The sequence below is a fragment of the Argopecten irradians genome, chromosome 2, assembly GCF_041381155.1.
Source record: "Argopecten irradians isolate NY chromosome 2, Ai_NY, whole genome shotgun sequence".
Lineage (NCBI taxonomy): Eukaryota > Metazoa > Mollusca > Bivalvia > Pectinida > Pectinidae > Argopecten > Argopecten irradians.
Window position 1 is genome coordinate 16,608,256 of NC_091135.1, and position 105,878 is coordinate 16,714,133.

The following is a 105,878-nucleotide window of genomic DNA, read 5'->3' on the forward strand; positions in this document are numbered from 1 at the left end:
ACTTGAGACGGTACCTACTGAATAATTCTTGAATAAAAAAGACATATTATTCAATGTGGACTTCAAAATATCCTTGGAAAAGGCCAAAAGAACAACTTTGAGCAACCATGTTATCTCAGGTAGTGAAAGTAAAATGTTTTGCTTTTAAAGTCTTTAATAAACAAGCTTTATTTATAAAGATTCCACCAAAATGAGTATCAATGGTATTGTTAATAATAACCATTTTTATCTTAACAATCCAACAAAAGCATATTTGGCTGTTACAAGGACATAATTGTGCAATTTTCATGTTGCCATACTTTGTCCCTGTGTTGATTCCAACTTATGTTTTTGGCAATCTGTGCTGTCCTTATAACGTTCTTGCCATACAGTAATTTGTAAGTATCTCATGAAAACATGTAAGTTTATATTTGGCTTCAAAGTTAGCAAATTATGCAAATATCCCTATTTTCTGATTGTTTGGGGGGTCAAGAAAAAATCTTTCCTAATTTTTTATTTGAGGCGACTTTTTTTCTTGTATAAAGTCAGATCTGTATAAAAAAACAAAGAAAAAATTCTGTTGCAAATATTTTGGGTTTAAGATCCTATCTCTACTGGACTCTGAGTTGGTTGTTTGTCCTTGTGATGAAGTCTCTGGGCTCTGTTTCCCTGCCTAGACATCAACATTAGAGTGTAACCTATGCTCCCGTTGAACTTTCATGTAAACGGAGTTGAACAGTAGCTGTTGAGCCGCAATAACAAATTTAGCAGTAGCAATAAGGAATCTTAATATTCTGAGAGTGGTTTCATCCGTCAAAATTCAAGACTTAAAAACCATAACCATATAAAACAAAGTGCATCATTTTGAAAAAAATAGCATACCTTTCTGTTGTTGTGTCCATTTGCAATGCAATGTTGCATAACTTAAGACAATTGCACTGCAATTATAATAAAGTGATGTTAAAATGATATGTCCGTGATGTGATAAATCCATTTTAACTTTCTTTACAATATGGTCATTAAGATTTTTATAGAAATTTTTCATTAAGATAAGTGCAATAAAATAGAAATGCATTGGTTTGTCAATGCGAAAAGCGTGAGTTTCATTAAGTCAGCTGGTATACTAGAGTCCTTTAATATCACATATGCTGGCATTTGCATTCATATGGACAAGTTCCGACCTAGTCGTCCAGAATTGGACGAAATTGTACATTAACGTGGTCAAACATTTAGGATTTGAAAAATAAAAACATCTCTGTAAAACCGATGTCAAAAAAAATACCATTTCAACCGATTTTACAGTTTTACATTTTAAAAGTTGACTTAATTCAGGATCTTGTCATTGCTCTTTTTCTATTTTCCTTTTCCCTAAGTTGTCTTCCTTGACATCGCCTCATTTTTTGGCCTTCGGTTGAGCGTTCGCCATTGAGAGGAATAGTCTAGTCAAAATTGCCAAACTTCAAAGAAATTGCAACAGAAACAATTCAAGTGTTTTTATTACTATCACAGACTTTAAATAACATATAAAAAAACCCGTTATCAGATCAGAGGAAATGTGGTTTCTTTAAGGTCAAAACTTGCACGTCAAAAGCGAAAATTCCATGAAAATCAATCTGATTAATATATGGTCAACAAATATAATTACGTAGTTTGCCGTCAATTGCTAATAAAACAGCTTTGAAAATAACAAATACTGATGAATAATTTGAAAAAGTGTTAAAAACATTTATAAGATTGGTTTAAACGATTTTTTTTTCACTCTTGGGACGATTTGATTTGAAAATGCGTATTAACTCACAAAACGTTGCAAGTAATGTTAAGTATGCCAGAACAATAATTGAAGAAAAACATACTTTTATTCTAAATTTAAATCATGGATGAGATAAATCCATTTATAAAAATGAAATCATCAAACCACTTCTAAACATTGCATCGGCATGTGCTGGGCGAGTTGACTTGGAGTCAACGCATACTAGTTTGACGACGAAAGTCACTAGATTTCTTTAAAGACAATGCAGTTTTCGATATATTTCTTCATAAAGATATATAATTTAATTCATCAAAGAAAATAATATGCAGGAAGTATACATAACCCCCCCCCCTGAAAAAAAGAAAGAAAAGACACAAGACGTATGTTTAGAAGTGTTCTAAAATGACCATAGTCAATGGAAGGATTTAAAGATGCTCCACCGCTAACAAATGGTATTTTTTCACTATTAAAAACAGGACCAAGCGATTTAGTATTTTTCTTCAGTTACAAAAGTTACTTACTTTACACCATTACCACCATTGAAAAGTTTGAGTTTCATATTTTACTCCAAGTTAGGAATATAAAAAATAATTAATTGCATCCCGAAAAAAATTGTGGCACTATATCCTATATGGAATGAAGTACTGATTGGTCTTGCACCAAAGGCAAAATAAAGATTTTTTGTGTTAATTAGAAATATATATATACACGATTAAACACCAATTATTGTTCAAATGATTAACATTATTTATGCTCTGCCGGCGGTGGAGCATCTTTAAGCAAACAAAAGAAAAATTATCATTATTAAAAAAATATGTCTAGAGAAGATTCGGATGACACAATGGTCAAAACAAAGTTATTTCCATGACCTTTATATGTACATATAATATGGCTATCGTACTAAGTAACAGCCAGGATTCTAGTACTAGTAGTTGCAACTTACCGGTATAACGAAAATTCCCAAGAATTTATGTATGATATATACATTGACACGACTTTACAAATTCGACGTCATACATAGATATATAATAAGTTAAACTATCCAGGGGCGTAGTTAGGGTTGAAACAAACGTGGATGCAATGTCATTCCCTGTCGAATTCCCTCCAAAGCCATTTGTTCACGAACAGTGCAATCAATCCAGGAAACCGGATCGAATTTCTACAACTCAGTTTTTATATGTTTTACAATGAGGTAGTATACAAAATCCAAATAAATATTGAAACTCAGGATTGCCGTCCCTGCCTAGCTGGACACTTTTAATATTGTAGGTGTATTCATAATAATTTCAATTCGTGCCTTAGCATACCATTTGTAAAGAAACAAATGTTGATAACACAAGTATTGTATTTAATATTTAACAACAGTGATGATAAATACAGTGATATTGTCAAAATAGTCTATACATTACACATGATACAACTACATTTTTCTACTCATCAGACACCCTCTCTCTGGCTCATTCCATACCATTGCTTCCCTCTCTCAAGCTCACTTCAATATCACCTATCATATTTCAAACTCACCGTCGACTAGTCTCTCTTGGATACAATTGCTGGTATGTGTATCCTATGAGAAGTCACATAGCCATAGATATTACGGACCTCCGACCCACCCACAAACAGACAAACGTAGATGTAAGTGTAGTAATACACAACATTCGCGTCAGGGCAAAAATTGGGAAAGCCAGTCAAGACTTAGTTAAAGTTGTATGGTCTATCACTTTCGCTCTTTTTGTCATAGTAAAAAACTGTATAGGTGCTATACACATTTTGCTCCGTCTGTCCGAGGTTTAAACTTTCTTATTTTACCACTTTTTATCAAGTTGCAGCACTGGAAGTATTTTAATTATAAAAGTGAAAAAATCTTTTTAACGTGTACACGTAAAAAATAGGCTCGAAAGATGCCGAACTCTTCCGAACATCGTCGCGACAATCTCGAAGTAACACGAGAGTTGTGAAACCAAGAGAAGTTAGTCTGAAGAGAAGTGTCAACAATTTTTCGTAAACAAAACACGTGGTCGACCATAGCAGACTGGATTTACAAAGAAACTAATGCTCGCACATTACAATGTTTTATACACACAATATTGAATTACGGCAATGTGTGAATTAGATGTTTCAAATACTCGCACTGTGGACATAAACCAGCACGATTTGCTCATATTAGCCAGAAGGAAAACGTAAACAAACACATGTGCGCTTACGCTAGTTACCTGGATCACCACGTGCAGGACGTGTGGACATCAGTCACGTGATACGATTCGGAATTTCGACAAAACCCGATAGTAATGAATATGGCGGAGATTGAAGGCGTTTTATTCACAACCAGGAATATATGATCCCTAGATTTCGGCTCTTTTATAGACTGACATATGTTTTTGGGGAGCTAAATCATCAAGTTACATGTCCATATTCAAATATCAAATGTTCAAACGACATATTGTTACAGCGAAAATTACAAGAAATACAACTTTAATTACACCTTGGTACATTATCATCTGTGTTCGAAAGGAGAAAGAAACATATCTCCAGAATTCAACTTTATTATATATAGCAATTAAAATCGATCTTTCTAAATATTAATATTTTAACATCTAATTATCAAAAATACTTTGATATAAGTTTATAATATTAATAAAATAACTTGTATTTATATCGTCACTTACGAAGTGGAGTTGGGATATTTTTCATTTAATATTATTTCTCTGTGAAGGCAATCCCAGTAACTCTGATTTCTTTCTATTATATTTGTATACCCTTGTGATACTATAGTGATTACTACTACTCGATATTTTGGATACAGTCATATTGTCAATACTAGTAAATCATTGATATATATATATAAACGTGACGCTACCTAAATTGGTACACTTTTTAAATAAATTGTTAAAATTTTCTTACGTATGCTTTAATCCAGATTTTTCATGTAACATTCCACACTAAGATGCCTTCAGCTTTAATTCCATGATCTGTTTATTTGTCAGCAGTGCATATACATGTATTTATAAATAGAGAGCTTTAAAGCATGCCCGGTTCAGCCCTGTGTTTCAGCATGTTAAAAACATGATAGAAAAATGTTGGAATTCGTTAAAGGAAAGATCAAACATTTTTTAGTTGATTAAAGCCACATATCTGTCAAAAATATCCCATTCAGTAATTGTTTTCCGTGTTTTAAGATATATGGTATTTTTAGGGTTGTCGCACGACGCCGTTTCCCGGATTTTTTTTTTTTTTTTTACAATTTTGCTCAATATGTATTATAAAGTGTACCAATTTGGGCAGCGTACCAATTTGGGTAGCGTCACGTTAACTTAAAAAATTCACGTTAACTTAAAAAAACTTTCGGTAGAAATTATTTCTTATGGAATATATGACTGTTGCATTATGTAAGTATACTGTTATTGAGTTTCGATGGCTTTTATCCCATTTCCCCTGCATGTGTTCATGTATGCCATGATAAATACAGTAGTAATAATATACTAATAATACTACAGACTATATCCAAATTCCCAACAGGGGACCATAATACATGTATCACGTGTAGGGGGTTGAAGTGAAAGTAGCTTTCATCACTTAACTTTGTACATTAGAGTTATCGTCCTTAGCTATAGGTCAAAGACCATTTCCGGGTTGAAGGGATACCAAATCAAAACAAATGAGCTGTAGGCCTATGTTGTTTAATTAACTGCACATTTAGAACCAAATGCTATAATCAACTGAAGTCCTGCTTTATGTATTCAGTACACTTGGTTATTCCGTGGTAGGCATCTGACTGATTGAGAACACAGGTTTACCGAGTGAGCGATATTTAAACGAGCCATGCCAACTAAGCATGACGATTGTTGCTGAAGTCGAGCTGATCTGGGTCACTGAGGACGACAAGGATCAGACCACATTTACGGACCGTGTAGCGAGCTGATAAACTTACAGGTAAAACAGCATCACTGAGCTCTTACAAAGCCAAAAAACCGATCGGAGGATGCATCGATTTGGAAAAAATAATTGCTGCAACAAAAGTTTCATTAATTGTGATTCATGTCTCTATTTATTCATTTAAGAGAAGAAAATGTTTGTGGTGATGTTTCTGTATATAATCGTTCGAGATTAAATCTAGGCTGATCATAGGGACATACAGACATTTGATAGAAACTATACATGCATGGCGCATAAACCTTGTTCACTTAATGACTTAAACAAAGCATTAATAAGTGTTAAAGCACTGTAACATGCTTAAAATATAATCCAATAAATGATTGCTATGTATCAAATAAGAGGCCGCTAAGTTTCCACCCTAGTGCACTCTAATGCACTATACTTTTAAACTTGTAGTGTACTATAATTACACTACATGTAAACTAGCTATAATAGGCCAAGTGCATTTCACATGTGACTAGTATATACTACCATGGTTTTTACCTGGGCTGATGAATTAAGATGTCATGTCATGTGATATATTAAACAACAATTTGCCAACTAGTGCATACAAATAGATTTAATTTTACCTATTGTGACAAGGTAAAAACACATGTAACTTGATTTAATTATTCTTTGTTAATTTCAATCTAAAAAGTGCGGGATACATTTTAAATCATCATTAAACTACACTAATTATAATGTGCTATGAATATGTATATTTTATTCAATCAGTCAATTATAATTGAGTGTCTTCACAGACATACAATAAAGTATGTGACAATCACATGTGTACACTCAATGTATCTGAAATAGGGTCTGTTGTCATGGTGACAAGGCCTAAGGGCATAGTCCCCCAACCCTATTACAATAAAGATCACACGTTATATACCTATATAGCTGTACATATGGTGATGATCAGTCAGGCATCTGTTATACACAACCACACATACGCCTGGCCTGGTCAGTTATCCTCATTCACATCGACCCCAGGGGATCCAAGATCACATGCTGTGAGAGCCTCTCTTATCTTATAAGTATAGTATACCAGCTCAGTCTGTCAAAGCCCTATGGTTGTGATTCACACACCATGCACTGGTATATATAAACATTTAAATATATCATTTTCAATTTTTGAAACTAAAACTCTTTTTCAAGTATTAATATTGATAATGATTTTTCTTTAGAGATATGTATATCAATCATGTAGTAGATATATAATGACAGAATTTTAGTGAAAGAAAATATTTGTACCATATACCTGGTATACTGTACATTCTATTGTATTGATATCATACATCACATATCACCCAGATTTAACACTTCAAATGTATACTGTTTTCATACAGTTTAATGAATTAAGATCAAAAACCCTATATAAAATAAATAAGTGTTGGACTAGACCATTGATACAACAGCATGATCATGATAAGAATATAAAATAAAAAAATAAATACTATCTCAATAAATTATGATATTTTTCATTTCATCTTTAATTATTATAATTATTTTTGCATGTTTTAAATGAAAAAAGAGTATGTAATATATATATTAAATGCACACAAATATTTGTATTACATAAAAAATGAGAAACCTTTTATTTCATAATTTAATATACCCCGTAGATATTATCCCACTTTGCAATTGGTATACAGTATAATACTAAATTTGTATTGCACGTACACCACCTGGCTGTGTTTCAGCTTGAGATATTGTTCAGTGTATACACGTAAAATAGCAGTATGTAGCATGTACTATATATATGCTATTTACATTTTGTTGACTATGTATTTTTTTTGTGAATATACATGTACATGATGTATTACTAAATGCAAGTACATGTATAATATTTGTATTCCAAACTATTAAGATTTTATAGGGGACAAGTAGGGCCCAATAGTGGGAAAGGAGGAAAATCCTTGATATTGTGACCATAAAGTACTTTATAAATTTTAACTTGATTTGGTCAAAACTGTTCTTTGGGGAAGGGGTGCAGAGTTTATATAAATGGTGGTTACTCTGCATGGTTATCGCATTTGATCCTGATTTGCCAGCCTATTATAGGGGAAATAGAATTCAAATTAATTCCTTTGAATTGCAATGTACTTGTCATAATGTTTTACATAGATTGTAACCAAATTTGGCCAGAAACATATATAGAGGGATCAGAGTTTGTATAAATCTTGACTCTGACCCTCTGAGGATGGAGAGCTGGTCACTTTAGACTATAGGGAAACAGGTAAATCTTTAAGTTGCTACTATAGTAACGCTCTGTATGGATTATATCATATCTTTTCTATAATTCCTATGCTTAATTGTAATTTAGATTAAAATTGCTTCTTCTCAAAAGTTCAGCTTGGATTGTAACCAAGGCCAGATAAAAGTACACACGGACTTCAAAAACTAGGTCATATTGAATACAAGTCTATAAACAGCCTGTCATGATTCTGCTTTTATTGTTGGGTTTTTTTTTTAAATTCAAATATGATTCAATTTCAGAGGCATATGACCTTATACAAATTAAAATACAATAGCTGATGAATGACTGCAGTGAGACCCTATGATTTTACACCTTGTAAAAGACCATCTTTTAAGGAACTAGCTTCAGCAATTACTACATACACATGCATGTACACACTCTAATCATTATAACCTCATGTTTCAACGATATCACTTTTACAATTTGATAGTTGGAATATGTGATTTCTCTGTATGTAACTGATTTATGTACAATGCTTAGTGTGAAAATTGTTGACCACCAATCTGTCACCAAGTGGTTGTTGGGGGACCTGTGTAGTTGTGAGGTGTACATCAATCTGTCACCAAGTGGGTGTTGGGGGACCTGTGTAGTTGGTGTCCATCAATCTGTCACCAAGTGGGTGTTGGGGGACCTGTGTAGTTGGTGTCCATCAATCTGTCACCAAGTGGGTGTTGGGGGACCTGTGTAGTTGGTGTCCATCAATCTGTCACCAAGTGGGTGTTGGGGGACCTGTGTAGTTGGTGGTCCATCAATCTGTCACCAAGTGGGTGTTGGGGGACCTGTGTAGTTGGTGGTCCATCAATCTGTCACCAAGTGGGTGTTGGGGGACCTGTGTAGTTGGTGGTCCATCAATCTGTCACCAAGTGGGTGTTGGGGGACCTGTGTAGTTGGTGGTCCATCAATCTGTCACCAAGTGGGTGTTGGGGGACCTGTGTAGTTGGTGGTCCATCAATCTGTCACCAAGTGGGTGTTGGGGGACCTGTGTAGTTGGTGGTCCATCAATCTGTCACCAAGTGGGTGTTGGGGACCTGTGTAGTTGGTGGTCCATCAATCTGTCACCAAGTGGGTGTTGGGGGACCTGTGTAGTTGGTGGTCCATCAGTCTGTCACCAAGTGGGTGTTGGTGGACCTGTGTAGTTGGTGGTCCATCAGTCTGTCACCAAGTGGGTGTTGGTGGACCTGTGTAGTTGGTGGTACAATAGGATGTTGCTATGCTATACAATATGTGGGTGGTAGCATATCAGAAATATCTTTCTTAAATCTTCCCACGTTTTTGAGAATTAGGTGAATTGTTTATTTGCCGAATATCAACGAAACACAGTACATTTTGGATTTCCCCTTTAGTGTTTATTATTAATTCTCGTCATTCTAACACACAACGTTACAGTCTCTATTGAGTTGCTATAGCTGGCCCATACTATAAATTGGTTTATTCCGGGCATTGGTCTTATTTAAGGCCAGGATCTCTCTCACTTTGGTGTCCACTTATAACTTTTTGCCCTGTACTGTTTTCTGTTTGATTTATGTACCTATTGTGCTTGTGAGTACTTTTCCATACTAGGTGTTCTCATCTATCAGTGTTACTTCCCATTGTTTCTCTATTTGTCAGCAGACCAGTGACAGAGTGAAATGAAGGGAAGTAACTCTTGATAGATCAGAACAGGGGTTTTTGGCTCAATGTATATAAAACATCAGTTCATCATTACCCATTGCAAGGAAAACAAGAAATTTTGTCATGTGAATAGATATTAATTTTGACTTCAGGAAATGATATTGCACCAAAATATTTATATGAACAGTTAAAACAATTTAATGGTTTGGAAGCGAAAAAAGGTAAATAAATTATATGAAACCTTTTATTATATTGTGTAAGTAGATACATATGATTATAAAATAATTTCTAACAATTTTTGAATAATAGAACACAATAATAAAACTATTTAACCATGACAAATTAAATAGGACTTTGTACTATAGAAGGATAACTAGTCCATAATTTGGATGGACACTGTAGGACTGCATGGTGTTAGACTTTTTATTTGTAAATGTGTCACCCATATTTTGGTTTAGGAACAGGTGCTGGTAAAGTACATTATGTTGTAAGTAGTTAGACGACCTCTGGACCGACCTCTGGCCTATACAATTGTGTGGAAATGTTTCAGTTCAGCCATATCCTCTGTTGACTTGGAAGTTTACACTTCAGATCATCCCTGTCTGTGAAGGAAGATGATGGAGCCCTGGTCAGCAGCTCTAGGTCTGATTGTATTCTTCATAACATGGCAGCTGTTTCGTCCTCAGAACTCTCCAGTGTGTGGAGTATACAAACAACCAGGTAAATACATTTATACAAACAACCAGGTAAATACATATACAAACATACAAACAACCAGGTAAATACATTTATACAAACAACCAGGTAAATACATTTATACAAACAACCAGGTAAATACATTTATACAAACAACCAGGTAAATACATTTATACAAACAACCAGGTAAATACATTTATACAAACAACCAGGTAAATACAAACAACCAGGTAAATACATTTATACAAACAACCAGGTAAATACATTTATACAAACAACCAGGTAAATACATTTATACAAACAACCAGGTAAATACATTTATACAAACAACCAGGTAAATACATTTATACAAACAACCAGGTAAATACATTTATACAAACAACCAGGTAAATACATTTATACAAACAACCAGGTAAATACATTTATACAAACAACCAGGTAAATACATTTATACAAACAACCAGGTAAATACATTTATACAAACAACCAGGTAAATACATTTATACAAACAACAGGTAAATACATTTATACAAACAACCAGGTAAATACATTTATACAAACAACCAGGTAAATACATTTATACAAACAACCAGGTAAATACATTTATACAAACAACCAGGTAAATACATTTATACAAACAACCAGGTAAATACATTTATACAAACAACCAGTAAATACATTATACAAACAACCAGGTAAATACATTTATACAAACAACCAGGTAAATACATTTATACAAACAACCAGGTAAATACATTTATACAAACAACCAGGTAAATACATTTATACAAACAACCAGGTAAATACATTATACAAACAACCAGGTAAATACATTTATACAAACAACCAGGTAAATACATTTATACAAACAAACCAGGTAAATACAGGTTTATTTACAAACAACCAGGTAAATACATTTATACAAACAACAGTAAATACATTATACAAACAACCAGGTAAATATAGTTTATACAAACAACAGTAAATATTTATACAAACAACCAGGTAAATACATTTATACAAACAACCAGGTAAATACATTTATACAACAACCAGGTAAATACATTTATACAAACAACCAGGTAAATACATTTATACAAACAACCAGGTAAATACATTTATACAAACAACCAGGTAAATACATTTATACAAACAACCAGGTAAATACATTTATACAAACAACCAGGTAAATACATTTATACAAACAACCAGGTAAATACATTTATACAAACAACCAGGTAAATACATTATACAAACAACAGTAAAAGTTTATACAAACAATCAGGTAAATACATTATACAAACAACCAGGTAAATACATTTATTCCAGGTAAATACATTTATACAACAAACAACCAGGTAAATACATTTATACAAACAACCAGGTAAATACATTTATACAAACAACAGGTAAATACATTTATACAAACATCCAGGTAAATACATTTATACAAACAACCAGGTAAATACATTTATACAAACAACCAGTAAATACATTTATACAAACAACCAGGTAAATACATTTATACAAACAACCAGGTAAATAGTTTATACAAACAATCAGGTAAATACATTTATACAAACAACCAGGTAAATATTTATATAAACATCCAGGTAAATACATTTATACAAACAACCAGGTAAATACATTTATACAAACAACCAGGTAAATACATTTATACAAACACCAGGTAAATACATTTATACAAACAACCAGGTAAATACATTTATACAAACAACCAGGTAAATACATTTATACAAACAACCAGGTAAATACATTTATACAAACAACCAGGTAAATAGGTTTATACAAACAATCAGGTAAATACAGTTATACAAACAAACAGGTAAATATGTTCATATAAACATCCAGGTAAATACATTTATACAAACAACCAGGTAAATACATTTATACAAACAACCAGGTAAATACATTTATACAAACATCCAGGTAAATACAGATTACATTTATACAAACAACCATGTAAATACATTTATACAAATAACCAAGTAAATACATTTATACAAACAACCAAGTAAATACATTTATACTAACATCCAGGTAAATACATTTATACTAACATCCAGGTAAATACTTTTATACAAACAACCAGGTAAATACATTTATACTAACAACCAGGTAAATATGTTTATATAATCATCAAGGTAAATATGTTTACATAAACATTCAGGTAATCACATTTATAAACAACCGGTTAAATACATTATGAAAAACCACTTGATCAATTGATAATGGAAGTCATTGAAATTTAAAAATTTACGGTGTGCAATGATCTATCTTTAAAATATCCTACTAAATTGGCTTATGCTAGTTAGATTGTAATCAGAGATAAAAGTTTTTAGTGCTAGGGAATACTGTCATGTAAAATTCACCTAAATTTCTCTGGCAATTTCACAGGAAGATGGTTCTGGCTGAAAAAGTTGGCCTTCATCATGATTTTTAAATTACGTCAAAGAAATCACAAGGTAGCTGAGAAGCGTATCCGGAAGACTGCAGAATTGCTGGACAGGAACCGAGGATATGGAGCCGGAGTACTGGATCCAAGCTCCATGGAAACTGTTGCTCCCCTAGATCCAGATCCTTTTGTAAGTACCGTATTCAACCCAATATCCGCCCCATCCCTATAAGCGTCTTTCTTTCTTTTTGAATCAAAGACAGAATGAAAATATTTTAACTGTGGAAGTTTCTTTATTGATTTCCTTTTCGAATTGATTCATGGTTTTATATATATAATATATATTACCTTATGTTTTTATGAAAGGTTAGTCCAAAGTTGGTTTAATTAAGCGCCCCATTATTAGTTTAATCATTTTAGGCCCTGAGGGCACTTATTGATAAATTTATAAATATAAACTTTATTTATATTACATCCATTGAGAAACAAGTTATACAACTTATGTAAATCACTCTCGATGGCCCGGGTATAAGCGCACGAGGGGTCTTAGTGTGGGAGGAAACCGGAGTGTCCAGAGAAAAAACCCACGTGATCGGGCAGGTGACCCCAAACCTTTTCATGTCCTTGCCGGGGATCGAACCCCAGCCGGCTAGTTGAAAGGCGATCAGCTTAAGCACTACACCACCCGACGCCCCAAGTCAAATTTGGTATGCTGTTTTCCCTAAATTTACACCTTAAATTATTAAAATGTTGTAAGAGCAGGGAAATTAGCTGCCTATTTTCTGAGGCACATTTCAAATATAAAAAATTCAGACTGGTATTTACAAACTAACATTGCAGGAAAGTATTATATATTTTCAGGGCTTAGATACTGTGTATTTTGGTGGTTTTAATAATGATGGTGTGCGCATTGTTATTCGCTACTGTCGTCGTCATGAGAGGCGTGGAGAAATCTGGCTATTTTTAGAAGTTCCTGAGATAGGTGTGTTACAACATCCACTTCATCCAGACACTTACGTCATCAACACTAACGGTCGGGATTACTCGACGGGTGGGCTAAAAATAGAAATGGTTGAACCAATGAAAATGTGGAAGGTGTCGTTTGATGGAACTCTACGGTAAATACAGTACATGTATAACAGTCATGTTTTCATAAAAATAACAGTATTTACTTTGAAAGACAAAAAATTATTAAGACATTATTTAATTAGCTTCAAGTTATTAATAATAAATACATACATGCACGATAAAATGTAATATATGTTACCGTATGGCTAAATGTAAAAGGTTATGTTTGCTTATTTGGTTTGCTGTGCCCTTATATATTAATTATTAGCCAGGATAAGTCGAGTCATCTTGAAATATCTGGCAGATGGCTACCATGAAGATTTCCTCACTGAACAGCATCAGGAAAGCAATCATGTTCTATCCAGAGTAGTAACAGCACAGTATTTAACCGATGTAATTATAAAACCAGGACAGCACAGACTAGAACATTTCTCTGATTTCTGAGAAGTACAAATTGACATTCTGTAGGTAAGGATATGATAGTATGCTGACATTTCATAAAGAGCTAATGTAATATACCAGATAATTTTGTGAAGATTACATATAGAACACTGACACCACCTCTTTGCATGATTTTAGACATGGCCTATGTAACAATTTGGAAAACAAGGGAGGAAGACTTGTCAAAGTAAAATTTTCATTCAAGTAAGTACAGCTACCTGGTCAGATGTGTAGAAGTAAGTAAAACCCCCTATAACTCAAACAGTAGGGGACCAGATCAATAGTTCGAGGAATACAGGGTATTCGACTCATCTGAGGTTGGTCATGATCGATCATCAACAGTTAAAACGTCTGCTCTCAAACTATGACAAACAATGCATGTCAATGACATTTTAGTTACTGTGATTTTCAGCATTTTGAACTTTTATGAAAGCAGTTTTTGATAGTTATGTCAAGTTGAAACAAATATGTTTAACATAGAAATTAATGTTTGAAAATTTCTCAATGGCTGAACACCTGTCAACGAATATATGGTTTAATACTATGTATTTGATGAAATGGGAATATATATCTGTTCGAGGAATAAGAGGTATTCGACGAATAGCTGTTTGAGCTATCCAGGGTTTTGTAAGAGGAAATACATAGAGACACGGACCGGATCATGTGATCAGTTTGAGGAATGAGTGATATTAGAGGAATGAGGGGTATTCGAGGAATGAGTGGTATTCAAGGAATGAGGGGTATTCGAGGAATGAGGGGTATTAAAGGAATTTGGGGGGTAAGAGTTAGAGGGGTTATATTGTATTTCTATTTCTAGATCTATATTCGGTTTTTGTAAAACTTTGTTCAAACATGAAATCCCTATGCTGTGATAATGCTGTATTATGTTTTACACTTATATTGTATTTGTATTTCTGCGAAATTGTACACCACCAGGTGGTGCTGTAATACAGATCCCTTCAACTTTGACACCGACATCAGCGCGTCAGCCATTGCAGATGCTATTGCCAGGGAAAATTGGGACCAAGAGTTTTGGAAAAGATTGAAAAGGTAAGAAGATTTGAATTATTTGACGATTTTCGGATTCCCTGTCCATAGTACAATGAAATGATGAAGTTATCTCTACCCATCATAACATCTATATCAATCTTTGTCTATAACTCCATTGAGTAAAATTCATTCACCCCTAAAGTCACATCTTAGGCTCTTCTAAATCAAAGACTAGACCAGTCCATTATGAAATTTCTGGGGTGCATTGGTTAAGTACTGGTATTACACCTACATGACTCCGCCTATTACTAGGCTTTATTCTCTGTCCCCAGTAAACACCAGACACATTATGAACAGTGGGGAGAGATGACCGGTCCACTCAAGGTTGAAGGTCATGATGATGTCCAGCTAACGCTCAACACTGTGAGGGACCATTCTTATGGTAATGCTATTTTAATCTCTGAAATTTATCATAGTATTTAGAATTATTAGTAGAAATGCTTGGCATTTATGAAATTCCTGTAATCCAGATATTTATCAAATCTTGCCTAATGGTGAATGACCATGTGTTCTGTTTGAAGGGGTGAGAGACTGGCGTATGTTCTACAGATATGCTATCCACTTCATTCGCCTTGAGGTAAGGAAATTTATATTGATGATATATTAAAGATAAGGCAGTACTATATATAATTAATATGCAGTAGGTATAAAGTTTGTTTGGTGTTCTTTTATCTAATTTGATGTTGTAGTAACTACCAATATTAAAAAATATGCTACAAATAAGGGGAAGGTATATAAACAGAACAAGAAATTCGGCAGTGCTACATATTAGACTTATAATGTAAAGTTTTGTTTCAGAGTGGAATGACTGCCCAAGTTGGAGTGGTTAGTTTACCCTCTACAACATCCTAGTAAGTAATGATATCTTTATACATACACTTGTATTCCCTTAGTAAGTAATGATATCTTTATACATACACTTGTATTCCCTTAGTAAGTAACGATATCTTTATACATATTCTTGTATTCCCTTAGTAAGTAACAATATCTTTATACATACTCTTGTATTCCCTTAGTAAGTAATGATATCTTTATACATACTCTTGTATTCCCTTAGTAAGTAACGATATCTTTATACATACTCTTGTATTCCCTTAGTAAGTAACGATATCTTTATACATACTCTTGTATTCCCTTAGTAAGTAACGATATCTTTATACATACTCTTGTATTCCCTTAGTAAGTAACGATATCTTTATACATACTCTTGTATTCCCTTAGTAAGTAACGATATCTTTATACATACTCTTGTATTCCCTTAGTAAGTAACGATATCTTTATACATACTCTTGTATTCCCTTAGTAAAGTAACAATATCTTTATACATACTCTTGTATTCCCTTAGTAAGTAACGATATCTTTATACATACTCTTGTATTCCCTTAGTAAGTAACGATATCTTTATACATACTCTTGTATTCCCTCAGTAAGTAACAGTATCTTTATACATACTCTTGTATTCCCTTAGTAAGTAAAGTATCTTTTTACATATTCTTGTATTCCTTTTCCTGATCTTATTCTAACTTTTGCTTTACTGTAATTTGCCTTTCCTTCTTTCTTCCCAGATTGTTTTCTTCCCTGCATGTCAACTCTTTCAATCATTGTTATGCCCATTGACCATATGTATACAAGATTTATCTGATTTGTCACTACAGTTTACAGGTAGGGTACCTAAACTATCCATGTGGAGCTATGTACCCTGTGTCCAGCTGTGATATCAGACTATGGGATATTGCTGAAACTCCAGAACCTGCAAACAGTTATTCTTTTAATTTTATTGCAGGTAAATAAAATAATCCAAATGTATTTTTGAGAAAGTGTGAAAGTCTGATATTTTTTCTATGACAATAACCTATCTGTCAGAAAATCATAGTTAAAATACAAATGTGCTTTAGAGTTGATTACATACATGTTCATGAAATGTTCAGTTTTTAATCCAAGTTTCTGATTCCATACATGTACAAGAAATGTTCAGTTTTTAATCTGAGTTTCTGATTACATATATGTACATGAAATGTTCAGTTTTTAATCTGAGTTTCTGATTACATATATGTACATGAAATGTTCAGTTTTTAATCCAAGTTTCTATCACCATTCACAGGTGGTGATGCCTTCCATGTGGAAGTTAAGGGGGAGACAACTCCAATTTTTTACCACTGCGAGGATCGAGGAAGCAAAATCTTTGAGAAGTTTTGTCAGTATAAAGTCAATGGTAAAAAGGGATACGGCCTTGTGGAGTTCCATTATAGGTAGGGATACGGCCTTGTGGAGTTCCATTATAGGTAGGGATACGGCCTTGTGGAGTTCCATTATAGGTAGGGATACGGCCTTGTGGAGTTCCATTATAGGTAGGGATACGGCCTTGTGGAGTTCCATTATAGGTAGGGATATGGCCTTGTGGAGTTCCATTATAGGTAGGGATACAGCCTTGTGGAGTTCCATTATAGGTAGGGATACGGCCTTGTGGAGTTCCATTATAGGTAGGGATACGGCCTTGTGAAGTTCCATTATAGGTAGTATTTATTTCCAGGTCTGTGTTTCTCTTACAAAAATATATTGTGAAGAAAAATTCTCAATGATTAACTATCATAAACAGAAAAAGTGACAGAATTGTACCAAGTTTCCTATGCATGGATTGTATAAAGATAGTTTGGGGTTGAATGGTGTTACATGTTTTGATATATATACATGTATTTTATTTTATTGACTGACTTTGTTATAGGTCATCAACGATAAACTCTCTCAACCTCAACAAAATAATGTCTAGTAAAGCACAAAAGGGTGTCTTGTAATAAACATGCCTGGTTGCTGCCGCTCATGTCTATGATAAATTTCATTGACACTAAAACCAATTTATGTGTTCCTTTTACTTCACAGTTGTTTAGATAGTGCAGCCACCAATTTTAACTTTGATTTGTTATATATTTATACAAAAGTGGTATCAATTTGTATTTAAATACATGCAGTAGTCAGATTTCTTTCTGTTCGCTTGTTCTGATTCATGATTGACAATTTACAGAAATCCAGAAGGGCCTTCCTTTGTGCTGCCAGAGTCACTTCCCTTGCTACAAGAGCCTGTAGCTGAGGAGGTCAAGGCCAATACTGAGAAACTCACCTTGACCTTCGATGAGGAAGCTTGTGGGAGCAGCAAACTTGTCGGGGGTAAAGGGGCACAACTCAGGCAGCTGTCGTCTATACAGAATAAGGTAATTGGTGAAATGTCAATATCCTTTTTTCCAATATGACAGGGTTATTTAGTGGTTGCTAGGGTGAAAATAGTTAAAACACAACTGTCTTTTAGCGGGGCTGGGGAAAGTCAACTCACATGTGCTATACTATAAGACTCTTTCAAATGTGGATGTGAAGGATAGGTATATTCTACCAAGCTTGCCTCCATTCCCAAAATCTGGAAATTTCCCATGTAAATATAGTGAATGTTTATAATTTATTCAGTTACTTTGGTCCAAATCAACACTGCATAGTGTACTGAGATATCTGTTACAGGTGAAGGCTGCAGTGCCTCGCGGATTCTGTATGACCTTGACCTCATTTATCAAACAAGTGGAGGTAAGTAAGGATTCAAATTTATCTATGCTGTTTTTCTTACCTGTTGGCAAATAAATAGACAGATAAATGGTGAAAAAGTAACAGCTAATTGGAAAACATTTATAATGTTTGGCATATTTTTGTGCCTATAGTGGCTTTATTTTGTTTTATAATTGTATAAGAAATGTGCCATGGAAGTCAATCTGATTACTAGAGCTATAACGTTTCTATGGAACATTTGTGATTAACTAAATATAAATAGATATCAATTAGCTGACCAAACTTGCTTTGTTCCAGAGCAACTCAGAGATCATGAAATCTGTCAACAACATTATGAAGTCTATAAGGTAATATGATCGTCTCACACAACAGTTGTTGTTCAATACCATATGCCAAACAACAATGCCCTCTTGAAGTTACAGTCAAACCTCGATGTATCGAAGGGACCGTCAGAAAAACTTCGAAACATCGAGACTTCGAATTATTCGTGGTTGAAATTAGACCGATTTTTTTTTACCTTTTACCATGACCAACTGTGGTAGTTGTGTACATGTTGTCTCTGTTCTGTACACTTTATAATGATTGTATTTATCACAAGCAAAACAAAATAAAAAGGAAGTATGCAATTAATCACATGTATTGCTATCGTTAGCAATACATATTTAAGCGATAGTTAATATTGCAGAAAGAATATAAAAACGAAAACATGTTGTAGAAACGAAACTAAAAAGGAGGAATCGAAAGCGCTACAACACCTACAAAATACTTCGATTTAGAATGATCGATTTGCTCCAGTATTTATGCCAAAGTTTTGCAATGTAACAGTTTTGAGTATGAGTTACTAATAATGTGGCTTGCTATTTACCGTTCCGTTAATTATACAAACCGCTACCAATAGCGGCGGCAAACATCAAAAACGACTAACTGTATCTTTGCCGTACTAATGATTTAATAAGACAGCCTGTTAAAACAAAGCACCGGGTATCGGCCTGATCAGTGATATTAATTATCTTGATGATATCAAGCAAGCAACACAAGCTGTCATAATACCTCTTGTCCGGCGAAGGGCCGTCGCGAGACAACTAGATGTGACAGCATGCCGCGGGGTATCGGCGAACACCTGATCTGTACAGGTAAGTTTTTATTCGAATCATCAAGTGTCAGTTACCTATGATTCTATAACAAATGGTCCATGAAAAAAGTTTGATACATCGAGAACTTCGATTCATAAAACTTCGATTCATACATGGGTTAGTTAGTAATGTTATATAGTGAAGAAATTCGGGACCAGACAAAAAGTTCGATACAGCGAGAAATTTGATTCATCGGAGTTCGAATCATCGAGGTTTGACTGTATTTAATAATTAATTATTATGTTTTTATGTTACATTTATCTTACTTTAATTGAATTACTTCTTGTGAACCAAACTTACCTCGGTACCAGGCAAGATCATAATCACATGGTTGAGTTTTCAAAGCAGGCACTTTTGGTTTGGTACCATTTGTGTTTATTTGATTTGACATGCTATTTACAGGCAGGGGCATTTAAGGGTGTGCCAGGATTAAGAGATGGAGGAAAGCCAGAGTACCAAGAGAAAACCCACTGACCTACGATTAGCACTACCAAATGTCACATGACAGTTTTCTTGACCATTCAGTCAATTCAATTTATCATGACAACATACAGAGAAAAAAGTCATTTTGAAAACCAATATTTTATGCATTTGTATGTAAGGATCAAAAGTATATATATATACAAAACGTTTCTTGTTTAGAGATGTAAATGAAGAACAGTTAAAGCTGGCCTGTTCTGACACGGTAGAATTCTTCGCCTCCATTCCTATCATCAGTGATGTACAACATGCCATTCAGGACAAGATGAAATTCCTGTTTGGTCAGGACTGTACCACGAAAACATTCGCTGTCAGATCATCTGCTGCAGGTAAACCTCCTTGACAGAGTTTTATAATAGTGGTAATACCCTGATACTTAATGTAATGAGATAAATAGTGTGAAATAATCTACTAGCTGGAAAATTCCAAGCGCAAGGTTTTGTGGAGAGTTAGATCAATTGAAAAGTACCTCCACCATTTTATACATTGATTTAGTCATTTCTTCTAGGTATGAGAGTAGATTAATTTGATGCATTATAATTAATTTTACTGTTAATTTACTATGACATTTTCTTTCTTAATATAATCTACAAAATGCTTAAGGCTTGCAGAAAAATCCTTGATGGTAAAACAAATCATAGACAGATAAGAAGAGAGGAGTCTTCTTTCTTACAAGGTGGTAGAGGAGATGCTAAACTTGAAGAATTGTAATAATTCTGAGAAAAATAAAAAAGAGAAAATAGAACAATGTTAATTAATGTTAATATATTAAAAATTCTAAAGTATCAACAGGTACATTCACATGTAATTCACGAACTGTCAAAACTTTACAGGTGAAGATGGGAGTGAAGCATCTTCAGCTGGTCAAATGGAGACATATCTAGGGGTCAGAGGTCAGACAGAGGTAAATATAGTGTATCGAGGATTCAGATGACAGAAAGGGGTAACTAAATGTGTCTAGAGTTCAGAGATCATACAGAGGTAAGTTATAGTGTAACTAAAATTCAGAGGTTAGACAGGGGTAGGTATGGTATATTCTAGAGTAAAAGGTCAAGCAAAAGTAGTTGTTAGTTTATATGATGCAAGAAAATAGCAAATGGCGATCACTTGATGAGGAAATATGTTAAGGAAAATGGCTAGATTCCAGTAGTCTGACTGTGTGAATGGGTAAGGTTCTGATATGTTTAATTTGTCTTAGTTTAACAGACAGTTAGGATACAGAAAAGGTACCTGATTATTAACATACAGAAATATGTGGATTTTAGGTTGTGGATAAATCATGAAATCTTTCATCTCTGGTAATAATATACGTTGTGGCCATTAATAATTGTAAAGCTTTATTTATTATCATTTCTATAGATATTCAATGCTGTGAGGAAATGTTGGGCATCAGCTTTTACTTACCAGGCCGTACAGTATCGCAGGTAAAGGGCAAGTTTCTCATTATATCCACAACTGTTGCATAAGTATGCAGTACTGAATACACACATAGAATAGAATAGAATCTCACATACAGTAAAACTCACTTGTGTCAAACACCGTTGAATCAAATACATCAGATGAGTCAAATATTCAATAAGTCCCAATTTTTCCTTCTTTTATTAGTAAATAAAGCACGGATGAATCGAACAGGGTTGAATCAAATACAATTTACGGTCTCTTCCTTTGAAAATATACCAAAGTTTCTATTTTTGTGTCGAACATTCCGGCCTCATGCTGTCTCAGGGTAAAAGTCAAGTCTCGGTCTGATTTACCAAACGTGACTGATCAACTGTAACAGTGCTAACAAACGTTAATGTTCAATCAAAACCTAATTTTCTTGTTATTTATTGCCTATCTTAAACACATAAGTGTGTCAAATGCCAAACGGGAAACAGTCGGTATAATCAGTATAACTTAGATGTCAATGTCTCCGTGAACCGTAATACACGGATGAGTCAAACTATCAGATAAGTCGAATATTTTGCCTGGTCCCCCTGACTTCCACTTATCCGTGTTTTACTGTACATGTATATGCTTATCCATGATATTGTTGTTTACTTTAAGATTTGAATGAATATTAAAAAATGGAAATGTATGTATTTTTCTCCAAATTTCCGGTTTTTGCTAGATTATAATTCAATACTATGCATTTATTTCTGATTATTGAAATGAATACAGCTACTTATAATCACTAGATCAACCATTTGCCATAATGTGTACACTTAAGAAAATGACTTTCATTTCTCACTTAAATGATAGACAAAGTGGGCAGCCAATCAAAGTTGCAGTAGGCGTAGTTATCCAGGAAATGGTCCTATCAGAGGTATCGGGTGTGATATTTACTAATGACCCAGTGAGTGGCAGCCCAAACTTAATGACAATCGAGGCCTCGTACGGATTAGGGGAGGTAAGTCTTACCTGTCACCGAGGTGGTGGCTGAATTTAAGTCTGTCATAGTAAACTATGAAATCCAGGGCACAAAATCTTTCCCAACAATATAATGGTCCAAGGATTTCTCAATATTTTCCTACTATTACCGATCACCCGAAGAATTCCAGTTTATACTGGAATTTTTTGGATAATCAAAGTACATGTACATGTTTTACTGGAATATACCCAGTACATGTATCTGAATAAAACCTGGATTCCAGGGGTAGGTTACAGCCCTAAAATAAGTTCAATATGTAGTGATTATAAAGTTATGTCAGTTTTATGACACTTTTTAAACTTTAACATGACCTGTGTTTGTTATATCGTTAGGCTGTTGTATCAGGGAAGACAACTCCAGATACTGTCACCGTGTTCCGTAGCTGGGATAACGATCTCTCAATCAAGGACACTAACATTGGTGACAAGAAAATCAAAATTCAAGTTAAAGGTATAGTGCTTCTTATGGTGCTAATTTAGTTTGATAAATGGACAGGACCATTAACACTGTAATGTTACTCGTGTTGGTCCTGTCTGGTTGCCTTACTTCCTACCCTCCAGTCCTGTCCTATCCTGTTGTTTAGCTTTCTGTCCAGTCCTGTTCTGATTTAGCAAAGGCTTGTACAAAATACTTTGACGCACAAATTTAAGTGATACAGCACTGTTATGTACAGATGAAAACTTTGGATCTAGATAAATGGTAATTTGACTTTGCTTTTGATTCCTCATGATGATTTTGTGAAATGTTTTTTATTACAGAGGATGGGGGCCTAGAGGAGACCGAGAGTAACAATGGCAGTTCATGTTGTCTGACAGACTCCCAGGTGTTACAGCTGTCAAAACTGGCACTACAGGTAGGTCAAAGGTCAAACAGTTAGTGCTATAGATAAGTCAAAAGTCAAAATCACAGGCGCTACAGGTAGGTCATAGGTCAAACAATTGATGTTTAGTAGATAAGTCAAAAGTCAAAATCACAGGCGCTACAGGTAGGTCATAGGTCAAACAATTGATGTTTAGTAGATAAGTCAAAGGTCAAAATCACTGACACTAAATTAAGGTTAAAGGTCAAACGGTTGATGCTATATATATGTGGAATGTTAAACTCACTGGAACTACTGGTAGGTTAAATGTCAAACAGTTGGTGCTATAGATGAAATGACTACCAGACACTACAGGTAGGTTTAAGGTAAAAATGTTTGGCTAGGTATAGTATAAGGTCAGACCTTACATTAAGTTTGTGTTGTTTTGTATTATGCTATTTTCATACAGCTGTATGCATACATTTACTAACTTATAGGTACTGTTGACCAAATTTCTATCATCAAACTATCTATATTATTATGAAATACAGTGGAACTAGGTTAATACGAACTCCAAGGGACCGAGATAAAACTTCGAGTCATCCGAGTGTTTGAATTAAGCGAGTTCTGAATTAGGTCTACTGACAATCTCTTTACATGGTAATAGATTTACTTGTTCCGTGTCATAAAACAATGTGAGCAAGAACGATATCAAAATTATCAATGGTGGTTGAAAAATTATAACAATAAAAACCAAATTAAATCCGAAATATCGATTCATCAACTGCAGCCAACAATTTTTTTTACGCACACAGAAATAACAGACATGACTTACGTAACTGAGACACATGTGTTCATAGGAAGTTATGTAGAAAGTAATTCTGCGCATGTCAACTCATGATCAAACGATGGTGGCTGGTGAACGGTATTAAAACGGTTCAAAGCACTAACAATATTCAGACCTTGATAATTGTAGCATCGCTCTATAAAAACAGTGATCGTGTACGGCTCCAAGTTGTGATTGCTTTAGAAACACACTGCCAGGTGGCTAGAGATTACTTCCGCTCAAGTGATCACATCATGGATGTGACAGGCGCCCGAGAGTACCTGTTTTCATCATGTCGCCATTTCAGTCGGGGTAATGTTTATGTAAGTAATGAACATGTACTGTAGCTTTACAATTGATTATCACTGATGATTGTTGATACAATATAACTAAAATTCGTTGCTAAACATTAAACAGTTTTTTTCATGTTTTTGTAGTTGTAAGCAGCTTTTGAAATGCTGTTTTACGGCACATTTACGAAAAAGAAATCGGCATTTTCGGCGATTTCGTTGTCCAAACAAATCTCGATTCGAGTTATACCAACTTTTTATGTATGATTTTTGTCATTCTGACCAAAACTTTACTTCGTATTATCCAAGTTGTTCGAGTTTTCCAAATTCGAATTTTCAGAGTTTTGTAAACAAAGTTCCACTGTATTTATAATAGGAAAATAAACGTAAGTCTATGCTATATTAATGGATGTGACTCGTGTGTATGCTATATTAATGGATGTGACTCGTGTGCATGCTATATTAATGAATGTGACTCGTGTGTATGCTATATTAATGGATGTGACTTGTGTTTATTCTATATTAATGGATGTGACTTGTGTGTATGCTATATTAATGGATGTGACTTGTGTTTATTCTATATTAATGGATGTGACTTGTGTGTATGCTATATTAATGGATGTGACTCATGTGTATGCTATATTAATTGATGTGACTCATGTGTATGCTATATTAATTGATGTGACTCGTGTGTATGCTATATTAATTGATGTGACTCATGTGTATGCTATATTAATTGATGTGACTCATGTGTATGCTATATTAATTGATGTGACTCGTGTGTATGCTATATTAATGGATGTGACTCGTGTGTATGCTATATTAATGGATGTGACTCGTGTGCATGCTATATTAATGGATGTGACTCGTGTGTATGCTATATTAATGGATGTGACTCATGTGTATGCTATATTAATTGATGTGACTCATGTGTATGCTATATTAATTGATGTGACTCGTGTGTATGCTATATTAATGGATGTGACTCGTGTGTATGCTATATTAATGGATGTGACTCGTGTGCATGCTATATTAATGGATGTGACTCGTGTGTATGCTATATTAATGGATGTGACTCATGTGTATGCTATATTAATTGATGTGACTCATGTGTATGCTATATTAATGAATGTGACTCGTGTGTATGCTATATTAATGAATGTGACTCATGTGTATGCTATATTAATTGATGTGACTCATGTGTATGCTATATTAATGGATGTGACTCATGTGTATGCTATATTAATGGATTTGACTCATGTGTATGCTATATTAATTGATTTGACTCATGTGATTTATTTTAGGTAGAGACTTACTTTGGCAGTCCTAGAGATATTGAATGGGCTTTATCAGCTGGCCAGTTCTTCCTACTACAGGTATATATATATATATAACACATTACATCAGTAATCAGCATATTTGTTGTACACTTATCTTTATATGTTTAATTCAGGAATCAATCCCATACACATATGACAAAAACAACACTTGGTGATAGCCATGAATATATTGTTTTAATTATACACATGTTTTACTGTAGGTTGTGTACCATTTATAGACTGATATTGTACAAGTTGATATTGTTATAGACATACCTGATGTTTTTTATGTTTCCATGGTACCCTCTAGGCTCGACCAATCACGACGCTGGACCAGGACACAGAGGAAGAGCTATGTTATGAATTTGATGATGCATTGGTCACACATAGGGAGTGTCTTACAACAGCTAATATAGGGTAACTCATTATAATTTGCATCACTATATTAACATTCTAGTAACATCCAGGGTGATTTAAGGACAGTACCCCAGAGTACTTGGAGAAAAACTCACTGACCATGTATGATTCAAAACTGTAACCTAGAAGTGGACAGCTTGTTGAAACTAGGTTGTAACCCACTCGGCCACCTTTGGCCCTGAAAACTGTGCTCAATATTAGTACATGGTAATTATGTACTTCATAATTATATTAATATGGTTCCATGAAAAGGGCCAAAAAAGTAATCATAAGTTAGCATATATTAAGTAAATATAAGGGTTTTGAGATACCAAAATTATGTAGGTAGAGATCGATTTTATCATCGATTAGTCCCACCTACAGTGATGTGATTTTTGTGACGTTGCAATTGCCGTCATTCACATTATTTAAGTATCTTAAAATTAACATAAAGATATAGTGTGCTACCTGTTGTTAATATTTACTATAGAGCATTTTGTGTTGTCCAGGGAGATGATGCCAGGGGCTGTAACTCCACTCACTCAGTCGGTGTTTCTGGATGCTGTGAGGAAAGGCACAGAGGTAGGTTGATTGCTGTCTTCCCTGAAAGTTACTTAAATTGCATCTCCAGATAATTTAAACACAAGATTTAATTATGATGTATGATTGTACCAGTCTTGTTGCAAATGAAGATGTTTTTGGCATACTTTTACCCATCGGAGGAATGCTGTCCGGGAGTATAACAAAGAATATTCCATGAATAAATGAATGATAGGAAGATAAAGATGTGCTACTAGATAAGAAGTGTATTGAATAAATGTCACCAAGCTATAAAACATCATTATGAAATGGGCTATATATGTTGTGTTCATTAATTGACACTACACCATTAGACCATTTGTCTGTTTATAGTACCTAGCCAGGGTGATGGCGGGTGGTCCTCAAATCAGGTATCACGCTAAGGGCATTGTGTTCAGTCACCATAGAGCCTTCATCAACATGAACGTGAGTAATATGATAAATCATGACTGTGAGTACATAAATGTACTGTTGTTTTATCAGAATCCAGGGTGTTGTGTTGAAATGTAGTCAGATTTAAAGTGAATATTCTATAATGGCAGACCCAGATGGTACTGTAATCTTACTTACTCTCATGGCAAATTTGGAGTTTTCATGTCAGTTACTCTTTGGCAGCAACTTAATTTTGTGATTTAGAGTCATAAGGTTCTACTGTACCTCTGTCTGACACTTTCTTCTCGGCAATTTAAACTTTTGGTTGCCTACGAAATACGCCAAATTCAATTGTATGCAGAAATTATTTGGTTTACATTATACAGTGTTCATGTATTTCTATTTGAATAGATATGATATATGCTGTATGTGATTAAATTGATATCATGAAAGTGTTATTCTGCTATTTTTTGTGTGACTATGAGAATGTGACCGGGTCATTCTTACTAAGCCCACTTCTATATTATCAACAGATGGTCGGACTGATCAGTATCAACAACATCATTGGAAATATAGCCGCTGGTCAGCTGAGTATCCTGGGGCAGACGGTCAAGGACCTGACGGTTAAGGAGGTAGAGGAATATGTGGGCAAACAAAGAACGTTTTGGGACAGACTCAAAACTTTTATATGCTTCAACTTGGTATGTAGACAAAAAACCTGATTGTATAATCATGTTATTGTATTTTCATGATTTTTCCCCCTTAAAGTGTCTCACAACTTATAGTGAATATTCACTTTCATTTTAAATGAGGTGGGTGGATATGTAGTCACATGTCCTTTCCCTCACATCCTGTGTAATGTTTAAATTAAATCTAAATGGGCGGTGGTGGGGAAGTATGTAATCCCACAATGCCCAACATCCTGTGTCACTTTTTATATAGGATCTAATTACTGTGAGTGATAATTTCATATGAGATTTTATGAAACAAGCCTGAGAGCAAATATTAAAATTTCCAAATGAGTTTCATAAAATCTCATATAAAATGATCACAAATTTAAGATACTTTTGATCATATATTACTACTAAAACCTACATTACACGTCAAAATGTATTCCGAAAATCAAGCGTATTCTGAAAATCAAGCGGAATCACCATTTTGTCCCGCCGTCATGTCATTTTTCCTGACATCATTTTATTGTTTCTGTCTGATGTTCAGTGAATTTCTATCCAATGAAAATCACTCCAGGTTATATTACACTGTCTAGTGACATATACAAAAATATTACCCTGTCAAAATCACTGGATATCAGGTGGATGATGTGGTAAAACTTTGAATACTATATCTGTACACTTACCAAATCTCTTTGTGTTTATGTTTACAATTCAAAGTTCTGTTGATCTTATTTCAGATAAAGAATAGGGAATTGAAGGACTTTGAGTCCTGGTATGATCGAGTTGACAACTTTAAAATTAGTGCTGATGGACAGGACGCTTACAGTCTATATGTAACTATTAACAGTAAACTACCTGAATATTTCAAGGTGGGTACCAACTTGGACACATGGATGTGCTTTATGATAGATTTACAATCATACATATGTATACGTATTGAGAAATTAAATAGCAGTTATGTAGTTAGCCCACCATTATTAGCTGGGGTAATATTCAAATCACCTTTTGTCTGTTGCCTGTCTCTCTGTACGTCCACCCCATCGTTTGTAAATATTTATTATTGTCACGTCTGTCCGTCCGTCAACATTTCCTTTAAATCGCTACTAGTCATAGAGTTTTACATGGAATTTAACCAAATTTGGCTGGAAACATCCTTGGGGGAGGGGGAGTGTAGTTTGTATAGATTTTGGCTCTGACCCCCAGGGTAGGAAGTGTAGGGCTCAATAGGGTAAATAGAGGTAAATCCTAAAAATCGCTACTAGTCATAGAGTTCTGCATGAGGTATAACCAAATTTGGACAGAAAAATTCTTGGAAGAAGGGGAACAGAGTTTGTATAAATTTTGGCTCTGACTCCCAGGGGCAGGAGGGGTGGGGCCTAGTAGGGGAAATAGAGGTTAATCCTATAAATCGCTTTTGGTCATAAAGTTCTGCATGGATTGTAACCAAGTTTGACCTGAAACATCCTTGGGGGAAGGGTAATAGTGTTTGATTAAATTTTGGCTCTGACCACCGAAGGCAGGAGATTTCTTTAGAAAAGAAACAATGAACCTGTATTCAGAACATTACTTGGCATTACAAACCAGGTGAGTGATACAGGCTCTCTGGGCCTCTTGTTTCAAAAAGTACTTGAGGGATCTTTCTAAAAGGGATCTTTCTAAAACTTCAAAAATCTTCTTCACCACTCGCGGATATGATAGAATCAAATACTCGTCTTAAAAAGGTCTCAAGGCCCTCTACCAAAGTTGTTTATTTCATGGTCCTAGAGTCTCAGATTTTTGCCCTGGGGAGGGGGTCAAATATGCTATAATTTTAATAGGGAAAACCCATTTATGAATATTATTTGCGCAATTTTCATAGGAAATGAGTCAAACATGGTTAGAATTATTAGCATTTTAAGATCACATCCATATACATGTAGGTCCCGGCTGACCATTAGGGGCTAGAGGGACGGGTCCAAAACGGTCACAATGGCAAAAATTTCAAAAATCTTTTAAATTCACATATTTGTTGAAACCAAGTACTCTTCATAGATTGAAAGGTCTTAAGGCCCTCTCGAAAGTAAGAATTTCTGGGGTCTCAGATTTCCCCTGGGGAGATGTCAAATTTACTATAGTTCATATAGAGAAAACCCATATCTATGAACATTATTTGCTAAATTTATATAGGAAATGTAACAGATGTAATAGAATCAAATACTCTTCATGGAAAATATAGATTAAAAGGTTAAATTGATATCAGCACTTACTAAGAGCCTGATTGGCCAATATATAGTGCTTATGTGTTTTATATTTCATTCTGTATCTGAATTCAGGTGACCGTTAAGGCCCAGGGGCCTCTTGTTTAGAATATTACCAGGGTATATAGAAAGTTCTTTCTTCAAATTGGTTTGAGATGTACCTAGATTCATCTATTCGATGATAATGTTTGACACAATTTTGGAACTGATTACAAAAGAACATATCATCAATTGATCACCTTGGATTTTGATAATCATTTAGAAATATTTTCAACTCTCTGTTGACTTTGTATGAAGTTTTCTGTGTGTATCAAATGGGATTGGCAGGAATACACAAGTAGAGAAAAGGTACCTCTTTCTTTAGACCAACATAGATCCATCTGATTAGTTGATTAATATGCTGTGTTGTTTCATTGTGATATTTTGTCTATAGTTGTGGCAGGGAAACATTGTGAAGAGCTCAATGTCAGGTCTCTGGTCAAACATTGTGATAGGAATCCTGTCCAAAGGAAAGCCAGGTTTGTAGCAAAATGTTTTCAATATTTCTCACTGCAGATTCTGTATCATTCTATATTGGTTTTAAATGATATTGTAATAAGTAAAGATAATCACGCCTATCAATCTGTCAGCTTTCTGTCTTATTTAGATCAGGAAGATAATGTTTTTCTCTCTTTATTTTATAGGAGGAGATAATTTAATGATAAGGGAAGTAACTTATTTAAAAAGGGGAGGTAATTGATTTTTTGATACCCTTTCAGAGTACAGTCCAGAGAACCTAGCTGATATGGCCTTACTGTTGTCCCAGTGTGAGGATGTGTACAGTGCAGAAGTACCAACAGCTATGCAGGTAAGACTTCACCAAAATACTGTAAACATACTGGTTTTACCATTGACAAATTTTAGGGCAAATACGAAAAATTGTAAATTATTATTTATAAGCGTGGATATAAATGAGCACAATTTAATGGTTCAATACTGGATATACCCTTTACAAAATTTAGCACTGTACATGAATTATTGATTGAAAACAGCAAAAACAAAAACACTAAAATAAAATTACCGCTAAAATTATGTAATAATGGGCAGTAATGTATCTTTAAATAAGTTCTTAAAATATAGGCAATGTAGGGATATATATGATTTCCCATTATTTGAAGCTAAAACTGTGCCTGTAATCAGATATGAAAGTGGATCTGTTAAGTCTGTAATGAACCTGGTACTGTTACACGGTAGGAACAGATCGTCTAAGATGTATTAGGATGTGGTAGTGTGAAGGTGGCATTCGTATACAGTCAAACCTGTCTAGAAAGACCACCAAAGGGACAGAAGAAAATAATCTTCATAACCAAGTGGTATATATACAGTGGACCCGCGATAATCCGGATGCTGGTGGTCCGGAAAACTCACAATCCAAACGGAAATGTCAGGATAGGATTTCCGTAACGTTATTTATACTCACTAGTCCGGAAATTCGTATTCCGAATCCGGAATTCCATTTTGGGAACGGAATGTCATTTTCGTTAATAAATTCCCGCAATAATCCGGACAATTTGTTATCGCCACGTGCCGAGAAAATCCAAGGCCAGCTACAGTCATGTGTACACACAATCACTTGACACTGAGTGTGTTGTCATAACGACGGCTGCCAGGTCATAGCCACAGGCATTTACCTGAACACCTTTCACACGGGTACATGCAGTCATGTAACGGTTCATTGGTTTTCTATAGGAGATCAAACTTCAGTGTTGTTATTGAGATACGCAATATATGTTTAGCCACACGCTTAAACATGCAGTTTGAGCTTGGGTACGTATGCTGTAGATACATGTACCTTACTTGTTTCGCATGCAGAATATATCGCTATGAGTATCGGATACAATAAAGTGAGATAATACTCACAAAATTAATAATAATTTTAAATGTATGTGAATCTATTCGAATTCATTGCCTGTGGTATAAGATATAAAGGCTACGGCATATGCCATTTACACATGTGTGACATGTGCACGAAGTTAGATGTGAGGACGCGTGGTTGTTACAAACGTCTGTAAGTCAGAAAGCAAAGACTTGTAGAAATGGTCATTAAAAACACACATACACAATAACAATTATACGAGTTCATAAAATGTTCACAACTATTTGTTATCATAGTTTTTTATGCCAAGAACGTAGATGATATTGATCCTTTGTTAGGCAATTTGCCGTTCGATAGATCAAGAGTGGGATATGTAGCTATATGCATACATAGTACACAATTAACAGTGGCTTTAGGTTTCGTATTTTGAAGAAGAAATACGTTTATTCAATATTTTTAACATAATGATATAAAAATACCTATAAAACATAACAAACGAAGTATTAATTATAATACATGTATGTTACATAAAAGCCTATCATCGATTACAAGTCAAGGGGAGTAACTCGTACATGACAATTTAATTGACTAAGAACACGGAATTTTGCAGTCCGGAAAACTCGTAATCCGGACAGTTTAGGCTGGGAACGAAGGTGTCCAGATTATCGAGGGTCCACTGTACATGGGTTAAATTGGTTGAAATTGGTCATTTAGGAACTTATAAAAGTGCAGATAGTCTTTATACAGAGCTAAGACAGGTACTGTACTTGTAAGAGCTAAGACAGGTACTGTACTTGTAAGAGCTAAGACAGGTACTGTACTTGTAAGAGCTAAGACAGGTACTGTACTTGTAAGAGCTAAGACAGGTACTGTACTTGTAAGAGCTAAGACAGGTACTGTACTTGTAAGAGCTAAGACAGGTACTGTACTTGTAAGAGCTAAGACAGGTACTGTACTTGTAAGAGCTAAGACAGGTACTGTACTTGTAAGAAGACTGCTAAGACAGGTACTGTACTTGTAAGAGCTAAGACAGGTACTGTACTTTGTAAGAGCTAAGACAGGTACTGTACTTGTAAGAGCTAAGACAGGTACTGTACTTGTAAGAGCTAAGACAGGTACTGTACTTGTAAGAGCAAAGACAGGTACTGTACTTGTAACTTATAAATCTTGTCTTTTATAACAGATTAGATGGAGGTGACTAAATGATTAAGGTGTACTGAAATTTTAATACTACCACTCCACATTAGGGTTTCAAAGTTGAAACTAAACTAGATGATTTGCCAGGCACCTTTCTGTTGATTGGTGATTTTTTGCTGGATACTCCATGAACCTAGTACAAACTTAAGTTTATTAACTCTCACTGTTTTAGGACATTAAACAATGTAAACCAAACACAGGAAACATGAATTTGTGTATTTTTGTGACATAACTCCTCTTTGTATGAATCACAGGATCTCGCTAAGGAAATAGATACTGCAGGGCTGACAGACGAGTTTCTCAACATCACTGACAAAGAATGTGTCCATCTGATGACATCAGAGAAATATCCGAAACTGAAACAAAAGTTTGAGTCATTCCTCTTCCGACATGGCCATCGCTATGTTAGAGAGGTAGGTCAAACAGGTCATAATTCATATATTCTGTCTTTGTATTCCGTATTTGCATATTACAGAGTTATCTGCCCTTGCGGGTAGGTATTGATTGTGACATCATGTGTTTTCGAGCGTAACGTCATACTTTTCGGAGAAAATGAAGTGAATTGCGCTCACAAAATAATGACGTAACAATCGATACCTAACCGCAAGGGAGCTAACTCTGTAATATGCAAAGACGGAATATTACAAAATAACCTTCCTTGTGGGTAGGTATCGATTGTGACATCATTATTTTGCGGCGAAACTCACATTGTTTTCTCTCAAAAGTAAGAGGTTATAGACAGGTGACGTCACAATCACTACCTTCCCCAAGGACACTGAGTGAGACAACCTTGTAATATGCCAATGAGGATAAGTTTAGGCAACTGATGGTAATCCTAGGCAACTGATGGTAATCCTAGGCAACTGATGGTAATCCTAGGCAACTGATGGTAATCCTAGGCAACTGATGGTAATCCTAGGCAACTGATGGTAATCCTAGGCAACTGATGGTAATCCTAGGCAACTGATGGTAATCCTAGGCAACTGATGGTAATCCTAGGCAACTGATGGTAATCCTAGGCAACTGATGGTGATCCTAGGTAACTGATGGTGATCCTAGGCAACTGATGGTGATCCTAGGCAACTGATGGGATCCTAGGTAACTGATGGTGATCCTAGGCAACTGATGTAATCCTAGGCAACTGATGGTAATCCTAGGCAACTGATGTAATCCTAGGCAACTGATGGTAATCCTAGGCAACTGATGGTAATCCTAGGCAACTGATGGTAATCCAGGCAACTGATGGTAATCCTAGCAAGTGATGGTAATCCTAGGCAACTGATTGTAATCTTAGGCAACTGATGGTAATCCTAGGCAACTGATGTAATCCTAGGCAACTGATGGTAATCCTAGGCAACTGAGGTAATCCTAGGCAACTGATGGTAATCCTAGGCAACTGAGGGTAATCCTAGGCAACTGAAGGTAATCCTAGGCAACTGATGGTAATCCTAGGCAACTGATGGTAATCCTAGGCAACTGATGGTAATCCTAGGCAACTGATGGTAATCCTAGGTAACTGATGGTAATCCTAGGCAACTGATGGTAATCTGATTATGGAAAGTATTTGTTTCATCAAGGTGTTTATACCACATAGTTCAGAGCTTGTGGTTTTATCATCTCAGTTGATAGGATTGAGAAAATAGGACTCTGAGAAATATCTCCATGAACTAACAGAAATCTGTTTGATGTTGCAGGCTGAATTCTTTGAGAGGTCATGGCGTGCCCAGCCAGAGAGATTATCCTGTGTACTAAAGGTAATGTGATGTTCTGTAAAATTATCATATTTATTATAAACACCAGCCAGAGAGATTATCCTGTGTACTAAAGGTAATGTGATGTTCTGTAAAATTATCATATTTATCATAAACACCAGCCAGAGAGATTATCCTGTGTACTAAAGGTAATGTGATGTTCTGTAAAATTATCATATTTATCATAAACACCAGCCAGAGAGATTATCCTGTGTACTAAAGGTAATGTGATGTTCTGTAAAATTATCATATTTACTATAAACACCGGCCAGAGAGATTATCCTGTGTACTAAAGGTAATGTGATGTTCTGTAAAATTATCATATTAATTGTAAACACCAGCCAGAGAGATTATCCTGTGTACTAAAGGTAATGTGATGTTCTGTAAAATTATCATATTTATCATAAACACCAGCCAGAGAGATTATCCTGTGCACTAAAGGTAATGTGATGTTCTGTAAAATTATCATATTTATCATAAAACACCAGCCAGAGAGATTATCCTGTGTACTAAAGGTAATGTGATGTTCTGTAAAATTATCATATTTATTGTAAACACCAGCCAGAGAGATTATCCTGTGTACTAAAGGTAATGTGATGTTCTGTAAAATTATCATATTTATCATAAACACCAGCCAGAGAGATTATCCTGTGTACTAAAGGTAATGTGATGTTCTGTAAAATTATCATATTTATTGTAAACACCAGCCAGAGAGATTATCCTGTGTACTAAAGGTAATGTGATGTTCTGTAAAATTATCATATTTATTATAAACACCGGCCAGAGAGATTATCCTGTGTACTAAAGGTAATGTGATGTTCTGTAAAATGATCATATTTATCATAAACACTGGCCAGAGAGATTATCCTGTGTACTAAAGGTAATGTGATGTTCTGTAAAATCATCATATTTATCATAAACACAGGCCAGAGAGATTATCCTGTGTACTAAAGGTAATGTGATGTTCTGTAAAATCATCATATTTATCATAAACACTGGCCAGAGAGATTATCCTGTGTACTAAAGGTAATGTGATGTTCTGTAAAATTATCATATTTATTGTAAACACCAGCCAGAGAGATTATCCTGTGTACTAAAGGTAATGTGATGTTCTGTAAAATTATCATATTTATTGTAAACACCGGCCAGAGAGATTATCCTGTGTACTAAAGGTAATGTGATGTTCTGTAAAATTATCATATTTATCATAAACACCAGCCAGAGAGATTATCCTGTGTACTAAAGGTAATGTGATGTTCTGTAAAATTATCATATTTATTGTAAACACCAGCCAGAGAGATTATCCTATGTACTAAAGGTAATGTGATGTTCTTTAAAATGATCATATTTATTGTAAACACCAGCCAGAGAGATTATCCTGTGTACTGAAGGTAATGTGATGTTCTGTAAAATTATCATATTTATCATAAACACCAGCCAGAGAGATTATCCTGTGTACTAAAGGTAATGTGATGTTCTGTAAAATGATCATATTTATTGTAAACACCAGCCAGAGAGATTATCCTGTGTACTAAAGGTAATGTGATGTTCTGTAAAATGATCATATTTATTGTAAACACCAGCCAGAGAGATTATCCTGTGTACTGAAGGTAATATAATGATCTGTAAATCATATTTATTATAAACAAATAAATATTCGTTGTCATATTGCTACTAAACTGACCTCTGCCTCTTCCTCCTGTTTCTGTTGTCAGACCATTCTGAAAACCAAGTCATTTGAACAGAAGGAAAAGGTGACAGTTAATCTTAGTGAAACATTGGACAAGCTGCAGACTCCTATCTCCTGGACGACCAGGTAGGTCGCCACAACAAATAGGCCAGGTAGGTTTTAGTGATTACTTTGAAAAAAAATGAAAAGGAAATAAATTTGATTTAGTGAGTAAATTTTGTCAAATAACTTTCATTATAAAAAGGAATACAGGGTTACTGTTTTCATTTAGTGGATTGGTACAGTCTTATAAGGCAAAACAGGCTGTAGGAAGTCAAAAATGGGGATAAGGTTCAACAATTCCCTTTTTCATATTTAACACTATCAGCCCAAACAATAGCAATGTTGTCACTAGTTATTTGAGAAAAAACATACATTATAACTTTTTGTCTTCAACAATCCCTGATACTCAAAAACTTTTCAGAACTACGTTTATCCTATATTCAAAGTACCTGCTTTTTTAAAAATATTGTATGAAATGTAAATAAATTTTATTAATAAAAAAAGATGTAACAACGTCTAAGTCTATCTTGACTTGAGTTTTTGCTCTCCCAAACAATTGGCCATTTTTAATATCACACTATAGATATCTTATTCAAACCCTTTTTAAAGCATTTCGACATTAGTTATTAACCAGACTTCTTGCGGACATAAGAGGTTAGGGTTGGCTATACTACCACAGAACTCATAAGGTTAGGTTGGCTATACTACCACAGAACTCATAAGGTTAGGTTGGCTATACTCTCCCACAGAACTCATAAGGTTAGGTTGGCTATACTACCACAGAACTCATAAGGTTAGTTGGCTATACTCTCACAGAACTCATAAGGTTAGGTTGGCTATACTGAACTCATAAGTTAGGTTGGCTAGGATTGGCTATACTCACACAGAACTTAGGTTAGGTTGGCTATACTACCATACAGAACTCATAAGGTTAGGTTGGCTATACTACTACAGAACTCATAAGGTTAGGTTGGCTATACTCCCACAGAACTCATAAGGTTAGGTTGGCTATATACAGAACTCCACAGAACTCATAAGGTTAGGTTGGCTATACTCCCACAGAACTCATAAGGTTAGGTTGGCTATACTACCACAGAACTCATAAGGTTAGGTTGGCTATACTACCACAGAACTCATAAGGTTAGGTTGGCTATACTACCACAGAACTCATAAGGTTAGGTTGGCTATACTACCACAGAACTCATAAGGTTAGGTTGGCTATACTACCACAGAACTCATAAGGTTAGGTTGGCTATACTCCCACTGAACTCATAAGGTTAGGTTGGCTATACTCCCACAGAACTCATAAGGTTAGGTTGGCTATACTACCACAGAACTCATAAGGTTAGGTTGGCTATACTACCACAGAACTCATAAGGTTAGGTTGGCTATACTACCACAGAACTCATAAGGTTAGGTTGGCTATACTACCACAGAACTCATAAGGTTAGGTTGGCTATACTCCACAGAACTCATAAGGTTAGGTTGGCTATACCCACAGAACTCATAAGGTTAGGTTGGCTATACTCCCACAGAACTCATAAGGTTAGGTTGGCTATACTCCCACAGAACTCATAAGGTTAGGTTGGCTATACTCCCACAGAACTCATAAGGTTAGGTTGGCTATACTCCCACAGAACTCATAAGGTTAGGTTGGCTATACTACCACAGAACTCATAAGGTTAGGTTGGCTATACTCCCACAGAACTCATAAGGTTAGGTTGGCTATACTACCACTGAACTCATAAGGTTAGGTTGGCTATACTACCACAGAACTCATAAGGTTAGGTTGACTATACTCCCACAGAACTCATAAGGTTAGGTTGGCTATACTCCCACAGAACTCATAAGGTTAGGTTGGCTATACTCCCACAGAACTCATAAGGTTAGGTTGGCTATACTCCCACAGAACTCATAAGGTTAGGTTGGCTATACTCCACAGAACTCATAAGGTTAGGTTGGCTATACTCCCACAGAACTCATAAGGTTAGGTTGCTATACTCCACAAACTCATAAGGTTAGGTTGGCTATACTACCACAGAACTCATAAGGTTAGGTTGGCTATACTACCACAGAACTCATAAGGTTAGGTTGGCTATACTACCACAGAACTCATAAGGTTAGGTTGCTATACTCCCACAGAACTCATAAGGTTAGGTTGGCTATACTCCACAACTCATATAGTTGCGAACTCATAAGGTTAGGTTGGCTATACTCCCACAGAACTCATAAGGTTAGGTTGGCTATACTCCCACAGAACTCATAAGGTTAGGTTGGCTATACTCCCACAGAACTCATAAGGTTAGGTTGGCTATACTCCCACAGAACTCATAAGGTTAGGTTGGCTATACTACCACAGAACTCATAAGGTTAGGTTGGCTATACTCCCACAGAACTCATAAGGTTAGGTTGGCTATACTCCCACAGAACTCATAAGGTTAGGTTGGCTATACTCCTACAGAACTCATAAGGTTAGGTTGGCTATACTCCCACAGAACTCATAAGGTTAGGTTGGCTATACTCCCACAGAACTCATAAGGTTAGGTTGGCTATACTCCTACAGAACTCATAAGGTTAGGTTGGCTATACTCCCAAAGAACTCATAAGGTGGCCATGTGTATCGATACTCCACTGCTAGTAATGTGAAATTTGGTAACTGTTAAATTTGAATATGACAATATCTTTTACTGTTGTTTTCAACATAGTATTGTTGTCACTACGGATTTCTTTGATTGTTACATGATTTTTGCAGTCCATCAGAATTTCAGCAGTCATTGATTTTGTTTTTCAGGGCAGTAAGGCGGAAAAAACTCCTTCCAAAGATGATGGATCTAAGTTTTCCAAAGCTTCAGTCGGGCATTCCTCGGCCGGTAAGGTGTTATTGGGCTCTCAGTGACCATATCTCAAAAGGAAAAACAGAACTTGGGGAAACTTTCATTGGGTTTATCACATTATGTGCTTTGATGTAAAAGTAAATATTAAAAACAAATTACTAGTACTATTATCTCACCTGGTCCGAAGGCCTGGTAAGCTTGTGTCCTGGCGCAGTGTCATCGGTTGTCAGTTGTCTGTCAGCTTTTCACAAAAATCCCTACTAGTCATAACTGATTGAATGGATTTTGACCTTATTTCGTCTGAAGCTTCCTTGGGTGAAGGGAAACCAAACTTGTATAAACCATTAGCCTGGTCCCCCAGGGGCCTGAGGGGCCGGGCCCAGTAGGGGAAATATAGCAAATTCTTTAAAATCCTTCTTATTCTGTAGAAATGAAGGGATTTTGTTCTAATTTGGTCTGAAGCTTCATTGGGTGAAGGGGAACCAATATTGTATAAACGGTGAGCCTGGTCTCCCAGGGGCCAGAGGGGCGAGTCCCTGTAGGGAAAATTTAGCAAAGCCTTTAAACTCCTTCTGCAGAAATAAATAGATTAAGTTCAAATCTAAAGCCTTCAAGTTGGTAGCTTGTGTTCTTAGCCTGAAACAGGTGAGTGATACAGGCCCAATGGGCCTCTTGTTTTAAAAGTATGAAATATAAATAAGTATAATTATACAAGACCTTGGTAATTCAGAGGTAGCAATACCATGGTTAAACTTCTTGTATTATATCAGTGAGTTAAGTGTATTACATTGTATATGGTGGAAAATTTGGTTGTTGGTCTGATATGATTTTATCTTATATAAGTTTGAGTTAACAAGGTGTAACTCTATATGTCATGTATGACATGTTAAACATAACCTTTTCAATTATATTACAATATAGATTGAACATGGTTTTCAGGATCTGATAAATAATTCTGAATAGAGCTAATCCAGAGTTTGGTTGATGTGTTGCTATTTATACCTCACAGGTAATTAAAGAAGAGATAGAATCACAGAGAACAGCTCATTTTACTCTGACAGGTAAATATACCACATTAATTTACCAAACCAACTGAGATATATTAAATCCTCAACTGAGGTAAATATACAGTGAGCCCTAGACATTTGTGTCCCAAGTTTAAACTGTCCAGCTAGCAAGTTTTCAGGACTGACAGAATTTGTTTTACGTAATTAATTAATTGTTGGGAAATACGAGTTACATAACAAATAAGGCATGCATCTGCCATCAACATATGTTAACAGTGGGCATCAATCTCAAAGAATGAAATACTGTATTTATATTTAAATCTACAACATTTTTTGCTGGAGGGGAATACGGTTCTACTTCTTGTCTTGATTTCATAAAAAGACATTAATATTTCTTAAAATATTATCAGGAATGCCTGTGATGATTGGAACCGTAACAGGGACAGCTCGTGTGGTAAAGGATCTAGAACAGGCCAACAGTACCATACAGGTAAGTGGGAATAGTTACAGGGACAGCTCGTGTGGTAAAGGATCTAGAACAGGCCAACAGTACCATACAGGTAAGTGGGAATTGTTACATGGACAGCTCGTGTGGTAAAGGATCTAGAACACAGGCCAACAGTACCATACAGGTAAGTGGGAATTGTTACATGGACAGCTCGTGTGGTAAAGGATCTAGAACAGGCCAACAGTACCATACAGGTAAGTGGGAATTGTTACATGGACAGCTCGTGTGGTAAAGGATCTAGAACAGGCCAACAGTACTTTATACAGGTAAGTGGGAATTGTTACATGGACAGCTCGTGTGGTAAAGGATCTAGAACAGGCCAACAGTACCATACAGGTAAGTGGGAATAGTTACAGGGACAGCTCGTGTGGTAAAGGATCTAGAACAGGCCAACAGTACCATACAGGTAAGTGGGAATAGTTACAGGGACAGCTCGTGTGGTTAAAGGATCTAGAACAGGCCAACAGTACCATACAGGTAAGTGGAATAGTTACAGGGACAGGTCGTGTGGTTAAGGATCTAGAACAGGCCAACAGTACCATACAGGTAAGTGGGAATAGTTTCAGGGACAGCTCGTGTGGTAAAGGATCTAGAACAGGCCAACAGTACCATACAGGTAAGTGGGAATTGTTACATGGACAGCTCGTGTGGTAAAGGATCTAGAACAGGCCAACAGTACCATACAGGTAAGTGGGAATAGTTTCAGGGACAGCTCGTGTGGTAAAGGATCTAGAACAGGCCAACAGTACCATACAGGTAAGTGGGAATAGTTTCAGGGACAGCTCGTGTGGTAAAGGATCTAGAACAGGCCAACAGTACCATACAGGTAAGTGGGAATTGTTACATGGACAGCTCGTGTGGTAAAGGATCTAGAACAGGCCAACAGTACCATACAGGTAAGTGGGAATAATTACAGGGACAGCTCGTGTGGTAAAGGATCTAGAACAGGCCAACAGTACCATGCAGGTAAGTGGGAATAGTTACAGGAACAGGTCGTGTGGTTAAGGATCTAGAACAGGCCAACAGTACTATACAGGTAAGTGGGAATAGTTACAGGGACAGCTCGTGTGGTAAAGGATCTAGAACAGGCCAACAGTACTATACAGGTAGGTGGGAATAGTTACAGGAACAGCTCGTGTGGTAAAGGATCTAGAACAGGCCAACAGTACTATACAGGTAAGTCGGAATAGTTACAGGGACAGCTCGTGTGGTAAAGGATCTAGAACAGGCCAACAGTACTATACAGGTAAGTGGGAATAATTACAGGGACAGCTCGTGTGGTAAAGGATCTAGAACAGGCCAACAGTACTATACAGGTAAGTGGGAATAGTTACAGGGACAGCTCGTGTGGTAAAGGATCTAGAACAGGCCAACAGTACTATACAGGTAAGTGGGAATTGTTACAGGGACAGCTCGTGTGGTAAAGGATCTAGAACAGGCCAACAGTACCATACAGGTAAGTGGGAATAGTTACAGGGACAGCTCGTGTGGTAAAGGATCTAGAACAGGCCAACAGTACTATACAGGTATGTGGGAATAGTTACAGGAACAGCTCGTGTGGTAAAGGATCTAGAACAGGCCAACAGTACTATACAGGTAAGTCGGAATAGTTACAGGGACAGCTCGTGTGGTAAAGGATCTAGAACAGGCCAACAGTACTATACAGGTAAGTGGGAATAATTACAGGGACAGCTCGTGTGGTAAAGGATCTAGAACAGGCCAACAGTACTATACAGGTAAGTGGGAATAGTTACAGGGACAGCTCGTGTGGTAAAGGATCTAGAACAGGCCAACAGTACTATACAGGTAAGTGGGAATAGTTACAGGGACAGCTGGTGTGGTAAAGGATCTAGAACAGGCCAACAGTACTATTCAGGTAAGTGGGAATAGTTAAAGGGACAGCTCGTGTGGTAAAGGATCTAGAACAGGCCAACAGTACTATACAGGTAAGTGGGAATAGTTACAGGGACAGCTCCTGTGGTAAAGGATCTAGAACAGGCCAACAGTACTATACAGGTAAGTGGGAATAATTACAGGGACAGCTCGTGTGGTAAAGGATCTAGAACAGGCCAACAGTACTATACAGGTAAGTGGGAATAGTTACAGGGACAGCTTGTGTGGTAAAGGATCTAGAACAGGCCAACAGTACTATACAGGTAAGTGGGAATAGTTACAGGGACAGCTCGTGTGGTAAAGGATCTAGAACAGGCCAACAGTACTATACAGGTAAGTGGGAATAATTACAGGGACAGCTCGTGTGGTAAAGGATCTAGAACAGGCCAACAGTACTATACAAGTATGTGGGAATAGTTACAGGGACAGCTTGTGTGGTAAAGGATCTAGAACAGGCCAACAGTACTATACAGGTAAGTGGGAATAGTTACAGGGACAGCTCGTGTGGTAAAGGATCTAGAACAGGCCAACAGTACTATACAGGTAAGTGGGAATAGTCACAGGAACAATGTGTGGTAAAGGATCTAGAACAGGCCAACAGTACTATACAGGTAAGTGGGAATAGTTACAGGGACAGCTCGTGTGGTAAAGGATCTAGAACAGGCCAACAGTACTATACAGGTAAGTGGGAATAGTTACAGGGACAGCTCGTGTGGTAAAGGATCTAGAACAGGCCAACAGTACTATACAGGTAAGTGGGAATAGTTACATGGACAGCTCGTGTGGTAAAGGATCTAGAACAGGCCAACAGTACTATACAAGTGAGTAGGAATAGTTTCAGGAACATTGTGTGGTTATTCACTTTTAATTACTATTCTGAAACCCTGCTAAAATTGGTGATTTCCTCATTTTACTATAACCCATTTTTTTTGTGGCCTTGTTTTGATAGGCTGGAGATATCCTGATCGTATCGTATACAGATGTTGGCTGGTCTCCATACTTCCCTCTCATATCGGGCTTGATTACAGAGCTTGGTGGTCTCCTGTCTCATGGTAAGATAAACAATCAAATTGTTAAAGTATGGTCGGAATCTTAAAGGGATAAAATTATTTTCTTTGTCAAGTCAAGAAAAGTAAAATGTAGGCAATAGGAGCTAGATTGACTGAATGGCAGGTGGTTTACGTGTAGCCATACCTTGCACACTCATGTACCTTTTCAATATCAGAGCAAATGTCATAGTATACACAAAGCCAAATTCAAAGTGACATCCATACTCCGGCTGTTTGGTTGATAGATTTTACACTGTCTAAAACATTTGTGTGTAATCATAAAATACATCGTTCAGAATTAGTTGCCAGGTATATCTGTTATCAGATCTATGGTATATTTTTCAGAAATTATGTGTAGTTTTAATTTGATTAGAGGATAAAGATGAGTAATACAGGCCAATTCGACCCTTTCTTTTACAGGTGCTGTGGTAGCCCGGGAGTATGGCTTGCCTTGTATTGTAAATGTCCCTAATGCCACCCAGCTATTTCAGTCAGGTGAGCTCTTCACGCTTTACACAAAAATAATTGTAAATTGTTTGTTTTGGATACTGGCAATCTATAGGTCTGTGTTAAAAAAAAATTTTCTGTCGGTCCTTCCATTTGTCTTTTCACATATTATCTCTCTAATCTCCTATATTATAAGATATTATTTAGAATATTGTTTCAACTACCTGGTAGATAAGACTGTGTCCATAGATCACTAGGATCTATAATTTGACTTTGACCAAAAAGCTTCTCCAGGTTTCTGATATATATACAGCACTGGAGTTTCATACTTGGTTTATTAGTCATTGAAAATATTTAAGAAAAAGCTTTTCTGGATTGTGTATAATTTATCATTGGGCAACTGGAACTTCATACTTTAGTTTATCACATAATCCACATCATTTCTTGTGATTTCGCCCATGTAATATTTTTGAATATGTCACTAGTGTAAAATGACCTGGAACAATTTTCATTGGCTGGAAATTCAATGTGACATCATTCACAAACAATAAAGTGATGTGACGTCATGATTACGAGGATGGCGGAACAAAATGGCGGCCTCCACTGGATTTTCGGAATACATTTTGATGTGAAATTCTTTGTTATGTAGGTTTTTGTAGTTATTTGATAAAAAGTATCTTAAATTTGTGCTAATTTCATACGAGATTTTATGAAACTCGTCTCGAGGTTTTAACTTTTGCTCGCCAAGGCTCACAAAAATAAAAACTTCTTCCCATTTTATAAAATCTCATATGAAATGGACACTTATGTAAGATCCTATCTATATGGGCCAATCTTGCTGAGGCAGTGGGCTGCATACCAAAGCAAGGTCAGGTGACCTATTTTTGTATTGTTGACCTCCATTAAAAGAACTTGTTAAGACTGAATCTCCTGCGTTTGTGATACATTATAGAGTTTGTATCCCATACCAGTATTGAGTCATGGTGACCTGCACTTGACCTTTGACTTTGAGTCTAATAGTATGCTTTCTCTGCATTTCTAGACACTTGAACATTGTGCTTGGTATATCCACTAAAGCAAGTTAACACAACCACACGATACATATAGTGGTGGATTTTATCATTTGTCTTTTATTTTTTGTAGGAGACATTGTAAGGTTGAATGGCAAAGCAGGCACCATAGAAAAACTTGAGCTGACAGAGAATGAATCATTTCAAAAACTAGATAAAGATTGAATCTTTATGGTAATGAGATAAAGATTGAATCACCTTGGTGACTAGATAAAGATTGAATCTTTATGGTAATGAGATAAAGATTGAATCACCTTGGTGACTAGATAAAGATTGAATCACCTTGGTGACTAGATAAAGATTGAATCACCTTGGTGACTAGATAAAGATTGAATCACCCTGGCGACTTGAATCAACATCGTGACCAGATCAAGATTGATTCATCACGTGCACCCTGGTAATCTGAGATAAAGATTGAATCATCACCCTGGGTCTAGTGAAGATTGAATTATTCAGTCTGCAAGTGGAAATATTTTAAGCACTATGAAATAAATATACATGTATATAATATATATGATATTTCGTGTTGATGATAAGACATATTTGATATGTGTATACAACATAAGCGTTGTCATTTGATTGTAGTATGAAGGTGGAAGCTTACAGTATATAGCACTCTACTTATGACTCAATACCTTTTGTAACTGTTGAAAAAAAACCTGAAGAAGGCAGTGTTTTCATTAAATAAATGGGATTGTTTGTCTGTTAAATTCATAGGTGAAGTAAATAGTACAGGTAGTTGTATTGTTACCACACAAGTCTTGCCTGTAACTACAATTCCCACTTACCTAAAAAGTAATCATTTGTAATTAAAAATACCATTTCCATGATGCCAAAGTGACTTTACACATACATTGTACTTCAAAATTTTCCAGCCAAAAAAGTTTCTATATATTTTCCCCTGGGACATTGTTTTTACGCTATAATTTACATAGTGCTTGCCTACTTGTTATATAGTATTGTTGGTAGTATGAACACTGCTGTGAACTATACATACTCTGATTTCATTGACAATACTTTTGTCATTCCTAAGAAAGTCATCTAAATATTTTTATCAGATGATGGAAATGTATGTATAAGATTTTTGTGTGTTTTAATCTCTATTTATTTAATTATATGAATTTTCAGTGGAAGCTCAGTCTATATCAACATATCTGTTTGATTTATGTACCAGGTGCTAACTTTAACTTTCTTCATGCTCTACATATGTTATATTGCTCTAAATTCTGTCCTTATTATACAATGCTGAATTTAATATCTTATGTACAAGCTATTTTCTTAAGGAAGATAACTTTGCAATTTTGTGGGACATTGACATAGACAATATATAGTACTCGAAAAATTTCAATTGAAATGCACTTAATTCACCTGGCTAGTTAGCTTATTTTAAATGACATTTTGTCACAGTATCACGTTCAAATTCTATAGGTGTAATGGCTAAGGAAATAAATCTGATAGCTCTATTTTGTCACTTCAAATTTACTGTCAAGAAATTTGGAGGCAGTGATTTGATTGGTCAGTTAGAAAGGTCACCAGAATGTGACCCCTAATGGGATGCTGTCAGATTCTCTATAAAACAAAATGTGACCCCTAATGGGATGCTGTCAGATTCTCTATAAAACAAAATGTGACCCCTAATGGGATGCTGTCAGATTCTCTATAAAACAAAATGTGACCCCTAATGGGATGCTGTCAGATTCTCTATAAAACAAAATGTGGCCCCTAATGGGATGCTGTCAGATTCTCTATAAAACAAAATGTGGCCCCTAATGGGATGCTGTCAGATTCTCTATAAAACAAAATGTGGCCCCTAATGGGATGCTGTCAGATTCTCTATAAAACAAAGTAAGAATTTGTAAAGATCTGTATTTCTATCAGATTGAGACTGGTCTAAAGTAACAGATAGTAAAACCTAGTTAACTGAAGTTCAGCAAGTCCACAGTAAAGTCTTCCAAGTTGTTTTTAATTTCAATTTAAATTAAAATTAAATACTCACTGCCAGTGGGCACAGTAACCAGATCATTAGACAATTTTGTGTATTTTTGTTTTGTTTATTGCTGTAATATGTACATATAAATAAGTAATTTTACAAAGCTGAACTTAATACCATAACAATAGAACCATATAACTAATGACTTCTGAGTCTATTACCCAATTTAGCTGAAAATTGCTATAAAGGGGTTTTAAAGCATGAAAAGTATTATTATAAGAGTGATGATAAACATAGATAGAAATTAGTGAGGAGGTTCAGATTCAAAGGATGACTGATACAGCTTGGTAAAGCTCGGATTGTACCTTTGGGAGCAAATTTGTTTTTTCTTTTCTTTTGAAATGTAAGTACTAAATTTGACCCAGCCTTAAAATACATATACAGTGTAGCAATAAGTAACATACACATTGTATACAAAACTAGTCATTTACACGATAGTCAGATAAGTCTCGGTATGATTTCTATTTATAGGCAGGTATGGCTCAGTATTATTTCTATTTATAGGCAGGTATGGTCCAGTATTATTTCTATTTATAGGCAGGTATGGTCCAGTATTATTTCTATTGATAGGCAGGTATGGTCCAGTATTATTTCTATTTATAGGCAGGTATGGTCCATTTAAGTCAAGTCAGTATCATATTTCTGTTTAAAGATGCTCCGCCGCTGACAAATGGTATTTTTTCACTATCAAAAACAACAGCAGATGATTTTGTATTTTTCTTCAGTTAGAAAAGTTACTTACTTTACACCATTACCATCGTTGAAAAGTTTCAGCTTCTAATTTTACTTCAAGTTAAAAATATCAAAAATAATTAATTGCATCCCGAAAAAATTCTGTGGTACTCTATCCTATATGGAATAATGTACTGAATGCGCATGCACCAAAGGCTGAATATATTTTTTCATAATATTTTTTGTGTTAATTAGACATATATATTCACAATTAAATACATGTACCAATTATTGTTCAAAGGTTGAATATCATTTATGCTCTATCGGCGGTGGAGCATCTTTAAGAAACACTAGTCCTAATAATATGAACAATATTTATCAAATATAAAGCTGAAGTTGTGTGTACAATTTGTATGTGTAAAATATAATATAAGCCATCCACAGTTTTGATCTCTGCTGTTTGTTTATTACTGTCCATTAATTTTATGTATGTTGAATATTACTCTTGACACGAGTTTTTGTAAGGGGAGATAACTTCAGTTAATTCAATAAAAAACTTGTATATTATATTCTTGATGGTTATGTCTTTTGGAATCCTTCATTTTATTTTTTACTTAAATTCCCAAGTAGCGTCATCATGATTTATTAAAACGCAAGTAACTCATGATCAGAAAATGCTAAAATATGAATGTGTGCAGCAAATTGATTTTCATGCTGTCTGAGGCAAGTGTTAATTGAATCCTTGTTCTCATAAAGTCAATGATTAATCTGATGGATTTTGATATCTGTAATTGAGTAATGGTCTGTTAATGATTACAATAAGTTCTTTACTAATATGTATAAACAATCAATATTGTTCAACAATCAAATACTGACATGCATTGTAAAAGATAGTAAATAAAATGTCCTATAATTAATTGCTAGTTTTTCTTGTGTTACCAATGATGCTAAAATCCAATCATGTTTATATAAAACCTTCAGTATTTCAACAATTTAAAAAAAAGGGAAGGAAGACACTATGTACACAAACAAACTGAAGATTTTAAGAAATTTCAGGACTGTATGGGTCATCTTTTTCAAATGTCAACTTAGGATTTTTGCTTCAGAGACTCCAACGTGGTTAACTTGACAGGTATACTACACTGTCTACATTCTGTACAACCAGGAACAGGATTACAGGAGTAGTAAATGTACAACCAGGAACAGGATTACTGGTGTAGTAAAGGTACAACCAGGAACAGGATTACTGGAGTAGGGAAGGTACAACCAGGAACAGAATTACTGGAGTAGTCAAGGTACAACCAGGAACAGGATTACCGGATTAGTAAAGGTACAACCAGGAACAGGATTACTGGAGTAGGGAAGGTACAACCAGGAACAGGATTACTGGTGTAGTAAAAGTACAACCAGGAACAGGATTACTGGAGTAGGGAAGGTACAACCAGGAACAGGATTACTGGTGTAGTAAAGGTACAACCAGGAACAGGATTACTGGAGTAGTAAAGGTACAACCAGGAACAGGATTACTGGTTTAGTAAAGGTACAACCAGGAACAGGATTACTGGTGTAGTAAAGGTACAACCAGGAACAGGATTACTGGAGTAGTAAAGGTACAACCAGGAACAGGATTACTGGTGTAGTAAAGGTACAACCAGGAACAGGATTACTGGTTTAGTAAAGGTACAACCAGGAACAGGATTACATGTGTAGTAAAGGTACAACCAGGAACAGGATTACTGGAGTAGGGAAGGTACAACCAGGAACAGGATTACTGGTTTAGTAAAGGTACAACCAGGAACAGGATTACTGGAGTAGTAAAGGTACAACCAGGAACAGGATTACTGGTGTAGTAAAAGTACAACCAGGAACAGGATTACTGGAGTAGGAAGGTACAACCAGGAACAGGATTACTGGTGTGGTAAAGGTACAACCAGGAACAGGATTACTGGAGTGGTAAAGGTACAACCAGGAAACAGGATTACTGGAGTAGGGAAGGTACAACCAGGAACAGAATTACTGGAGTAGGAAGGTACAACCAGGAACAGGATTACTGGAGTAGGGAAGGTACAACCAGGAACAGGGTTACTGGTTTAGTAAAGGTACAACCAGGAACAGGATTACTGGGGTAGTAAAGGTACAACCAGGAACAGGATTACTGGAGTAGTAAAAGTACAACCAGGAACAGGATTACTGGAGTAGTATAGGTACAACTAGGAACGGGATTACTGGTCAGTAGGGAAGGTACAACCTGAAACGGGATAACTGGAGTAGGAAAGGTACAACCAGGAACAGGATTACTGGAGTAGTAAAGGTACAACCAGGAACAGGATTACTGGAGTAGTCAAGGTACAACCAGGAACAGGATTACTGGAGTAGTCAAGGATAGTGTGGTTCCGATAATATTAAAATAAATTTACATCCAGAGGTGAAAAATCACAATTTTATTCAGGCCATTCGCAAAGTGTACTCTTACAGTAGAGGTGTCTTGGTAGCAGAAATGAATGTTAATCATCCATATACCTAGAGTTAGAAAACTTTCTTGGTAAACCTGGACCAGAAATCAACTGTATTCAAAGTAATATTCACAGGTGATTCATCCATATACCTAGAGTTAGAAAACTTTCTTAGTAAACCTGGACCGGAAATCGACTGTATTCAAAAAACATTCAGAGATGATTACAAATCATACAACTTCAAAAATTCATAATAAAAACATCATTGAAAGATAAACTTTTATTTATAAATTGTTTTACACTGTAAAATGTTCCATGTTCAATCAACAGCCAGGGTCATATATAAAAAAAATTCTCTGTAGAAGGCCCTATAGTGGCTGAATATATATTCCATAGAAATGATTTTGATTTTACTTTGAATTTATTTTGGCCTTTTATTTTGGATTATAAATATACTAGCTTTATACCGTTTTTACCTCATTATGAGGGTCATATAAAGACAAAGCTATGGAGTAGAGTGAGAATACCTAAACCTACCCATACACTCAATAGTTCTCGATAACTGCCCATGCAGACTTGCGACCCAGCATTGGAAATTTTGTGTTAGGATGCCACCCAAACCACTTGGACTTGCTAAATTAAAAATTTTATAATTTGAATAAAAGTCTCTTCAAGTAGATATAAAATTATATCTAGAGGAAAATGCATGTGTTACCCACACTTGCTGATTGACTGAGATTTCTTTTTGACATATTTCTACGCTAAGTTTATTTAATGGGGTTTTGAATTTTAAGATATCAATCATACAAAGCACTCTAAGAAAGCCTAATAATATAGGCAGGTTTAGCTGACTAAAAGCTTAAACTCATGGCAAACTGATATATATGTAATTAGCCATTACTTAATGATGCAGCTAAAGTTTCTTTTTGTTGAGTGAGAGGAACATTTGGGTTTCGTTCTTTTGAATATATCACATTTCCATCTTCTGTGTAGAGTTGTTCTCCTTTCGGCCCGAGAAGGGTACGTAAAGCAATATTTTTCTTAATCAATTTCTCAAAATATTCTATTCCACCATTGGCGTGGCCGGAATCTGCTAGATCTTTGGTTATTGCTAAATTCCTTCTCTGTAGATACAGGTCCATTGTATTCTGGAAACAAAGGCCACCAATAGCATAACCAACACAATGATACAGCACAGTTATGGGTAGGACAACGCTTGGCTTCAATGTCTTCATTTTCTGTAAGGCAAGTTGAGTAATAAGACCAATACCCCCTCCCAACAATAGAGAGCACACACTCAGTCCAGCCGCAACATACTGATAATAAGAATTCAAACATTCCAATTCACGCTTCAGACCAAAAGTCTTGGCATCCATGCTCAATATCAGTGACTCTTTAAGGTCTTCCAAAGCCTTTTCATTGTACTCTATTTCTACAACATTGCACTTTGCATCTTGCGTTGTATTGATACTATACTCTGCTGATTTGGGTTGACCCATCACAAAGCTGTCAAACGCTTTGATCCACTTCTGTAGAATAGTGTTGTCCTTGCTGTGTAGAGATATGTTGACAGTGTCAATGTCCTGACTAGTGGCATACCTCCAGTGGTAGGGTACACCTATAGCACCTCCGAAATTGAATTTCAAGGAGCCTATACTCTCTACTTCTGAATTAACAGTCACAAATGGAGGCTGAAACACACGGCCTTTTTTGCTGTAGATTTGTGATAATAACTTTGTTTGCATATCCTCAGTGGCATCCTAAAACAAAATAAAATCAAAAATAGTGTTATTGATTGTATGCAGTTTTCTGGTTGGTTTAGATTTTGAGGTGTGCTTAAACAAATTTCCAGTTGACCTATTTCAGTCCGTGTCATTGATTTTTTCTCTGCTAACTATATATACTCATTTGGACCAGCAAACCTCAAAATTTTATTTGTCCGACTATTCAATCACTAGTCCAAATTAAATATACAGCTGCTTTGCTTAAGCGCTTCAGTCATGATAAGTTTAATTACAATTTTTGCCCAAGTTACAGTCTGAATGCGTTGGTAAGCGCAAATACTCACAAAATCATGCATTCTGACTGAAATAATCTGATATAGGATGCTCTTCAAATGTGTTAGAAAATGCACGAACGCTCTTCATAAATCCAGTATTATATTCGGATATTTGAGAGATGTCTCTGGTCAGAATCCCTCCTCAAGATCTCTAACCTTAATTCTGGAAAATCAAGTCAGGTTGACCTACCATTTGTAAGGTCTATTACAGAATTAATCAGACTACAATATTCCCATACAGATACACATCGCTAGTTGAGAAGTTTTTTTCTCCATACGCACATACATTATATATATATATTAATTATTTATTTACATCAGAAACAATGATGTCTTGTTCAATCGCTACTTTGATCAGCCATTTTGAGAGTGCATCCCTGTCATGTAATCACTTTAGTGTGTTTCATATAATGCCTATTATTACAATGAATTGAATAAGGTTATACAGGGAATTAATGTTATTATCACAGACTATAGTGATCATGTGACAGCAAGGTACCGAGAACTTCAAAATAATTATTTATTCTAAATATAATATAAACATTTTGAGTTCTTTTACCTGTAATAAGGTCACTGTAGCAGGATCAACTTCCACAGGATTCTTTCCTTTATAAAGGACAGCAGGGTTATACTTGGTACGACTGAGAAAAGAATATGTCCCATAACTGATAGCAATCCATGTTGAACCAACCATAAAATGAATAGGTACTGAATTAATCCTCCAAAATTCCAAAAATTTTGCAGCCATCTGAAAAGGAAATCATAGCAATGGTTTCAATTAGAACTTTCAATTAGAAATCTGTACAAAAATATTATGCTTTTTCAAAAGATTAGTAAATTTGATTTGTATGTTTGTTATGGCAGATTGCAGCAGAATTTGATTTTTAGAAATGTAGTAAACAATTTCCCACTTGCAATTGGTAATGGTAGATATCAAATGAATGTAGAGTTGGAAAATTTTCTCAGTCACCAGATAACGGAAGTCAAAACAAGATCAAGTTTTGCGCAAGACCATATTCAAAGTCAACATTCACATGTGATTAGAAAGTACCGGTAAGCACTTTGAAATATTCATGGGAGTGAAATTGACTTTTCAGTGTTATTGTTGATAACTACATTTTGTCCAAAAGTAACTTAAAAGCCATTTTATTTGACCCTTCGGAATTTTCCGTTTGAAAACAGAATATGACGTTTGAGATATATTTTGTAGTCACAGTCACATATTTTTGCAAAGTGAAAGCAGATATGTTCTATGCTATATATAGGTTTCTTTTTGTAAAATCTTCAACGCAGGGAGTTTAGCTAGGCTAGAATTAACAAGAGACCCATGGGCCTTAACAATCATCTGACTATTGGCACAATACAATACCTCAAATAATATGGTAGTGGCAAACAATTAAGGCAGTACAAAGAACTCTTAATAAAAGAAGTTCTGTTTCTGATATATTTTAATGAATTAGACCATGAATGAAGGTCCCTTGATCCCCACCTTGCTACAAGTCCAATATCCAGTCTCTAGGATTCTTAGATATGTACCAAACTTCTATTAAAGATTTTAGCATATTTGACCCCTGTGACCTTGAATTAAAGTCAAGGTCATTAATTTGAAAAAACTTGGTAGCCCTTCACCCCAGTATGCTACAGGCCAAATATCAGTACCCTGGGCCTTTCGGTTATTGAGAAGAAGTCATTTTAATGAAAAGTTTACGCACGGCACATGACGACGAAAAATGCAATAGGTAATCACCTGACCCGAAGGGGTCAAATGACAATGTAAGCCAAGCACCTGCAAGCTACATCAAAGGTTGCGTCGGCGGATATCAAAGGAAAATCAGTTTTCATAGTCAGTGCACAAACAAAAAAGCGACAAAAGTGACAAATCATTCTCACTGATAAATCCTTGGTCAATGATTTTTTTATTTGACAAATTCATATCATTTGTCATAATCAGGTGGCCGCTAAGGCCCATGTACCCTTGGTTTTTTTTTTTTAATTTTCATAAAATGTATGTTTTTTATTGATTGTGAGGGCTTCAAGGATCGTGTTATTCTACAGGTCCAGTAGCATCACTAAATCTGGCTATATAGCTAAATTTGACTAAATTACTTAATTAGCCTAATTATAAGTGATCAAATCTGGTTTCAATATGTTTAAATGATCGTTATAAACACATTTACATGTGCCCAACCTGATTATATAGGTATAACTGATTACCAAAATAAAAAATTTTTTTTTTGAAAAGCCTTTAAATAGCTAGTATACATCAAAATTAATGAAATTTCACGGTTGATTGCAGCGTACAAGAAATCACCTCTTGAAAAACGAATCTTTGCAATTATGGGACAAATAGAGCAAATTGTGCGCTGATATTTGACACAACGATGTTAAATTGGATTCTAAATCTAAATCTAAAATTATTATTGTAGACTGTTATATTGTGGAGATATCTGTAATAAACTTAATTCCTGGTACGGGGATCGGATACGGTATTGAGGACGGCGTACACGAAATCACCTCCACCTTTTGTGACCATGTATCATTGTATGTAACTTCTGCTTACATTTTTCCACTACATATGTAGTCAGATTTGACTTTATAGTCAAATCAAGCTATACAGCCAGATATAGCGGTGCTGGCCACAGCACATGATTCCAGCCAACTGTACAGTATAATTACTAGTTAGTGGTTTTCCCCGACCTGGCAATTAAGTCTTTACGACTTTAAGCTAAGTGGTGTAACAGTTCTGCTCTTCAAGTCTTAATCAATGTTTACACAGGTTGTTTCAGTAACAAGTCGTTTCGGTAACATAGCTGAAGTCGTTTCGGTACATTGAACGGTCATTTCAGTACACGTAGAAAAGTCGTTTCAGTACTTTTATGTAGACTTGTTTCGGTAGGGTTATTTTATGACGAAATAATGTTATTTCTACCAGAGATTTACAACAAACACATATTTATAGTTTTATTTCTCTAATCGTTCCAACAAGTGTAAGTCAGTATTCTAAATAATAGAATACCGCAGACTCGCAACTACGGAATTTAAAAAAATACTATATAAACTGTGAGTTCTGCCGCAACAAATTGTTGTTAAAATAACCTAAATGGATTTGCATTTATGTTATGAAATTTCTGATTATTAGTTTACAATAAAATTCATTACAGGAAATGGAAATCATATTAAAATAAGGTTGTACAACCATCTACATTTCTGTGATTCTATCAACAACTTTACCAAAAGAGATTATTTATCGGCACATTTCAATTCAAGTTATGAGATGCTGTGAAAATATCAAACAATATTCAGGATGATGGTGATATTAATGAAAACCAAAAGAAAAAAGGCACGTAATATTGTAAATTAAAGATTTTTCAAACTTTATTATTAGTCTCGATCTTTACAAAATACATTGTGTAGATCGAGAAATATATTTACATTCAATAAATCCAACATAGATAGAGGACAAATGATATAACTTTTTAAACATAACTTTGATAATTTACACAAATCTTTCATTTTATATTTATAGAGTTGATAAGCTGTGAAAATTTAATCCTATAGCTCTATTATTTGTGCTGGTTATGGAAATAAAACGCAAATTTGCGTGATCAAAGAACAATTTATAAAGTAATTTACGAGTCTTCTGTAGATAGTGTAGCGGGATTTGATTTGGCCGATAACCAGGTAGCTCAGTTGGTAGAGCACTCGGCTAGTGTTCTGAGAGTCCTGGGTTCGAATCCCGGTCTGGGCGCTACATTTTCTCCTCTCCTGTTGCAGAATTGGCGCCCAACTAAATAACCCATGGTGGTGGTAAATGGAAGGGTCTCGTATGTCTTCGAGAATGGGTCTTGTATGTCTTCGAGAGGCGAAGACTTCGAGAATGATGGAGGGAGAAGTGTAGCGAGATTGGACTGGGTCGATCATCGGTGACCAGGTAGCTCAGTCGGTAGAGCACTCAGCTAGTGTTCTGAGCGTCCCGTATTCGAATCATGGTCTGGTCGCTACATTTTCAGCTCTCCTGTTACAATTTTATAGAGGAGAATTGAATTTACATTAATGGCATTCGTTGATGCAAAGAAAGTTGCGAACATGGCATGAAAACACAAATAAAGACATATTCGGTAAAACCACTAAAAAGTTCGTACCGAAAAGTTTCATATCCATGACCTACCGAAAAATCTCGCGTATGTACCGAAACGACCGCAAGACTTTTCGTTACTCCCGAAACGAGTTGTTACCGAAACGACTTGTTACCGGAACGTCTAGAATTCATAAGCTGAGTTCTCTGAGCCGACATCTTGCAACAAAATATCGGACATTATAGACACCTTTTTAACTTTGAATGCAAACGGTCGCTAATACTATAATCATAGAAATCACATGTTCCCTTTTTAGAGGACAGTTGTTGTCTTCAATGTAACGTTAACGCTGACAAAAGTTGACGTGAAAATACCTCAAAGTAAAACGTCCATCTAACCCAGACGGACACCGGTTGATTAAACCGGAAGTTGCCGATTTCTCACCTTCGGTAACTTCCGGACATATCCGAGGGCAAAACAGGAAGACAACACTGCACAAAAATTTAGACTGTTTTATGAGTCACAACTCAAAATGGTTAAAAGAAAGGGTGTACATCGCCGTCTGATGGAATTTTAACATATTCAGGAGAATGTAGACGCATTTTTAGTGAAATCGGTTTGGCATTTGTCCGCAAAAATGTCGAGATTTTTTCGATTCCTAAGCCGCCGTCGAACTGGTAGACGGCAAAAGCTTGGAGAACATGCACCCATCAAAAAGAAGAATGCTATTACGTGTACGGTTATGTTATTGGATGCAACAGACTTCACAATAGATCTTTCCGTAAGTATTCTTTGAAAATACCAATAGTTAAGCATTGCAATCATTTAATAACGCAACGGCGGTTTTGAACAGGTGGTTTTGTGTGGTCGGATGAATAGGAGGGGCAGAGCACTGTATTTTTTTTTTACATTTTCGTTTATTGACTTATTCTAATACAGTCTGGTGTAACTATATGTCAAATATACATAATGATTTTGTGTATAGCACAACACTATTTCTATAATTAAAATATTGTTTTTGAGAAATTAATAATTAAAATTGATATTTGTATGAATGAAAATAGTATATATGGTTATCTTGACTATCAAATATCAATAAAACCATTTTTCAGTGCGGTTATTTGTGAATGTTTCCCCAGTTTGTGATGATAATTGTTTCTAAATTTCAATAGCAATATGCATAGATGCTTAAAATATATTTTGAGAAAAAAATATAGAATACCTTACATAAGATATATCCATTGAGCATATATAAAACCCAACTTTGATATATTGATACCTGTCCTTACATACCATAAGATATAAATCATGTCATATAAGTAGGGATGGCAATTCATTTTCATAATCAATTATTGGAATGTCAAAACTTGTTTAACCCTTGAACATATTTTTAAATTATGATAAAATGTATGAATCATGATTATCATTTGAATTTGAATCATGTAACCTAACTTTTTGAGACAGAGAAATTTATTGATCAAGATATTTACATACTATTTGGTTTATTTATTATACATATACACATTAATATATGTATGTAAAGAGTATTAATTGACAAACGATATGCACTATGTTACTCACATGTAGTTTCCACATAGTTACACATGCATCATTGATTCTTTATCTACATGTTTGAATATATATATCTGGCAAAAGTGAAGATAATATATCATCTCTATAACTAAGTAGTCTGCGTCATGATGATTGCCCATTGTAGCCTTTTGGTCTTATCACTACACCTTGACCATTGCCCATGCAGCCCATATAGGGGCTGCAAACTGATCATCTGACATAACCAATTTTGAGGGTAAAAATTTGTTTGTATTATCTAGAGTATCTATTTATTTGTATTATCTTGACCTGAGTTGTTGACCATTTAAACATAGTCTTTGACGTTAATATTTTTTTGCTGCTTGTCATTTGGACAAGTAAATCCCAAAATTTCACTTGTCCCACTATTCAATCACTATATATAGTTCAAATTAAATATGTAGCCATTTTGCTTCTGCCTTCAGTACTTCAATCATGTTAAGTTTACGATTTTTGACCCAAATTGCAGTCTGGATGCATTCATGAACACAAATTCTCACAAAATGATGCATCCGGACTGAAATAATCGCATACAGAATACACTCAAAATGTGCTGCAATTGACCACCGCTCTTGTAAATAGGGTAATTTGGTGGGGAGCCACTAGTTCAATTGGACTAGTTCATTGCAATTGGCTCTTGTCCGGCTGTTGAAATTACTTATCATTGGCATCCGACTCGTGCATTCTGCATAAAGTTGCAGGCTGTGAACATTTGACATCTGATCATGAACATAAAGTACATAGCTGCCATGGCCATGAATATACTCTAGTTCTTTATTATAACCACTATCCATCCCATCTTATCAACTCTGCTATATAATAACGGGATCAATCTCAATTTGTTTTGTGTCACATCCAGTTTTCTTACTTAATAAATGTTTACTTCAAATTTTAACATACCTCAAGACTTGAAGCAAAAAAGGAAGGGCAGAATGCCCAAAAAGATACTGTAAGCCATAAGCTTTATAAATTTATGTATATTTTTCTTAAAAGTCTGCTGCCTTGTTAAAAAATAAAAGGCATACATAAACTGATAAGTGATAAAATGAGAATTTGATTGTAACAAGCATAGAAGATGTCGTGATTTTATTTACGTCAAAACAATCATGAGTATGTAGACTGTAGATCTAATGTGCCAAAATGGTTAGCCTGAAGGTTCTATTATAAATTATCCTAACTTGGATACCTCCAGGTATGCCGGTGATAATGGATTGGATTTTCATCTTTTTTCTAATCGTCACATCTTTAGCTTGCTGCAATTTAATTTTCTATCCACTTTCTCAAATGTCGACATACAAGGATGTATATATCCATGCTATATAGAAACTCAACAAGAAGTAACAGCTTTGGCATTAATCTACACTGTGGTGATCATATATGTGATTCTACATATATTAAAATGAGGATATAGATCTAAAAGTGATGCTATATGGCTTATAGAGACTACATATATATAATACATGCATGCATACAGTAATATGAATGGGATAATATATAAGACTAACTGTGTAATCTGCATTAAATCTCAGCACAGCTAATATAATTAGCTAATAAGAGATGGGAGTGGCAGATGTATATAAGGCATTTATAATGAGTAAGGTGCAGGGATAGTGTAATTAATGATGGGTCAGTTTTTAGCTAACATATACAGATAAAGAAAAGAACCAACCATTAGCGATGTAGGCTAGTGATATAAACTAGGACAGAGTGTGGGAGGTATTAGTAGACTCTGGTACAGAAGGTTGTCCTATAGAACAACAAGCTCTATAACACTTGTTTGTAGGCTTGTTTTTTATTTATCTGACGCAGTGGTACCTGTGTATCGCCTGTGATAAGGTGTTTATCATGGTATTATGACCAGGTGGTTTATACAGGTGTAATTGTACATGTGGTCAGTTGATTGTGGTCAGACTAATGCCCCAGCTATACAGCTGGTTAGGCATATAACTACGGTAACCGTTATTGTTACCGGGTGTATATACGTACCTGACACTACAGGTAGTGATGTACAGGTAACATGACATTTTCTCGTTAACAAGGACACCATGCAGTCTTCACTAACTTCATGGTCATGCATAAGATGTAAAGGATATTTTCATGTGATGTGAAATTTAAGTCTGGTCATTCTAGTACATTGTACAATATAATCACACTCAACGTACAGAACTAAACAGGGAGCGACTGCAAAATACTTATCTTAAAACTTAAATATTCGATGGTTGCATTTAAAAAAAGATTTACATGTATGTAATCTAGTACTAAATTTTAAACATAAAATGGTTCACTCTTGAATTTCATCTGTACGTCGATCTGTTCATATGATAATCAAAGTTTTGTTTTTTTTTGTTCCCTAAGATTCAGAATTCTTTTAAAAACAATTGATTTTTGGTATTTCTGTAATGCTTCACTGATTTAAGTATTTTTGTTGTTTGTTTACATGTGACTGATAGTGTGACTGTCAGTTATACGATACGTTATGATGTAGCTGTTATGTAGACAAATCAATGTATAAAGGAAGCTTGAATGTTACTACTGGAAGTGTTATAACAGTGTGTTTATGTTGTCTTACTGTTGTAAAAAAATATATATACTTACCACCTGGTTGGTGTAGACCAATCAAATAGGACTAAAGAGGTATAGGTGACAATCCCCTTGACTTTGTGATATTTATGATTAAAACAAAACATGGAGTTACGATATTGGCCAACTGTAATAAGATATGACAACTAGGCCTTATTTACGCTAATCTGATTTTTGATTTTGTGGTAATAATCAACTGACAAGTAGTGCATATGTTACATTTAGCATTTTGTATCATTTTATCCTAAATGTATATTATGATAAATGAATTAAAAAAGTATTATTCAAACAAATTGCAAATTACCGATTTAAAATATTATCAATCTGTCTTAAACTAATCACATATTACAATTCATGTATGTATATCATTTCTATTTAAATTTAATGATTTTTTTTTGCAAATGAAAGTACCCAGTATACAGTTTAATAGATATGTGTAATACACTGAAAGATATATCAGTAAAACAATGTATGTTAAAACTGATTACTCAATACTAAGTATAAAGATCGTACACAATTTTTTTCAACACTATATATCATATACCTATGAACTGTTATTTATGTGGTGTAATGGTAGGACATGTGACCCTAATATTGTAAACTTTCCTACAATGTGACAAATTCATGTTCCATCTGACTGAAGTCATTCATCGAATGTATATAATGATCACTGTGTACATCTAAGTCACAGCTAACATGTGGCATGACATTTAAAGCTTGTAATATTACCTATTCACTGTATCAATGGACATATAAAAACCCCAGATACTTTAAGTAATAAATCAGACCGTGGGGGGAGAATGCTCCACTATAGTACTAGTAAGGATCTGTACTACCTAAACACCTCTGGTACACACGAGTACACCTGTCAGATATACTGATATCTGCAGCTGTACAGTATATGTCATCCATTTACATCTATTTTGATGAGTGTGTTAGGCTTAAAATGCAATCATTTGGCTTTTTAAAAGACACTTTAAAATTTTCAAATGTCAGAATTCACTGATTAAAGAAAAGATTATGTAATGGAATTGGTAAAATTACTTATACATGATTATTTAATCATAAATTAATCAAAACAGATGAAATTGGCTAATTTACATTTATGCTTCAGTGACAAGGTTGACACCAAAGGTAATGTTCCGTAAAGGTCAAGGTTGTATGTCAGACAATAACCTGTTCAGGGCAGATTGTTTTTGATACCCTATAGCTATAGTTATTTCACATCTACTATTACAGTGTGTGTGGGAATCAAACTGCTACTGTACAATTTCCAAACATGTATATAGGATGTGTGTAGTATTATAAAACCATTCATAAATCTGATTACTTGTCAAGCTGACAATCTAGTATTATCTACCTGCACCCAATATGTGATATCTTTAATATCATGCATATACCTGTATTGAACATTAAGTATTCCCAAAGTTTCTTAATAAATGTATCATGTTTAATTAGATTTAAGATTAAAATACTACCTGATTCATTCTTCAATCCATTATATGATTTTTGCATTTGACTTATTATCTCCCTTTTAGAATCTGATATATAAATTACCGTATTCGACCCAATAATTAAGCGTCCATGTCTCTATAAGCGCCCGTCCCCCATTTTGAAGCCTCGATTTCAATTGCCCAGGCATAAATAAAGATAAAAACTACCCAAAACTGTGTAGGTTTACAATAACTTCGTCTTATTGGCACCTTTTCATCTTTTAAACGCCCTGGGTGCTTATTGAGTCGAATACGGTAACTCACACAGTTATATAACTACCATCTTATATGTATATTTAAAATGATGAAGGCTACGGTATAAAAAGAATGGTTACCTGCAGTATTAAAAGCTGTTTTGAAAATTAGGAATTATAATATTGTGGTAATTATAAAATATTTCATGTATATGTAAGAAGGGCAGCTCTTACTTTACCTGCACATGCATTTGTCTGATAACAGGTATATCATTTTCAGTGTGAAATTTTAACAGATTTTTATGTATAAAAAGATGAATGTGGTCTAATGCATAAGAATATGCGTAAACAATCTGCATGTTATCACACAGATTTTCATGATAACATGACAATGACAAGTGGGAATATATTTAACATTTTCGATTATTTTTGGCTAGTCTATTATGTTGGTTTATATATACTGTATATCTTGACCAACATTTACAATGTAATTTTGTATTCACTGTGGAACCCACAATGTATTAAATTGAAATATTTCATGTGGAAATAAAATTTCTTCTATACAAAAAAAACACATGCATTTAAAATCTGGCAGCTGGTTGATACATTATTTACATTATGTTGTAATGTTTCTATAACTTGTTATGTCTGCTTTGGTGATATTTATTTTCTTGTAGACTTTATCTTCAAAAGTTCATTTATAATATATATACCTATATTCAGCTAACTATTGCAGCCAGTTTGTTTGGACATTTTTTTAGTTTTTGCTAAAGAAAAATGACTGCATTTGTTAGATAATTTTTTGAAGAAAAAAAAAGAAGAGAGAGAGAGAGCGTGAAAGAAATCAATGCATTTTTAGTTATGATAAATTATGCACCTTTACATCATTATGATAAAAGTACATCGTCTAGATATGACTGCAGTCTTGATCAGGTGTGACACTTCTAGCCTGCAGCAGGCTGATGACTGGTGAAGTATGGTACCTGCCAGTATTATTGAATTCAGGAAGCATACTGTAAAAAGTCAACAATAGGTCTTTATGATAAATAAACTTCAAGGCAACAAGCCAAAGTTTTCAGGCAGGATAAACTTTTTGTCATAATATATATACTTCATTGGTAAAATGCTACCTAAACTTTTTCTGAAGTTGATTCTGTTAATCTGACTTTTATACCATTTAGATATTTGAACATCTGTGGTGTTGATATTAATGATAATTGTTACAATGATTGATTTTCCTGTTTATTTGAACTTTTGGTTTTCTCCTTTTTGGATGGCATTGCCTGCAATAATAATATTGTGACCAATTCATGACATGATATATGTTCAAAATTGTTAATTATCCATGGATGCAATGTGGGTCATTATACAGTAATTATATTGGCCAAATTATTTAGCTGCATGTAGTTAATAATGAATTATAGGCTAGCTACATGTATATTTTATGCCATATATAAGAATTAAATTTCTTGCACATTCTAATTGGAAAGTTTTCTGTATTTGACTGCACTTGTCAACAAATGACAGTTGTGTCCTGTGTAATTATATATACAATTAGCACAGCATGTTGTGTCTAGACAGACATAGGATTAACTTGTACAGTGTGGGAGTAATGATCAGACCTGTGAATTAATATATCTCAATATTACATAACGCACTAGGCAGATGGAACTCCTTCAAGTGTGATGTAATAATGAATCAAACTATATAACACATGTTCATCACATTCAGAAAGTCATGAGCACTCTATTAGTTAGTTTATTGCATATTCTAGCTAGTAGCTATATATACATATATAGTCATTGCTTGAAATTTGTGGTGGACATTGTATATGTGTATTATAACTATAGTTGATTGTAACAGCCAGAATCAATAGACCCATGTGTGACATATTATACAGAAATAGAGTGAATTACTCGTGATCAATAATAACTATATCAAAGGGATGATATTTTTGTGATTATGGTATATTACTTTGGTTGTGGAAATTATGTAAACAAAGTCTGCAAAATACTGTAATAGATAATGGGGTTTTGGCACTCCGGAAAAATAATATGTTTAAAATGCCAAATATTTGATCCCAAAAATAACTGTCTTTTACATTTAATAGATGCACTAGCTGGTAAGGTTTTTAATGTTTAAATTTCAAATATTACAGTAGGATTTTTCCTTACATCCTTGCTTTTATATTTCCTTTCAACAAATGCAAGGTGAGCTATAGTATATGGTACTGGCGACTGTACAGGTTCTGAAGACCGTACAAGTTCTGGCGACTGTACATGTGATGGTACTGGCGACTGTACAGGTACTGGCGACTGTACATGTGATGGTACTGGCGACTGTACAGGTTCTGACGATTGTAAAGGTACTGGCGACTGTATATGTGATGGTACTGGCGACTGTACAGGTTCTGACGACTGTACAGGTTCTGGCGACTGTACATGCATATGTGATGGTACTGGCGACTCAACAGGTACTGGCGACTGTACATGTGATGGTACTGGCGACTGTACAGGTTCTGACGACTGTAAAGGTACTGGCGACTGTACATATGATGGTACTGGCGACTGTACAGGTTCTGACGACTGTACAGGTACTGGCGACTGTACAGGTTCTGACGTCTGTTCAGGTACTGACGACTGTACATGTGATGGTACTGGCGACTGTACAGCTTCTGACGACTGTACAGGTACTGGCGACTGTACATGTGATGGTACTGGCGACTGTACAGGCACTGGGGACTGTAGATGTGATGGTACTGGCGACTATACAGCTTCTGACGACTGTACATGTACTGGGGACTGTACATGTGATGGTACTGGCGACTGTACAGGTACTGACGACTGTACAGGTACTGACGACTGTACATGTGATGGTACTGGCGACTGTACAGGTACTGACGACTGTACAGGTACTGACGACTGTACATGTGATGGTACTGGCGACTGTACAGGTACTGACGTCTGTTCAGGTACTGACGACTGTTACATGTGACGATCGTTGTCCCTAGGTCACCACCACTTCCTATAAAACAGTACATGAGTATAAAGAAAACAATATACACCTACTTGGCATTGAATGTTTTACTGACAAAACCTACCTGTTGTGAGCTTTGGTGTCAGATGATGAGATAACACTGTTATAGAAACCTACATTTCACTTCAGTAAAAAGACACTGCACTGTTTGACTGTAACTTTGTATATGATGTTATATATGCTCAAGAAGGGCTGACCCCACCTAGATCCCATCCGTGGTTTTTTTGTGAACAGGGACAGTGTAAGATAGACCAGATCTGGAGAATATATAGATAGACCAGATCTGGAGAATATATAGTCATTGACCAAGGATAAAAGTAGATTAATGGAAATCTGGAGGTGGGTGGGTATTTGTATAAATAGAAGAACAGCGTAACTAGATAAATGTATTAATTAATTGAAATCTGGAGGTTGGTGGGTATGAAGAAGATCACAAACAAGAGTGCCACACTAACCTGCTCTTTTTACACTACTTTCCCTGTTTTTTCTTGAGATTTCCATAATCTCAACCCAAGACTCTTGAACCACCTTCCAATGTTATTTAGTTGGGCAACAATGTAGAAGAACAGAGTTATACAAACAATTACAGAGTGCCCTGACCAGGAATCAAACCCAGGTCTCCAGTGTGAAAAACTTCCAACTGATGAGCAAAAGAAGCATACTCCATCAGATAAGTTAGAGATGTACAAGCCACATCGACCTGTTCCTTAAGTTTATTATCTTTTTCAGTATCGGGGAAATTTGTATTAGATATCATGCCCATTATATCCATGTAACATACAAGTTGTACCTTTTTACAAATATGTACTGTTACTATATATTCAGTGTACATATAATGCTCAATGAAACAGAAATGTTTCAGTCCAATTGTTGTGCTGTTTCCCCTCACCACACACACAGCTCCCCGTATAGCATACACTGCAATATACATCACCAGTACTTTATCTAGGGCCCAAAACTTTTAACAGAGTTGGAGCAAGGGCAAATAAATTTGGTATAGAATGTCTGACATCTGGCCTCATGTGCTCCAGCACAAACTATGCCCATTCCATATAATTAACTGATGATGAAATTATATTAAAGATTCTAGGAGAATCAAAGTATAAATTGAACCTAATATTTGAATACAGATGTGATTGTTATAATTAGCTATGAAGACAGTGAATGGAGTCAGAGTATGGGCTTGGAGTGCCTTATCTCTCTGTGATATAGACAGGGTACACAAGTCCGTGTTTACCAAACCCTCTACTGTAGTTGTAAGGCCTGTGTACACATACTCTCTATGATACACTATCTCCTCTGGTATTTCATTGACACTAAATCCTCTCTGGCTGATTATTTTGTATTCTTTGCTTTTTAGCAACGAAGGTATACTTTACTGATTCATGTTATAGCTGAATATCTTTGGGCCATTAATGCCTGTCCACCAACACTTTAATCGCAGCCTACGCTTCCAATGCCAAGTTAAAATTACCTGTCTTTGAACTTAGACCATTTCATTGCAACAATCTCACCTCAAAATATCTGTGATTTGACCACCTCAGTCAGGATTTGATTGTTGCTAAAGAACTTCACATTTACCATTTATTTGCGATGATAAATAATAATATTAACATGTGATAACATGTGATTCCCTTTTGATACAGTAAGTTTATTTAGGCTTGTAATTATATATATTGTCCTATTAATATCTAATCAAGGTCATATCTTTTGTAGTACGCAATGTGTTGTGTGTGTGGATGTATGAATGTTGAGAAAGGCTGGGGTATATAATGGGACTCATCCGACTCAATTGATCCTTACCCTTTTTATATAGCCCTATATCTCATTAAGTGTACGCCACCAAAGACACTGTCTGAACATTCAGCACACCACACCATGCATGTCACATTATTCTGACAGAGCGGGCAAACCAGTCATCTTCTGAGTCTTCCCCCTATATGTTGAATGCTTATATGATATTAATAAGTAGGATCAGATACTACCACTTTAGATGGTAAATGTGTCTTGTCAGGCCTGGGGACAAAACCCAAAGTCTTCCTCAAAGGGGCGAACGCTCAACAGAGGGCCATAATTGAGGCGGTGTCAAGGGAGACATAATGAATGAAAATGTCAGTTACTGAGTTAAGGAAGAAGAGAAAATAGGATAAGATCCTAATGTATTCACCTTTACAGTTATGTAATGGGGGCAGCAGGTACAATGCTAAACCTTTATCTGCAGGGAACATGTTGAAGTACAAATTCATAATATTACATGTATGTTAACCACTTCTACCAGTGTAAAAAACTGAAGGAGTTCAACACTGCAGGAGTAAGCTGTACCAACAGATCTAGAGTCCTCAGAGTTTTAATGTGTAAGGTAATCCAGGAGGTACACAATGATAAAACATGTAAACCAGCTTACTGGTCAAAAACTAGGTCAGTCTTATTGTGGCTCATGCCCTGATGATCATGATCATGGCAGGGTTATAAAGAGAATTCTGTATTTACTGCCATTTATTTCATATTCTGCAAAAAAAACAGGTTCTTATAGGTAGGATATTTCTACAATTTCTATGAAGTACGGGCATCTATTGCTGTACATGTATCCATTTATTTATGTAGGAAAGTTTATGTTTGTTTAGTTATTTACTTTGGTAATGAATGTTAAAGGATGAGGAAGTTTACCATGTAATTGTTTAGCACAGGTAGTGGTAGCCACCAGCTACTACTTTATCAGTGATACTAAAGCAGCTCAATCACAGAATTAGTACTGCATGATTGCTGGTTTATTCCGAAATTTACATATTGCAGAGTTATCTGCACTTGCAGGTAGGTATTGATTGTGACGTCATGTGTTTTCGAGTGTAACGTCATATGTTTTGGAGAAAACGACGTGAATTGCGCTCACAAAATAAGGACGTAACAATCGATACCTACCCGCAAGGGAGGCAACTCTGTAATATGCAATGACGGAATGCCAAAGTCTAGAAACATCTATCAGATGGACGATCATTTCACAAGAGAAATTGGTTGGTGATAACGAACTGTAAAGAATTTCATCATAATAACTGTATAGAAATGTATACATTGTGTCAATAATCACCTTAGATTTATATAATATTGACCTCAGCTAGCTGGCCTGGGGTGACACTTAAAAGAATATAGGTTTTTAAAAACTTTGTAAAAGGTTGAGCTAATAGCCAGTGGCCCATCATCTGTGTACAGTAGATAGTGAGATTTGACATAGAGTTACAGATAGGTATGTATTAGGGTGGGACTTCATTGTAGTCGTGTGTACAAACCACACAGGTGAGACAGACGTACAATAGACAGAGATCTGTAGGGGCATTCTCCGTCTTGTTTGTATTAAACTTCAGGATGTATCACACCAGCATTTGTAGATACAGAGTGAAGGTGTGAAACTTCAGGTATACACACCAATATATATACTTTACAGGTGTATATATATATATATATATATACTATACAGGTATATATACTCGGCGCCAGAGAATACACACCACTTCAGTCTCTGGTCAGGATGAAACAGCTAGCAGGTCAAGTTCTTCTACACATGATAAACTTAAAAAGACACAGCCATTCATATTTACAAAAAACCTAACGGTGGTCTATATAAACTATTTACCATACGATAACAAAGACAAATGTAATGAATCTTCCGTATATTGAAGGTCGGGGAAAATTTACTAATTGCATGTGCAACAATCTATTAAGGACATCTTTTCAGGGTTTTGTTATCTCCACCTACAGACATGACCTAAAAGGGGAGGTGTGTGTGTAATTTGTAATTCTTTTTATATACATTTGTCAAGATGTCATTTCTGGAGACTAAGATTTTAGACTTTTGTAAAATATAATTTTGCTAAATTTTCAAATTTAATGAAAAGCAATTCCAATTACTGTATTTGCTGTAATAAGCGTTCCTCCCCCTATAAGCGGCCTCCCCTTTTCTAGAGAAAGAGTTGGAGATATCACAATGTTTCATAACATGTAATGCCTTTGACATCAACATTGTATCACATGTACATATTACTTGAACTTGTAAGTCTTTTACATGTGAATCACAACACAATAATCATTTTGAAGAAAGGAAGTCATATGCATGTTTATTTTAACAGCTGAGTTAAAAAATGGCTGACATTTTTCGTCCACAACTTACATTTTGGTTCACTAATAAGCCCCCCCTTTGTTACAATATTTAATGCGGCCTGGGCGCTAATTACGGTGAATATGGTATTGATTGTTTTGTTGCATTCAAAGCTAGAGTATATAATATTGTACTTGACAATAGTTGGTTATTCACATACCCATGAAGCTGGCACTTAGGGTGCTGAAGTAGTCGTCTCAAACGGCATTATAGCAAAACTTAACTCTGCATGAAGCACATAATAACCTTGATGATATTTTTCCATAAATATATATTTGGAATGTTACCTTCAACCATGTATTAACTTTTTGGACTCATTCCAAGCCGTACGATACATATATACACTACATATATATATAGAGGCAAAGTTTTATGCTGAGTGAAACTAAAAGTTTGCATAATATTTAAAACATGCGTGACAATTGTATCATTTTAGTAGCTCACTATATATACATCTATATATATATTAACTGTACCTAGCAAACTTTCCTACAGACCAGGCCATATAGTGTTACTTGTACTGATGTAAATTCAGAATATGCTAAATAAAAAAAATCCAAGGAAAGTATATATACAATCCACAAGAACCATAAAATAGCCATATTTTACTTACTACTACATGGTACGCTGTGTATTACATAAAACCAGTTTGATGTTACAAGTGTAAGATTGTGTCGGTTCACAGCACATCTCACCTGTGTGTGATCACCTTCCAAGGTAATGAGAACCGCTGTACACAATACCGGTATCACTTGTCTCACCTACGGAGAACCCCTTCCAAATCAATCTGTACATTTATTGTGCAATATGTAATTTCTTATGTGATCTCAAGCTTCTTATGCATATATTTAGAAGTAAAGTGTATTAAATCTTTAAATAAACAATGAACTTAAATTGCTTTGAACTTTCAGTAATTGTATCAACCATATGTTCTGATTTTTGTAGTGTTGGTTATGTTCCTTTGGTTACTTATTTATAATTCCAAAAAATTTGACAAAATTTTAATATTTTTGATTACAGCATGTCAATCCTTATATATAAGTAGTTGCCTTATTTTGATTATTTCAAAATAACGTTAGATATATGACATATATGACGACTAATTATATAATGTTTAACTTTCTCTTCATTGTGTTTCAGAAAAAAGCCGAAGGCAAAGAGTTATTTGAACAAGTGTTCTATCATCTTGATATCATTGAGAAGGACTACTTTGGACTGCAGTATACAGACCATCATAATGTTAATGTAAGTGATGATAATTATATAATGTGACAAACAGGAATAGGTAGATAGACTGGGTATATGTAGTGATCCTACAACAGCAAGGTCAAAAGTGAGGTTAATCTAAACACTTATTACATTATGAAAAACTCATTTAGATGACTGGCCATGGTAAATCTACAGTAACTATCAGGTTAGTTTTTACCAATATCAGCTTTGAAATAAACCTACCGACCTTGACAATTTTTAAAGTTACTTTAAGCACATGGGATCAAGGTTAAGATATTTACGTTTAACTCCTGCTAATGAATCAGTACCCATAATTATTTAAGACTTGGTTGTTAATCTGAAAGTCAAGGTCAGAACACAGGTACATATATACAGAACTTACAAAATAAATACAGTTATATATGAGGTGTTGGTTAAAAAAGTACTTAGAAAGCTTCTTTAATTTCCTTAGAAAGTGCTTAAGAATAAGAATTTAAAAACAAATGGTTGGCGATTTCAGTTTATTACATCATCATCTGTTTTCTTGATACCCACCTTTTTATTCAAATGTATTTCATTTTTCAGGTCTTCTTTAAGAAAATTTTGTTATGGCACATTCCCTACTAAACGCCTATAAATTAGTTGTGAAGTTCTTTACAAGTTCTTATTTAGTACTAAGCATGGAAGTCACTTTTTCTGTACAAACGCTGGAAAATGTAGGCTGATATTTTGGTTATTAATATAGTTATCAGTAAGTTGTATATAACCCAGGTGTGGCCATGAAACAATACAGCCACCTCTAACTGTATCGTATACAGGGAGTGTATAATGTTATCAACTGTGGCAGTGGTATGTATACAACACAAAATCAGGTCAAATTACAGATACCTAATTAGGTTACTTTCATCATTATTATGGTGTTACAGAAAGTCACCTGATACAATTCACTTATCTCCCACCAATGTACATATTTAACCAAACTTTGTTTAAAAGGTCAATATGTATAATTTGCTTCATAATTTTCACACTGTTGTTTGGGGTTATGAATATTTATATATAGGCTGGGACCTGTTCAAAATTATACTTTGATGTTAATGCTAATTCTTTTTTTCCATTTCTCAGCACTGGTTAGACCCAACCAAAAAGATAAAAAAGCAGGTCAAAAGTAAGTTTATTCTGAAAGCTGTCATGATATACATGTACACATACCAGTTATGAACATTGAAGTAAAAGACTATGTATGAACAGATTCCAATGACAATATGATTTGATAAATCACGCATTAGACAATGAAAGGAAAGATCAACTTGAGATAGTATTCAATTAGAAAGTAATTTTGCCATTGTTAGTATAATGTGAACAAGTGGGGTGTGCTGCTTGTTATCTTTGACAGAATGCTTCCACTGATAAAAAACTAGGTAAAAAGGAATGGTCAATAATTCCACTACTTAAACTGTAGCTGCAAGTGTTAATGTGATATCATAATTTATTGACATTTTTACAACTTTATCATGTATTGTGACATTTAGAAAAAATTGTGTATGATAAAGAAAACTTATACTTATTGGTATCTATACATGTTATATTTACAGTTGGACCACACTTTACATTCCGTTTCCGTGTCAAATTTTACCCGTCCGATCCCAACAACTTACATGAAGAACTTACCAGGTATATATTAATGTAGCTGAACAAAAACCTACAACTGTTCTGTCAAATTGCTTACTGTAAAACACCATAGAACTTATTCTGGTTATCAGTTATCTTTGGTCAGAAATAAATAGTATCATTTATGATTTAAATCATTATTTCTAATCTGTAACTTACAAACAATAAATTTAATTAAGAAATCAAAAATCATTTCAATCTACCAGATCCACACGTCATAATTTCTTAATAATGTTCTATTCAATTTTCTTTACTTGAAAATCTTAGATCTTTGATTGATTTTGATTGCCAATGTTTCCACTTTTTCAGATATCAATTTTTCCTGCAATTAAAAAATGATCTGCTGTCAGGGAGACTGGAGGCCAACTTTGATACTATAGTGGAATTATCAGGCTTTGCCTTACAGTGTAAGTTAATGAAGGACAGTTAATTAAGGACTTTAATTTGTGAGGAGTGTGATTTATGATTTTTTGGTAAACTTGCCACAAGAGATTTTGCACGACTCATATTTTCTTTTTAAAACAATGCAAGTTTTAATAATATAAAAAAATGGCAATATGTGGTGGAAATTGTGACAATATTTTGTTTGACCCATTTTCAAGGTCATTTGGGTTCATGTGTTGTAAATTAAATCTGTAACTTCTTGTATAACAGTTTACTGAGTTATTTTGATTAGACTGTTACCATTCTTAGTATGATTAGTTTATAACATATTGATACAGACAGTTTTGTAGTATATATTTAAACTTTCCACTACAGCTGAACTGGGTGACTATGACGCAGAGATTCACACACCGGGGGTTATTTCGGAGTTTCACTTTGTCCCCTATCAGACAGAAGAAATGGAGTTGGGGATGGTGGAACAATTTAAGACCTGCAGGTTTGTACCTCATTTAACTAGGCTGCATTTTATTTTTCTCTCGTTTTACCTGCAACAAAACTTGGGGGACTATGGTTTTACTTTTTAATCGATGTTAATTGAGTCAACTTGCGTTTTGTAATTCAATCTTAACCAAAGTCAAGATATAGGACATCATTAGAACCCCAACACACCCATGAGCTGCAGGGATCAACCTAGGGTGTAGGATTCAGAGGCTGTGCAGCTTGGTGATACTGAACCATAGACTCTTGCGTTTAGATTCATTTTTCTCAAAAATTGATAGTCTGATATTATGGTCATTATCATATTTTAAGTATGTTTGTTATAATCATGTTTAATTGTGTTTCTAGTTTTCTGCATGTTACAGATTTGACACCCTAAATATATACTAAATCCTTGAGTGTTTTTTGTTGATCAGGGGACAAACTCCAGCCATGGCTGAGTTGAATTACCTGAACAAAGCTAAATACTTGGAGATGTATGGAGTGGACATGCACAGTGTTATGGTGGGTGTCTCTGTTAATGGCCCTTACTGTAAAGCGGGAGATGTTTATTTTGGTGGTTTTAAATCTCAATTACTCTAAATCAAAAGTACTTTGTTGATTCTGACATTTCATCATGTTAGCTTGGTTTCAATAAAAAAAATCTCCAGGACTCTTTAATGAGTAGCTTCTTATTTTACATGGTGAGAATTTCTGGTTACATATTAGTACGATATGAATGTTGATAAGTATGTATCAAATAACCAAATGTATTGATCAGGGCCTTGTCGTTTGAATGGAGATGAAAAAGTAAATGATTAACTTTACGATTACAACTTATATGACAAAAACAAGTTGAATTCTATGGTATCCCACTTTGATATTATACTAGCCTATACTGTTATTTTTTACAAAAATTATTGATTTAAATGCCATTAATTTTAGGGCCGAGACGGTTCAGAATACAAACTAGGCCTTACACCAACAGGTATATTGGTATATGAAGGAGCAGCCAAGATTGGACTTTTCTTCTGGTATGTACGTCAGACTGCAGGTGATATCAAATTCTGAACACAAAATGAAATTATTTTTCTGAAATTTCCTGTCTGATTAATAATGGCCTCTCATTCTGTCCCATTTTGATGTTTTCAGGCCTAAAATGACGAAGTTAGACTTCAGAGGAAAATTGCTGACTCTGGTGGTAGTGGAGGACGACAATGAGGTATAGTACACTATCTCCTTTGTTTATCTGTACACCATCTCATATGTTTATCTGTACACCATCTCCTATGTTTATCTGTACACCATCTCATATGTTTATCTGTACACCATCTCATATGTTTATCTGTACACCATCTCATATGTTTATCTGTACACCATCTCATATGTTTATCTGTACACCATCTCATATGTTTATCTGTACACCATCTCATATGTTTATCTGTTCACCATCTCATATGTTTATCTGTACACCATCTCATATGTTTATCTGTTCACCATCTCATATGTTTATTTGTACACAATCTCATATGTTTATCTGTACACCATCTCATATGTTTATCTGTACACCATCTCCTATGTTTATCTGTACACCATCTCATATGTTTATCTGTACACCATCTCATATGTTTATCTGTACACCATCTCATATGTTTATCTGTACACCATCTCATATGTTTATCTGTACACCATCTCATATGTTTATCTGTACACCATCTCATATGTTTATCTGTACACCATCTCATATGTTTATCTGTACACCATCTCATATGTTTATCTGTTCACCATCTCATATGTTTATTTGTACACAATCTCCTATATTTATCTGTACACCATCTCATATGTTTATCTGTACACCATCTCATATGTTTATCTGTACACCATCTCATATGTTTATCTGTACACCATCTCATATGTTTATCTGTACACCATCTCATATGTTTATCTGTACACCATCTCATATGTTTATCTGTACACCATCTCATATGTTTATCTGTACACCATCTCATATGTTTATCTGTACACCATCTCATATGTTTATCTGTACACCATCTCATATGTTTATCTGTACACCATCTCATAATTATGTTTATCTGTACACCATCTCATATGTTTATCTGTACACCATCTCATATGTTTATCTGTACACCATCTCATATGTTTATCTGTACACCACATCCTATGTTTATCTGTTACACCATCTCATATGTTTATCTGTACACCATCTCATATGTTTATCTGTACACCATCTCATATGTTTATCTGTACACCATCTCATATGTTTATCTGTACACCATCTCATATGTTTATCTGTACACCATCTCATATGTTTATCTGTACACAATCTCCTATATTTATCTGTACACCATCTCATATGTTTATCTGTACACCATCTCATATGTTTATCTGTACACAATCTCATATGTTTATCTGTACACCATCTCATATGTTTATCTGTACACCATCTCATAATTATGTTTATATCTATATCCAACATAAAGTATTAAAAATGAGATCATCTGTTCTATAAATAGAAATAGACAGAAATGAATTAGTGGCTCTACAGGTTGTTCCCTACCCTTTTATTAGGAAACTAACCATACATGATAAAAGCTGTCAATGCTCAGTTCAGAGGTTTCATGTGTTTGAAATCTTTTGTTCAGATATAACGTGTAAGTAATAAAGAAGATGTGATTGTTTTCAGTATAGATTATTTATGTATATCCTTTATCAGGGGAGAGAACAGGAGCACACATTTGTGTTCCGTATCAGTACAGAGAAGGCCTGTAAACATTTATGGAAGTGTGCACTGGAACATCATGCATTCTTCCGTCTCAAGGGGCCAGTGAAGGGACCAGGCACTCGACAGAACTTCTTCAGGATGGGGTCAAGGTTCAGATACAGGTAAAATGCTTCAAATACAAATTAAACTCCTCATAGATTAATTTTGTAATATCTGTAACAGCAAACTTTAAAGAATTAGGATACATTCACTTTGTGTGGTATGCTGATCTGCAGCTGCTACAGTTCAATGTTTTTTATAATGTATAATTGCAAAAGCCCTTGGGTGCATTTTTGTCAGAGACAAATGTTAAACTTTTTTTGATACAAAGGAAACTGTAATAGATGGGGTATAAAACCACTGAATTGTTATGATTATAATACGAGTGGTATTACTCCATCAAGGCTTTTGATTTCTGATGTAAAGTTGTTTTATCTTCAGTGGAAGGACAGAATACCAGACATCCTCTGTCAGTCGGGCCAGACGCAGTGTACGATTCGAACGTAAAGGTAGTCAGCGGTACTCACGACGACCTACTTTCGAGAAGAAGGAACGAGAAGCCGCCATGAAACGAGAGCAGGAGAAAAGAGACGCCAAGAAACGTGAATCTGCAGAGAGACAAGATCGACAACAGTAAGTTAAGTAGGAGGCTGCTAGTCAAAGCATGGCCATCATTGGGTGTGATGTGGTCAACATTATAAATAAGCACGGATGCTTTGAATTGTTTTGTTATATTTATAGATAAATAGCATTCAATTCTCCAAACATAACTTAAAATTATGGAGGCAGGGACATTTACATGTCAACAGTTTTAGATAAATCAGGATTGATTTATTATTGATGCTAGTTAACACTTACTATTAAACATAGGGTAATTGTCATACCACATTATATAGTTAAAAATTAAAGTTATTCTTTAGATGAGTACATCATGGTACAGTATACTGATAACTAAGTAATAAGCCTAAAATTTAATAAAAGTTTGAAGGTTTTAGAAGATATTCAACGTTGGTAATTTATTTTCAGACAAAAGGCCGTTGTTGAGACCAACATTCCTGCGAGCCCTGTCCCTCCTGTGGCTGCTAAAGTAAAAACTCCACCAACTAGCCCCGGACCTAAGTCTCCGGTGACCAATGGTACAACAGGATCCTTGGGAAAGCACAGAAAGTCTGGGACAGAGAGAGATGTACCAGACGCTCCCTCTCGGTCCAAGTCTCCCACCCCGGGGGCCTCTGGGCATGACAAGGATATAAATCTAAAGGGTAGGCATATTATGTATAGTCATTAATTATCACAAAATCTATGCCAGTAAGTTGATTGTTTAAGCTCAGAATTATTGCTGATTGAAGTATATAGACCAATATCTCTTTACATTATGTAAAAATGTAATTGTGAATGTTTAAAAATTAGAGATTAGATGTAATGATTGTGTTTCATTATAAAAAATAAAGAATAAAGAATATTGCACTTGATAGCAACCCAACACATAATATAGAAAGACTGCACCAGGAGACATGTTGTCCTTCATCTTATAGGATGTAATCTAAGTGTCTATTCTCCTTCTAATAAAAATTTGTTTGCTCCTTGAAAACTTAAGGAAATGACTTGATTATAGTATTGTCGCCATCTGTATTCTTTACTGAATGTTTTGTTTTATTTCAGAAGCGTCAGAGGCTGCCCAGGCTAAGATTAAGGGTCTAGATGAAACGAAACCTTTGCGACCTCCACCGCAGAAGGTCAAACCTGACGTTAACAATTTCCAGAACAACCAGGTGAAATTTACAGGAGGACCTACCGCCATCCCTCCCGATCAGATGAAGTGCAATATTCTCAAGGCCAAATTGGAAGAAGAGCTCCGCAAAGGTGAAAATGGATAAAACACTTGAAAGTTGTATTAAAAAATATGATTGATTAGATATTTATTAAGGGGGCATCACTTAGTTCTTAATTATGAATTCAAGGTGAGAGTTACATTAACTTGAATTATGATCTCAAGGTGAAAGTTGCTAAAATCTCAACTTAGGATTCAAAAGCAATTTAATCTGAAATCAGCAAGTCAAGGTCGTATATTTCTTTATTTAAGATAGACAGGTGATAGTTGCTGATATCTTTGAAGAAATGAGATTTACTTTTAGGATAACAAAATTTGACAAACTAAGATTTGAATTTGAGACTAATGTCCCTATTTTGTCTGAACGAACTCATTATGTTTCCAGGACAACCAGAGGAGGAAAGTGAAGGCGATGATCACTCGGAGGCTGAGGAGGCACAAAGGAGGTAAGGATCTCTCATCTCTATGATAGCATTCCTAAACACATTCAGTCTTGTTCAAATCTTAGTCATAACACCCCATTTAAACCAGCCGGTCTATCTTTTCTGTAAGTAAAAGTAATTTTCAATCAAGTTAACGAAATAAGCATAGTTCTGATTGAAAATCTTACATAAGGGTCAACCTTATGCAAATATAAAGATTCCTTTTCCTTCATATGTAGAGGGGGTTAGTCAGTGTGTGATATCATGATAATTTGTGTTAGAAGGAATATGTTATTTAGTAGAGAAAGGTTTCCTCATTTGTTACTATCTGTTTTCTGTGATACCAGAGTTAGGCGCCCTTACTACTTGTGAGTAGCAACCAACTTGATATTCACTCACTGTCAGCCATAGACAGGAAGCTTTATATAGTCTTTGTATCTCACCACTGAACCATGTCCAGCCCAACCTACACTGATTGTATCTCACCACTGAACCATGTCCAGCCCAATCTACACTGTCCGTATTACACAGACTGCACACTTAACACAGCTGCCCAAAGGATGGTAGTCTTTTATTAATAATTAGCCCCAATGGTTTTTTTTGCCTCCTTTTGAAAACCATAGTTACTGAAATTCGAAATTGGTGATTTTTTTAAAATTTGTTTTTTAAAATACATTTAAAATGTTATTTAGATTGATCGATGAAAAAGCATGGATGTTGAATTGATGATTTGTACACAGAATTTTGCTATTCAACTTAACAAGTGAAAAGAAATTTTAGTTTTACTGTGCTTTCTATTGAAATAAAAAGGCTAGAAGAAGAAAAGGTTTTAAAGTCACTTAAAAAAACCCAGAAATTAATGTTTTCTATTCCTTAGATCAGCACAGTGTAGTAGATACATATTTACCAACATCCATACACTCCCATCTCCACCGATATCACCACCCCACACCTTTTATATTGTGTCACAGGCCTTACACTGGTCTCTATATGTTGTATCCATGGTTTAGATATTGTCACATAACCACATGTAGTTACGTATACACTACCATGATCACCACTTCACACATAACAATCATTGACGTATACAGAGGGAACACATAGAATATCCAAACAAAAGATGAATATCGGTCTTTTTCATGTGAATATATTGGTATAATTCAGAAAATGTCTTTGTTGTACATGTATGTGTTTTGCCTGCTAGATATTTTAAGATTGGTTTTTCAGATTATTTTTACTCTGGCTTCTCTCCTGCTTTGAAAAGCATGAAAAAGTAGTGGGAGATTTTTCTATTGAAAGTAAAAAGATTTTGATGTTTGTAAGCTTGCTTTTGAAAATAGCTAAGTAGATTTCTGTTCTTTGTCATTCTATCTATAAGTCAGATTGTATGTGAAGCTCCTTATCTGGAAGATTTTTTCCAAGCTTAATGCTTTCAGTAAGTTTTTATTATTTTTTTTTTTATTTTTAATTAGATAATAAATGCCTCCTCAAGCAGATTCTGAGTGCAAAAGATATAAATTGATTTGTAGATTTTACTTGCTTGCATCTTGTTAAAGTTTAATGAATAATGACTCCCATATGTCTATCTATTAATGGGAATGGAATTAGAAAATTTGATAATTAGTACTTGAAAACTTCCCAACAAAACAAGAAATATCATAATTAAAAATAGTCTAGAGATTAATATAAACGTTTTGTTTGGAAATAATATTATATAAATCCTTGTTTAATGCTACAGTTGCGTTCTCCTCTACTATAGCATCTATCAGGGTTACTTCCCTTATTGCAGTATATATGACATTGTTTAGGAAACAAACTAATTTGTTGGTGTACAATTATGAACTGGGGGTAGACATCTCAAAGGTAAAACTTATTTCTCGCTTTAAATTGAACCAGAATCATGGAGTATGTCTTTATATTTGTATTCAAAGCATTTGAGAAATGCACGCATAATTTTTCCCTCCCTGCATTTTTGTCTTGTGGCCTTAATTCATTCCCTTGCTTGCAGCGACAGTAACAAAGATGATGAAAGTGATTCGGAGGACGAAATCAGCCGTGCCAAAAAAGGGTTACATGTGGATATAAAGTCAGTCGAAGATGACAAGGGACAGATCAGGTATATATTGTAATTTTACCTAAATTGCAATATATACTTATGTTTTAACTAATAATCACTAACGAGTGTCTATTAAGCTATCAAAATTCTGTCAAATTACTTTACATCTACAGAGTCATGTGAGAAAGTTTATGGTTTTGTTTTCATTCATAATTGAAGCAGAAAATGTTTGCTGCGGAATAATATTGTTTCGGATTTAGCAGAAAAAAAATCCAAGAAATGTCAGTTAGATTAGTTGCAGAAGGGTTTATATAGTCATTGTATGGTACATCGTTTGTATGTGTATTGTATGTCTCTTCTTTTCTCCTTTAATGACAGCTGAAAAACTTTTTTCCTCTTCTGCCTTACTAACTTACCGAAGCTTGAAATTATGCTATTAATATTACTGAAATCTCTGCAAGCAAGTCAAACAATGACTTTCGGATCTTGTTCTATTAAAGTTTTCATTGTTAAAGGAAGTTTGAAGCCTTTTTGGAAGAATTTGTATCTTCTATTCACGAAACACTATATGTAAATTTGTATTCATCATAGCATTCTACATTTTGTGCATGTATGGCAATGTTTTTTCTTCACTTCTGAACAAGGCTAAACCTCATATGCTTGAAAATATTTAATGCACTTCTGAACAAGGCTAACCCTTATATGCTTAAAATATTATACACACTTCTGAACAAGGCTAAACTTCATATGCTTGAAAATATTCTTCGCACTTCTGAACAAGACTAAACCTCATATATCTGAATAATAATCCTTGAAAAAAGTGAAGAATGCTGGAACTCAGCCAGGAATAAAAGTGGTTACTTAATGAAACATTTGCCTGTAATAATATATTGAAATATATACAATGGATTCAAGAGAAGTGATGATCTGAATCCAAGTTATGAGGGTGTGCCTTGACTTACTTTTGTATATGATATAATGAAGCATGCCACACTCTGTTTACCTATGGTAAATCATAGGTACATATTCCACCAAATATCCATTATTTATGTTATATGTTCCCTTGTGTTGTCAGAATATTTACATAATTTGTACCTACCGGATTTGACCCAATAAGTGCCCATGTCCCTATAAGCGCCCTTTCCCCTTTCGAGGCCTCGATTTCAATTGCCCTGCCATCAGACCAAATCTATCAAAACTGTGAAGGTTTGCAATAATTTCATCTTATTAAGCACCTTTTCAATTTTTTTCAAATTTTGTAATTACCCTGGGCATTTATTGGTTGGAATGCTGTATGTTATTTTATATTTGTTATGGAAAAGCCATGAAAGTGTTTTCTTTCATAAACATTCTCAGGACGAAATGGAAGAAAAACTGGAAAAATATTAAAATCATATTTATTTGATTTGATCTTTATTCATTAATAAACATTGTCTGAAAGTTTTGTAAAACGCTGTCAAGTCAGTGTTTAATACAATGTGAAATACAATAAAGACACATGCAAAATTTGTGCTGATTTGGGTACAAATCATAAAACAAAAATAAGGCATGTGGAAACAATTTCTGTTAATAATGACAAAACATATGCATCAGTAATATGTGTAAAGAACACTTACTTAGCCATTTAATAGCCATTTAATTTGTAAGATTGATTATAGGATCAGGATATGGTTTTAATTAACATTAACTGTTTTTGTTATCTAGTCCAAGGAGTACACACAGTGACAAGGTGTTCCACGGATCTGTATCATCTGGTCCCCACGTCAATCATACAGGGTAAGTAGTTCAATCAGGCAGGGTAAGTGGGTCAATCACACAGGGTAACTATGTCAATCATGTGGGGTAAGTGGGTCAATCTCACAAATTAAGTAGGTCAATTACACAGAGTAAGTAGGTCAATTATATAAGGTAAGCAGGTCAATTACACAAGGTAAGTAGTTCAATCATGCATGGTAAGTAGCTCAATCACGCATGGTAAGTAGGTCAATCACACATGGTAGATAGGTCAATCACGCAGGGTAAATAGGTCAATCACACATGGTAAGTAGGTCAATTACGCATGGTAAGTAGGTCAATCACACATGGTAAATAGGTCAATCAAACATGGTAAATAGGTCAATCACACAGGGTAAGTAGGTCAATCACACATGGTATGTAGATCAATCACACAGGGTAAGTAGGTCAATCACGCATGGTAAGTAGGTCAATCACACAGGGTAAGTAGGTCAATCACGAATGGTAAGTAGGTCAATCACAAAGGGGAGTCAGGTCATAGGTAAGTTACAAGTTGATCACACAAAGTAATTAAGTTATTGAGCCATGATAATTTTGTAATTTATACAGGTAACTAAGTCTTACATAATTCCATACATCACAGTTAGATAATAGATTGATGTCAAGTCACACATTTCCTGCTATAAGAATGAGACATAGGCTTACTTATGTCATATTTTAATCATAAAGCAGCATAACAAATTTTCTTGACCATTGATTGTTGTTGATTTTTTTTTTTTCTTTTCATTGTAATATTTATATTTTAGTGTGGAAAGTCAAGCTCGGTTGACCAACCTCAATAATGATGTGTTCATCTTGACGCCCCCTCCCAGCAGTGTGACAAAACAGGTACGTCGTAAGGAGAAAATGATAAGTTGGAATACAAGAGTCTAAGGTGTTATATAGCATAAACAGTTGAAGAGGAGTGTTTTATCATTATCAGTTGTTTATCAATTATATCATAACATGTGAATTACATATCTGTTGTTGGTTCTTTTAAAAGAAAATTGCTCTTCCAATTTTCAGATTTTCAACTTTTCGGTAGACTCTTCACCTTTTCTTGAATTATTCAAATTATATTTTAATCTTTAATACTTAATAAAAATTTATTAACATTTAAAAGATAATACAAATGGTTTTTTTTCAAACTTTTCTTTTCAGTTTTGGGCAAAAGTATTTTTTTCTTATTGTGATTTTTTCTTAATAAAGCTAATATACCTTTATATCATTAAAAATCACAGGTAGATATGATTAATCTTTCCAGGTGACAGTCACTTGTACTGGTATAACTAGCACTTTGACCGTTGTCCAGTTTTTATAATGTTCAGTTGTTTGTGACCAAATGTTGTTGTTTTTAAATCATATTTTAACATCATTGTCATTTTTGTTCATCTTCCATATTGTTGGCTGACTTAGCACTTACACCAAAGATTTTTTGGCCATTACAATCTCGCATAAGTTTCATAGCGGTAATATGAAAAATAACAATTATAGGTCGCAGTTGAGTGATAGAATTGTGTCAAACTCCAGCTTGGATTTAAACCATTTTCTGATTCTAATCCATTAGAATTTATAACAGCACCAGAAATGTAATAATTCACAATCCACCATCTGTAACGTATAATTACAAACATCATACGGCATGAGTTAGCTCATCTTAACAATGGGGAGTTGGTAACACAAGATAAAGTACAGATGGATTAAACATTCAAATCAAATTAAGTAGCCACAATAAAAAATGTGTACTCATAGAAATTTTACTGGTATTTTCAATTTCCTGCTAGTGGAATTAAGTAATTCCTATTTATTTTTTATTTTTTTTATTATTGATGAAGGGTTTCTATATCAGTTTATCATTTTAACTTTAAACAAGTTTAATTCTGCTTTATCTAGTACAGCTGTTTTCCTGTCCTTAGCTTTGGTGACACAGATTTCCCTTTTCTTGTCACTGTCTATAAATAGATTAAGATCCCTAGATATTTGCTGCTTCTTTACGGTGGCTGTGATGTGTTATCGGTGATCAACACAACATTTACTTCAAAGAAAAACGAAAACATCTTTTTTATGATTATACATACTTAGCAAGCTACAAATAACATGCTTTCAAGTTTAAATGAGGAAAAGTACTACAAAATTTATCAGTTTTCATTTTAATGCTATTATGCTTTCAGATTTAAATGTTATTATATTTTTAAATTGAATTATGGTCTGTGAATTGTTGGAAACTTTAAGTTAATGAAATAGATTACCTATATTTGGCTAAAGACTATTCAAACTCAAATTCTGCTTTAACAAAGTTTTAATTCAATGTTTTTGAAGATTGGTCCATTGTTGAAAGTGAGGAAGTTCTTAATGGAAAAGAAAAGGAACACACCTGTGTTGTCATGCTGTAAATGTTATGTTGTCGTTTGAGATATTTGTGTCTGTACCTCTATCTGACTGTAGATTATTTCTTTGCTTTGTTTGTGACAAACAGCCGACTGTGAGCACCACAAGCGCAGGCAGCACAGCAGATGGTGACAGTGCAGACTCCCCTTCCCGGGGCCCCAAATCTAGGGTACTATCTACAGACTCTGAGTCTGATAAACCTACCCTCAGATTGCCTTCCTCCTCCTCCTCAGGCCTCAGACAGCCCCGGATGTCCTCCACTTCATCCTCGGGATCTGTCTCACCCACAAGTCCACAGCTCCCAAACACGCAGCCCACGGTCCCTGCTAGACCACCACCCCCAAACAGGGGAAGCAACATTCCTCGTCTGTCTAGCCCTAGTGAGACACCATCACATGCTAATAATGATGAAGGGGAGATAATTATTGACTTCCCCACTTTGGAGAAGAAGAAAGATAGTAAGATCCCCAAGCCAGCCCCTCGGTCTAGTATTGCTTCTCCGAGTACTAATGAGGCCCCTACTGCCCCTAAGAGTAAGATCCCTCCACCTTCTATGATCCCATCTCCTAGGGCATCAACCAATCCATTTGCAGCTCCTCCCCCTCCTGTCCAGCAGACCTCTAGGTCCTCCAACCCCTTTGCGGCCCCTACTCCACCAAGCCAGATCCCTGCAAAGCCCAAGGCGACTACACCACCAAAGTCTACAAACCCATTTGCTGCCCCTGCTCCCCCTGTTCCTAAAAAATCTACCAACCCGTTCCTTGATGATGATGATGATGAGGAAGATACTGAGGAAACAGACAAACCCAGGACAGCAGCCAAGCCAGCATTGGCACCCAAAACCAGAGAGTCTCGTATACCTAAACTTCCTACCAGCCCAACCACAAAAACCGATGACTCACTTAGAAACAGCTTCAAGAGGGAAAATTCTGGGTCTTTAAAAAGCCCTACAACACCAGATATGCCGCCCCCGAGACCTCCGAAAGCCCCTCGAACCTCGGCTAATCTTAGCTCCATCCCTGTTCCCAAATCTGCCAGTCCTGCCTCCCCTACCAGTGGCCCTGCGTCCATCACCACCACCAACACCATCGGGAAGAAGGAGCAGAGCGGAATCCCTGCCCCTGTGGTCGTTGTAAGTTTTCTCTCAACAGCTATTCAGGTCCCGCGTGTACAGAGTTTGTGTTAGCCATAGCTATTTATATCTGGTCTCCTTATTCACACTCAACTCTTACAGTTTATTTCTCATCTCAGTTCTGAACAATGATTATCCAGGAACAGATAACTCATTTCTCTTTTTTTACAACCTCTGAGTAGCACATGGCAATTTTGTAGTGGTTCAAGCAGTTTTTGAATTTGTAAAAATATATAATCTTTATCATGAGAAATACTTTATCATGAAAAACACAATTTATTTAGAAATACTTTCATGAGACACATTTGTTTAAAATATTTTCTGGAGTTTGTTTTTGAGATAGTGTTGTTCAGTTCTTTATTACTTTGAACCATATGGATCCTTGGTTGTTGTGAAATTCAGCACTTTTAGAGATTCAGGACGTCCTCATTCATGCTGCCTTGAACAAAACCTCTCATTTAAGGATCTCTCAGGAGATGCCATGGTATATAAGTAAAGGGGAAAATATGAATGGGATCATTTAGGGAAAAGGTACTTCTACATTGGTTACGTGTCCTGTATGCAAATAGGAATATAGCGTCTCTTTGGAAATTAGTAATTAAAAGGGAAATAGTACCATCTGTAAATGGGTTCTGTGATAGATTTTTTCCATGAATAGAAATGGAGTTTTTTGGAAATGGTATTCAATTGATACACAACTCCTCTCTCTTAAAGAGAAATATGGTCCTTCAGAATATGGTTGACTTTTTAAAGAAAATGACAATAGTTAATGTGATAGTTGAGTATGTGATTTGTGAGACCAGGTATTGTGGTTATTGGGAATTGTACATGCCTTAGCTATGTTTCTTTTTCTCTTCCTTATTTTAATGGCATTTTGGTTGTGGTGCTTTTTAGTGACTTTCAATGTCAAGCTTTATATCCCTTTCCATTATGATGAATACGTAGTCAGAAAAAAAATTGCTGTATCTATTTCACAAAGTCATGAAGTATCTACTTGAAAAATTCCCTTTATGATAATCATTTACTGATTATTTTATCAATACATTAAATTATCTTGAAAAATCTGTTGCTGGGATGAACACAGTTTTGGCACAATTTACAAATTTGACTTTTCTAATGAATTTATGACTTGGTGACATGGCCAGCATATATACAGCATATCACAGACATACTAACATTCCTACCTGCCATTTCTCTCACTCTTTGATTTAATTTTTTGCACCCATTACTAACCTTTACAGATATGAGGTATTGTCTATATTACTACTAACCAGATGTTTAGCTGGACAGATTGATTTTACCTAGATTCTATGGTCATTAACTACCAATAGAATCCTAGCTACATCATTTAAATGTTCTCTTATTGTCAGTGTTTCATCCCTAAACCAACAGGTCATGCATTGGGTGTGGTCCTGTTTCTAGGTGTTGGCTTCAGCAAATTTATCCTTTTTCTTTTTTGAGAAAAATTTTGTCCTTGTTTAATTAAAATACATGTATATTAGAGGATATTGTAAAAAAAATATCTTGTACATATGATATAATTAATATATGAATATGCTGGGAATAGATACAAATAGTGTTTTGGTAGATTTGAACTGTGTTTTTACATCCTATTAAAAGCTATGGCCATTCGAGGGGGTGTTACTGATAATGAAAAGTTCAGAGTATTTGGAAAATAATCTCTGACCTACGGCAGCTGTAACATCTATTGGCCTTTATAGATTTCTGACCACTAGATAAATGGCCGATGGTAGGTTGTCAGACAACGTTTTGGTATATAACTATGGAAAGAATACTGGTAATTAACTAGAGAGTTTTAAATGTTATCAAAAAATTAGATATAATGTGAACAGAATTCTACATCACTAATAGTTACTCTGTATCATATTTGTTAACAATTGATTTGATATACACATTTTTATCCCATCATTATCATATGCTATAATCACTACAATGCTAGTATTATCCAAAAGCTTGACATTCATTTATTGTATAAAACCAACATAAAAGTATTTTTGGGACCTGAATAGGAAACAATGAGAAAATTTGCTTACTAAAATACTATTATGTGTATTCCTCATATAATCATTTATATATGTGTATCATGGTAGTATCATGTGGAATGAATCACTTTGTTTTTGTGGGTGGAAAACAAAGAAAACATATATCAAGCTTACCTTTAATGACATATTCACAAATTGGTAATGTTTTGAAAGTGCCACAGATCTATAATAAACGTAACTTGAACACCATATTTGGATTTTCTGAGATATCACATTCTGAGGTACATTTGTACATGGCAAATCATATGAGACGAAATTTTAGAATAAAAAATTACACAAAATTAAAGTGATTTACAGTGAGTTGATTTGCATTTGTCTTATTTGATGTTTGTTTTATTGGAATATTTCTCTGATTATAGGAAGGTTTTAGTGATTTCGTTTCTGTTTTATAAACAACAGTTATACAGTGTCCCCTACGGTGAGGTGACTATAGGGTAACGCCCCTTCTCCAGCACCTCTTGGTCCTAGTGCTGTAACTGGGTCAGATCTACCCGCACAAGAACGCGTGTCACAAAATAGGTCATCACCAAGGCTTCAACTCATAGCCATAATACATATCTCTTCAGGTTATAGGTTTTGATAGATGAGGTGGTACTAAAAGTAGGTCACTGTGACCAGTAATTGAACTTCATAGAAACGTTATCCAGGCTCTGTCTCAAACACTACTTGTTATTGGAACTTTCGATCAAATTTAGCAAAAGCAGGTCACTGCGATCTTTATGTAGACCCTTTAATGTACCTCAAAGATAAACTTTGTATGGAGTCTTTTGTCTCTACATACTGTTTGACTGTGGAACTTCAAAAATTGGTCTTGAGTTTATCTAGATTATGTTTTACAACTTGCATCCAAAGTAAATTAGGTCACATTGCCTCTTGATGACCTACATGCCTTGTACATGTATATAGAAAATGTGCTGGTCAGTCACTCTCCTGTGTTAGTGCTTTAAGAGAATTCTAAGTCACAAATAATTTTGTTTTGCTGTCAATGGATATTGATTGTCCAATGAAGTTGACCTTTTTTCTATGATTAAACTTTTCAATAATGACTGTGATTATACTGTGTCAAACTCTAGTTATCATTTTTTCACTCGGTTTAGTAGAAGATTTTTTTTCATTCAAATTTAAGTTTTCATGTTGTGACTAATTTTGCAGGATGCATGGTACAATCAATATTATGTAATGAATATGCATGTGTGGATGTATTTCAATGTAGTATTTTATATTTTTCTGCCATTTCATATATACACTAGTACTTGTATATATATATATCTTTGATTTAGCTAATTATATTTCATTCACCACAAAATTATTTATCTGTTTAATCATATCATTCAGTTGTTTTGCTTTTTATAAAGATCATTTAATTGCATATTGGTTTTTTGTAGCATTTTGATTGTTCAATATCAATATGAAATTTAAATGCATGAAATTCACTTAAGTTTGTCATTGGTTCGGTTGAATGCTATTTATCTTATTTGCATATTACTCTATTTAAGCATTTTTGATTGGTTTAATATGGTTTATTTCACTTTGTTTCAACTGCTATGATTTATTTGCATATATCTATAATTTGGTGTATTTTGATTGGGTGGTTTCCTCTCTCCGTAGACGTCTAGACGCAGACCTTGCCCTAACATGAGCGATAATGTGTAGTGGTTACGGTAAAACAACGTACGACCCTTCAGTGGTCTTGGTTTTGTTTTTTTTTCGCTGTGTGCACCTTTCTGTACCTACTGTTGCCTAGCAACAGAAGCACGCACATTTGTCTCAGATACATGATATGCATGTTAAAAATTCAACGAACACACTTTTACAAGTCTCGCACATAAAAAAAATGTCATCACACATTTGTAAAAAAAAAACCAAAATAATAATTTTGCAACATTTCTTTGACTACGATCTGATCTATTCGCTGCTAATTCCATGCTAACTCCTGCCATAACAATGGCAACTAATAAAAGGCTGTTTGTTTTAGTCCATTACAATAGGGATGAACACAATTATCCTTTTAGTCCTGATAAATCAAGCCAAATGTTCTAACAGCTAAAGGATTTTTCTGGTTCTGACCAGCCTTCTTTGTTTTAGTTATTAAAAAAAAAAAATATTCTGAAAATTTGCTAAATCTTTATATCTGAATGTAAAAAGAACCTCCATTAGTATTGGTGACCATAAGGTAAACTTTATGTTAAGTGATTATCGGTGATTGGTATTATAGGTTCCTTGTGTTATAATCATTTAGAAATCATTGATAAAGAAAATTAGATAGAAATAAACAGCCAAAACCACCTAGAGTGTATCTGTTCTTGATAGCATGTTCTTGTCTGCCGCCGACCATAAAATTCTAACAGCAATCAGGGAAGGGTAAGTTATTAGGAACACCTTGCTTCTTATTATTTTTGATTTCTAAAACAAATTTGCCAGAATATCATAACCAGTCAACCAAATGAAGAAAAAATAATAAAATATATATGAATAAATCTGTATATAGAAAAAGAAAAAAAAATGGAACAGAAAGTGGAATTTAAAAAAAAATGAAATTGAAAGAGACCATTTACCGATTCAAATTAGCCCTCTTTGAAAGCAAAAAAAAAGTTATCGTAATTCAAAATTTATAGATTAAATGGCAGAAGTTGTGGATATAAATAAAAACTTCAGAGATAGGTGTTATCATTGGCCAAGCTTTAACTAAATGTATCTGAGACGGCTACAGGCGTTGCTTGCTTGCTGTAGGAGGCTTTCTCGTAGTCTTATTACATCTATAACTTTTAGTTTTGTCTAGATGCATTTTCATTTGGTGATTGAAGAATAATGTACTAATTTCTTTATTCATTACTGTTGTTTGTAGTTGTAAAATTTACCATCAGCAGGGTTATTGGACTAATCTAAACTTGACGTAATTCATATATTTTACAAATGTAATGCACATACTAAATCGGTACAAATATAGCGGGTTTGGAAATAGTTAATTTGGAGATTAAGCTTAATTATTTTCACTGAAGTGACAAAGTCATTTATTTAATGGTAGCACTGTAACAGTCATCAGTTTTTAACCACATCATTTACACGAGCATATATAGTTAACATAAACATTTTAAAATAATTAACAAACGTTCTACTCAAAATTAGAAAAAAAAAAGAAAAAATTTCATTCACCTCTACCCATAATTCAAGAAATCACCCTGATATTTAAAAGGTATTTTGTATACCAAAATGTTACAGCAAATATTGGTTTACTTCAGGTTCTAAAAGGTAATATGATGCTTTGTTTCTTCAAAATGACACAAGGAAACAATAATATTAATACCATGGGTAATTTGTATCTATTGACTTCATAACTACATTTCAATGGAACAAAGAGTATATCATAGACAGGTCGTATTATCTGCTTACGAATAGTGATACAATTATGGCAAACAGTAGGTTAACATAATTCATGATTTTATGTTATGTAATAAATAATTTCCATCATCCAATTCATCTCCAACTTAATTTGATGCAGAAAATATTAGAGCAACAAGGTTGATGATTTCTGTCAACAAATAAATAAATATGTTTAGCTTCAGACCGTAGACAATGGCTATGTGGTATTGCTGTTAAAGATATTATAGGTTATCATAGGTATCCTCTAGTTGGTTTGCCTTCACTCAATCTATACAAAGCAAGTAAGCAGCCAGGATATAACTTATGCCTTATATATTATGCCTTATGCATATCCAAGCTTGATAAAAATGAACCTTTCTGTATTTATCTATAACTTATACAAAGTCCCGTAGAACGATATCACTATTGATGTAGAACACCTTGTTTACCTTGTAAGCTCCCACCTCTGTCATATACCTTCATTATCATGTATACACATAGAAGTATTGTATATAAAGTTTATATTATAGAAATAGTTCCAGTGATGCAATTAACATTATGTGTCCATCGTTTACCATAATAGGCTGATAATAGCGAGTCAATGAGTAATGGCAAAATATTACTTGAACCAACCAAATCTATAAAAACTCACATGAATACACTGTCTTGGTATTTTATTTGATGTTGTATAATATTTAGCTGTTTAGTCATATAAAGACTAAGACTAGTTGTCATGGTAACACAATAAAAAATTGGTATACTAATCCTCATCTGTCAAGAATAAAGAGTGGAAACAAGGGAACTAACTCTGATAATATATTTGGAACAAATAATAAATGTTGCATTCCCGTTTTGAAAATGGAACTAAAAGATGAAGACATTATACCAAGATTTTGTTTGCTGGACAGAAAAGTATTTATGTGGCAATTTTTTATTGTGTAAAAGGCTCCTTGTTGACAAATTAAGATATTTTATATAATATTAAAAGATTCTACTAGAATTAATATCTTGGTGACAGGGAGTGTTCATTCTCTGTATGGTGCTGGATAAGACTTAGGGGAAATTAACAATTAAAACGGATTCTCCTGTTTGATGTTGTGTGAAGGAACATGGTAACATGATATGATAACAAATATTGATCTAAGATTGCTATTGAAGATCATAAGTGCATGGCATGTATCTGTATCAAAAATAAGATTAGTTCAGTATTTTTTTCAATCAATGTTCAATTGAATATGTAAAATCATAAGCTCAAATGAGTTTTGCATGAATTAACATTAATATTTTATGAAGATAAATTGCTTAAAGTTTTAAATAAAATCTGTAACATTGTTTCACTGTCGTTCATTAAGATTAAATAATTCTAATGATATTAGGGGGAAAAAAGCATGAATTGCATTAAAGAGAAACTGCATGTTATTTGAAAGACGAGATATGATTTTGTGACCAAAAAAAATTCATCGCATGTTTATTTGTCTTCAGGAAACATCCTTTTCTGGGAACAAGATGGTGACTAGAACAACGTCTACAACAAGTACACGAAGTTTGCCAGGGGGGCAGTCCCATGTGAGCCACAGCATAACTGTGTCCCGTAATAAATCTGACTCTAGTAGCCGTAATGCCACCATTAACGGTGACGGCCTATCGCCGTGGCATGTAGAGCCACAGGAACAGCCGCCAGTGCAGCGTAAAGTCACCTTAACAACAGAATTGTGAGGATTCCATGGATTTCATACTGATTATAGAAACAATGATACATAAGATTTTATTTCCTTTGGGGAATTACTTTTTTGTTCAACCGTTTGCATAAAATGTTCTTTGTTGCAGTTGTGGGGTGAGGCACGTGAACATGCAAACAGGAATGTAACTTTTGGTTTATGGAGAGGACAAAGAAACATAATTCTTTTTAACTTTTCCAGTTTAGCCTGTTATCTCAGATCAAATCAGATGCAAAGAAGGGTTTCTTAATCACACATACTTGCAGTGAATAAGGAGATAAGACTGACATAGAATTTGAATGATACTTCTATGGTTGAAGCAACTACAGAATTTACATTTAAATATGCAGGATTGTATTGGCCTGGTTCAGGACCAAATGTGTTGTAGACAGATGAACTGGAGAAGAAGAATATTACAAAGGAACTTGGAGAAGGATTTTACTATATTTACTGTAAAGAAATATGCATAAAGTAGGGCACTGAAAATAAAAAAGTGTTTTTATATAACAATCTGATAGAGATAGGATTGTTTTATGGTAATTTGCCAGCATAAAAATGGTTTCCTGTCTTAAGTCTCTCCTGCCTCCCCTGAAGATCACAAGGGTTATGTGTTGTGTTAAGGATTACAGGTGAAAGGGTGCCTGTTTCATCATTATCTTGTCCAAGAAGCTTGCTAATTGTTCATGTATATGGAATAACTTTTATCACAAGGTTGATCTTAGTTCATATTGGTATGTTTTCAATTCTCTAATTTTATGGGAATAACTAGTTATATGATTATGGTAAACCAATTTTTAATGCATTGTGAATTTTAGGGAAACTTTGCCTTTACTAGATATGGTGTTTCCACAAGCACCTAATTGTGTTGTATGTAGTATCTGTAGTTATTATTCTTTCTGCTATAATTGAACAAAACATATCAATATGAATGATGCAAAATTATGGAATATTGTGGAATAATTTGAAGAAATGTATTTTTAGAATTTATACAAAATATAGAATGTAAATACATATCAGCTTTATAAGCCTTTGGAAGTTTTCTTGTCTTGTTAAAAATAGAAAAATGTTGTGCTTTTAAAAAAATCTATTTCAAAATCTGACATAATACCGTATTTTCCCTAATGAGGGCGCCGGGCGCGGGTAAATGGCCTAGGGGGCGCCGTTATTTGAGACCATTTTTAGATGTTTTTTTTCTGAAACAGACTAAAGTCATCTTGCTTTTAGTTTCGTATTTTTCTGAAACTTACTAATTGGTTAAATATGTATGTTTCACGGAATTTTGGCATTTTATGCTAGCCTGTTTGTTTACCATGCGTACACAAAATGGCGGACGGTGCTTTCGATCGCTACTTTCGTTTTGTGGCAGATGGGAAATACCGACAAGAGCACACAATTAAATGCTTAAAAATGATAACATGCCTGTTATTTAGTAACCTTTATCATAGACATACAGTAAGTATTCATAAAACCTGTATAGACATCGCTAAAATGTTGTTGCCAGTTAGTCTTCTCCATACACGTGTGTGGGGCATTCAAGTGACACGTTTTGTTTTGAACATGGAATTCTCGCTGTTTCTATGTGTAAACACATGGCAAAGATGTCCTAAGTTACCCAGTGCAATACATTTATAGCTGATCGGATATCTGTTAAGCATCAGATTGATGTGAAACAGTATTTTATTAGCGTCTGCAAAGACAAATCGTCACAATCTGCACAAAATTGTATGAAATTAGCTGATTTTTTTCAGCAAAAAACGTGGGGGCGCCCTTATTAGAGGAGGCGCTCTTAATAGGGAAAATACGGTAATTAAGAACATACTTTTACATCAATATTTGTTTTATTTTATTGTAACTCCAGTTTATTGTGGGTTCATATTTATATAATGTTAAGTTGTCTTTAAGCACTTTTTCAAAATTTTGATAAATATTTTTAAGTAATGAAATTGCTTGGTTAATGAGAAACTGTTTTCACATTGTGTTACCTGGTGGATCAGTAGAAGGAAGGCCTCCATATACATTTGCATTATTTATCTTCATCAGCAATCCATACTGTGTTGGTATTGATCTAGTCAAGTTTAGACTTTGGCGTGACAGTTTTTCCTGCTAACAGGAAAAGCAATTTTGGTTTTGTAGTGTAATCAGAGAAATATATTCAGTGATCTTATTGAATGTGGTGACTAGATTTGAAAAATATTCACAGATTCATTAACCATAGAAAAGGAGATGAAAAACTCTGGAAGCAAATCAGTTAGTAATGGAAACAGGTTGATAACCATGGAAACTGATCAGTAACCATGGATTCTGATCAGTAACCATGGAGATCACTCAGTAGCCATGGAAACTGATAATTAACCATGGAAACTGATCAGTTGCCTTAAAAACAGATCAGTAACCATGAAAACAGTCTAAGAATTATTTGCATAAATATTTGTAAATTCCTCATGGCTATATACCGTACATTGAAAAGAAATTTAACATAATCAATTAAATATGGGCATTGAAGAATGTTTCAATAATTGTTAATACCTGATAATGTTTCAAGTTTTTTGTTACATTCGTTCATGTACCAACATATAGCATCCTTGTGTAGAGTTGTAATGCTAAATGTTTCTATATTTTACTCAAGTATACCATGTGCTATGTAATATAGTTCATATCGTCATTATGTGTCAATCATTCCATTATACATCAAGGTCTGGGATCTGTCATTTTCGTAATTGTCTTTCAAAATGAAGACATCCTTACTAATGTTTTCATGATATTATATACACTGTACATTGACATCACTAACAGGATAGCTGTCAAAATGACACACTTAAATCCACACATATTATATTAATTCTTTAATACCAAATTTTTAGATATTTTATATACTAAGGTTGGTGAGACTGATCGTCTTATGTTATAAATCATTCCACAATTCTGGTTAGTTTTTACACAGAAATTGACTTTTTGCCGGGTACAAATGTTTTTAATATTGCGCAGAAATTAGTTGGTAAAGTTTAAAATTTGAAATTTTATTAAAAATTTAATCATTCCTTTTAACATGCAGTAAGTTGTCTTCTGTGTCATTCCATTGGTTTTTGATATTTTAAATTTGTTATTAAGTAGAATTGGACCTTAATGAATTTAGGCAATAAATCTGCTATAATAATTTACTAAAGGTTGTGTTTTATTTAATGGTAAATTGTTGATAAGATTTTAAAGTTCAGAGTTGTGACAGATTTACTATATTATTTTGTTGGTTTTGGTTGTGAACAATTTGGACACATTACCATGTACTTATTTGGTGACTGGTAATCTCTAGCGGTAATAAAATCAAATTCTGTCTTTACTTATTACAGAGTTAGCTCCCTTACTGGTAGGTATCCAATGCTATGTCATTATTTTGTGAGCAAAATTTACGTTGTTTTCTCAGAAATATGATGAGCACATATCACTATTAATACCTACCTACAAAGGCAGATAACTCTGTAATATGCAAATACGGAATAAATCATAAGTTTAGAATGTTTTAGCAGGTGTGAAAGATAATAGTTTACTGCCGGCTTTTCAGATTACCATTGAGCCATTATCACTGTAGAAACAGTCTAAAAAAGATTTAATGCCTATGCTAGTTTTTTTTTATATGATTATATTTTTTTCAATGAAAAGTCTTAAACATGAATGTATGTTTTCAATTTTTAGCTTGATGTCTTGTTACAAAATGTTTGCCAATGATAGTATTTTCAGTGTTTTCATTTCTTGCCTTGTTCATTTTTGTTTCTGTGTACAATGTATTCAGTATGTTGTTGGTGAAAACTTGTTGTTTTACTAAGATGATGCTGGTTTATACTGTTGTAGATAGACCCTGCTCCTTCTGCCTATTTGTTGTTTGTGTGTATAATTACAGGCTCGTATCCAATATCAAAGATGCTAATCTTCAAAACGTTTTACACATTCGATTCTTTACATTATTTTGGTCGGATGGTTACAGAAACATTAGAAAAAATCATTTAGGAGTAAATAGATTCTAATATTTTGTACCAAATTATCTTTCTAATTGCTTAAAATAAATGAAAAAAACACATATTTTTGGAAGTTTTGATCTGATGTAGAGCAATTAATTTTCTTTAATTGAAGAATTATTTAAAAAGCAATTAACAGAGCTTGAGCAATTTTCTTCGTTATGGAACAAAATGTTTTTTGGGGTTTATTTTTCATTGTACATACTTCTTCTGCTTTTTAAGTGTTGTATATCATTAAATTTTGAATAAATTTGAGCAATTGAAAAACGTTCATGTAAAGATATAATAATCGATTTTGATTAAAATACGCAATTTGTAGGTAATAAAAAAATTAAGATATTAATTGACTTTTGTGATCATATGTGAAATTTCATTAAAGCTATAAGAAAGTTATCAAAAGATGCTGTAAACTTTGCATCAACATTACAGAAAGGACTGGCTCATGAACAATTCCTTTAAAAGATATTAGAAACAAATGTATGGCTCGTCTACATTTTTTTGGTATATAAATTTAATAATAGTTTTGTAAATCTTTTGAGATCAAATTAATCTTTTCTTCTAAGAATCAATGCAGTACCTATCATAATTAACTTAAGAAAGATTGCATGTGCCTTGTTAATTGGAAAATATCTGTTAACGTCCATTTTATATTTTGATGATCAATTGTAAACATTGCTCACATTATTCATGCATCCCTGTGTTATAGAATCCAAGTATCCATGTAAAATGATGTATATTTTTTGGAAACTTAATCAATTTAAACAAATCATGTATAGATGTACACTTCCCAGGATTTAGTGCAGTCATGCTTCATCAGAACAGTTCTTTATCATAAAGTTGACTTGATTTAATTTTATATTTAATTGGGATTTTTTTTTCTGAATTTTGTTGAGATATGGAGAAAATTTTGACTTGAAATGCATCACTTTGGTTACCTTATGGAAATAAATCAAAGGTTTTTTTTAAAATCCTTTCATGTTGCATGGCATCACCGAATCCTGAAAATTTGTATTGGTAATTCAATACTGTAATTATTAGTCATTAATCAATATTTTAATATGCTAATATTTGCCAGTCATCTATATATATCTACATGTACCATACATTGTCAGTGTAGCCCTTTATCAGTCAAATAACAGTGTAACATTATGATATTACATCCAGTTTGGTAGCAGTATGCGGTTCTATTCCTTTTGTATTCTGTGTAGATTATAAAATCTTCTGCCCTCTGTGAAGAAGTATAGCATTCAATTCCTTTGCAGTATCTGTATGGGTCAACATCTGCTATACTTGTGTGGCAGTTTGATCCGTCAGGTTTATGTAAAGGAATATGAGATTCTATGTACAGGAGTATACTATACTATTGTCTTTTGTATCTGTGTATTGTAAGCAATCACCATTGTGCCATTGTCACACCTTCTACAGCTGTCTAACTTTCTACTACACAAATGTGCTTTGACTTGGAATAAATTTGTTAATAAGTATATGATTGATATTGTCGTTTTCTTAATGTGGCTGATGTGTCACCACTGTGTGTGTGTGTGTGCGTGCGTATGTGTGTGTTTCCTCTATTCACTTATCAGAATACCCGCCGATATAGAACGAATATACGTACCCGGCCTATGAATTATACTTTTCAGCCGGGTACGAATTGGTCCCTATGTGTCGTAGTGGAGCATTGCCTGCGGAAATCACTCGGGCACAGTTGTATATACTTTTTTGTAGGTTTCCAATTATTTTATGCGTATACAAATATTTACATATTATTTTTGTCCAAAACAAACATAACTACCATTCTTAATACCTACAGTACCGCTCACACGACGTCAAATTCACAATTTGTGGACCTGCCGTATAAATTCCCTTCAAAGACCTTCATATGTATTATTTAAAAAAAAAAAAAAAAAAATAATGCCTCGATGAGAATCTGATATTTCATGTGGTTCAGTTTTATTGCCTAGTAGGTAAGCGATATCAAACAAGTACGATAAAAATCAAACAAACGTTTTATAATGGTTTGCATAGTCATTACTTTGCTCCATTAGCAGTAATAGGCACCAATTGTAGCTCTAAAGACGACACCATTTTCTGTTTAAAAGTCCTTTGAGCTACAATATTGCAGCTACCGCTGATAGTGATACGGTACACTGATGTCACACACTTTGCCTTTTGGAATAATAATGGGCATGGATAACTGCAAAGAACAAACATACAATGAATCAAAAATAAATAACTGCAAACTCTGATAGTCTAAACTCGCTGAAAACCATAGCCAACACAATAACTGCAAACGCTAATAGTCTAAACTCGCTGAAAACCATAGCCAACACAATAACTGCAAACGCTAATAGTCTAAACACGCTGAAAACCCTAACCAATACAATAACAGCAACATCTGGTAGTCTAAACTCTCTGAAAACCCTAGTCAACACAATAACTACAATTTCTGATAGTCTAAACTCGCTGAAACCCCTAGCCAAAACAATAACTACAAACTCTGATAGTCTAAGCTCGCTGAAAACTCTGAACAGATGAAGTCGGCTTCGCCATCATTGCTAGATAGAGGAAAGGAAAAATAACTTTAATGTCGGTAGTTCAAAAGCTTTTCGAGGAAATAATTTACAGACGTTTACTTATGTTTTGGAGATTAACAATTTTCCTTCTAAATTCCAACAAGGATTTCGCCGAGGATGTGGTAGTATTACGGCAGGATTCATATGGAAACGTCATCTTCTGTATGTGTAGCATTTTTAGACAATCAAAAAGCCTTTAACAGTGTTTGGATAGCAGGCCTCTTCTACAACCTCTACCAGCTCGGAGTCAACTCAAAAACATAAAGACTTTTGTTTAACTCCTTTCAAAATATGAAAGCTATGGTACTATATGTCGGAAACCTACTACGTCAAACAAGGCGTCGGTCAAGGCCGCATCATATCTGCCTAGATGTTTCTCGTCATGATTGACAGCTTAGCGCATGAATTGGACGTCTCTCGAAATGGAATTTTTGTGGAAAATATACATATTCCATGTATACTTCTAGCGATACTTGTGTCATATCTGGAAGCAATACCACACTGCAACGACTCCTCGATATCGTATACAACTACTCACGGAAATGGAGGCTCAACTACAATTCTACTAAAAGTGTAGCAGTATTATTTCATACAGAAAGAAGAAGAGTCGATTTAGGAAAATGTAAAGTATCACTTGGTGAAGAACAACTTCCTATTGAAAGATCAAAAATATACGCGGGCAGTACTTTCAACGAAAACCTCAAAAGCGACCTCGCTATGCAGGAGTCGACTGCCAAGAATAGGAGAAAATTGAACAGCTTCATTTCGAAAGGAGTTCACAAAAATGGCATGAACCCTATATCAAGTGTTTCAATATGGAAAAAAGGGATATTACCATCTCTCTTATTCGGATGTGAACTGTGGAGTAATTTTTCTAACACCACATTAAACGATATGGAAATATTTCAGCATCAAGCCGCGCGCAAAAAGGATTCGACACCCGCTCTCCGAAAGCTTTAACTACTCTATATCATCATTAGGCCTTAGCGAGATAAATGCAGAAATTCAAAAGTACAAGCTCTTCCTCTGGAATAAGCTTTATGCAGGGGATGACGTCTTTCTATGGATACAATTATTTGATGACAGACTGAAAACATATATATACGGCAAACAACATCAATTCCTTGGGATTTATACTGGACGTGCATAATATCATGAAAAATTACAATATCGAGATTTTCTTTGGATTGAACAACCCTGACGATGATATTCCTTCAAAGGGACGATGGAAACAGTTCATAAAACGGATAGTTCAAAATCGCGAGGAGGAGAAATGGAGAGAATCTTTGGCTGCTAAAGAAAGTCTACACATTTTTGCTAGCATACATACTAAGCTGGTTACACATCCACTGTGGAAGATCTCTAAGTTAGGTGTGAAGGATACGTGGCAGATTAGTGACCTTATACACCTATCCTTTGTCTGGGAAGCTGTTCCTGTAATTTGCAAATTATGTGGTAAAGCAGTAACTGATATAGTAGTACATTTTCTGATAGAACGCCATATTCTGTTATTTTTGCAGCCTGGAAATAAAATAATTACATTAATAAGACAATAAGTAAAATTGAGAAGGAAAATGTGACTGTTTTTTACAAAGCAAGGGGAAATTCTTAAAGAAATTGAATCTTTTTACAGAAATTTATATGCTGATCATTCAGAACTTTTAGAAGATATTGATTTGAATGATGATTTAAAGGATATGGAATATTGTAAGTTAACAGACGAGGATAAAAATTCAATAGAAGGGGAATTATCTGAAACAGAAATATCAACAGCTCTGAAGAAAATATGAAAAATAACAAAACACCAGGTTCTGATGGTATATCAGCAGACTTTATTAAATTCTTTTGGAAAGATTTAAAAACTTTCATAAAACTATCACTGAATACAGGTTATGGAAAAACAGAACTGTCAACAACTCAAAAACAGGGAATTATCACATGTTTATCTAAAGGAAATAAACCGCGTCAAAACTTTAAAAAAAACTGGAGACCAATCACATTTCTGAATGTTTCATATAAACTTGCCTCAGCTTGCATTGCCAACAGACTTAAAAAGTGGAGAAAACACTAGACTAATATATGATATCATGAAATTTACAGAAGAAAATAACATTCCGGGCTTAATTATATTGGTTGATTTCGAAAAAGCTTTCGACTCAGTGACATGGCAAGCATTAAACAATGGATCAAAACTTTTAACAAGCATACATCTTCAGCCATGTTACAAAGCGGCTTTCGTTCAAACTTTTTCCCAATTAATAGAGGTTGCAGGCAAGGTGATCCGGTATCTCCATATATCTTTCTTATTGTTGCCGAAATCCTAGCTATTCTAGTGTAAAACAATAAAAATATAAAAGGGATAAATATTCATAAAAAAGGAACATTAGCTTTCACAATTTGCTGATGATACCTCTTTCATCCTAAATGGTTCAGAAACGTCATTTAAAGAAGCATTAAATACTCTAGAGCGATATGCTCAGATTTCAGGACTTAAATAGAAATAAAACCTCAGGCATATGGATTGGATAAAAAAAATAGTGCGGGAGTTTATCATCATAGATGGAAATTGCATTGGAGGAACAACAGAGTTTACATTATTAGGAATAGACTTTTCGGTGAATGTAGACATTTTGCCTGAAATGAATTATACAAAAGCAATGCCTGGGGCATGTTGATAATATTTTGAAACAATGGTCACGAAGATTACTAACACCAATAGGTCGAATAACTGTCATAAAGACACTAGCTTTTCCGAAATTGAATCATTTATTTATATCTATACCAGATCCAAAAAGAAACTTCATTCAAACACTAAAAACCAAACTTTTTAACTTCATTTGGCAGTCAAATATTGACAAAGTAAAACGACGCACTGAAGGAGGATTGAAAATGTTAAATGTAGTTAATTTTATTACTGGACTTACGGCAACATGGATACATAGAGGTCTGATGTCACAATTTAATGAATGGATCAATGTTTTTGAATGGCAAAATAGTAAAATTAGCTAGATTTATGACTTTGGGTCTGATTATTTAAATAAGTTGGAATCAAGAAATGTTTTGGAAAGATGTTTTTACAGCCTGGAATGAAGTTACAAATACACCAACGAATTTTTCTGAAATATTGAAATCTCCATTGTGGTACAATAGCTTGTTTCAAATAGACAATAAAACAATTTTCTGTAAAGAATGTTATGAAAAAGGGGTAAGAAATGTTTGTGACCTCACTACTGAAAATGCCACTTTTTTGAATTTCGAAGAATTTAAAAACACGTTTGAAATATTGTCAGATAATTTCCTATTATCTAAGGGACTGTGTCGATCAATTCAACATTATTGTAGACATAACAACATCAAAATGCAACTAAAACACCCTTTTATAGACCGTTTATACCTCACCACATTCAGATTACACTAAAAAACACCAAAGGAACCAAAGATATGTATGTAAACTAAATAAAGTGAATACATTGAGGAAAACAGCAGAGATTAAATGGGAAAATGTGACACACTATACACAAACAGTTTGGCAACATCATTACAAGATTCCTTTTCAAATAACAAAAGACACAAATATTCACTGGTTCCAATACAGATTACAAAACAAAATACTTCCAACCATTTCATACTTAAAAATGATAAATAAAATACCAAATGACACTTGCAACCTTTGTAATGAAGAGATAGAGTCAATTGAACATATGTTTTGGAACTGACTAAAAGTTTTACCAATATGGGATAATATTACACAGTAGGTTTTTGATACATTGCATACAGCTTTGAATTTAGACTTAAAGAGGGTATTATTTGGTTTTGCGGATGTAGAAATAAAAGAAAACTTTATTCCAATCAACTTTATCATACTTTATTCAAAATACTATATATTTTTGATGTCAAGAAAGAAGACAAACTCAAACATAACCGCATTGAAAACATACCTTTTGAAAATGCACAAAATACATCAAACAATTGCCCAAAAACAAAACAACATACAGGAATTTAATTTAATATGGCAGGACATCCAACAAATATTTAATGTTTAAAACAAAATTAATAAATCTATCTTCTACAAATATACACATACATGTACTGTATACATGATGATAAACATTATATGATTTTTTATATAGACTACATTTATATCCTGATCTGTTATTGTATTACAGTTGTTAAATTCCAATTTGTATATCTATCCGTAAATCATAAATAGACTATGAAAGATTGAGTGAAAGTGATGTTTTTGTTTTGTGATAAATGTCTATGTTTATGGTATGAATGTGATGAGTCATTTATTAGATATATGTAAGCGGTGTGGTGAATGAGAGCCCTTCTGTGTGGGGACATTTGTTTATATTTGTGAAGGCTGACCCGAAGGCCCTAACCTTTGCAGCCTTCTTTCTAGGAGACGTCAGTGTTGCAAGGGGTTTTATGTGACTTCATCCTTTAATGGTTAAGACGGTTGGTGTGTATTATGACGAGGAGACGAACCAGGTGGATGGCCTTTTTATCAGATTATTGATAATATGAGTTCATGCCATAGAAGAAACTGGAAGAAAAGCATAATTTGTTAAATAACCTCAATATCTAATACTGTACATTCAGATAAACCCTCTCTGTTGGTCTTCATCAAAATATCACCAATAACGGGGTTTGTTTTGATAATCGGAATGGTTGGGATATTATCGCAGTCGGATGAGGTACTTCTAGTCTTTGAAGTTCTGTCAAATTTGCAGGGAGCTTTTATAATCATGTCCTAAATAATGTTATAATCGTGTCTGGACAGTTTACAGGGACTGGATACTGCGACTCAAATACAATTCTAGGACAGAAAATATACCCATGTGATCCACTCCGGTAACTAATTACCTGGCGTTGTTTCTTAATTTGGATGGGGGAAAATTTCAATCTTTTGGTTATATTTTAGATGTTTAGAATAATATGTAAATAATTGAACTTTGTAAAACCAAAGAATAGTTAATATACTATATTGTACATGTACATACTCCATTGTTATTGCATTTGATATATGTGATTATGTACATTGTACAATGAAAATAAATATTTACTGTTGACGTTTAATGATCTGTATTCGTTTCTACAAACACAATAACTTTTTAGTTTTATTTCGTTAGGGACATTATACAACGGACTTGTCAGTGATGTTATGAAATAAAACAGAGATTCCCATCGTACCATTTCTATGTAGGAGCTAGATTTAGATTTGTAACTTGTATACAGATGACTACGAATGAAGGGAAAGAAATACTGACTAACCTTACCTACTTTGTGGTGATAAACAATCTTTCTGTATTGCTATAGCTAAGTTTGCAAATCTCTTACCTCACTGTTTATGCGATATGGACCGACAAACGTGAAAGCAAATGCGCATAACCACGTAAAATAATGAAAGGCCCATAGCCACTCGCAAACATGGTCTCTAACTGCAAAATAGACGAAAGCCAAAAAAAAGAAACACTAGAAGTACAATTAATAGGTAGGATTTCTATCTCGGTAAAACACAATACTGAACCAGAAATAACAGCATACATATTATGGATATACAGTGATATGCTGTGTTGATGTGATTTCTGTAACTACCAAAGCCATTATGTGTTTTGAAAGTAATTTTGTATTTCAATTGTATTACATACAAAAATGATCTCCGTTCGCAAACACAACTTCAGGTGGTGAAATATTTATTCTATTTAGATTGAAGCATGATGTATTACCGACATCTTCTTCATTTTTATACTCATTGCAACCAGGTCCTATTTTAATTGCTGGATAGGGTAAATCATTGTCGACTGAAATCAACTCCTTAAGAAATAACGAGTTGTGAAAGGAAACATTTGTCTGGCAAGGCATGTTTTCAATGTTCGATATATGTGTAACTATGCTTTCATCTGAGTTGAGGAAGGTATAGTTGCTGAAGTAATTGGCGGTCCACAATCTTTCTGATTCAAATGTATAATCAGCGTTTGCTTGAAATGGGGTGTATATATTGATAATATAACATTTTTTCGTTGAATTCGTTAGTATCTCCGGGCTGAGAGATAATACTGTTTATCCAACAAATATAAACCTGTCTGTCTTCTTAACTCAATTAAGAAAATGTTATAATCTTGAGGAGCCTGTGTAGATAATGAACATTGGAG

General features: G+C 34.6%; 3 protein-coding genes across 11 annotated transcripts; 2 read left to right on the forward strand and 1 right to left on the reverse strand.

Moving 5' to 3' along the window:
* The first annotated feature begins 5,273 nt into the window (after positions 1-5,273).
* LOC138316469 (rifampicin phosphotransferase-like) lies at positions 5,274-49,166 on the forward strand. The gene is made up of 37 exons (XM_069258163.1): positions 5,274-5,659; positions 10,104-10,232; positions 12,627-12,814; positions 13,486-13,742; positions 14,272-14,337; positions 15,070-15,183; positions 15,456-15,565; positions 15,705-15,760; positions 15,982-16,034; positions 16,839-16,966; positions 17,285-17,432; positions 18,203-18,389; positions 18,688-18,750; positions 19,027-19,076; positions 20,505-20,671; positions 21,176-21,246; positions 21,702-21,766; positions 22,584-22,731; positions 23,085-23,202; positions 23,511-23,605; positions 25,972-26,043; positions 26,297-26,403; positions 26,892-26,964; positions 27,295-27,387; positions 27,867-28,034; positions 28,745-28,876; positions 30,678-30,762; positions 31,003-31,091; positions 33,551-33,709; positions 34,991-35,050; positions 36,763-36,863; positions 39,571-39,649; positions 40,623-40,674; positions 41,031-41,110; positions 43,971-44,073; positions 44,491-44,565; positions 45,661-49,166. The coding sequence occupies exons 2-37, from the start codon at positions 10,127-10,129 to the stop codon at positions 45,750-45,752; spliced, it is 3,810 nt and encodes a 1,269-aa protein (XP_069114264.1). The 5' UTR covers positions 5,274-5,659; positions 10,104-10,126; the 3' UTR covers positions 45,753-49,166.
* A 1,505-nt stretch (positions 49,167-50,671) lies between these two features.
* LOC138314627 (uncharacterized) lies at positions 50,672-57,242 on the reverse strand. Of its 4 annotated transcripts, none has more exons than XM_069255062.1 (3): positions 57,212-57,242; positions 53,321-53,509; positions 50,672-52,462 (listed from the first exon to the last, which is right to left on the reverse strand). In XM_069255062.1, the coding sequence occupies exons 2-3, from the start codon at positions 53,507-53,509 to the stop codon at positions 51,593-51,595; spliced, it is 1,059 nt and encodes a 352-aa protein (XP_069111163.1). In that variant the 5' UTR covers positions 57,212-57,242; the 3' UTR covers positions 50,672-51,592. The 4 variants fall into 4 exon arrangements, with proteins under 4 accessions (XP_069111163.1, XP_069111162.1, XP_069111164.1 ...); XM_069255061.1 differs by having other exon boundaries at positions 57,087-57,224; XM_069255063.1 differs by lacking the exon at positions 57,212-57,242 and adding an exon at positions 56,395-56,589.
* A 68-nt stretch (positions 57,243-57,310) lies between these two features.
* LOC138314625 (band 4.1-like protein 5) lies at positions 57,311-94,244 on the forward strand. Of its 6 annotated transcripts, none has more exons than XM_069255058.1 (20): positions 57,311-57,618; positions 71,021-71,125; positions 72,212-72,254; positions 72,682-72,760; positions 73,067-73,164; positions 73,517-73,637; positions 74,056-74,143; positions 74,564-74,652; positions 74,771-74,840; positions 76,353-76,522; positions 76,842-77,033; positions 77,427-77,662; positions 78,063-78,263; positions 78,617-78,677; positions 80,662-80,769; positions 82,414-82,485; positions 83,250-83,331; positions 84,959-86,002; positions 89,674-89,726; positions 92,908-93,046. In XM_069255058.1, the coding sequence occupies exons 1-19, from the start codon at positions 57,475-57,477 to the stop codon at positions 89,716-89,718; spliced, it is 3,048 nt and encodes a 1,015-aa protein (XP_069111159.1). In that variant the 5' UTR covers positions 57,311-57,474; the 3' UTR covers positions 89,719-89,726; positions 92,908-93,046. The 6 variants fall into 6 exon arrangements, with proteins under 6 accessions (XP_069111159.1, XP_069111158.1, XP_069111156.1 ...); XM_069255057.1 differs by having other exon boundaries at positions 57,312-57,618; positions 89,674-89,736; positions 92,908-93,047; XM_069255055.1 differs by lacking the exons at positions 80,662-80,769; positions 89,674-89,726 and adding an exon at positions 79,001-79,021 and having other exon boundaries at positions 57,312-57,618; positions 92,908-94,244.
* Positions 94,245-105,878: the final 11,634 nt, after the last annotated feature.

Bases quoted from the DNA above. Each gene is read 5' to 3' on its own strand.
- LOC138316469 (XM_069258163.1), top strand. From the start codon at position 10,127: ATGATGGAGCCCTGGTCAGCAGCTCTAGGTCTGATTGTATTCTTCATA. The intron at 28,877-30,677 runs GTGGGTACCAAC...TTTTGTCTATAG, and splicing joins AACTACCTGAATATTTCAAG to TTGTGGCAGGGAAACATTGT. The intron at 41,111-43,970 runs GTAAGTGGGAAT...TTGTTTTGATAG, and splicing joins AGGCCAACAGTACCATACAG to GCTGGAGATATCCTGATCGT.
- LOC138314627 (XM_069255062.1), bottom strand. From the start codon at position 53,509: ATGGCTGCAAAATTTTTGGAATTTTGGAGGATTAATTCAGTACCTATT. The intron at 52,463-53,320 runs GTAAAAGAACTC...ATTTTGTTTTAG, and splicing joins CTACAGTGACCTTATTACAG to GATGCCACTGAGGATATGCA.
- LOC138314625 (XM_069255054.1), top strand. From the start codon at position 57,475: ATGTCGAGATTTTTTCGATTCCTAAGCCGCCGTCGAACTGGTAGACGG. The intron at 57,619-71,020 runs GTAAGTATTCTT...ATTGTGTTTCAG, and splicing joins ACTTCACAATAGATCTTTCC to AAAAAAGCCGAAGGCAAAGA. The intron at 74,841-76,352 runs GTATAGTACACT...ATCCTTTATCAG, and splicing joins TAGTGGAGGACGACAATGAG to GGGAGAGAACAGGAGCACAC.